Source organism: Meriones unguiculatus, chromosome 7 (genome assembly GCF_030254825.1).
Source record: "Meriones unguiculatus strain TT.TT164.6M chromosome 7, Bangor_MerUng_6.1, whole genome shotgun sequence".
Lineage (NCBI taxonomy): Eukaryota > Metazoa > Chordata > Mammalia > Rodentia > Muridae > Meriones > Meriones unguiculatus.
In genome coordinates, this window is record NC_083355.1 from 77,757,425 (window position 1) to 77,901,603 (window position 144,179).

At 43.9% G+C, this 144,179-nt stretch overlaps 1 protein-coding gene, 2 long non-coding RNA genes and 1 pseudogene across 6 annotated transcripts; 3 read left to right on the top strand and 1 right to left on the bottom strand.

Annotated features, from left to right (window-relative positions):
• The first annotated feature begins 7,407 nt into the window (after positions 1 to 7,407).
• Positions 7,408 to 20,524, top strand: Tmx1 (thioredoxin related transmembrane protein 1). The gene is made up of 8 exons (XM_060387619.1): positions 7,408 to 7,629; positions 10,530 to 10,645; positions 11,165 to 11,210; positions 15,231 to 15,359; positions 16,864 to 16,909; positions 16,994 to 17,095; positions 17,204 to 17,270; positions 18,870 to 20,524. Exons 1-8 carry the CDS (start codon positions 7,478 to 7,480, stop codon positions 19,046 to 19,048), a joined length of 837 nt encoding a protein of 278 aa, XP_060243602.1. The 5' UTR covers positions 7,408 to 7,477; the 3' UTR covers positions 19,049 to 20,524.
• Positions 20,525 to 21,920: 1,396 nt separating this feature from the next.
• LOC132655246 (uncharacterized) lies at positions 21,921 to 108,478 on the top strand. 4 transcript variants are annotated; one of them, XR_009592989.1, is made up of 8 exons: positions 21,921 to 22,380; positions 28,263 to 28,453; positions 85,108 to 85,210; positions 85,582 to 86,357; positions 88,497 to 88,569; positions 99,131 to 99,300; positions 102,361 to 102,479; positions 104,887 to 108,478. It is a non-coding gene; the product is annotated as an uncharacterized LOC132655246 (long non-coding RNA). The 4 variants fall into 4 exon arrangements; XR_009592986.1 differs by having other exon boundaries at positions 85,582 to 88,569; XR_009592988.1 differs by lacking the exon at positions 85,108 to 85,210 and having other exon boundaries at positions 85,582 to 88,569.
• LOC132655063 (cell division cycle-associated protein 3-like) lies at positions 64,020 to 67,728 on the bottom strand (annotated as a pseudogene).
• An 8,367-nt stretch (positions 108,479 to 116,845) lies between the features above and the next one.
• On the top strand, positions 116,846 to 118,925 carry LOC132655430 (uncharacterized). The gene is made up of 3 exons (XR_009593243.1): positions 116,846 to 118,076; positions 118,428 to 118,510; positions 118,785 to 118,925. It is a non-coding gene; the product is annotated as an uncharacterized LOC132655430 (long non-coding RNA).
• Positions 118,926 to 144,179: the final 25,254 nt, after the last annotated feature.

The window sequence follows — 144,179 nt, forward strand, 5'->3', positions numbered from 1 at the left end:
AGACGGCATTGCAGCCCCGCGCCTCAGCAAAACAGGTGTAACTGGTTAGTTGATTCAGTCTGAGCACGCCCTAACAAAGTTCCAACACTGGCCAAGTGCCTTCCAAACAACGCACACTTCTCTCCCGGTCCCCAAGGCCGGAAGTCTGAGGCTTAATTAGAGTTGTCGTTGCTATGAGGAAACACCGTGACCAGAGCAACTTGGGGAGGGAAACGGCTTATTTGGCTTATGTGTCTGCATCGGTGCTCATCATTCAAGGAAGTCAGGACAAGACTGCCCACAGAAAAGAACCTGGAGGCAGGAATTGAGGCAGAAGCCATGAGGGATGCTGCTTACTGGCTTGTCCCCCATGGCTTGCTCAGCCTGCCTTCTTACAGACCCCTGACCACCAGCCCAGACCACAGCCCAGAAGCAGCCCCATCCACAAAGGGTTGGGCCCTCCCACATCAATCAGGAATTAAGGAAATTCCATATAGGCTTGCCTATAGCCTGATCTTAGGGAGACATTCTCAGTTGAAGCTTTTTTTCTGTCAGACAACTATAAAACTAGGCAGCAGAGTAGTTCTATTTTAATTTTTTTTTTTTTTTGAGAAATCTCCAAGCTTGATTTCCACAATGGCTGTATTAATCTGCACCATCACCTGTGTGAATAAGGGTTTGAGTGGCTCCATATCCTCCCCACGTTTATTATCAGGTTTATTGATGAGAGCCATTCTGATTGGGGTGGTGTGGTAGTTCAAGGTAATTTTATTTATTTATGTTTATTTTAATCACAGGTCATAGCACCCTCCCTCTTTCCCTCCCAATCCCACCTTCCCTCCCTCATCTCCTCCCTGCCCCCTTCAAAGTCCACTGAAAGGGGAGGTCCTCCTCCCCTTCCAACTGACCCTGGCTTATCAGGTATCTTCAGGACTGGCTGCATTGTCCTTATCTGTGGCCTAGCAAGGCTGCTCCTCCCTTGGTGGAGAGGGGAAGCTCAATGAGCCAGTCATTGAGTTTATGTCAGTAATAATCCTTGTCCTCCTTACTAGGGTACCCACTTGGGTACTGAGCTACCATGGGCTACATCCAAGCAGGGGTTTTAGGTTATATCCATGCATGGTCGTTGGTTGGAGAAATCAAGGTAATTTTAGTTTGCATTTCCCTGGTGGCTAGAAATACTGAACACTTTTAAAAATAGTTACTGGCAATTTTTGTATTTCTTTTCTTTTTCTTTTCTCTTTTTAAATATTTATTTATTATGTATACAGTGTTCTGCCTGCAGGACAGCAGAGGGCACCATATCTCATTATAGATGATTGTGAGCCACCATGCTGGGAATTGAACTCAGGACCTCTGGAAGAGCAGCCAGTGCTCTTGACCTCTGAGACATCCCTCCAGCCCATATTTCTTCTTTCTTTTTTATCAACTTCCACTTCCCTTGACTATTTGTTAATTGGCAGTTTTATTTTAATTTCTGCAGTTCTTCATAGATTCCGGATATCAGCCCCTTGTCTGAAGTGTAGCTGGCAAAGATGTTCTCGCATGCTGTGGACTGTTGGTGGGCTCTGCTGACTGCTTCCTTTGCTGACCAGAGACTTGATATTTATGTTGTCTCAGATACTGACACTTGGGCCTAGTTCCTGTGCTGTTGGTCTTCTATTTAAAAGGTTCTATATTCCCCAGTATCTTAAAGGGCATCATTTGTGTTTTCTTCTAGAAGTTTCAGTGTTTCCAGTTTTAAACTAAGGTATTTGATCCATTTTAAGTTGATTTTTGTATTGGTGAAAAATATTTCATTCTTCTGTGGGTAGACTTCCAATTTTGCCAGTACTATTTGCTGACTCCCTTTTCAAAGATTAGTGGGAACAGCTTTGTTGGTTGATTTCCCGGTCCTCTAGTCTACCCCATCAATCTCTCTGTGCTTATGCCTGCACCATGCTGACTATCACTGCAGCTCTACAGTATAATTTGGGGTTAGGTATTTTTGAGTCCCCAGCAGTGATTTTACTCCCCAGGATTGCTTTGGCTGTTTGTGATTTTGTGTGTGTGTGTGTGTGCCTCCAAATGAATTCTTTCATTGTTTTTTCCTAAATATGTGAAATACAGCATCATAATTTTGTTAGGTATTACATTAAATCTGTAAACTAATATTGGTAGTATAGCCATTTTCACAATATTAACTGCCAAACCAAGAGCATGGGATGTTTTTTTCATTATCTAGTATCTTCTGTAATTTCAATTTTCAATATCTTGAGGGTATTTTTTTTTTTTTTAAATCATCATTTCTCTGGTTAGATATATTCCAAAATACGTAATTGGGAGGCAGATTATTTTGAATGGTATGTTCCCCCTAATTTCTTTCTCTGGGAATACAATGTTGCTATAAATGAAGGCTCTTGTTTGTCTTTTCTTTTTAAAGACATTTTTTTCCTTTTATTTAATTTTTTAACTTTATTTTTTATTTTTATTAATTACAGTTTATTCACATTGTATACCCTCTGTAGCTCCCTCCCTCCTTCCCTCCCAATCCCATCCTCCTCCCACTTCTCCACCCATGTCCTTCCCAAAGTCCACTGATAGGGAGGTCCTCCTCTCCTTCCTTCTGATCCTAGTCTATCAGGTCTCATCAGGACTGTCTGCATTGTCTTTCTCTGTGGTCTGGTAAGGCTGATCCCCCATCAGGGGTTGGTGATGAAAGAGCAGGCCAATCAGTTCATGGCAGAGGCAGTCCCTGTTCCCATTACTATGGAACCCACTTGGACACTGAACTGCCATGGGCTACATCTGTGTAGGGGTTCTAGGTTATCTCCATGAATGGTCCTTGGTTGGAGTATCAGTCTCAGAAAACCTGTGCCCAGATTTTTTGGTTCTGTTGCTCTCCATGTGGAGCTCCTGTCCTCTCCAGGTCTTACTGAAGAGCTTGAGATAGCCTGAATATAACTCCATTTTGAAATAAAGATCTTGACTGGGAACTGAATTCAGGGACCAGGAAATATCACAGAATGTACACCTGGCAGAAAACAAAGTTAACTCTCCTAGTAACAGCCTCCAGGAAATATAACAGAATAAATGCTTCATAGAAAATAGAGACAAACTCCCTGGCAATAATCAATGGGAATGGGTTGAGAATCGGGTGGGAAAATTCTCCCCAATGTTTCAGATATGGTTTAGAAAAATAGCCATTGTGATTATATGCCTTAGCCATTGTGATTATGTGCCTCAGATAAGGTCACCCCACCCTGCTAACCTTCACCCAATTAACGCCAAGGCTTGTGCCCCCCTGCTTGCTGCCATGGAAACCCCCTGTTCACAGACTTTCCCTTTAAAAAATCCTGTTCACTCAGAGCTCAGGGTCCCACTTCTCTACTGCTGTGCCAGTGAGACTTGGGTCCCGAGTTCGATCGTTCTCGTAATAAAGCTCTCTTGCAATTGCATCGAGTCATCTCCTGGTGGCCTCTGAGGGTCCTGTGAACCTGGCATAACATTACTATCTCTCCCTTCTTTCATAAGATTCCCTGCACTCTGCCCAAAATCTCAGCATCTTCTCTGATACCCTTCAGGGTAGAGCCTTTCAGAGGCCCTCTGTGGTAGGCTCCTGTCCTGTTCTGTTTTCTCCTTCTGATGTTCATCCTCTTTGCCTTTCTGAATGAGGATTGAGCATCTTAGCCAGAGTCATCCTTCTTGATTAGTTTCTTTAGGTGTACAGATTTTAGTATGTTTATCCTATAGTATATATCTGATATCCACTTATGAGTGGATACCATGTGTGTCTTTCTGCTTCTGAGATACCTCACTTAGAATGATCTTTTCCAGTTCCCACCATTTGCCTGCAAATTTCATGATTTCCTTGTTTTTTATTGCTGAGTAACATTCTATTGTGTAGATATACCACAATTTCTGTATCTATTCCTCAACTGAGGGGCTTCCAGGTTGTTTCCAGCTTCTGGCTATTACAAATAAAGCTCTTACAAACATGGTTGAGCAAATGTCCTTGTTGTATACTTGAGCATCTTTTGGATATATGCCTAGGAGTGGTATAGCTGGATCTTGAGGAAACGCTATTCCTAATTATCAGAGAAAGCGCCAGATTGATTTCCAAAGTGGTTGTACAAGTTTACATTCCCACCAGCAGTGGAGTAGGGTTCCCCTTTCTCCACATCCTAAAGACTTATTTTGTAAATGGCAACTTTACTGTATTTATTAGGTTCAAGAGTTTTCTAACGTCTTTTAAATAAAGAATCATGTCATCTGCAAATCGGGATGGTTTGTCTTTTTTCTTCCCTATTTTTTTATTCCCTTTATGCCTTTCTCTTATATAATTGCTATTGCTAAGACTTCAAGCCTTTATAAATAAATAAGAGAGAGAAGTGTGGATGGGCATCCTTGTTTTGTTCCTTCCTGGTTTTAAAGAAAATGCTCTCAGTTTGTCTCCATTTAACATAACATTGACTATAGGTTTGTTGTACACGGCTTTTATTATTTTGAGGCTTTTTTCCTAAAATCTTCAGAACTTTCATGACATACCTGTGTTCTAACCTTCTTCTTTCCTAAGGACACCCTTTACCTTAGGATTTCTATTGCTGTGATGAAACTCCATGACCAAAAAGCAAGTTGGGCAGGAAAAGATTTATTCCGTTTACACTCCCACATCAATAGCCCATCACTAAAGGAAGACAGGACAGGACCTCAAACAGGTACGAACCCAGAAGCAGGAGCTGCTGGGTGGATGGGCCATGAGGGCTGCTGCTTACTGGCTTGCTTAGTCTGCTTTCTTATAGAAGCCAGAACTACCAGGCCAGAGACGGCACCACCCACAGTGGGGCCCTCCCCTGATCAACCACTAATTACAAAAATGCCCACAGCCAGATCCTATGATCCATTTGTCTTAATCGAGGCTCCCCCCTCTCAGATGACTTTAACTTGTGTCAAGTTGACATAAAACTATGCAGCACAGCCTTTTTAGTAACTCCAGGCCCCTGAATGACCTCGTTTAAACTGCCTCTTTAAAAACCCTGTCTTCAAATGCACTCTCATTATGAGTTACTGAGCATCAGGACTTCGGTGTATGAATTCCTAGGGACATAACTCATCCCGTAACATTGCTGAAAACTACACAACCAAAAAACTCACTCAAAGTTTCTGGAAACTGCATACAGTAAATGATGGCTTTTTTCTTTTTCCTTCAAGAAAATCTACTCAAATTCAGTAAGAAAAGCAAAACTCTGGCATCTGAACCATCTCAAACTCCTATTGACCTCGCCAGTCTCTTACCCCAGTTCATTGTGGTAGAAACTACTGTAGATGCTGTGTGTCTGAGAACACAGGCTCCCTCTCCTCCCCACTCCCAGTCAGGAGACAAGAGTGTCTCATAGGGAAGCAAAGGTCACCGCCATCTTTATCTCTTCCAACTCTGAGTTGCAAGGACTAAATCTGTAGTGCCTAGAACATCACATGCGAAGAGAAAGCTCTCCCGGAGCAGGCTGAGAACAATGGTGCCTCCGTCACCTTCTCAACCCAGTCTCCACCATTTTGCTCTTGTGACAGAGGCTATACTCTATTAGAATTAAGTCTAGAAAACTAGATCCTGCTGGTCTACGCTGTGCCTAGAATACTAGCTGAGGCTGTCTGTACCCAGGAGAGTCAGTTCACACAAAACGGAGAACCCGGAACTCTCCCTAAAGAAATGGACTTCATTAAACAGAATATGGAGGAATGGTCAAAGCCTAAAGTCACACTAAAAAAAAAAAGTTGTTCTTAATTAGGAGCAAGATGCTAATGCATACGCCACTTAGTTCACCAGAGAGAACTAAGAAAGGAGGGAATGAAGAACCACCCTGAGGTTAAAATAAATCTCAACCACTGACCCTCAAAAACTATCTGCCAAAGCGTATTAGCTGGTGGAACAATTTATGCCCAGAGAATTAAATCAAAACAAAAACAATCAGGCAACACTTCGTGTAATATTACAGCTGGAAATGAGAAATCGGGCAGATCCATCGGGAATAGTGATCGCCTGGGAGCCCTGCTAAAACCACCATCCCCCAGATGGCCCGTGAACATGTCCAGGGCGGCATTCCCTGAGAAACGGACTTTTCTAGAATTGCCTTTCCAGCTCACTGAACAAAAGATGGAGCGCCAAAAGGAGAATCCACATCCAGAATTACACTCCCTAAAACCCTAGTTTCCAGTAAGAGATTTTGAGTTATGCGAAGACAGGAAAATATAGCCCGTGTGCAGAGAGCAGGCAACAGAAACTACCTATGAGAGGGCAAGGATTTAACGAAGCCATCCATTACAAATGTTAGAGGAAGTTCAGGGAACCATGCTTAAAGAGTTTTAAAAAAGCTAATCACAAAGGAAAACAAGATTCAATTCGTAAAGCCGCCGAGACAGAAGGTAGAGGAGTGTTTGCCTAAGGCCAAGGTAAAGAATGACTGGGCAGAAATAGCTGGGACTCCACATGGACACGGGGTTTCTTTCTGGAGTGATGACAGTGCTCTTAAATTGGGCTAGAGTGATGGTTGCCCACCTCTGTGGGCATACTAAGAACCATTGCACGACGTATCTTAAGTGAATATTGTATGACATGTGAATTATATATTATTAACTGCATCACTTTAAAAAGCGAACACCAGACTGCAGATTATGGTTCACATCAATACCCTGACAACGGAAGGAAGGGAGAGATTTTAGGCCAAGTGAATCCAACAAGTGGCTGATAATTAGTAGGGTTAAATTAATTTTATTATCTCAAACGTAATAGCATACTCTTAAGAGTGTTTAAGGCAAGGAGGAGCACATTTCGGTCATAAAGAGATCCCTGCTCTGAATCTAATTAAGTCGACAAAGGAAAAAAAAAATTAAAAACGTCCTCAGAGGAACGAACCTAACCCAGGCACAGTACGACAATAAAGCTGCTTAAGACACTGCCATGACGGAGGCTGCCTAGACCCACCTATCCCACTCCATGCCAGGAAGCCTGGAGCTGCTGCAGCCATCTTGGCTTCTTCCGCGCACATCTACCCACATGTGAGGCACTCCCCACATCACCCCGAAACTGATTAGCACATGGCGTCGTGAGCCACAAGCATACTGCAGCTACAGTAAGCACAGCCTGCATTCGTCTAACTGGTGATATTCTGAAGGGGGAAGTTCCAGAGAAGACCGTCATGGAGTCCCTGCTAGGCACGCCGGGGCCGTTCAGCGGCCGCACACCGCCCCGATCCCTCCGCCCGCCGCCCCTTCTAGCGCTTTCTGAGGAGCCACAGTCCGCAGTCCCCTCGTCAGCCACGCGCACGGGCACCGACGCACTTCCCTCTTCTCCCTCCACCTCCCGCCGGGATCGGGGCCCGAGCATGCGCACTGAGTGGCTGGGGGGGCCCGCGCGCCTCGCAGGCTCTCTGCGCGCCTGCGCCGAGCGGAGGCCAGAGCGGAAGTGGAGCCGCTGCGGGGAGGTGGGGCGGGCGCGCGCGCCGAGGCTGAGCGAGCGGCTGACATGGCGCACTTGGGGCGTCTCCTGGTTCCCCTGGCAGCCCTGGTCCTGTTGCTCTGGGCGGTCCCTGGGGCCCACGGGCGGCGGAGCAACGTGCGCGTCCTCACCGACGAGAACTGGACCTCCTTGCTGGAAGGAGAGTGGATGATTGAATTGTGAGTGCGGGGCGGTGGTGGGGGTGTCTTGGCGGGGTCCGCAGCCGCCCCCTCCCTCCAGCGGGACACCTGACCAGCCCGTCTTCCGCGGCCGGGGCTCGGGGTCCCAGCCTCTGCAGGCCCCGAGCTCCAGCGTCGTGTCTGTCTCGGCGTGCACCTGAGCCTCGCCGTTGCTAGGCACCGATGAAAGGATTACGTGCCACATCGAATTCTCTGGAGCAGCCCTGGCGGGTTTGAGGGTGGGATCGGGTGGGGTGAAGGTCTTGACCGTCTCTGTAGACTATTTTAGTGATCTTTTATAGACATCCAGACTTTAAGTCCCCGGGTTTTACAAACGACGACATTAAACAAAATCTCGCTTTTAGCCTGTCATTAGGGAATTGTTAGGTATACCTATTTGTGACGCTTGAATTTGGGACTTTTTTTTTTTATTTTGGGGCTTTATTTTTAAATTGTGAGTGCCAAATAAATTAAAATTTATTTAAAAAAATCTTTCTCTTTTTTTCCTCCTTGCTTGCATTCATTTCCTTTTCATGTGAATCTCGTTTTTCCTTGGGCGTGCGTTTTTAATTTAGAGAATGGCTTGAATTGTGACTTGTAGGCCTGTGAGTGGTATTGCGTATGCATCAGTGTGACTATTAACAGGCTCTTAAATGACGCCAGTTCGTCATTTATTGTGCGAGCAAAGTCGCTTGTCTTGTGTGATGACTGTACCTCAGCGATGTCGTACTGCTGCTGTAGGATGGAAACCACCTTTGGCCTTTGTTTTAGATGACAAATTGATGGAATGGCTCATGGTGTCACTGATAGATGGCATTATTGAGACTGGCAAAGGCACCGCTACTGAATATTAACTGTTTCCTGGACACTGCTAGGTACCTTTGCATACATTGTTGTAATTAATCTACGTACTCCTTACAGTAATTAACCATCCTCCACCCCCGCTTTACAGGTCGGCCTTTTCAGATGCTGCTGTGGAAGCTTTCTTTGCTGGGCCTCTAGAGTAAACATGCAGGCACTGTTGTTAGCAAGCCTTCAGGAAGATTCTGGCGCATTTTGCGATTATCTTTAGGGTGGCTCATTACGGAAAAGGTGGAAGTGGACATCCTCAAGGGAGGCCCGGGATGAGATCCGTGACACATGAGTCATAAAACAAAAGGAAATGTCTAAAACCTTTATATGGAGGGTATGGTAGGGAAAGCGTACTGACGTGTTACTCACTGAGGTGAATTTTCAGGAGAGGAACCGTAACTCATGGTGTTTGATTTTCAGCCATTGTCGTGAATAACTTCAATTGTGCCCATAAGTGGTTTAGTGTTAAAGCAGTAGCTATTATAAATATATATAAATATAAATTTATATATAAATTATATATAACATAAATATATATAAGTAATTAAATTTATATAAATATATAAAAATTTATATATATAAATTATATAAGTTTATAAAATATAGTCAGATATTACAGGATACTTTTAAACTTTTTGTCTCACTGTAAATGTAACATCCAGAAAAGGTATAAAGGGGAACAAAACTGACATAGAATATGAAATAAAAACATCCATCTGAAATTCCAGTATCCAGTGCTCCCCTTTCTCCTTGGCTAAAATTTGGGAGTTTAAAGAAGCTCTTAAAAAAAGCATTAAAAAACAACACACTTGATAGTCAGAATAGTCTACCCTTAATTACAAGTGAATTATTTTCTGTGAATCCACTTCTGATAAGCTTTATTATAAAGCTGTTTTCATTGTAATTTTACTGTTAAAGAATTTGGCTATTGTAGCCAGGTGTGTGTAATCACAGCACTTAGGGAGGCAGAGGCAGGTGGATTGCTTTGAGTTCGAGGCCAGCTTGGTCTACAAAGCAAGTCCCAGACAGCTGAGGGTACACACAGAGAAACCTTATCTCGGTGGGGGGGGGGGGGCAGTTTGTCTTTTGTATGTAACCTGGTTTGTCTTGTTTTACATGCCTGTCTTAGAAGCTTTGTTTTCCTAAAACAATTCATGAAAATGTGAAATTACAGAAGTGTTTTAATAGGCCTAGGCTTCGATCTTCCTGGTTCTATAAGCTAAAGCAAATTATGATATGCAATGAAATAGAAAAAAAGATTCTAAGGAAAATCTTGGGCCTGAAAAGCTAGTGAGTTTCAGAGCTGTGGTTAGAGTGCTGGTGTCCTTGGCCATTGAATTTGTAAGCTCAGGGCCTTTGGACAGGTTGACATGGTGCTGGCCTGTGGAGTTTTGTCTACCCTGCTTAGTACTTGTGTGAGGTTAGGGTTAGAGTAATGTTTGTACGTGAGAGGCAGGTCCCCAGCTTGGCTGGTCGTGAGTGACGTGCCTTCCTGGGGCAATCCTCGTGGCGTTCTTTCCAGTACCAGCTGTGTACCTGGCTGCGGCTACTTCCCATTTTACCCTGCTTGTAAAACTACCTAATGTAGTGAACTCTCAAACAAACACATGGTTTGCCATGTTTTTATTAAAGAAAAATCTAAAGGTTTTGAAAGTGCTATTTGATATGTTAGAAAGCTCTTGAGTATTTAAGAAATTATTCTCAGGCTTCCCTTTTTTTTTTTTTTTTTTAATGTGGTTCAGCTCATCACTTGAACATTTCTTGATGTCAACGTTGCCAAGCTCATACTTTCAATTTTTTTTCATCTGCATGAAAGTATCCTGTTTGTTTCCTTGTTAAACACAAGGTCTCACTCTGTAATCCCTGCTGGGCTTGAACTCAGGAGTCGTCCTGCCTCAGCTTCCTAAATGGGATTACAGGCATGAGCCACCTACATGGATCATTTTCTGTATTACAAATATAAACATTCTCCAGAAATTATGCTTAAAACCTTCTTCACAGTTAGGCCATTGAAGTTCTGAACTTAAATTTTTAACCATGTTTTATAGTTATGCTCCCTGGTGCCCTGCTTGCCAGAATCTTCAGCCAGAATGGGAAAGTTTTGCTGAATGGGGAGAAGATCTTGAGGTTAAAGTTGCAAAAGTGGATGTCACAGAGCAGACAGGTATCCTAACTCTTGGCTGGTTCTGTTGCTTCGCTAATGCTGTTTATCATATTTTGATAGATGGTTAATATCACATGTCACCTGCTGCTGTTGCCTGTCACCATTCATAGTTTGATACCATTTCCCATTCTTAGCAACAACACTTTCAAGAACAACGTTGAAGAACAAACTACCTTTGTTCTTAAATGGCAAATACATCTTCCTCGTTTGAGAATTTCTTAAGATTGCTTTTACTTGACTGGTCACTACCATTCACTCACAACGTGGTGTAATTAATTGCTCAGGTACTTAATTATTCACAAATAACTTCAATATTTAGGCTTCATAATTTTAATTACTTACGTTCATAAGTGTGTGTTTAAAGTTGCTTTAACAACTAATCTACATTCTCATTGTTGATTACAAATCTCACCTTTAGGTATTTTCTTGTTCTTATTAGCATTTTAAATAATTTGGATCAATATTTAAGTTAGCAGTTGTCCCTAATAAAATCTGTTGTTTATTTCTTGTCATTTGTAGGACTGAGTGGACGGTTTATTATAACTGCTCTTCCTTCTATTTACCAGTAAGTATTTGGAGGTTCTTAGTCACAGGAAGGAATACGTCATGGTGTAATGAGAGCAATAGGTCTCTGACTTGGATTGTATTTGAAGAGCTAAGGTAATCCCATTATAATCAGCAAGGACTTTAGAGAGCTTGCTTTGGTACCATAACTCTTATAAATGACAGTAGATAAATGATACATAAAATACTTCTTGTTCTTGGGGGCTTGTGATTGCTGCAGACAGTGATGTTCTCATGAATTAGTATGGTCCTCTTCAATATAGTCACTACCTGTAGAGGAATTTTAATTCAAAACATGGCTGTTCTGGCAATAGATCACATCCAAAGACCTTCTAGGTCTGTGTGATCCTGATGGAATATAAACACACCTTTAATTCAGGAGATAGAAGCAAGCAGATATGAGGTCAAGGCCAACCTAGTATAGAGCAAGGAAAGCTTAGGTCCAGACATGGTGGTATACCTTTAAGGTAAAGCTCACCCATGTTTGAAAGTGATGTCTAATTGGGTGGCAGAAACAGTGATGAATCAGAGAAAAACTTGACAAAATAGAATATGCCCAACTCTCATGAAGAGAGAGGAAAGGGGAGCTACTTAAGGGCCAGTGGGGGGGGGGGACTTACTAGGATGGTAATAGAGACAGGTTGCAGAGAGAGAACTCAGGTGAAGACCAAATGAGCCAAAGTACCAGTGCTGGAGTTAGTCTGAGGCCAAGCAGAGCCAATTCAGAATACAAGAGAAAAGGCAGATTGAATAAGTCAGCTGGGAGAGGAGGTTGAGCCAGTACAGCTGAGTTGAACTAGCCAGCCCAGAGCTCAGAAAGAACAAAGGGTGAGCTTATTAAGCAGTAAGTCTCAGAGGCTGAAAACATTCTAGGCTTAAGTTAGATTGTACGGAGGCTAGAAACTTCCAGAACTAGGCCTAGGTTGAACCAGGCAAATAAAAGTTCATCTTACAAGTACCTATGAGCCGAGAGTTCGAATAAGTCCTTTAGGAGCTGGGTGGTAGGGAGAAGCCACAGCTGGCCAGAACAGTTCCTGGAGAGCAAGAGTTTTACATGAGACCCCAGGAGTAGAATTTGGAAGAAGGCAGGGTAAGCATTCTCTCCTGAGTGCTCTCAGACAGGATGCACACGGTCTGTTAAGCAGGCTGAGAAAGTGCTGTCACACAGCCTATACAGGGGTTGGGGACAGGACACAGGGCGGCAGCACACACTGGCTTCTGTGAGTTAGAGTGAACAAGTCTTGCCTCTGCCACTGTGATTTTCATTTCTGAAACTAAACAAGAGGGAGACAGTCTCTAATCTGTTTACTTGACCTGTACCACAGCGTAATTATCTGCTGAAATACCAGGAAGTGCTTCTTTCCTCATTTAGAGTTACAGTAACATCTTCCTTTCTTCTTTTTTTTTTTTGTCTTTTTTTTTTTTTTAACTTTAAACCTCATTCCTACTTTGTATATGAAAACCAACAAGATTGGCAAACTCTTGGCCAAATTTATAAAAGACAGAAGATGCAGATTGATAAAATTAGAGATGAAAAGGGGAATATTACAACAAACACCAAAGAAATTCAGAGAATCATAGGGACATACTTCAAAACCTGTGCTCTGTTGCTGTGGTAGCACATGCCTTTAATCCCAGCACTTGGGAGGCAGATGCAGGTTTATCTCTGTGAGTCCAGGACAGCCAAGGATATACAGAGAAATCCTGTCTTGAAAAACAAAAAACAAAACAACAACAACAAAAAATCTCTGTTCTACCAAACTAAAAGAATTGGATGAATTTCTTGATATATACAAGTTAGATCAAGATCAAATAAGCAATTTAAACAGGCCTGTAATCTGTAGTGAAATAACTGGTAACTAAATCAACCAACCAACAAAAGTTCAGGGCCAGATGAATTTATTACACAATTCAAAAAGAATCGGTACCAATACTTCCTAAGTTATTCCACATTATAGAAAGTGAAGGAACATTTTCCAGTTCTTTTTACCAAATACCAAAACAACACAAAGGCCAAACAAAGAAAGAAAGTTATAGATCAATATCCCTTATAAATATAGGTGGAAAATTCTCAATAAAATACTTGCAAACTGAATTCAAGAAGACATTAAAAAAATTATCCATCATGATCAAGTTGGCTTCATCCCAGAGATCCAGAAATGGTTCAGCATATGTAAATCAGCAAACATAATCTACCACATAAACAATAAAAGACAAAACTCATCTCATTAGATGCACAAAAGGCGTTCAACCCTCGTGATGAAAGCTCTAGAGAGACGAGGGATGCAAGGAACATACCTCAAAATAAGAAATGTAATTTAAAAGCAAGCCCACAGCCAACATCAACTTAAAGAGAAAGAACTCAAAGCATTTCTTTTCCTCTAAAATAATCAGGAACAAGACAAAGATGCCAACTCTCTCCATATCTATTCATATAGCACTTGAAGTCTTAGCTAGATCACTAAGTTAACTGAATGAGATCAAGGGGATATATATCAAAGGAAGAAGGCAAAGTATCTTTATTTACAGATGATATGACTTTATGCAGAAAAGATCCCAGAAACTCCACCAGGAAACATCTATTGCTGATAAACTCTTTAAGCAAAGTAGGCATGATAAAACATTAACCCACCAAAGTCAGTAGCCTGAGAAAGTCAGGGGGATAATATCAACAGTCTCTTGGGATAACCAGCCAACAAAGCGAGTGACTTACATAATAAAAACTCTAAGACATGGAGAAAGACACCAGAAGATGGAAAGATCTCCATGCTCGGGCACTGGTAGGATTAATATCCTACCAAAAGTATTCTACAGATTGAACACAGTCCCCATCAGAAGTCCAACACAGTTGGAAATTTTCACAGAAATTGAAAACAATTCCTGTCTTCATACAGAAACATCAAAAACCCTAGGATAGCTAAAGCAGTCCTAAATAATAAAGAACTGCTGGAGGTATCACCGTGTCCAATTTTAAGTTTTACCACAGAGCTGTAGTAATAAAAACAGCATGGTATTGCCATAAAGACAGAGTTGTTGATTGTTGGAATTAATTGAAGACCCACAGATAAGTTCACACATGTGATTTTTGACAAGGCAAAAACATACTGCAGTAAAGCAAGCATCTTCAGTAAGTGGTGCTGGTCAAATGGGATGTCTGTGTGTAGAAGAATGCAGATAGATCCATACTTAACTACGCTGCACAAAACTCAGCTCTAGGTTTATTTTCTTAAGTGTTTTGTTCCTCTTCATCTCAGTTCTTTTCCCCTATCTGGTTCTAGTTGGTCTCCTCCTCTCATTCTTTCTTGTCTCATTTCTTAAGTGAACTTACCTGGAATTTCAAGTACTTTTCTTTTAGTCACGTTGTCTGATCTTCCCTCCCATAATTTCTGTTGAAATTTTACCCATCCTTCAGAAAATGTCAGCTTAAAATGTCACCTCCTTCCAACTGGCCTGTTTGTCTAAGGCCTCATCATAGTCTTGATGTAAGTAGGAACTATTGACACTTAACAGAAGTGAGAGCCGAGAGAATGCCCACCTGTTACAGAACGCCATATGCTGAGTGTGAGGGCAGGTGGGGGAAGAGTGCAAACCTGACCCTAGTCAGACCTGCGACATCCCTCACAGGGAAGGACTGTGCCAGGTGCCTCTAGCAGTTTCAAGTAGAATGACTGAGATGATTAAATAGGACTCAAAGAGCTAGAGAAATTTTAACTTACAGCTTAAAAAAGCCTTGATGTTGTATATCAAGCACTGTTCTAGTGACTATAGTAATTCATTTAACGTGCTTCTTACACATGTAGGCTGAAGGGAATTTTTCTACCTGCAGTGTTTCATCGTTTTATTATTTGAAAGAATAAAAGCTTTTTTTTAAAGCTTATGTTTTTATACGTTTGGGGCTGTGATACCATCATATGTTCTGGTGCTTTGCTAGTGTTTGAAGATTAGGGCTCGACTATAAAATGAAAAATGGTAAAACACATTTAGTTCTTGCTGCTGGTTAATATTTACTTGTGATCTTTAGTTGTAAAGATGGTGAATTTAGGCGCTATCTGGGCCCAAGGACTAAGAAGGACTTCATTAACTTCATAAGTGAGAAGGAATGGAAGAATGTTGAACCTGTTTCGTCATGGTTTGGTCCAAGCTCTGTTCTGTAAGTATGAGGACTTTCTTACTTGAGAATTAATTGCAGGTAATTGTTTCATGTAAGTTAAGCAAGCATGCTTGGGTTCTTGCGCTGTGTATATTCAGATGTATGTTTACTGTGACCTTTAGGACAGCTACCTTTATTCATGTGAGCTCAGAGTAGGCATTTTGTAGGATCACAGCGAGTGCCCTTTTCAGAGTATTTTAGCTTTGATTTGGTTATTTGTAACTGAGAACCTTATACTTTAGAAGCTGAGCAGCATAATGGGCAAGGCTCTGTCTTGATCCAATGTTAATGGGATTAAGAGTGTTCAGTCATGTGCTTCCATTGTCAGTGTGAAGTGACTGTTTGGGTGGTTTTTCACGATAACTTTCATGAATAGTGTGTCTGCTCAGTGAATAATGACCAGCTTACAGCTAGAAGGTAAGAACATTCACCATAGCAGTCAGGCTGGAGAATGGCAAGCATGTTTCCTGCCGCACTGGGGAGACTTGGCAGTGTAGACGTGGCTGAGGCCATTGTGGTCCCATCTTGGTGTGTCTCCATTACTCCTGTCCTCCCCCATGCTTGCCATGAGAAGATGGGGAGTTGGGATATTAACTGTAAGAACACAATGCTGTGTGGATTCTGGGAATGGGGAAGAAATTGGCCCTTGAGGTATTTGGAAGCAGAAGAGCACCCCTCCGTGTCTCTGGGTGGCAAAACTTGTAATCATCCTTCAGCCCCCAGAACTTGCCCACTGGGCAACCATGCCCTGCTCAGCTCAGAGCCTGGAAGTCCTGGTGCAGATTAACTAGTGCAGACTACAGTGAGGCTTTACATTTCAGTTCCACTTTTGTTTCTCACAGGGTCTTGCTGGATAGCCCAGCCTGGCCTTCAACTTTTCATTCTCCTGCCCCAGCTTCTCAGTTGCTGAGATTACAAGTGTGAACCACACCTGCTTGGCTTTTTAAAGGACACAAGCAACACGAAGGAGAGTGTTTTTCTGTGTTGGACTTAAGAAGCAACTTAATGAGTCGCTCCTGACTCACCCCTCCCTCTCTAGTGGAGGAATGTGGCTGCTTTTCAGTTTCTCTGGAATCTTCAGTGCAGAGGCTACCCCTTTTTATTAGTAGACTGAAGAGGGGCTATCCCAGTTCAGCAAGGCTACTGTCCTCTCCTCAGCACTTCGGCAGTTGGGTTGGATGGAGCTAACTGTAGGCTTCTGTGTGAAGATGCCCTAAGTAGCACCAGTCATGCTTGTTACAGGCACCGAGTTGTAAACCCAGTAAACACTTTCTATTGTTTAAGTGTAAAACAAAACAGCAAAGCCCTGCTCATCCAAGCCCCTTGCGGTTACCAGTGTGAAAAGTAGTTACTTTGACCTACATGATGTTATTTACATCTCATCAAAGGCTCTCAGGTGATAAATACCAGCAGGAAAGTCTGCATGTTGGAGAAACCAAGTAGAAGGGAGAGTGGATAGACACAAAGCTGTATGTCTGTTGAATGTTTCAATCCTCTCTTTCAGGATGACGACCATGTCAGCACTTTTCCAGCTCTCCGTGTACATCAGGGTATGGATTAAGCCTTTTCCATCTCAACTATTTCTAACACTTGTTATTAATGAGCCTAATTTTAGCTATTTCTCTGTGTTTCAGACTAGCCACAGCTATTTTGTTCATGACCTTGGAATACCGGCGTGGGGCTCATACCTGGTCTTTGCTTTCGCGACTGTGTTCTCAGGACTGCTGTTGGGACTTGTAAGTGCTTCATTTTAGCATACTGGAAAAAATACTTGAAAACATGAAAGCCTCGTTAGTATTGGTTTTGTTGCACGCCATACATTAACACTTGTGCTTACTTCGCAGTGTATGATATTTGTGGCAGACTGCTTTTGCCCTTCAAAAAGGCGCAAACCACAGCAACCCCCTACAAGTAAGTCGGTGTGTGCGCATGCAAGTGGCATTGGGGCTGGACTCTTAGGGATGCATGTGAGCTGGGCAGGTACTCCCACCGAGCTACACCCGCCGCGCAGCCTACACCGGGAGGTTGTCACTCCTGTAAGAACGTCACAGGCGGCTCTGAGCCTGTGTTAGTAAATGTACATGATGATCCGTCAGCAGTGACATAGGGGAAGGTGAAAAATACATAGTTCACGTAAAATGATGGCCAGATCTCAGAACAGTGTTAGAAACCAGAGAATATTAATATTTCATGTAGTTCATGGGTACTTCATAACACTGATCTCATTGGTTTGACAAATTTATTACATCCATGGATCTATATTTTAAAAGTTAAAAGTTTTCCACTTTTGATACCATTCATTAGGGTGGTGACCACATTTGAAGATTTCCTTGTAGCCAACTAATTTTCCTTTTTTTTTTTTTTTTTTGGTAGGATAGTAGGAAAAGGTAATTAAGGGTTAGTTGGTGTTGATGGTGGCCAGTGTTACAAAATTAATTTCCATAATTAGAAACCCTGTTCCTATTAATACAATTCCTGCCACTGTTAAGTTCATTTACCTTTAACTTAGTGTGCTCAGAACTCTTCATTAGTGTAAGATAAACATACAGTCCCAGAGTTGAAGAAACTCTGTATATTCCACTGTGTATAAAGCTCTCTTCTTGACACACGCTGTATTTTCGACACGTCAGTTTTGTTCGCGTGGACTGTCTTTTGCGTGTACAAAACTGTACAATGCTGAATGGTCAGCGGTGTTGCACTTGTTCCAGTAGTTGTGTCTTCATCACGTCTGACCCTCTGCAGACATTACCAGGTGTTCTTTGAGGGGACAGAGTCTGGGTAGGGTACCGCTGTTGTAAACCGGAGCGTTCACTAGTGCCCAGTGTGAAGAGCTTTGCCAGGTGGTTAGCACTGAGTGTCTTCCTGCAGCTCCCTGCATTTGTGACCTCCCCGCCCCTGGAAGGGGTCACCTAGGATTGGAGCAGTCTCGGATCACTAAATACAGTAAACCTCTTTGGGCCGGCTCTACCTTCTGTATCTGTCTATAACATAGTGTACTTGGAACTTAATTATTGTCTAGGCCTCTAAAAAAATAGAAAGTCTCTACATGGGGTATTCTTACAGTTTCTACATTTTATTGCTTGCAGTTGTACCTTAGTAAATTACTTAGTTGAGGGTGGGGAAAGGGGATTACAGTTTTGAGAAAATACCTGGGCAAGAATGCAACTTTTGTAAATATATGATTTTTATTTCTCTGGGCACTGCAATGGGATAGTGCTGGAGTGTACTTACAGACCGAAAAATTATCAAGTTGTTACAAGATGGCTCTGTTTAGTGTAGTACAATTTACCTCAGCTCTGTCTTCACTGCATTGACATTGATTCATCAATGTTGGGTTAGCTTTTGAACACGGAGGTAATTAGAATTTGATAAATGAATCTTTTTTATAAAATCTGCTTAATTCTTTTTGAAACTCTAAACATAAATGCCAGGACTTATGAATCCTTGTATGTTGATTTTACTCTAAAGCAAATTTAGTACATTAACAAAAGCACATTTCTGATCTTTAAGAAAAACCATCACCAGAACTTTCTCAACCTCTGAAAAAAGTGGAGGAGGAGCAAGAGGCTGATGAAGAAGATGTTTCAGAAGAGGAAACAGAAAATAAAGAGGGAGCAAGCAAAGACACTCAACAGAGTGGCCTAAGACAGCGCTCTGTGGGCCCGTCACTGGCCACAGATAAATCCTAATTTTTACATATGTCTTACTATTATGGTTTTGACAAAAACAGAAGGTTGATGATCATTGCTCTGTTTCGAAGTGAATTTGACTTATTGTATATACAGTCTAGGTTGTCATTAGGTTGGACAGTTTTCATTCAGGAAATAAAAGCAGTTACGCATAACAGTTTGAAATATGATTTAAGAATATTATGATGGTTTAAAGTTGCTTAATTCAGAAGATCCTGGTGCCAAGCAGTGAGATTTGTGTTTATATTTAATAATCTGTTTTGTGTAAAATTCAGAACTGCCTTTCCCAAGCTTCGCTTTACTGGGTATTTAAGAAAATTACTTTAGAGAGAGACTTCTCATTTCACATCATTTTTCTCAGTTTCACTGTGTGAAAAAAGGAACATATTTCCCCTAAGTGGGAACGTTGCCCATTGTCTCGAGATGTGTACTTCATTGATAATGCTGTGCTTAGGTAGAGTCCAAAATTTCCTCATAAATTTTGGAGTATACGGCTAACAAAACTACCTTACTTTATAGCTTTCATATCTACGCATTACATTTAGCATATGCTGCTGATTTAAGATGTTTTTATAAGTCTGGCATTGTAATAATTCTTAAGATTTGTGGCCTGTTTTGGTTTCTTGTTCACTTTATAAATTTTTTTTTTATTTGCCATGTGTTACATTTTCAAGTCGGATAAAGGTAACAGTGTCACTGTTGTGCTTACTATGGGTGAACAGTGCTTTTCTATTGTTTTGACTTGAGGTTTACTGAGAGAACATCCAGTTGAACTGTTTACTTGAAAAGGTACAAATGTGGCTATACATTCCAGATTTTAAATTATTACTGTTAAATGATCTTGAAGATTTCTTTGCTTTTCTCTTTTTAATGTGAAGGTGAAATTTTCTGATTTTTAAAGTTTGATGTGGAAAAGCTTTGGCATTTTATATTTTGGAAATTCAAAGCTTAATTTGTTGTAAAATGAAGTCTGCATTCTACTCAAGAAACAGCTATTACTGTGTGTTTTTATTGTATCTCTGTCCTCTACAGTTTCTTGATGGATTTTATAGTCAGTATATTGCTTTGTTTGAAAATTGTAACATTGTTATGTTTTAAAGACAAATTTCGTGTTGTATTCCTGACTGCTAGTACTGTGCATCTCACAAGTGGAAATCAGCAAGATGGACTGCATCGATGTCATGTTACAGCAAGGGAGGAGGGTAGCGGGAGACCGCCTTGATGCCTGTAAGGGGGAAAGCTGACTGAGTTCTCAGAATGAGTCATCCGGCCTTTGTGGAGTAGGCGGTTTCTGCGGCGCTCCCGCCCCTTTCGTTCTGTGTGAGTGTTAGGCTTGCAGTGTTGCGATGTGTGACAGCTTCCTTTTAGGCCTCTCCTTTATAATATTAAATGTTCTGCTGTCAGAGTTTGGATGTGTAGTTTGTGGTGGCTTAGAAAAGCATTCTAAGCATAAAATAAATGTTTCTAAGCACTTCAGTGGTGTTGAAGAGAAGTATGATTTCTTACTCGTTTCTTTTCAGAGCCTGATGTGTCCCAGGCCGGCCTCTAATACCATCTAGCCAAGAGTGACTAAACTAATGTTTCTCCTGCCCCTGTTAGCTGAGTGATAGGATTGCAGGAGTCCACTGTCACTCTGCCCTCCTGCATGCTAGGCAAGCCCTCTGCCACCTGAGCTCAGTCTGTAGCCCAGCACTGCTTGCTACATCACTTGCCACTCAGCAGTGCTTCAGGTCTTGAGTACCTGTGTCGCGACTTCCATATGGACCCAGACGACAGCTAGGCTGCGCAGTCACCTCAGCATCATGCCCTGAAGTCATTCTGTTGTTTAGGTTTCTGTTATATCTCTGACATTGTCCAGTGTTTTGATTAGAAAATGCTTTATCGCGGAAAATGGAAAGCATCCTGAAGTAAGGTGTTGGTGTTCTCATAAGCATATGTCATAATTGTCAGAGATCAAGAATCCCAGTAGCCATCGGAGGAATTTTGTTTCGATACCACCAGTGCAGAGAACTACGTGGGTTAATTTACAAATGGTTCTGGAATGAGCAATGCGCAGGTAGCAAACTAGAAAATTCTGACACATCCAGCACCTGCCTATGTGGGTGAGCTCACCGCTGCCTCCACTGAAGCTCCAGGGGAGGCTGTGCGGCTCTTCTCTGGGCACCAGTGCTCATGGACACATCATGAAAAAATAGAGTCCCAAAAATCTCAGGGCCCTTAAAATTCCCATTTCGTCAGGTAACAAAACAATGTAAAGACTTTTAAGGTATACTGAAAAGCCAGGCTCTTCTAAAAAATGCTGTGTGCCCTTACAAGAAGGCTTCTTAGGTAAATAAAAACACTTAGGTCTTTGGTGCCAATCTTTCTATACTGTTGGATGTCACATTTGGATAACGACTACGCTGGATCCCGATAAAACGGCTTCCGTTCACTCAGCCTCACAGGGCACGCGAAACCGCCTTCGGCTGCCATGTTGTGGTTTGGTTAAGATGCTGCCGCTGGTGAGGTGTTTTTGACCCCGGGTATCGCCCTGACTTCCCTATCGTGCCTGTCACCATTATTAGGCTGTCCTTGGACCCCTCATAAAGGACACACCGAGCTGGGGGCGGGGACTGGAGGGTAACGGTGTCTGCATCAGCGCCTCTTCCCGGGTGTCATGGAAACGAGCCTGGCTGCAACATGGCTCCCTCCTCAAGGGGCACTAAAGTCCTTTCCTCTGTTCTGCATAAACACTTGCTTTTCCACATTTTTTTTTTTTTTTGGATGCATGCATGTTTGTGTGTGTAGCATGCACGGATTGCGGACGTGGGTGATCACGTGCTCGTTTGTGTGGGGGTGCGCGCGCACGCGTAGGCGTGGCGGCATGTGCGGGCGTGGCGTTTCTCTGCCTGTTTGTGAGGGGGTGTCTGTGTGCTAGCGTTCATGCGGTGAAGTTACCCTCCGCGTAGCTCAGTCTTGTTCACCGCGGCAGTCTCAATGAAACCCAGAATCCCTGATGTGAATGTGCCATGGTTACGCATGCTCCGGCGCGCTGAGGATCCCGGAACTGCCTTTCCAGGTTGCGATTTCACAAGTCCTGGGCCCACCCAGCATTCCCCTGGGTTCTGGAAGCCAACGTCCAAGTGCCGCGCATGCGTAAAAGTGACTTAAGTGCTGAGCCAGCCCCGCGGCATAATTGTTTTATAAATATTTTATGTGTGTGTGCTCCCTAATTTCATGTCTGTGCACCACGTGTGCGTCAGATCCCCTGGAACCTGGGATTCAAAATGTCACCCGTGGAAGTGGTCAAAGCGTTCTCATCTCTCCAGCCCGAAGATTGCATAATTTTAAAGGTAATTTTTTTTAATGGAACGGCCTGAGTATGAACAATTAAGTGTATGGCGAGTTTTCTATTTATTTGAGACTTAACATTAAAAACGGAGCAATAGTGAACTTAGGTTGAAAATTGGTGATATCTATGAGCCAGTTAAATACAGCAACTCCTTTTTTTGTTTGTTTGTTTTTTTTTTTCTGTGCAGAGGATCATACAAGACTCACAAGAATTCTAAACAGGGATTCTACCAATGAGCTTCAGGCTGCAGCTCCAGATTCTCCTATGGCTTAAGGCTGTCTCAATGCCTGAGCTTGTGCTCAGGGTTTTAATGTGGTTTTTAAAAAGTAGACTCGCAGCTGGGTGGTGCACACCTGTAATCTCAGCACTCTTGAAAGCAGAGACAGGCGGATCTCTGTGAGCTGGAGGTCAGCCTGGTCTACAAAGTGAGTCCAGGACAGCCAAGGCTACACAGAAACACTCCCCCCCCCCAAAAAAAAAAGAAAGAAAAGAAAAAACAAAAAAGGGTAAACTTCCATTCATTGCTACTTTCCTAAGAAGCAAAACTCTGGTGTGGGTAAGTTCAGTGGTTTAGATAAATGAAAAGAAGTTCTCAAACAATGAAATTTTTTTCAGCTATAGCTTTAGGGGCCAATTTCCCAGAATTCTGATGCCATAAGAATGAAAATACTTCATCAGTAAAGTTGTTAATGGTGAGAATAAGCCACATGGGTTTGGATGCTGTCAGTTCTCCATATCTTGGTGTTATACACACACAGGCACTTAGACACAGATACACAAGCACACAATTGTGGAGACTACTTCTCTTCCCACATGAAACTGAAAAGCTTCTGTAAAGCAAAGGACACTGTCATCAGAACAAAACAACAGCCTACAGACTGGAAAAAGATCTTTACAAACCCTGTACCTGACAAAAGGCTAATACCTAGAATAAAGAACTCAAGAAGTTAAACCCTAACAAATCAAGTAATCCAATTAAAAACGGGGTACAGAGCTAAACAGAATTCTCAACAGAGGAATATCGAATGGCAGAGAAACACGTAAAGAAATGCTCACCATCTTTAGTCATCAGGGACATGCAAATCAAAAGGACCCTGAGATTCTACCTCACACCCACCAGAATGGCCGAGATCAAAAATTCAAGTGACAACATATGCTGGAGGAGGTTGTGGAGAATTGGGAACGCTCCTCCATTGCTGGTGGGAATGTAAACTTGTACAACCACTTTGGAAATCAATTTGGCCCTTCCTCAGAAAATTAGGAATAGTGCTACCTCAAGATCCAGCTATACTGGGCTGGAGTGATGACTCAGAGGTTAAGAATACTGTCTGCTTTTTCAGAGGTCCTGAGTTCAATTCCTAGCACCCACATGGTGGCTCACAATAATGAGATCTGTTGCCCTCTTCTGGCCTGCAGGCACACATGCTGGCAAAACATTGTATGAATAATAAATAAATCTTAAAAAAAAAAAGATCCAGCTATATCACTCCTGGGCATATACCCAAAAGATGCTCCACCACTCAATAAGGACATTTGCTCAACTATGTTCATAGAAAGATGGAGTTAGTGTACATTAAGGCAAAGTTCCACAATAAAAAAAAAATGTTGTCCCACATATGGAACCAAAGCCCACATGTATATGTGTACATGTGGGTAAGAGTATCTAGTAGAAAGGAGAACAAAGGATAGATAGGTGATGAGGAAGAATATAATCCAGGTAATGGACACATCTCATGAAACAGGATGTAAAGTTAATTGTTCTTCTAGTTTTAACTCTGTCATGGATTTGTCTTTCTTCATCTTCTATTTTATTTTTCTTTATGTGCATAAAAATGTTAACTGATAGGGAAAGTGTTAAATTCAATATGAAGCGTCCACAGCTTCAGAATGACTCTTCTGTCAGAAGTTCGCTGGTATGTATAGACTACGTGTCTGGTCAATCATTATATATATATAAATTTGTAAATTATTTACAAAAAGTTTTAATTACAGAAAATATCCCCAGAGATCTCGATTGCTAACAAGTCATAAAAGCAAATGACTTATATGGTCACATTAGTGAACACCTGTAATCCCAGCACTGGGTACAGGCAGGAGGAATCCTTGTTTACTGCTGGTGATGGTGCAAACTCATACAGCCACTGTGGGAATCCGTTTGGAGATCAGTATACAGATAACAGACCTAAGTGTTGTAAACTCCCTATGACCCTTAGAGCCGCAAAGTACTGTCTACACCCATGGCTCTCAATCTGTGGGTGTCGCGTATCAGATAGGCTGCATATCAGGTGTTTGTGTTATGATTCATAACAACAAAACTAGTTATGAAATTGCCACAGCAATAATCTTATGGCTGGGGGTCACCACAGCATGAGGAACTTTTTCAAAGGGTCACGGCATTAAGGAGGCTGAAAGTTAATGCTCTACACTGTCTTCAATGATGCTGGTATTCAATCTGGTAGACTCCTACTCAGCTCAGTGTCCTGAGTCTCTTGATTGAGGAATTGTCTGGCCTGAGTGGCATTGTGTAGCTGTTTGTTGTGCTCTGTCCTCCTCCTACCTCTGCCTCTTGTAAGCTAAAAAGACTTGAGGGGGAAAAGAAAACAGCCAGAATCTGCCTTGAGTACTTCGGCATTCGTTCTCAGCTCAGGGCTCTCTTTACTCTTCCCATTGAGTCATATAATCTGTTCTCTAGGAGCCTGAGATTGGTGAAGCACACGGACCGGACCTTGGGTGATATCAGGGACCAGAACAAGGACAAGGATTTGTTTATCAATCTCACAAAGCCCTGTCCAGCTTACAGCAAGGAACCCAATCATCGGTGGCTAGCCTGATTTCTGTCCAAATTTCCCTACTTGGGTTGTCAAATACATTGCTATGCTGTGGCGTCACTTAGGATGCATGGTCTAGTCCAGGCAACGAAACATGTAGAACCAGTTACATGAATTAGGTGGCTGTGAAGTCAAAGAGAGGTGATGCATTTCACCTGTCAGTTTGGACGGGGCAGGCTTTAAACAGCGTTCCATGTGTTCTCCAGTTCTCTCACTTTTTGTGTCTGTGAACGTTGCAGTATGGAATGTTCCAGCTTGCATGGAAAGGCTGGGGTATAATTTTGATTGATAGGAGTCTCTTTTTCAGGGTAAGATGATAGGGGTTTTAGATTACTAGCTACCCTTGTATTGTAAGCCGCTGAAAGTCTTCTAGTGAGATAACTGATTCCAGTTTCTATGCCACCAAAAAACATTATGTAATCTCTTTCCAAGGAAATGGAACCAACAGAAACTGGGTGCAGGCCCAATGATCACTTTTGTGTGCTTTAGCCAGGTGATGAAGAAATGAGGGAAGGTTTCCTCCAGATAGCCAGGTTCCTGGCTTTCAGTTGTTGTAAGTTTTGTGCAGAATTTTTTGTTTTGCTTTGTTTTCTTTGTTTCTCTGTGTAGCCCTGGCTGAATTTGCTCTGTAGACCAGGCTGGCCTCCGACTCACAGAGATTCACTTGCCTCTGCCTCCCGAGCTCAGAATCTAGAAGCAGACATACTGTTACAGGTGAGAATTGAGATACCTCACAGTAATTAAAGCCAGCAGCCATGCCTCAGACCATAGACTGCAGAATCTCTGAGAGCTTCGCTAAGTTAAGATTGGTGTTTTTTGTAAGGTGGAGCCCCAGCTTTCTGGTAAGGAAAAGCTTCAGTCTCCGCTGAGAATAAGCAAAAAGGTCAGGCTGTGTTAGAAACCGCTTGCAGGCTGTGCTTCCGGTAAAACCCATTTGCAGGTGCAAAAACATGCCTAGAGTTTGGGGCTAGCAGTTTCAGTAAAGTTTTCTCGCTGTTGCTCATTCAGCAAGAGTGAGAAATTTTCTTCATTTTGTAACTTCACCTAAGACTTTCACATCATTTCCGTGTTGAAAGTTTTCCGAGGTTACCCCCCGGGAATTTGCATCTGGGCCTGTCCCAGAGCTTCTCTGAGCTGGTCCCTGGCAGTCTTCAGTGGTTGAACCTCTCCACCGGTTGGATCTCTGGCTATTTGCTGGGTAGTGGGACCTTAGCATTTTGTGCACCCGCTTTGGAGTGGCCTTTATGATCCCCACCCACCTTATGTATTGGAGCACGGAAGTGTCCGTTTAGTCTGCTGCCTGGTGTCAGACCGACCATCTGACCGGTGCCGAAGCACTCTGAAACGGACCGCCCTCAGTGCACCGGCTGCAGGCGTCCATAGTAACTCTTCCTCACGCCCAGCCAACAAGCTCCATGAGCATCCTGACTTCCGCAGTCTAGGTTAACTCTGCTTCCTGTCGTGTTCTGTATCCACTTATGTCTTAAGGTTTGATCCAACCGATAAGCTGCGGTTTCCATTCCGCATGCGGTACGGACACTTGGTGATCAGTCATCAGAGCACCACCCGGCTAGTCTATGACGTGAAAAGTGTAAATGCTGGTGCTCTTCACCCTCTCTGTATAGAGTTCTCCCTTACTCGTGTAAAAGTCCTGTGTTGGTATGCCCAACCTGTGGCCTGTGAGCCTTATGTGTCCAAGGAGAGCTGTGAATGTCTCAGATAAAAATCTGTGTTTTTTAACAGAGGGGAGTTTGGTAAAATTAATTAACAGGGTTCACTAATTTAGTAAAAAAAAAAAAAAAAAAAATTGTTCTTTTTACCTTGGAAAAGGTACATTTGTAATTTGCTTTCTTGCTGGGGGAGGGTTGACACTTAGGGAAATCTGAATTAATTTGACAGGATGAGAGCCTTGTTTGTATAGGACAGGGGAGCCAGGGCTCTGAACTGTGATCTGGCCCTCAGTATGGCTTGAGCCCCCTTGATTTGTGTCGATTTTTACATATTTATGTTTATGCATTTTCTAGTTCCCAACCTTCCGTGGCCCTTGGGTCCTGTGCTGGCTACTTTTTATGTCCACTGGACACAAGCTAGAGTCATCAGAGAGGGTATCAGTTGAGAAAAGGCTGTAGCCTGCAGGATATTTTCTTAATCACTGATAGATGGGGAAGGGCCCAGCCCATTGTGGGTGGGTGGTGCCATCCTGGGCTGGTGGTCCTGGATTCTGTAACAAAGCAGGCTGAGCATGTCATGGGGAGCAAGCCCATAAGCAGCACCCCTCCATGTCCTCTGCACCAGCTCCTGCCTCCAGGTTCCTCCTCTGTTTGAACAGCAGAAGTGTCTGCATAAGCAAAATAAACCCTTTCCTCCCCAGTGTGCTTTTGGTCATGGGGTTTCCTCACAGCGTAGTAACCCTAAGACAGGTCTTTATTGTACAATGCACAAACTGGGCAACTGGTCATCCTGGTCTTACCAGAGTGGAGTTTACTATTTGAGAGAAGGTTTTAGGAAATAGTGTTTTCCTAACAGTGTCCATTCATTCTTTAAGAGACTGGAAACTGTAAATGGAAGTGGTGAGCAATATGACTTGACATGCTGAGGGAACACGCCTTATGGGGCTAGGACCTAGACATGCGCATCACCTCAGGGGTGTTAACTCTGGGGTAATAAAAGGGAACCTGCTGGGGTCTACCAGTTTCACTTTACAGTAAAATTCTCTGTCCATCTCTCTCTCTGTGTGTGCATGTGTCTGTCTCTCGCTCTGTGAGTGAGTGTGTGGTGTGTTTATCATATGTTGGAAGGATCATTCATCACTAAAGGAGCCCTCTGCCCCAGTTACCCTTAAAACCTTGCCTAGTTCCTTGAAGACCAGACTTAAGATCTTAAGATGTGCTATTCTTAGTGTCTTTTCCCAACTACTATATATACATATGTATATTCCCAACTGATATATATATATATATATATTCCCAACTGATATATATTTCGAGGCAATAAGGAACTCGAGCACTGACTAACAAAACTTTAACTTCATAAATCCTGTTTTCTTCTTCTTCAGGGAAGTAGGCAATCTTCTTGATGACAAGCAGACATTACTGCAAAGGGCAGGAAGTCCTGGGCACCTAGAGTTGGAGCTCCGTGGTAGAGTTTGCCCAGCCCCTGGCCAACACTACAGGAGAGAAAGAAAAATGGACAATGAGAAGAACCAAAGCTTTGTGTGTAAAACATAAAGCATCGTGACTGTGGCTGGTGAGTGCAGCTAGGCAGCTGTCTGTTAAAACTGAGTAGCAATAAGGTTGAATTTACTGATAAAATTTTAGTTTGTGATTCCTCTTAGGCGCCTCTAAAAAAACAAACACACACACTATCTACTGTTTTACACAGGGAGTCTCTTGGGGGGGGGCTAAGTATAACTAAGCCTCTTTTTCAAAATAAAAAATGTCATTTTTTTTGTCATTGTTGATATCTGGTGACAGGCTTCTTTAGGAGCACAAGAAAGCTGGAAGCAGTGCTGAAGATGTCTTTCTATTGTCTGTTTGTCTGTGTGGCAAAGAAAAAAAGAAAAGAAAAAGGAAGTTCAACTTGAAATTCTTCCTGAGCTTTCTCTGAATGACCATGAGAAGTACTCTTGGCCTATGCTTTCAGTCCCACGTTGGGTTTAGAATAGTTTATTAACGGAAGTGGAGTTTTCAGGCACTGACGTTAATGGACGTTTTGTGGATTTAGTAAATATTCCTACTGATTGTATTTTTTTTATTTGTATCTATAGCTTGTCTTTAAGGGACAGTCTGTATCGTTTTCTTCACTTGTGTCTCCATGATCCCTCTCTCTACAGTCTCCTAAGACAAAGAGTAGTGAGCAAGTAGGTCATTTGGAAGTGATCCCATTAAGCTAGATTGAGAGACCAAAGGAGCTGAACAGGGCCCAGGGGCAAATACTAATATTGCTGAATTGTTTGTTTGTAAGGGTCACTGCTACTTAATTATTGATGGGATATGTTTATTTGACATAGCGTCTCACTATTGTAGCACAGGATGACCTCAAACTTGTAAATGGCTGTGATGGTTCATAACGATTTTCACCTTGATAGGACCTAGAATCACCCAGGGGGCAAGTTTCTGGGCATGTCTGTGAGGGATTTCCTATATTGGTTTAATTAAGGAGGGGAGGCCCGCCTTGCATGTGGGTGGCACCTTCCCGTAAGCTAGGGTCTCAGAGTGAATAAGATGGAGAAAGGAAACAGCGTGAGCATTCATCTCTCTCTGCACCTGACTATGCCTGCAGTGCAACCAGATTCTCCAGCGCCTGTTGCCATGATTTCCCTGTCATGATGGGTGTTATCTGTAAACTGTGAGCCAGCATATCCCCTTTCTTAAGTTCCCTTTGCCTGGTATTTTTGCACAGCGCTGCCATAGCTGATATAGGAGATTGACACTGGGAAGTGGAGTCCTTGCCGTGGTAATAACCCGGACCAGGTGGTTCGTGTGCTTTTGGAGCTGGTTTGTGAGAGGAATGTGGAAGAGTTTGAAGCTGTGGGCCAAAGAACTAGAGTGCTGTGAGCAGAGCTTGGTGAGCCGGTCTGGTGGGAGTGTGGAAGGTGATAATGCTGAGAGAAATGTGGACAGTGGAGGCCCAGACTGTTCCAGCTATGTTTTGGCAAAGAATCTAGCTGTATTTTCCCCATGTCCTGAGACTGTTGTGGAATGATTATTATACTCTAGAGACCTTCTCTATCCTAGCAAGTTCCCAAATGATAGAGACAGAGACCTTGACTTAAAAAAAAAAAGTTTTAAGCACAGTAACTGGGCAGGTGTCAACCCTCTGAGCTATTTTGCTATTTCCCAGCTACATACTCCATGTTACTTGCCTTAATTTGTCTGGGCTACTTCTGTTCTGTCAGGTCAGCCTTTAGAGCCCGTGCTGCCACACGGCAGGCAACTTCTTTCTCTCTAGCTTCCTCTCCTCCTGCTGCATCTTCTGTTTCCTTTCTCTTCTCCTCCTGGCCTTGTGGTCTCTCTGAGACCCAAAGCCTGGAAACCTAAGCTCCACTTAACTTCTCTTCTGCCCAGTTACAGGCTTCAGCAACTTTATTAACCAATCAACTTTAAATTAGCTAGAGCAAGGTTTACATAACAAAGAACAGTGTAGGTGAAGATATCTGGGCGGCAACCAGATCTAGGGGAGCCAGTAATTAGCATTAGAATACATAGCACCAGACCAACACACAACATGAGACCTTGGTTGAGGCTAAATTTAAAAGTGATTGGACTAATGAAGGTAAGAATGCCAACCTCAATATGTGGATAGCACTGTTCCATAGGCTGGGGTTGAAGACTATATGAAAAGGAGCACCAGGATCTGTGCCAGTCTGCTTCCTGACCATGGAGGTAGCGGATTTAATGTGACCAGCTGCTTCAAGTTCCTGCTGCCTTGACCTGCCCCATGACCTCCCCTTGAACTTTAGCTAAAGTCAAATTTTCCATCCTTAAATTGCTTCTGACAGCTGGGATTACAGCCGTGTACCACCAGGCCTGCCTTTATGCACTATTAATATGTATTTCCCAATTTCTACAGATTTTGAACATTTTTTTTTTCAGAGTATTTATTGGCTGTTTGTGCCTCATCTTTTGAGACTCGTCTGTTTGACATATTATTCAGTTTGCTCACTGGAATGTTTGTTTGGTGTTTAATTTTCCTTTGTATATTAGAGATATCTAGCCTCTGTTTGATGTAAAAGTGACAGCATTTTCCCTGATTTTGTAAGCTTTCACTCTAGTGACTTGCCCTGCAAAACCTTCTCAGTTTTGTGTAATCCTATTTGTTGTCATTGGAATTATTCCCTGTGCTTCGTCGTCTTTTCAGATAGTCCTTGTCTATGCCTGTATTCTGAAGTGTTTTTATCTGTGTTTACTTCTGGCAGTTTTGTAGTTTTGGGGTCTTATGTTATTACTTTCATCTCTTTAGAACTGATTTTTGTGTTCTGGGCTGGATTGCCAATTCCCCAGCACCATTAGTTAAAAGAAACTGCTTCTTTGATGTATATTTTTGACCCTTTGTCAAATCACAGGTGGCTGCAGGCAGTTGCTGGTGGGTGGCTGCAGGTGACGGTAGGTGAGTGTAGGTAGCTGTAGCTGCGAGTGTGTGGATTTATTTCTAGGCCCTTTATTCTATTCTACTGGCCTGTGTTGTGTGCCCTGTTCTGTGCTGATAGTGTTATTAAGGATCCATAGTACAACCTGAGATTAAATACCGTGATATTTCCAGCATTGTTCTTCCTGCTCTGCCTGTTTGGAGTCTTTGGAACTTATGTATGAATCTTAGGATAATTTTCTACTTCTGTGAAGAATAGGATTGGAATTTTTATAGGGATTGCATTGAGCCTGTAGACTGCTTTTGGTAATTTTTTTTCTTTACAATATTCTGTCTATTGAAGACCATGGGGGGGGGTTGTCTGTCCATCCTTTAATGGTTTTTTTCAGTTTCTTTATTCAGTTGTACAGTTTTCACTGTAGGTGTCTAACTACTTGGCTAGGTTTATTCCCGGGTTATTTGTTTGTTTATTATTTTGAAGCTGTTATGAATGACTTTCCCCGTCTAATCTCTTTCTTGGAATGTTTAATAGTAATATATAGTAAAACTGCTGGCTTATGTAACTGCTGCTTTCCTGAAAGTATTGATGGGTTTTAAGAGTTTTCTGGCAGAGCCTTTAGGGTCTTTTCAGTCCTGGGCCATGTCATCTGCAAATAGGGATGATTTGACTTCTTACTTATATTGTGTGCCCTTCCTTCCTTCTTTCCTTCCTTCCTTCCTTCCTTTGACTTGGATCATTATCTTAAGTAAAAGAGAGTAGGCAGCTGGGTCTGGCCCCAGATCTTAGGGAATGTGTTCTTGGTCCCACAGTTCCCATTTGATGTTGACTGTAGTGTAAAATGAATACTTAGTATGTAATGTTCCCGGAAATTAGTACAGCGGCAGCTTTTTTTAACCAGCTAGCTCCCAAATGATTGACACAGAGAAACTCTGGCTTGTTTGTTAGCCTTGAGCACAATACCTGGGCATCATAAGTCTGTGCTAATGTTCTATGGCTAATCTACCTTTCCTCCCCAGCCAAAATCTCCATAATACTTGCATTTTTGTCCTTCTCCTTTCTCTTGAAGACCCCTGGACCTCTCCTCTTCGTGCCAAACTCCACTTCCTCTCTCTTACTTCTCCCCTCACTGAAAACAGATGTCCCACACTAATTTCTCTAATGTTCCGTTGTGGGCAAAGCAGAGAACACATGGTGGGCACGTTTACACAAACCTGAGACAGGAGATTCTTAGGATAAACATTACAATGGCATGTCCAGATTGAAACCGCATAGTAGGGTAGAGAAATCAGCATTTGAGTAAACACGGGGGTAAACTTTACACAGTGCACAATAACATTATGGCAACACTGTAGGACCTTTACCATGAAGGGATGCTGAACTCTGTCAGGGACCTTTTCTCAATCAGTTGAGATAAATCATGTGATTTTGCCATGAAGTCCATTTATGAATCTGTATGCTAAATTGCATGTACTAGTTTGCATAGGCTGTACCAAACTTGCATACCTTGGATAAAAGCCAGCTTGGTCATGACACATTATTTGTTTAAATGTGTTCCTGAAATCGGCATGTAATTATTTGGTTGAGAATTTTTGTATTTATGATCTATGCATCAGGATAATCGGTCCACAGTTACTGGTGGTGGTTATGTTTTTGTTTGTGTTTTTCCAGTTTTGCTATCAGACAGTACTGGCTTTGAGTGTGAGTTTCCAGTTTATGGAATAATTTGGCAGCTCTTCCTAAAAGGTCTTGTAGAACTCAGCAGTGAACCATATGAATCCAGGACTTTCTTTCAGAGAATACTTTTTGATTGTTGTGTGGCTTCAATCCCATTGCCCATTATAGGTCTACTTAAGTGGCTGATTTGTTCTTGATTTGATTTTGGTATGTCATGCTATTTAGGAATCTATCTAGTCCTTCTTGATTTTCTGACTTTTGAAGTACAAGTTTGACAGATTTCCTAGTGATTCTCAGGATTTCGTTGGAGTCTGTTGTACCTTCCCCTCGCCATCTCCACTTTTATCAAACTGAGTCTTCTTTCTCTTTAGCTTGGATAAGGGTTCTGTGGTGGTTGAATAGGAATGGCCTCCATAGACTGATGTGTTTGAATACTTGGCCCATAGGGAGTGGCACTATGAAGAGTTGTGGCTTTACTGGAGGAGGTGTGGCCTTGCTGGAGGGGTGTGTCACTGGTGGCGGGCTTTGAGGTCTCAGATGCTCAAGCCAGTCCTCGTGTGGCTCCGTCTTTTCCTGCTGCCCTCAGGTCAGGATGTAGAACTCTCAGCTCCTTTTCCAGCACCATGTCTGCCTGCGCACTGCCAGGCTTCATGCTTCCTCTCATGGTGATAATGGACTAAAACCTCTGAAACTGTAAGGCAGCCCCAGTCAAACAGTTTTCTTTATAAGAGCTGCCAAGGTCATGGCGTCTCTTCACGGCAATAGAAACCCTAACTAAGGCAGGTTCCTGGCTCTTGTTTACCTTTTCAAGAAACTAACTCTTTCTTCAGTAATCATGGGTATGTGTGCATGTTTGTGCGTGCTCATGTACACATGAGTGCAGTGCCTGGAAAAGCCAGAAGAGGGCATCACCTCCCCTGGAGCTGTGCTTACAGCTAGTGATGTGCTGTCTCATGTCAGTGCTGGGAACCAGACTCTGAAGAGCAGCAAGGGCTCTTAGCCTCCCAGAGGTCTCTCCATCCCTCTCTCTGCTTTGTTGTTGTTTTCATTAAGTATTTATGACATAAAATCGCTTCTTCTAACTGCCTCAGCTATATCCCAGAGGCTTGGGTAAATTATAATATTTTCACTTAATTCTAATATTTTTAAAGTTTCTTTTCTGGTTTCTTCCATGTCTCAGTGCTTGTTGGGGATGGATTGTTTAATGTTCCAGTATTTGTGTAGCTCCTGTGGTTTCTCCTGCTGTTGGTTTCATGTTTATTTCACTGTGATCTGAGTGGACAGAAGTAATTGTTTTACTTCTTTTTCATTCATGAGGTATTATTAAGCATTGTGTATTTTCCTTCCAGAAGGGCATACCAGTGCTAATTCTAACTGGGTAAGATCATTTCCCACTGCTGTGTCAACAGAATACATTGTAATACTTTCTAATTTGTGCCGCCAATAGGTAAGAGATAGCATTGTACTTTTGTATCTGTTTACACATTTCTACTCATTATTTTCACATATTTAAGGGCCATCGACATATTTTGGAATGATCCATTTATTTATAGTAGTTTTTTTTTTCTCTACTAATGTTCAAGAACTCTTTACATAAGAGAGGTATGTGTGATGTCATTGTATATACCAAGTTTATCAGTTGTCTTTTGCCTGTTTATATTGGGTTTATTTCCTTGCTCTCCACTCCTATCTTATTTTGTGGTCAGATTATCAACATTGTGATTCCCTTGTCTTAGTCTCTTCTCTGAGATTTACTTTTAACTTTTTTCTCGTTACACTTAAATCTCTGACACACCTGGGCTTTATGTCTTTTGAATGGCATGAAACATAGATGTACTTTTGTCTTTCTCTTCAGCGGCCTCTCATCTGTCTTGATACCTGTGCTGGCTAATCTTCTGTCAGCTAGACACCCAAACTAGAGTTGTCTGAGAGGAGGGCACCTCAACTGATAAAATGCCTCCATAAGATCTGGCTGTGAGGCATTTTCTTAATTAGGGATTGATGTGGGGTGGGCCCAGCTCTTCGTGGGTTGTACCATCCCTGGCATGGAGGTCCTAAAAGATAGCAGTTTGAGTGAGCTGTGATGAGCAAGCCAGAAAGCAGCACCCTTCCATGGCCTCTGCATCAGCTCCCGCCTCCAGGTTCCTGCCCTGTTTCAGTTCCTGTCCTGACTTCCTGCAGTGATGAACAATGTCGTGTAAGTGTAAGCCAAATAAACCGTTTCTTCCCCAGCCTGCTTCTTGGTTAATGTGTTTCATAAAAACCCTAACTAAGACAATACCCTTTCTTAAAATTGGTCTTTAGGTCAGGCGTAATGGTGCATACCTTTAAGGCCCATGCTCAGAGGCAGCAGGTGGAATCTGTGAGTTCAGGGCTAACCTTATTCACAGAGTGAGTTACAGGCCAGCCAGAGCTATATAGTGAGAACCCATCTTTTTTAAAGTAATGCTTGTCCCATTGATTTAAGATGCCACTTCTGTTATGTACCAAGTTTCATGGAATTGCCTTCAATTTTTTTTTCTTCTACTTTGCCACAGTGTGCTTTTCCATAGTATATAGGAAGTGCTGGAGGACTTTATGCCATCTGTTCGTTGCCTCTGGCTACAGATGGTGTGCCGGTGTGGTTCTTCAAGAATGGTTAACTACTGCAGCGATGATCTTGAAAGGTAGAGAAATTTACCTTCCAGCTGCGTATTTATAGAACACTGTTACCCAAACTGAACCCACATCTGTGACATATTACCCGCGTCTGTTCCTCTGTAAAACCATGAGGTCTGGATTGAGCTCAGGGATACACTGCGTCGCTGTACTGAGACCCGGAAGACTGTCTCCCACGCCTGGGCTTTGTTAAGGTTTACTGTCCTTGGCTCCAGGACTTGTTTCTGAAATTCAGCTTCTGGATCCAGGTGGACAGATCCTAACACTGCCAGAATACAACTATTCGAATTACGAGGTGCTTCAGCTCTCCTGTGGATCAGCATTCAGGGACCAAAGTTGCCTAGGAAGGATGATGTCCTTGTTTCGCCCATGAGTGTCCTCCTAGAATGACTTTTCACTGGGGTAAGAGGAATTCCATCTTAAAGGATCCTTTCATCCATAAACCATGATCAACAGCCTGGGCAAGAAGATCAGTAAAGGCCAATGTGCTAAAATATGTGTTTTCTCATGAGGTCAGGATTAAGTATTTGTTAGTACCACGTACCTGTCACTGCTTACAAAGTGAAGCCCATTTGGGGGTTTCAAACCTTAGGGTATACAGGCAGGGGCAGAGGCAGAGTAAGTTTTTGTTTTTATTTTTCACTTTCTGTTTTGATACCCCCTTTAAAATGTTGAAGGCGCCCCGCAAAATAAAACTGCAGCTAGCTAGCATGTGCCTGTGAGACAGACCTTCTGTGTTATATCATTCTGTATAATTTTTTTCCATTTTCATCCATTTCCCCATAAATTTCATTTTTTTCACAGCCGAATCAGATTCCATTGTGCTCCTTAGCCATGTTTCATCACCCACTCATCAGTCAATGGACAACCAGCTTGCTTCCATTTCTTTTTTGCTCTCAGTGGCCAGCAATGAGCATATATACATGGTTATCTCTGGAGTAGGGTATAGAGTCCTTTGGGTATATAACAGGAAGTGGTATCGCTGGGTGAAATGGCACTTTTATTTTTCAGCTTTTTTGAGAAACTCCTGTCTGATATCCAGAGTGGCTGCACTTGTCTCCAGACCCATCCACAGTGAGCAATGGTTCCGCTTTCCCCACATCCACACCAGCACTTGCTGTTGTTGCTCTTCATGATGGCTAATCTTCACTGTCAACTCAACTAGTTCTGAAATTAACTAAAAGGCAAACTGCTGGGCACCTCCATGAGGGGTTCTCTTGCTCAGATTATTTGAAGTGGGTGGGATTTCCCATCTTAAATGTGGGTGGCACCTTCCAGTGGCAGCCCAGATGAAAGATGAAAGAATCAATCTTTGCTTTGCCCATTTGTTCTCACTCTTGTCCGAAGATTCGTCTACCTCACAGCATTCCTTTGCTGATAGTAGGACCTAGCTTTTGCCTTCCAGTGTGAAATTAAGGCCAGTGGCTCTCCTGGAACCTTCTGGGCCTTCAGTGCTAGACTGGGACTGCTTAGACACCCAGCCATGGAAACTGAGCAACTGCTGGGTTCTTGGCCTTTCCAGTGTGCAGTGGTCATTGTTGGACTACCCAGATCTTATTCTGCAAGCCAACCTAATAAATAGCCCTTTAATATATATACAATCTATTGGTCTGTTCCTTAGAGAACCCAGACCTTGATGGTGGCCATCCCAACTAGGATGAGATGGAATCTTGAGATAGTTTAGTTTGCATTTCCCCAACAGCCAAGGATGCCAAGCACCATTTCAAGTGTTTTCTTGCCACTTGCATTTCATCTTTTGAGAGCTCTCTGTTTGGTTCTGAAGTCCGCTGTTTAGTCGGGTTGTTTGTTTTCTCGGTGTTTATGGTTGTTGTTTTTGCTGCTGTTCTTTGTTTAGCAAGGCATACCTGTGAAAGCCAGGAAACTGGAAAGAGGTCATGGGGGCGGTGCCGTAAGTGATGGGGGATTGTAAGAGCACAAGTAAAGTAAAATTATAGAGGGGGAAGAAAATTATAGAGGAGAAATACTGTGGATGGAAAGGTTTAAACGAGGGGGGAAGACTGGGGAGATGATGGTGTTAAAGAAAGGGGGAGGATTAACTTGGACAACGACAGGGAAAAGAAATCACGTGAAAGCCCGTTATCTTGTAACAAAACATATGAAAGAGTGCCGAAGGATGCCACCCTCCTGGGCAGTGTGTGATACTAAACACAGTTCCCAGTTCCACAGGAACTTGGAGGGTTCACTGGATGCCTCCAAAGCAGTACAGGGTCTTGTTAGTTCTCTTGGTTGCCCAACCAGAAACAAGAGGATGAAGCCATATTGTAGAAGACACAACACACTTTGTATGATGTAAAGAAAGCAAGCTGAACCTGAGTTGAAATGCCCTCTCACAGCTGGCTAGCTCTCACAGTGCCTCAGCGTGCCGCGCATGCGCGCTGCTGAGAGAAAAAGGCATCTGCTCTAAACAAGACATTTACGCCGCTTCAAGGTTTGGGGAACATTGTGGAAGAGGGGAAGGCAGTATGTAACACTTCAAAGACGGAATGAAGGGCAAGGAAATGCCATCCTTTAGATACGGTGCTTGCCATCCTTAACTCACAGTGTGGGTCCTTTGCACAGGCCCCACACAAGACTGGCCCTGTCAATTATCAGTCATAGAAGGGGGACCCTGCCCTGTACCACTGACCATTAACTGTGTACCCACTGCTTAGCCCAACTTCTCCAGCTCCAAACCCATGCGCGGTTGAACTGAGTTACAAAACGAAATGAAGACATGAACATGAAAGAAAGGTTTGAGGGAGGGATGAGAAAGGTGATGGGCAGGGGTGGTGGGGAGATTTGGGGTCAGGGCACAGTGAGGATGGTCAGTATGCATTGCTGAAATACGTACAGATTTAATGAACAGTAATAAAAGAAACGTTCTACAGAGAGGTTATCCATGCTGTTGGCCACTAGAGGGGGCTCAAAGGCTGCCATTTATTAAGTAGTAAAATGCCTGGAAGAACTCACATCTCATTCATGGAAACTCATGGAAAACCATTGCAGTAGGTGGGGCTATTTCATTGCAAATGGCCTTCTGATTTTTTCTTTTGTCTGCCTGCCTTCCTTCCTTCCTTCCTTCCTTCCTTCCTTCCTTCCTTCCTTCCTTCCTTCCTTCCTTCCTTCCTTCCTTCTTCCTTCCTTCCTTCCTTCCTTCCTTCCTTCCTTCCTTCCTTCCTTCCTTCCTTCCTTCCTTCCTCATTTCTCTGCTCTCCCAATCCTTGCCTGGCAGTTAGGTTAAAGAGGTCTATGAATTCTTTTGTCCTCGATCCTACCTACCTAACAAGCAAGCAAACAAACAAACAAATGTTAGGGTGCAGGGGCTCACACTGAACCATGGGCTGTGTTGAGTAGCTGGAAATCACACTTCCCAGGCAGCTACAGAATCCGTGTGTTAACATCCTTTTATCAGCTGGTAGCCAAAGCGCCAGGGCATACATCATTCCTTGCTGGTTTCCTGCCTTGCGGGTTGTTTTCTGTGTAACTGTTCCCAATAAACACCTTTCTCCGGAATAAAAATTCAAAGAACAATGATGGTTTTGTTCTAAATACTCCTCTCTTCCCCCCCTCCCCCATCGAGGCTAAATTCACGGCAGGGTGAGGTGGCCGTGCCTGCATTTGAAATGTTTTGTGAAACCCGAGAGCTCGCCTTGAGGTAGACTTGGGGTCTCTGGCTGAGATTTGTTTTCCCTCCTTCGTCCTGATAAGACTTGATCCGCAGAGACTCGGGCCCTGGTGCACTGACCAGAGCCCGGAAGAGGCTGTCTTCATTCTGTGTGCTGAACAGTTAAGCACCAACTGTAGGCTGCTCCTTCCCAAATTCCCATCCCCTTGTCTCTCTCGATGTTTTTTTTTTATATTTAATTTTCTTTTTATTGATTAATTTTGTTACTTGACAATGTTATGTGTTTATAATTTATTTTTTCTTGTTGTTTGTTTGAAACAGTGTCTCACTCTGTAGCCTTGGCTGGCCTGGAACTCACTTTGTTGATCAGGCTGATCTTGAACTCACTAAGATCCAACTATCTCTGCCTTCCAAGTGCTGTGATTAAAGGCGTGTGCCACCACGCTTGGCTTTCACTGGAATTTTAAGTTGTTCAGAAACCTGAGTCCCTGCTCTCCTCACATTTCTGCCCTAAGAGTCCCTACTCCAGTAAACGACCCTGCCTATGTTTATCACTGTGTCCTGTTTCCTTCATACCCTCTATCGTCAGGTGTGCTGGCCAAGTCTGGAGGTTCTGCTTGGGAACTATTTCCTTATCTGCTTCCTTCCTGCTCTCTACTCCCTTCTGATATAGCAAGCTACAGCTCTCTCACCCGAAACATCCGGATAGCTTCCCCCAGGAGCAATAATGGCCAGGATTTGGAAGAAGCAATGTGCTTTTCTTTTTTTCTTTTTCCTGATTATAACTGTTGTTTAAAAAAATGCATGCCAAACTAACTAACTAGCTAACTAACTAAACAAATAGGAAAAAGTCAAGATCTGATTTCTGACATTAAAAAAAAAAAATAGTTTTGCGGAAAAACAGGAGGATTTAAAGTTTGCCTTTGAGGGAGACAGTAAATTTCATAAATGTTTTTGGTTTCCATTTACACAGCAAGGATTAGCTTGGGAGATGTATAAATTTCTGCCATAAAGTAGGAAATGATTATTATACCAGCGCTTCATGGCGACACCGTGGTTCAGAAGTGAAGGCTGGTAACCAGTGAAGCCAAGGAGCCGCTGGAGGCGGAGGTGGGACAAGTGGACCTGACTTTCCCTTCAGGCTGTCATCAGGATAGGCAGGAAAGTGGAGCAGAGGTTCCTTCTTAGGCGTGGGGCTGGTCACCAGGAGGCCTGCTTGGGGACCACCTTCTTGACCACCCTGGAGGGGGATGGGCTGAGCGCCAGAAGTGCCCCCGTGGGCCTGTTGATACGGGGTGGGGGGTGTATAGACACACTGGGGCCTGTGAAGCTGCTGAGCGCTGAAAGTACGGAGACAGCCAGAGAGCCACCGGGGGACCCAGGCTGCTGAGAAGGAGGACAGACAATGATGTCTAGCAGCTGCAATCTCAGCCGTCTCCCTTAATGACACCACTGAGGACCAGCAGCAAAGGAGGCAAGGAACACAGCTCTGGAACCAGAGGTTCCTGTGCGCTTCTGTGGACTCTCTCTTCCTAAATCTATGAGATGTCACCCTCATCCCTAGGACAGTCTGCAATAAAACTGTAGATGAAGCACATTTCCCCCCAGCGACAGATCCGAACTGTGTTAGCCTGAAGGCTCTGTAGGCAAGTTTGGATTTCATTTCTAAACACTGGAGCTCTGGGGTGAGTTTGTTGCATCCCGTACTTGGCTACCCTTACCCTTTGTAGGGCACACAGCAGGCACAGGCCTTTAAAAGTGTGGGCTCTCCTACCCCAATCCCAGTCCTTCTAATTGGGCATGTCACCACGGTGTCCAAAGACCTATGTCTGAACTTGTCTTCCTATTGCCCTCACCCTAGCCCTCTGAGACTCACAGATCGTGCCTGTGCCCCAGAGGTGCCCATCCCTGCCCGCCAGCCACCCCCAGCCTTTCATAGCTCCAGAAGAGAGCCAGCTTTGTAAGCCAGCTCACAGCCTCCCAATCCCTGCCCTGTACTTTCGTTCTACTTCTTGCCGGAGCAGACGTCTCCTGCACACTGTCCCTGCTGCAGCTCTCCGCATCCCCCCATTGAGATGTCTGTTTGCTGTTTCCTTCTCCCTGCAGTTCTGCTTCAGACTCCGAGAAGACTCTGTGCTGCTTGAAAATAGCTCAGTGAGCACTGGAGGCACAGTCTAAAGCAGTAGTTCTCAACTTGCGGGTCACCATCCCTTTGGCAAATGATTCAGAACAGTAGCAAAATTACAGTTATGAAGTAGCAACAAAAGAACAAATGTTCTTGTTGGGGGCTCACCACAGAGAGGCACTGTATTAAAGGGTCGCAGCTTTGGGTAAGATTGAGAACCACTGGCCCAAAGGTCGGAAGGGTTTACACTATGTAAACGTTCTGCAGGTATATCTGGGGTGCCGCCAGTCTGAGCTGCTGGACCAGCAGGAGGAGGACAGACTGTTTAGCTCCATAAACTGAGGGAATTCATTGTGTCGTTGTACATTTCCCAAACAATTAGCACAGAGCTAATGATTCAAACACATTCTCTGTCGGAATAGATACCGGCTCTCCTATCTGAAAGTATTCCTCAGCAGCAGTTGGAGCCTTCAACATCTGCCGTTTGAATGCCATTGTGAGCTTCAGTGCGTAAAGTAAGGGATCAAAATTGAAAAGGCTTGCGAGCATCTTTCAGTGTGGCAGCACAGGCAGCCTTTCTCCCTTCAAGCCATCTAACTCCACACCGCACAAAGCTCTTTCCTTTAAATGAGATCCCCACTGGATCCCAGAGACATTTGCTTTGTTTCCTCTCCTTCCTTCTGCAAACAGCCATGTCGCTAACAAGATTAGCCTTTCTGGATAAGCCCTGTCCTCAGGAACCTTTTCTCGCTCATCTATTTTCTCACCTCTGCTTGTAAAATAGCAGGCAGGCATCTGTCAACCAGGCAGATGGATTTTCTGGTTCACATCATGTGCTCATCAAGTGAGTGTGCGTGCCTGCATACATGCGGGCACACATGTGTGGCTGGGTGGGTAGGTCAGAGGTCGTCAGCTGTCCTCAGGTACTGTCCGCCTTATTTTTTGAGATAGGATCTCTCACTTCCTTCAGTCAGGGAAGGCTGGCTGGCCAGAGAGCCGCCGGCATCTGCCTGTCTCAGCTTTCCTTTTTATGGTGGGGTTAGAAGCACACACCACCACACCCAACTTTGTTTTCTTATTGTAGGATCTCGGGGAACGGAGCCTCAGGTCCTCATGCCTGTAATACAAGTGCTCAACCAGCCAAGCTGTAATCCCAGACCCTACCTCAAATATTTAAATATTTAGTAAGGCACAGTTTACCCACAGGGAACTATGCCCACTTAGATGAAAGCAGTTTTGTTACCAAGTAAGATTTTACAAATGTATGCATCAAGTTTCCTCATGCCTACAGGGGTCAGTCTCTCATCTCTGGCCTTGGGCAACAAGGGTCTGTGTTCTGTCCCTATAGGTCAATTTGCATTATCTAGAATTACAAACAAATGGTATTATACATATGTATGATTTTTATATCTAATTTCTTTTGCCCATCATAATATCTTTTGATGTAAATTCTTCTCATTTTACTCTAAATTCTTCTCATTTTACTCTCATTTTACCTGTTGCTGTCATAAAATGCTCTGACAAAAACTACTTAAAGGAGAAAGGGTTTTATTCTGGCTCCTAGATCAAGGGTACAGTTCATCATGGCAGGGGAGGAGTCAAGGCACCAGGAGCTGGAAGCAGTAGTTCACATTGTAGCCACCATCAGGAAACAGAGTGCTAAATGAACAGAGAGGGAAGAGAAGATCAGCTCCTTTCCTCCATGTATACAGTGCAGGATCCCATCTAGGGAATGGCGTCGCTCATGGGAGACAAGCCTTCCCACTCAGTGAGCACAGTCAAGACGACACACCACAAGAGTACCCAGAGGCTTGTTTCCTAGGTGATTCTACATCCTGTCAAGTGGAAAGTTAGTGCTGACCATTACACTTGGTTCATCTTTCCAATACCATCACCACCCCTGCCCCCTTAAAGCTGATGACTTAAGCTTGCTATGTGTAATTCCATCCTTTCTGTCAATATGCATACATAGACATATAAGAGACCCTGGGTGACTCAGTCTGCAGAAATCACTTTTACAGTATGCAAAATAAAAATTGGAAATCCTTACAGGAAAGGAAATTTAGGATCCATGGAAAAAATAATGGTGTCGGTGATGATAAGGTGGTGATGGTTACTGTGGATGTGATGACAGTATCCATGATGGAGATGGTGGTAGTGATGATGGTGAAAATAATAAAGATGGGAATAATGATGAAGATGGCTATGATGATTTTGGTGATGATGGCCATAATGACAAAGGGAGTTAGATGGCAATGATGATGATGATGATGAAGGTGATGATGGTGATGAGAATGATGGTATTTTCAATACACATCTCTCTGGTGAGAGCTAAAATCCATCTTACCATAGTGTAGATGAAATTCCCATAGTGTAGATAAAATCCATCTTCCCAAAGCGCTGTCCCCTATGTTTTCCCATTTCATTTTTACTGCTCCTGGGAGATGCATGCCACCCTTCCCATTTTTAGAGGAGAGGCCGGAAGCCAGTGCGGTTTCCCAACAGTTTTCGAAGAGAAGTTGCACTGAGTATCTAACTCTTTATATTTTAGTGTTGGTGAAAATCAGCTATGGGCACTTTAGTGGCATAAAACCCCCTGATTTTTCATGCTTAAAATGAAAGCACACTTTCTTCATACCAAATTATCTCTAAGCCTTTGAGAGAGAATAAGTTGAAGTACCTTGGAGGTATTTCAATTTTGTAGTTACCAGTGTTATTCTTAGGTGGCAAACACAAAACGAAGATGAAAAAGCAGATGATCTCCATTGTGCCTAGTTTACTTTAAAGTTGAAACAAAATATTACCCCCTGGCTTGGCTTGTCTGTAACAGTTTCAGATCAGCATGTGGGAAGAGAGAGTAGTCATGGGGGGATTGGTCCCTGCCCCTGTTTAATTCCTATCTTACGTGACCATGATTAGATAGATGCTCACAGCTCTGGCAGGGTAGCCCATGGCATGGCCCTAAGGGTCCTGACAAAGCTCCTCTAACACATTCCCTCTTCTTGCCCTTAGGCTTAGGGGTGCTGGTGCCTTCCTCTTGTTTTACTGTTCCTATAACCTGAGCATGCCGTGTGCTCAGTATTAAGACAATACTGTTGAGCTCCTGAACCATCTTTCTCTGTCCTGCTCTTTGGTCCTAAGCTTGAGACTTTGCCAGCCCCCTTTTCCAGCTATTCTATTTGGTTTGCCTATATAGACTGCTTCAAGGAGCCCAGAAGGCTAGAGGAAGCAGGAGGGCTCTGTTTCTCCCTTCGCTTGCCGCTCCTGGCAGCAAGCACCTCCTGTCTGGATACTAGTGATGGCTTCCAGGCTCTGGGTCCTCTTGGCACTCTGTGTATCACGCTCACGGCGTTGCTGTCCAGCACTGGTAACAGCAGCTTCATTTGTTCTTCAGAGGCCTGAGTCCAAGATCTCTGTCCCCCTTTGGGTCCTGGGACATAACACCCAAAGCTTTGCTCCCCAACCATGGAGCTGCTTTTTCTCACCTTTTTTTTCAGTTTTATGTGTGACTGTGCATGCGTGTGTGTGTGTGTGTGTGTGTGTGTGTGTGTGTATGCATCCCTTTACACATTCAGATTCCATTCCTCCACCATTTTTATTATGGTCAAAAATAGGTCACAGAGTGTATGAAAACTACATAACGGAATGCATTGTCTTTTCCGTGCTGGCCGCACAGTTGGGTAGTAGTACGCACATTGACTTTGCACCAAATCTCCAGGACTGTTCTGTCTCATGACTCCAAACCTGCACCCATCAAACACCTCCCGTGTGGACCTTCTAGCCCCATCATTCCGTGTTCTAGCTCACTAACTTGCTTACATCACAGAAAGATCTCCAACCATTTAAAATGGAGTCCTTCTACCTAATTCATCCTATTAAAATCAGTGGTGGTGTTCCTGTTTTATTTATTTATTTTGTTTTGTTTTGTTTGTTTCTATTGCTTGGTTCAGGGGTGATGACTAGTTCCTGTTCTTGTCAGTGGCCAGTCGTTTTGCCGTTCTAATAGCCTGTTCCTACTGTATGTTCGTATTATCTAATATTGAGATTCCTTTTATCTGGTCTGTCTCTGGAAGCAGTCCTGTCTTTAAATAATATTCAGCTAAATAGTTGAAATGTGCCATCTGAGTCATCCAATTCTTGCTAGGATCATGACAGATAATCTCATGGAATTGTTGTGAGAGAGGATTAAATCAAGATCTCAACAGTGGCACATGCCTTTAATCTCAGCAGTTGGGAGGCAAAGGCAGACAGAGCTGAGGCCAGCCTGGTCTACAGGGTGAGTTCCAGGACAGCTAGAGCTACACAGAGAAACCCTGTCTCGAAAAACAGAACAAAACGATTAAATTAAAATGATAGCGAAGCTGAAAGTTCTGTGAAGTAGAAAGCACTATATAGTATCACTGTTACTGGTGGTGGTAGAATTCCAGAGAGACTCTATGTAGGGGCTGTTCACATTCCCAGTGTCCCTCGAGGTACTAATGTCTGCAAGAGAAGAATAACAAACAACCAAATAGCTACAGCTTTCATTTCAACAGACCATTTGTGGGGCAGAAAGAAAAGCTAAGAGCAGAACCCCTGTCTCCTGCCCAAGAGAGGATGTGGAGAATAAAATTAAAATCCCACGTTCATATTCTCAAGTTAACATAGGGAAAGAAGCCAGAATGTCTGTGTCCTTAAATGATACAGACCCAGCTCCATCAAGGAGGCCCCAGTACCATTTGACAGTCCCCAGCACTTCAATGACACTTCAAAGTCCTCGCTTAACATGAAAAATAGAGTTGCTTTTCCAGAATAGTAAGAGACTGGAAACTCCCTGATCACCAGCCAGCTTATAAACACCAGGAAGCCTAACCTTGGCCAAAAGTTTCCCTGGCAGCATGTAGGGGGTCCCTGTTTCTTCCCTTCCAAAGGAGCAGAGGATGGAAGGAGATGCAGTGGGTTCCCCAGGAGCTGCACATGGCTCAGGGATCAAAGGGCAGGGTGGAAAGGGCTCAGGAATTACTGTGGATAAACCCAGTGAGGAGGACTTTGGTTTGCTTGCATGGTGGCATGGTGGGTTATCCATTCTGAAAAAGTATTCACCATCAGCCGCCACCTGAAGACCAAGCAACGTCTAGGTTCCTTGTATTTGTGGGCCTGTCTCTTCCTGCAGTGGCCCTGGACTCAGAGATCAGTCAGGTGCGGAAGGTTGGTGGTAAGGGCTGGGCTTGTTTTCCATCTTCCCCTATACTGTCCTCTACAATGTCTTTCCCCCTCCTACTAATCGCTGAAAGTCTGATAGAAATGAAAAGAAGGAATCCTGCCATGGGCGCATAGTACTAGTTTTGACAGCTTAAGTATGAGTCAGTCACCTGCTTTAGCTTTGAAGTCATTAGAGGAGAAAAAGGCAAGTCGAGGGAGAGAAAAGTAGTGTCGTAAAAATCGCGATGAAAGATTCACTGAGGTGGTCAGAAGGAGCTTTAAGCTCCTTTAAGATGAAATAATGGATGCAGCTGGAGAGATGGTGCAGTGGTTAAGAGCACAGGCTGCCCTTGTAGGAGACGTGTGGGTATGAATCCAGAAATCCACATGGTGTACCTCACAACTGTCTATAATAACTTCAGTCCCAGGGGAATCTGACACCTTCTACTCTCTGTGAGTACCAGGCAGGCACACACACACACACACAGCCAGTCACAGACAGGTACATAGGCAAAATACCCATACACATAAAACAATAATGACTTTAAAAAAAATAGAATAATGGGAAAGGGCTTGAGATATAGCTAAATGGTAGAGTACTTACGTAGCACATGAATTTACTCACAATGCTATAGGAAAACCCCAAACAAAGACAAACTAATGAAAATGAGGAATAATACTGCAGGAAGGGGAAGTTGTTCACTTACCATTATCCTAGAATTAGTTGGAGTTATTTTCTTCTCTAGCTTTGTTTTGACCACTGATTGGCTAGAACATGAACAGGCAGACAGGGTTATTGAGCTGAACCATTTTTGAATGATCCCAAAATGTACGTTTTCCACACCCCAACGTCTCTGGGAATCAGTTGATGGTGATCAGGCTCGGGGCATGCCATTGTTAATAAGACTTAGTTACAGCAGCTTTTTCTGTCATCCCTTCAGCTGAACTGAGGGTGTTGAGAAGACAGTAGGACTTGAGTTTCAGTTGCCATTTAAAAGGTCCTTGGAAAGATTACACTGTGATTTGATACTGAAAAGAAAAATGTCACTTCCCTTGCAGAGACAGAGTAGCAGGGCTTTCATTTGATGTCTGTGAAACAGATGGGCGTGCTCTGAGGAAGGAATGTATCAAGGAGCTTCCCAGAATCCAAAACAGGAAGAGCCGTATCTTAGGCACATGCCCTTGCCTAGCACATGGAGGGCTCTGAATTTACCCACAATGCTACAGGAAAAACCAAAAACAAGGACAAAGTAATGAAAATGAGCGATAATACCGCGGGAAGGAGAGATTGTTCGTTTACCATTGTCCTAGTCTTAGCTGGAGTTACTTTCTTCTCCAGCTTTGTTGTGATCACTAGAACATTAACAGGTGGACAGGTCACTGAGCTGAGCCAGATTTGAGTGATCAGCTGAACTGAGTGGGTTGAGAAGACAGTAGGACTTTAAAAGGTAATTGAACTTTTTAAAAAAAAAAAAACCCTGCTCGCTTTCAAAGCTAAGATTTATTTTACAAGCTTAAAGCACCAGAACTGGGCACACATCAACTCTCTAAGCTATTTAGCTATCTCTCAGCTAAACGACCCAAGTTACCTGCCAATAAGTGGCCTTTTGTAGGCTGGTTCTACTCCACCAGGACATGTCCTCTTACTCAGTCTTCTCTTCCTCCTCCATCATCTGCCCCTTCCCCTCTCTTCCTGTCCTCATGGTCTCTTGACCTCATGCCTGGGAAGCTAAACTCTGCCTCCCTCTGTACTGCCTAGTCATAGGCCTCAGCATCTTTATTAGCCAATCAGGGATAGTTAGGGAACATTCCTTACATCACCTGGGTACAGGAGATGGTTCAACAGTCATAAAAATTAATGCCCATGACAGGTCGGTAACCAGATCTCAGGGCACTGAAATCAGCATCAGAAGACACAGTACACAAGCCTTCAACAAATAGATGAAGCTGTCGTTAAGGTACACAAAAGCGTTGGTTATTACAAACCCAGGCAGGGGGCAGTAGAAACTGTTTACTACCTATTGACTGAAACATGCAAGCAACCAGAGGTTGTTCTGACCGTGGAGGACTGCGGTTGAGGCATCAGGTCATGAAGTTTAAAAAAAAAAAAGTATTTTCTTTTTCTTTCTTTTTTTTTTTTTTTTTGTGGTATGTGAGCAAGTATGCTTTACAAGCTATAGAAAGTGGTACAAATGCGGTGTTACAGTATCCAGGGAGCTATCACCCTCTCTATAGAAAAGCGAGGACAGTCCCTTGACTGAGAGCCTCCTTGCTGAGACTGACTGTAGAGTTGTCACGCACTTACTTACCCAGGCAGCGTGAGAGCAGCATATCCAGGATCCTCAGGCCCACTTCATGAATGCAGGAAGAGCCTGTCCCCCTCTCAGACACGAGGTCCACACAGCATCAAACAGACAAAGCTGGAGTCCCCGATCTAAGCAAAGGATGCTGAGTTTGGGGGTGCTCCTTACAAAGCAGCTAAACCAACCTACCTCTCTCGGAAGGCCAGCAGCTGCGTCACCTCACAACACATAGGACATTCCTCAAAGCAAATCTGCCTGGTGAATATTTCATTATCTCAAAGATTACACCTTTAAATTTGCCAAGGGTGATTACCTCATGAACATATCAAATTCTATACAATGAGTTATTACTGTCTCTAAAATAATAAAACTACCTGACGTTAATAAAAAGCACAAGCAAATTAAGCGTTGCAAACATCTGCGTATCTGCCACATTTCAATCAAGCAGAGCAGGAAGAGAGGGAACAGTGACAAACTATTCAGCCCACCCGTCATACCCCGACATTCCTTGAGGTAGATAAAAAAAAAAGTCCTAGACATTTTTCCACCATGTGCATCATGATTATTGATTTAAGGCTCTGGGCAGAGTGCCATGAATTGGCCCCCCAAAGCCATGTATCTCTGCAGTCATGGAAAAGTCTTGGGTGGCATAAGCTATGTGGTGATGCCAGGATGAGGTCTAGACTCTGAGTGCTGTGGATTTTATGTTTCGAAGGAAGACAGGAACTAGGAACCATTCTCGAATACTTTGGGTCTGTTGTGTTCTTGGTGCCTCTCAGAAAATAAAAACTTCAGGTGGGTATTTTGCTTTATCAGGAGCCTGGGCAAGGAGCAGTGATAACTGACAAGGAGACTCATGAATGACACTTAGAAAACAGTGTTTTGATTCTGTCTTGGTTTGGGAATTGGCAGCCAGAATGTCCCTGCTCAAAATAAACAAGCAAAATCCATTGCATTCCTGTGTCATCCAGGCCCTCGTCTGTCACTTTGAACTGTGTTTTTAAGTGACAAAGCCCAGGCCCAAACTATTTAGTTGTCCTGATTCTCTGACTGGGTCAGAGATACTCTGTGTGTGATAAGATTGGGGTTTCAGAGGCTGTTCCTCAGGCTGCTGTCACCGTGTGCTGTAATTTGAAAATATGGAGAGGCCAGGCCTGATGGGTTTATTCTTCGTTTCCATGGGAATGGGATGCCTCTGGTTCACAGGCCTGGCCTGGAGGATGATGGTGCCCAGCCTCTGGATGTCCTTTACTAAGAGATGGCTAATAAGAGTGTTTCAGTTCAGCACAGATCAGCATTTGCTCAAGAGCTTGTTCAAAACAGAGGCCTGGATCATGCCCAGGGGGTGTTTGTCAGGAGGTCTGAGGTGGAATCTTGGAGGTGGAGCCTTTGAAGTTTCTATAGGACAGAGGATTGTGAAACAGATATGACTACTGTGCATCTGCAGGTGATTTTAAGAAAGAAGTTGTAAGGGATCTGGTAGTCCAGATGTTGAAATGGATGAAGATAAAAGATGAAGAGAATGATAAGATGAATGAAGTGATGAGTGAGGAGAAGGTCACCTTGTGTCTCGAATGTTCTGCCCTTCCTGTGTTCAGTCTCCTGGGTCTGAGTCTTCGGCTTATCTGTGGAGGATGGCAGTAGATAAGGTGAGAAAAAAGCCCAAAAGCCTCCATCTTTCTTGGAGATGCGCTGCAGGACTAATAGCTGCCTGGGTCTCAGCAACTCTGCCATCTCGGCATTAACATTTCTTTCTAACCAAGGAAGAGCAAGCGTGTGATGTGATATCTAGTCCAAATTCATAACAATGATTTGTATGCCAAACTGTGCCTTTCTGAGCTCCTGACCCTATCAAAGCCATGCATGCATACACTGCAGGTCTGAAGAGGTCTGAAGAAGAGTGTCTACAGCAACAGTTCTGCAGCCTTCTATCCAGCTGTGGCTCAACCAATGGGGTGACTTTCTATTTTCACCTTTGTTGACTGACTGACTGACTGACTAATTCAGTCTCTTTGTGTGAGATTACACTGTTCAAATTCTCTGTTACTTGCAGCCAGGTGCATTCTGTAGCTAACAAGTGGCTAGGTCAACATTCGGTAGCAGGCCCCCGACAGACAGTTTTTCCTATGCCTCCTCCATCAAGTAAGAAGGAGTGCTGATGTGCATACAGTTGTGCACGGGGAGAGAGATGCTTTGTGAACTCTTGCAGAGATGAAATTCTATTTTGAGGGCAGATAACACGTTCAGTCTAGAAACTCTGAGGTGTCGGCCCACATGTAAGGAGGGAGGATGATGCAGAGAGGATGAACAGACCAGGTCTCATTTCAACCCAGAGTCCCCACTGGGCATTTCTGAACCATGAAAAACTGATATGTAAATTTTAAACAAATGCGAGGTGCAATTCCATTTTGGTGAGGCCACCTATCTCCCTGGCAGGACAGACAGAGCAGGGGACTGGTTCCACAAGCGCTCCGCTGTATAAGAAAGCAGATTTTAAAGGGATAATCTTAGCAGACCCCACTTGTGAGAGGGTCATGCATCAACTTCTAGATGCAAGTGAAACCGTGAAGATGAGTTTTCTTCACCTCGCAAGGTGGAGAGTGGCAAGAAAGAAGGCTTAGCACAACCTCTGTGGTTCATCAACACATGACGTCTGTGAATGACTTGCGCAGTTTTTTTTTTGTTTGTTTTGTTTTTTTTGAAACAGCAAGTTTCCACTTTATTCAGAACCCTCTCTTGAATCAATAAGGTAACGACAATAGAAGAAAACACTGAACACAGTCCTCTGGCCTCCACATGTGCAAACATGTAGGAAATGGCATGTAACACACACGTACACCATAAAACACACAAAATTCTCAGCTTGTCACTGGAATGTAACTTTAAGTCATTAGAGATATTTTGCCTCAAATCATCACCAATTAATCTTTCTTGCTGGGTCTCCACATGAAGACATTTTTACATACATCTCTTTTTTTTTTTTTTTCAATGCAGTTTATTCAGGAACCTTGAACAATCCTCAGACCCTGGGGAAAGCCAGCCCACAGCTTAAATAGCCTCTGGGTTACTACCATCTCATTGGAGGCTGTTGGAGCTACCACCGGGGCATTAGCCATGAGTCATACTGGGCAGACTGCTCAGACCCTGAACAATCATTTAGCCAATGTAGCTCATGCCTTAGTTGTACATAAAGGAATTAATGCTCAACTAAAAGGAAGCTTGATGGTGTTCAATCAGAGGATTGACCTCGTGCAGGAGCAAATTGATACCCTATGGCAAATCGCTCAACTTGGCTGTCAATGAAAATATGCTGGACTTTGAGTCACTAGCATATAACATGAGAATTTTTCCTGTGCTGCAAATCTGTCTAAACAATTGTCGAGCTATATTTTAGGTAATTGGACTGGAGAATTCGATACTACGATGGAGCAGCTGAGAGTGGCCATTGTCACAGTAAATTCTACCAGAGTGGACGCAGGACTAGCCACAGGATTATCATCATGGATTGCTGCAGCCATGAATCATTTGACTTGTGCAGTTTTAGATGTCAGTTTCCTCACTTAGAAAACGGGGTATCTTCATCAGAATCAAAATGGCTTCTGGAGGTCCCTTGGTTCTGTGGCATGACTTCTTGAGCTACAGTGTGCACACAAATCACTTGGAGATCTTGTTAGAGCAAGCTGTTTGTTAGACAAGGGTTTGGAGCCTAAGATTCTGCAGTTCTAACAGGTTCCCACATGATGGCAAAGCTGCTGGACGACACTTGGCTTTACAAGGTTTTAGAACCCTATGAGCCCTTAGACAGCTTTTTTTTTTTTTTTCACTAGGCTGAGACAGCTTAAAACAGAGGCCAGACAGAGCCCTTAAACTGCCTAGAATGATTTGAATTCAGAGAGATGTCCTGTCCATCATCATAAGTGCACATTCTGTTTTTTCCAACATCTCAGCCAAAGACCCAGTCTTAAGGAGATTGTATGTAGTTACGAGGAGGAGAGGATCATGGGAAGACTTTTCCAATTTAGTTCCTATAACAACCTTCGGAAGCCAGTGTGACTGTGTTCATCTCACAGATAACAGACACGAGAATCAGACATGGTGGGGTCGAATCCCTTTCTGAAGGTCAGATAGCCAGTAGATGACAAGATTTTGGTTCTGACCCAGGTCTCTGATATTAAGGTCCTCACTCATTTCACAACATTAACTTGCCGAGCCCCACAGGTACAAGACCCTAACGATAAACTCTGGGTGAGTCTCAGCAGAGTGAAGCTTCCATCAGTAGAAACCTATGTGCCCTGGGTCTCCAGAATCCATGAAGATCCATTCCCCACCCCTTTCTGTGTCTACTAGGGGAACTGACTGCTCCAGGGGCGCTGGCCTCCCCCTGGGTCTGGCCAGTAGGAAACACCCGAGAGACCAAGGAGATAGAGATGAAACAGTCATCCTGAACGTTCTGCTTTACTATTGATCCCCAAGTTCAAAAGTAAAACAAGGGATTCAGGGTCAAACCAAATAAAGGTGGGTTACAGAAATAAATGCTCCTCTTAGGCTGGGGTTGAATTCACTGGTGGAGCATGTGATTCAGGTGAATGAAGTTCTGGGTTTGACTCCCCAGCACTGCAAGATAATCATGGTAGGAATAACGGTATTAAATAATGTTCACACTTTATTTGAACTAACTCATCTCCCACCCAGCCTTGATTATCCTTTTAAAGGAGAGAAGGAAATTGAGACATAGAGGGTTGAAGATACAGTCTTGGGCTGCACAGTTCCCAAGTGGCCAGAATTTGACCCTCTGAGGTCTGACTTTGAGCCTGTCTTCTGTGCATCATGCTGTACTCAAGCAAGGACTTCCAGGAGCTATGGGCTGTTGTGGAGCAGGGATGGACACTGAAGAAAGCGGTAGTTAAGAAAGAGGTATGGGGAAAAGTCCCAGGAATCTTTGCAGCGCTGGCGTGTGAGCATGCTCAGAGTCTCATAAAATGACAGGAGTCCATCTTGTAGCTCTGATTATGGACAGTCTGTTTTATTCACATGCCTCAAGTCAGAATTCATTCATTTATCTCAGTGAAGGGAAGAAGGAAAAAAATGGTGAGTCAAGATGGCGTTTTTCTGAATCAAGATGGCTGGCAGTTACCAGCGCTGCAGTACCAGTTAACCCAAGGTCTTAAAGTGTCAACAGTCCCAATTGTTACTGAACCCAAGTTGTCGCCTCTTCATTATCAAGAGATTCAGAGACAGACTGTTAACTGTTCACTTATAGGAGTCTTCCCTTACCCACTGGAGATACATTTTAGGACCTCCACCGGATGCCTGAAACTTCAGCTAGTACCAAACCCTAGAGACTGTGTTTTCCCTGTCATATGCACCTGTAGTGAACTACAATTTAAGCACAGTAAGTGACTTGACAGCAGTGGTACAACAGAACACTTATAACAATTAAGTGTAATACATGCTTTTAAATGTACTGCTTGTTTCTAGAATTTTCCATTTACTATTTTCAGATTGAGTTTCACAGTGGGTAACGGAAACCATGAAAAGTGACCTGCAGGTAAATAAAGCATTGCTCAGAAACAGTTATATTAGCAGCTCCCACTGTCTGCTGTTGTTGCTACTTTATAACTATTTTATTTTGGGTTTCTTATGCCTCTACCTCCCTTCTCCATCCCTTATCCTTCCTAATACCTTCCAACCCTCCAACATTAGGTAGAGAGAAAGAAGGTTAGTGGGAAGAGGGGGCAGAGTTCTTTTTGGCTACTTTCTTCTGGTTACAGCCGTTGGGGTCTTTGGGGCAATACCAATCTCAGTCAGGATTTCTAGCACTCCAGCAAACCAGCATCAGCAAACATAGCAAAAGGATGAACCACAACACAGGGAGAAGCAGGCTTCTTTTTTCTCAGAGTTTTTCACCCTCTCCTAAGTCTGGTATTTATACCCTTTCTGAGTCCTCAGAATTTCTCTAACTTCAGCTGGCAAAGACCACGCCCCTCTCTGAGCTGTACAAGGTGATTATCAGCTGTGGACAAACTAAAAGCAGGCCCATATCCCACACTTGGGATTAAAACAAAAGCATAACATAAAATAACAGAGTTTTTAAAGAAACCACAACTCCACTATACTCTGTTCTCTGTGTGGAAACACAGTTATCTTGAGCCTTCTTTTCCTCCTCTATACAACAATGGTGGTAACACCCACATGACGGTGGCTGAGGTCCTCACTGGGAAGAAGTATAGAAGTGAGACAAAGTATATGTTTACAGATATGAATAAAACCACTTCCTTTCCAAAATGAAATTGTAATAAAGGCATTGCCCTCTAGTCCTTCTCTTTCCCTCACTCCCTTCCAAGTCCTACTGTGAAAACTTTCAAAAATGCATACAATTTTGTGTGGGAGAGTCAAATGTACCTTTATCATCATCATCACCACCAAGATGTGCTAGTCCCCAACAGCTTCATGCATTTGGCTATTTTATTTTCATAGAAGCGTTTTAAAACCACCCCAAATATCAAAAGTCAAATCTCCAACTATCCTACGTGTTTCTAGAAAGTAAGATTTTCTTAATGTAGTGTCATTATTACACCTAACAAAAGAAACAACCACCATGTGAGAAGTCCTATGTAGGCAAATGCCAGAATACCAGTAGCTTTTAATGGGTTCATTTGTTCAAATCAAGATTCAAATATGGTAATTAGAGCGAGATAGAAGCTAGTATACAGGGCCATGTTTATAAGTCCTTAGAGTTCAGGAATGTCTTTGCCTCCTGCCCAGTGACTCAGGTTTGCCAATATAGTGGACCCTGAAATTTGCAGTTTGCTAATGCAAGCACGGATGTGGCTTGGGCTGTGTCTGGGATGTCGCCGTTCATCTCTTGGGTGAACATGGCTGAAAGCTGGCACTTGGCTTCCTCATTTTTTTTCTTCCTTCATTTTGGAGTTCATAGACTGGAAACCTTTTTAAAAAAATGGATCCCCCCCCCAAATGGATGCATACATAGGATTAACGTTATTTGATATTGCCTAGTGAGAGCATTAATAATGTGTTTTAAAATACTTTATAGTAAAAATTATACATGTATGTGTGATTATGTGTGTGTAGGTGCTATGCTCTTAGTTTGCTTTCTAGTGCTGTGATAAAAGACCATGACCAAAAGCAACTTGGAGAGGAAAGGGTTTGTTTGACTCACACTTCCAGGTAACAGACCACAGTCCATTTTGGAAGACACCAAAGCAGAAGCTCAAAGCAGAAACTGGAGGCAGGAATTGAACCAGAGACAATAAAGGAGTGCTGCTTATTGGCTTGCTCAGCCTGCTTTAAAAAAAACAAAAACAAACAAAAACTCTGACTACCTGCCCAGAAATGGTACCAGCCACAGTGGCCTGGGCCCCCATCCATCAATCAATCAATAAAATGTTCCACAAATTTCTTACAAGCCAATCTGATGGAGAATTTTTTTTTCCAGTTGAGGTTTTCCCTTTCCAGATAACTCTAGCTTATGTAAAGTTGACAAAGAACTAAACACAGGGTCTTTTGAAGCTGGAGCTACAGGTACAGGGAGTTAGTTGTGGGCTGCCCGACATGGGTCTCTGCAAAAGCAGGTTGGCCTGTTTACCACCCTGCCACCTCTCCAGCCCCTTTAACAGCTTTTTAAATTACCCTTTGCTATGGTTTAGATGTGATTCACTCCTTAAAGTTCAGCATTTAAAGCTTGATTTTAGAGGTGAGGCACACCCGCCCTTCCCCACTTTCTGGCTTTTTAACTTACTGTGTGATCCCTCCCTTTTAGGCTTGCCTCTGCCATCGTGGCGATGGTCATGGAGTGATGAAGTCGGAGGTGCACTCTCCAGAGCCAACACCAAGCTTTTTGAATCTTTAGCTTTAAAATCTGTAAGCAAATAAGCCAATTTTTGTCCTTTAATTGAAAATGGATTTTTTTATACATAATATATCCTGATTATGGTTCTCCCTCTATTCCTCCCAGTTTTTTTCCATCCTCCCCTCCCATCCACATCAGCTCCTTTTCTGTCTCATTAGAATACAAAAGTATACTAAAGTGTAATAGTAAAACATAACAAAATAAAATATAATAACAAAGCAAAACAAAAACTATCATCTCTGAATTGGATTAGACAAAGAAATGGAAGGAAAAGAGGCCAAGAGACGGCAAAAGAATCAGAGGCCACTCATTTGCACACTTAGGAATCCCATAAAAACACTCAACTGGAAGCTGTAACATGCAGAGGACCTGGTCTAGACCCAGGGGCCCTGTGCAGGCTGCTTCAGTCTGTTAGTTCATATGAGCTTTGATCGTGTTGACTTAGGCCTTGTTTTCTTAATGTCCACTATCTCCTCTTGCTCTTACACTCTTCAGCTCCTCGTCGGAGGGTTTCTCTGAGCCCTGACAGCAGGGATTTGATAAAGACATCTCATTTAGGGCTGAGTATTCCAAGATCACTCACTGTGCTTAATATCTGGCTGTGGGTCTCTGTATTTGTTCCCATCTCTTGCAGGAGGAAGGATAAAAGTAACTTTTATTTGCCAGATCTAATTGTCATCTCTGAGGCTTACTGCCTCCATCTGCTAACCTAGGTCTAGTCCTGGAAGCCTCTGGCCTCCGTACAATCAAATCTAGGCTTAGAATGTTTTCAACTTCTGAGACTTTATTGCTGAATAAGCTCACCCTTTATAGCTCTTTCTGAACTCTTGCTGTCTGGTTCAACTCAGATGTACTGGCCCAAACTCCTCTCCAAGCTGACTGATTCAAACTGGCTTCTCTCTCAGCCTCTGGCTGAATTGCCGTACTTGACCTCATACTAACTTTGGCAATATGTTCTAATCTTTTGGCTCCTTCTCATTCTCTGGTTTGTTCTGTCTTCACCTGTGTCTAGCTTGTTCTCTCTTCAACTTGTCTCTGTAAAACTATCCAGGTAAAATGCCTCTTTCAGTTTGTTTAGATGGTGGATTACATTTATCAATTTGCATATGTTGAACCATCCCTCCATCTCTGGGATAAAGCCTACTTGATCATGGTAGATAATCTTTTTGGTGTGTTCTTGGAATTGGTTTGTAAGCAAGTATTTTATTAGAAAAATTTACATCTATGTTCATAAGGGTAATTGGTCTGTAATTATCTTTCTTTGTTGGATCGTTATGTGGTTTGGGTATCAGGGTAACTTGTAAAACAAACTGGGCAATGTTTTGTTTGTGGCCTTGTAAAACAAACTGGGCAATGTTTTGTTTGTTTCCATTTTATGGGATAATTTGAGGAATATTGGCATTAACTTTTCTTTGAAAGTCTGGTAGGATTCTGCACTAAAACCATCTAGCCGTGGGCTCTTTTTGGTTGGTGACTTTTAATGACAACTTCTATTTTAGTTGCTTATCTGATCTTGATTGAAATTTGACAAAAAGTACCAATCAAGAAAAAAACATTTCCAATTTGGTGGAGTACAGGCTAAGGTATGTCTTTATGACTCTACATTCCTTCAGTGTCTGTTATTATGTCCCTCTTCATCTCTAATTTAGTTCATTTGGATATTTTCTCTTCACCTTTTGGTTAATTTGAATAAGAATTTGTCAGTCTTACTGATTTTTTTCTCAAGAAACAAACTGTGTTTTATTGATTCTTTGTATTGTATTTTTTGTTTCTAATTTATTAATGTCAGACCTGAGTCTATTTCTTGGTGTTTACTCTTTTTGAGAGTCATTTCTTCTTTTTGTTCTAGAGCTTTCAAGTATCTTGTTAAATTACTAGTATGAGATTTCACCTTTTTTTTTTTAATGTAAGTATTTAGTGCTATGAACTTGCCCCTTAGAACAACCTTCACTGTGTTCCATAAGTTTGGGTGTGTTGTGTATTCATTTTCATTTAATTCCAGTAAGTTTTTTTTTTTTCTTAATTTCTGCCTTGGTCCATTTTTTCATTCAGTAGTAATTTGTTCAGTTTCCATGAATTTGCAATATTTCTGTTGTTTCTGTTGTGGAGATCCAGCTCAATCCATGGTGTTCTGACAGGGTGCAGAGTGTTGTTTCCATCTCTGTGTGTCTGCTGATACACGTGGACACTTGCTTTGTGTCCAAGCATATCGTGAGTTTTGGAGAAAAGGCCACGAGGTGCTGAGAGGAAGGTGCTTTCCTGTTTGGGGGACATGTTCTGTAAAGAGCTGTTAGGTCCGTTTTGTTTACCGCGTCTGTTAGCTCCAACATTTCTCCATTTAACTTGTTTGGACCATCTGTATATTGATGAGAGTCGAGTATTGAAGTCCCCCAATTTCACTGTGTAAGGGTCAAAGGTGATTTAAGCTATGGTATTGTTTCTTTTATTAATTTGGGCACCCTTGCATTTGGCGCATGGATGTTAAGAACTGCAATGTCCTTTGGTGGACTTTTTTCCTTGATAAGTGTGTAGTTTCCTTCCCTTTCTCTTCTGAGTATTTTTGGCTTGAGGTCTGTTTTGTCAGATATTAAAATGGCTGCACCAGGTTTCTTCTGAGGTCCATTTTCTTGGAATGTCTTTTTCTACCCTTTTACCCTGAGATAATATTTATCCTAGATATTAAGGTGGGTTTCTTGGGTACAGAAGGATAGATCCTGTTTTTGCGTCCATTTTGTTAGTCTGTGTCTTGACTGGGGAGTTGAGACCATTGATGTTGAAAGTTATACATCGCAGTATTTGTTGATTCTTGTTATTTGTTATTGTTGGTGGTGGTGATGGTGGTATATGTGCACACAGGCATGTTTCCCTTCTTTTGCTGGTCTGGAATTATCTATTCCTTGTGTTTTCTTAAGCATGGTTAACTTTTTCAGGTTGGGGTTTTCCTTCTAGCACCTTCTGTAGGGCTGGGTTTATAGATAGATATTGCTTAAATTGGCTTTATCCTGGAATAGCTTACTTTCTCCAATATTATGATTGAAAGTTTTGCTAGGTATAGTAGTCTGGGCTGACATATGTAGTCTCTTAGAGTCCGCAACACATCTGTCCAGGCCTTTCTGGCTTTTAGAATCTCCATGGAGAAATCAGGTGCTATTCTGATAGGTCTGCCCTTATATGTTACTTGGTCTTTTTCCCTTGCAGCTTTTAATATTTTTCTTTGTTCTATATGTTTGGTGTTTCAATTATTATTTGCTGAAAGAACTTTCTTTTCTCTCCTAGTCTGTTTGGTGTTCTCTGTTTCTTGTACCTTGAAGGCATCTCCTTTTTTAGGTTAAGAAGTTTTTCTTCTATGATTTTGTTGAAAATATTTTCTGTGCCTTTGACCAGGGTTTCTTCTCTTTCCTTATTCCTATTATTATCATCCTTATTATTCTATTCATAGTGACCCAAATTCCTGGACATTTTGTGCCATAATTTTTTATTTTTAGGGTTAACATTTTCTTTGACTGAGGTATCCATTTCTTCTATTGTGTTTTTAATGCCTGAGATTATCTCTTCCATCTCTTGTATTATTTTGGTGAGGCTTGTGTCTGAGGTTCCTATCAAATTTCTAAATGTTTTATTTCCAGATTGGGTCTGGACCCTCAGTTTGGGTCTTTTTTATTGATTCTAATTCCACTTTCAGGTCTTGAACTGTTTTATTTATTTTCTTTCACTGGTTGTATATTCATAGATTTCTTTAAAGGGTTTATTCATTTCTTCTTTAAGGACCTCTACATATTCATAGAGGTCTTTGTCTTGTGCTTCAGCTAAGTTGCCATCCTCAGGACTAACTGTAGTAGGGTCGCTGGGCTCTGGTGGGGACATATTGCCCTGACTGTTATTGACTGTGTTTTTATGCTGATGTCTAGGCATTTGGATTTGGGATGATTGCAATTCTAAGTGCTAATATTTGGTTTTGTCTTTGTTGAGTGGGCGTTTTGTTCCTTGGTTCCTTTTGCCCTCTCTGGTTCTTAGGAGAGTGTGATGGTTGTATGTTATCTGGTAGGGGATTCATCTGGGATTCTCTAAGGTGTGGCCACTGGGGGATTCTGGGGTGAAATGCCCCCACCCTCAGTTTCTCTTTTCTCTACACGCCTTCTGTCCTCTTGCCCTTGCTCTCCCCAGGTTTGTTCTCCACCCTCTTGACTCTCTGTACCCCCTCTCCTACCCATTTCCCTCTCGTCAGCCATCACCTCCCTCTATTCTATCTCCCCTTCTGAGTGAGATGTATACATCGTCCCTTGGATCCTCCGTGTTACTTATCTTCTTTGATTCTGTGCCTTATAGTATGCTCATCCCATCTACAGACTAGGAAAAGATCTTCACCAATCCGATATCCAACAAAGGGCTAACACCCAAAATATATAATGAACTCAAGAAATCAAACATCAATAAACAAAATAACCCAATTAAAAATGGGGCAGAGAACTAAACAGAGAGTTCCCAATGGAGGAATCTCGAATGGCTGAGAAGCCCTTAAAGAAATGTTCAACTTCCTTAGTCATCAGGGAGATGCAAATCAAAACAACTCTGAGATTCCATCTCATACTGGTCAGAGTGGCTAAGATCAAAATCTCAAGTGACAGCATATACTGGCAAGGGTGTGGAGAAAGGGGAACACTCCTCCATTGCAAGTGGGAGTGTAAACTTGCACAACCACATTGGAAATCAATCTGGTGCTTTCTCAGAAAACTGGGAGTAGTGCTACCTCAACATTCAGCTATACCACTCCTGGGCATATACCCAAAAGATGCTTCACCATACAGCAAGGACACTTGCTCAACTATGTTCATAGCAGCTTTATTCATAATAGCCAGAATCCAGAAACAACCTAGATGCCCCTCAACTAAAGAGTAGATAAAGAAACTGGCACATTTATACTATGGAGCATTACTCAGCTATGAAAAACAAAGAAATCATGACATTTGCATCCAAATGGATGGAACTAGGAAAGATCATCCTGAATGAGGTAACCCAGACCCAGAAAGACATACATGGTATGTACTCACTTAAAAGTGGACTTTGGCCATATAGTATAGGATAAGCATATTACAAGAAATCCTATATTCTTAAGTACACTTCGAGAACAGTGTTCTCAAAGGCTGAAAAGCATCCCATTCTAAGGATGGACCACAATTATCTCAATTCTTTCTCCTCTGAAGCAAATTTGGGCCGCATTAATTTTCTTTCTCCCAACATGGCAGTGAACAATCTCTCTCCACATCTGTAATTATTGTTTTACAGTAAATGTCTAAAAATGCAATAAATATATACTTTTGGTATTCTTGCCAGGTAGTACTGATTTTCTCTAGAAATAAAACCACGGTTTCAAGCTCACAGTTATTTAATAAAGATTTGTTAACCAATCAGTGAATAAATACACGATGCTTAGACTCAACACTGCTACAAGTTATTATAGTTGAGTAGTAGGAAGCTAAGCAGCTTCCAGGAGAAGACAAACACTTGCAATAGAGGACTGACTGGGTGTTTAGGTCTCACCAAGAAAAACATATCTTGATTGTGTCGAAAGTTGATTTATATGTTTACCTGATGGGAAACAGCAGCAAAATTGATAGTTGAAGAATTCATAATCTCTCTTCATCTTCAGAGAAGACAGCCCAATTGCCTCAACTGGCAGATAGAATTAAACTTGCCTCAACTGGCAGATGATAGAATCAAACGATGCTTTTTCCTGTACACATGTAGCTGTTATAAGTTAATTTATAAATTAGCCACGGTAAGAGGTTAATGACAAGAGTGGATAGTTATGGTAATATTCTAATAATAATTATTGGAATATACTGTCTCCCCCTCTCATTCCAAATCCTCTGTTCTCTTATGATACTGTACTCACTCTTCTTGTGAGGATGTGAAATGATACAATGCCCACAAGATATGATGACGTTTTGCAGCATCAGGCTCTTGACTGCACACGGATGACTGAACACAAGCACCGGGCTACCATAGCAATTGTTCTGCTAGCAGAGTTAACTGCTAAGCAAGCAGTAGGCAGGCACTACGTGCAGAATGGACACAGTGGACAAAGACTCACAACCTGAGGAAGATGGCACGAGATTTCATCATGTCATTTGAAACATAGGGACTGTTTATTTCTAGAATTTTCTATTTAATATTTTTCAGGCCTCATTGACTGCGGGTAGCTAAAATCATGGGAAGTGAAACTATGAACAAGTGGGTATTGTTGTGAAGGCGGGGCACTTTGTAAACCTTCTGTGGACAAAACAATTCTCTTGTTGGGAGCAAAATCTGGAAGAAAGCATCTCTAGAGTTAAATTGATAATTTTCAGGTATCTAGAGGTGTGATAATGATTACTTTTAATGATTTGGCTATAAGAATCTAACTGAAAATCACAAGCTCAGTTAACAGCACAGCTATCTTAGATTGTAGTAAAAAATTAGCACTTTCACAGCAGTATGAGTTTGTTAAAGAATCATACTAGCTACTCACTGGCCATCTAGCCCTACTGAAACATTAGTCTCTTCTCAATGCTGCATTTTCTGTTATGTTTTACAGATATGTGCATGTACAACACACACACACACACACACACACACACAAAACCAGAGGCAGAGATAGTTAAATATATAATAATATTAGATGCTTAGCTTTGCGCAGTCTCTGAGAACTAAGAAGATGAAAGAGGAGGAGAAGGAGGAAGAAGGGGAGCAGGGAAGAAGAGGAAGGAACAGGAGGAGGAGCAGCAGGAGAAAGGGGAAGAGAAAGAGGAGAAACAGGAGGAGGAAGGGAACAGGAGAAGGCAGAGGAGCAGGAGGAAGAAAGGGAGCAGGAGGAGAAAACAGGATGAAGAAGGGGAGAAGGAGGAAGAGTAGGAGCAGGAAGAGAAAGAGCAGGAGAAAGATCTGTTCTGTTGGTAGATTGGCTGTGGAGATCTCTCCACCTGAATAGGAGTGTGCTGGATGCCAGGTGAACGAAGAAGGAGAAGGAAGAAGGAGATAAGAAAGAGGAAAAGGAGGAGGAAGATGAGGGGGACATGCAGAAGGAGCAGCACAGTTGCGTAGAACGCCCCAGACACTGGAACTCCTCTCTTCCCACTTTCTTTTTTTAGGGTCCAAGAGAAAGAAAGAACCTGCAGCGAGTTTGAGGGTGAATGAAAAGTCAAAGGCAGTGTGCCCTTGCTTTAAGTGATTGGGGATGATATAGGGAAGACAGACAAAACTCTTAACAAGGAAAAAGATACGATGGTGTCAGCAGTTTATTTCAGTCAGCTTAAGGAAGCTACAAGGGGAAATGTTACAAACCAAACAGCAGTATGGCATCTGTTTCTTCCAACACAGTTAATTCATAACTGTGAATTATACATGTTATTATTTTATAAAGCCTTTCAAATTAAGTGGAATAAAGAAAGACCAGTTTGGCTGCCCATGGATAATTTTTCTTTGACACAAGTTTGAATAAAACAACTGATTGAAGGGTTCATAATGTGATAAGGAATTGGAGGCCTGAGGTGAATTGCAGTTTACATGAAGGGTGATGTGTAGGGCCGTACACAGTGTACATCTCTGACAGGACAGCTTCGGAGAGAATCCAGCGGGGTGGGAAAGTAAATGAACACCAGCATGAGCATATCTGAGCTTAGTGATGCCCTAAGTGTGTGTGAAGAGGAGTTTCCTGATAGGCAGTATAAATCTTACTTTTTAAAATCATCTCCTTTAGTATACAAGAAAACACTCAAAAACATAAAAGAATAACATCCAAGAACCAGAGTTGGTAGGCTGGGAGGGACTGGAAAGCAGGACTTTCCTCGGTGCCGTTGGGGAAGAAGAGGAGAGGAGCACATAATATCACCAGGATCTGGGTGAGCCCAACATGAACCTAGCTTTACCAATGCAAACATCTGGTTTTCCTTTTCATGGTCCTGGTTTTGCTCCCATGCTCCTCCTCTAGTCTTCCAGTTCCAAGAATGACTCCTTCCTTTAGGTCCTTAACATTTTCACTTAGAGGAGAAGGCCCATTACCCCATCGTAGTGTCAAGGTCCTAGGGGCGTTGTCATCCTGCAGGATGACAAGAAGGGACCTCCCTAGTACCTTGCTCTTTGCTTTCCATCTGCTGCGCTTAGAAGTTGAAGCCTGGGGAGTCTCGGGGTCTCTGGAGGGCTTGTTTGAGTTCTGGCTGGCAACTATGGTCTCTGTGGATTGTGTTTCTTCCTTCTTAGTAGACACAGGTTTGGAGAGTAGTTGAGTCTGGCTCCAAGGCAGCAACTGGTCATCAAGGAATAAGGCAGGTCTAGTTCAGAAGAAAAAGGCATTTCCTGGGGCAGAGTAAGCTCCAGGGAGGAAGTTGATTTGGAAGCTTCAGTCTCAAGTGCTTCACTGAGCTCTTTGACCAGTGAAGCCCCACTGATCTTCATGGGCAATGCCAAGAGTAGGAGAGCGAGGCTCTGGGTCTTGTGCCTGTCTACCACTGTTCAGCTGTTCTATTGGTAGATTGGCTGTGGAGATCTCTCCACCTGAATAGGAGTGCGCTGGACACCAGGTGAACGAGGGTCTGTTCTGTGGCAAAGGCCATGCTGGAGCATCTGAGATGCTCTTGAGTAGAACCCATCTTCGCTAGGGGTGGGGTCAGGGCCTGCTTGGCCCCAGTTCAGCCACTAGGAGAAGAGTAGCTTGAGAAACAACTGAAGCCAGGAGTTTCAAACTTGAGTATAAACTCTATTACTCGGAAAGAATGGCGGGTATTAGATGCCCAGGGAACCCACGAGTAAGCAGCGATGTAATCTGCTACGTAAGCATTTCTATCAGATGAATTCGCATCCCTTCATTACGAGTGATGTGAGAACATGAATGTAGGAAAAACCAAATACTGACAGAAGAAGCGAGCGACTGTTTGCCAAGAGGGACTCCACCTTTATCCCTTGACAATTTCAGATGCAAACCCAGAAAAAGGCGCGTTGGCCCCGTGAGAGTTTTAAGTATGATAGGAATTTTGCCAGACGGTAAAGATTACTCCTATGGTTGTGAATACATGCTATTTATCTTTGGTGAGCCCTTCTGAACTTGAAGAGTGAATTTCTAATATTTGCTACTGGGTTGATAACAAGTTTCATGGGGATTTAGGATGAAAAGATCAGTACTGATCTAAAGCGCTAAAAATGCTTCTTTCTGGCCTCCTTTGCAAATCAGTTTGAATGGCGCTGCAGGATAGTCAGAGTTCAGTCTCATGTTCCAGGGAAATGTCTGTGAGCCCCGTGAGGGAGGCTCTAGATCTAGTCATAAGTATGTCTTCTTAAGGGGTGAGTTGTAGTCTTCCATGGCTTGAAAAGCTCTGAAACCGTGAGCCTAAGTAAGTCGTGGCCATAAATTGAGTATCTTGCAGATTTTTAAAAAACTTTTTGTATTAATTCATTTTGTGCTCTCTCTCTCTCTCTTTCTCTGTGTGTTTACGTGTGTGTGTGTGTGTGTGTCTATGTGTGTGTATGTGTGTGTGCATATCATAGCAATGAGAGAACAATTAACAGGAGTTTTTTTTCTCTCCTTCCAGTGTGGAGGTCCTGGAGATGAGGTTTGAGGATGAGCACCCTTATCCACTGTGCCATCCCACCAGCTTTCTCTTGTTTTTTTTTTTTTTTTTATGATGGAAAGCTGGATTATGCAACCAGTTACTCTTTTCTTCTCAAAGGACTCTATTCACATGGCTTTATCAACTGTGTTATGGGAAAGGCTTCAGGAAGTTGGCAAAGCCCAGGGAGTATCTCACGGTTTCCCTGAGGTTGAACAACTAGAATGAGAAGGTGGCACGCCCCCGGGAGGAGTGCAAAAGGACAAAGCCTCCCTGTGAAGGCCTGGCTCTAAACACACAAACACCGAGCCTCAGAGGAGCAGGTCTACAGGGTTGCAGTTTGATTTAATAAGTTCATTCCAGAATGGGTGATTAAAAGAAAGTCACCAAGTTCCTAAAGGACCCGTTGAGCACAAAGAGTTCTTTGATTGCCCATAATCCACATGAAACCTCGCCATGACAGGAGCACTTGACTGACGGGCGCTCAGGCTCAACCCTCCCCCCCACCCCCCCACCCCCGCCACTTAGAACAGCAATTTGAACAATCCAGAAATCATCCATTGTGACTTCTTGAGAAAAGTATAGCGTTTTGTTTTGTTAAAATACTTGCTGATGTCAATGGATGGCTTTGCTCTTGCTGGGAAGTGCTCACCTGATTGTTTGATACAATCGGAGGTAATGACTCCACCAGCAGTGACCTCCCAGATCAGACACAGACGGGGAACAACTACTCAAGGAGCAGTTAAAGTCTCGTGTGATTAAATTAGCCTGGATTGGAACCAAAACCCACTGTCTATGGAGTGTATCTTTGCCTGTGACTTTCCTGGGTGTGTGTGTGGGGGGGGGGCGGGGAATCATTCCCTTCTTTTTAGAAATCATAGCAGCTGTCAGAGAATGGGGTAATTAAAACGAATTTTTGATCAGAAAGATAATTTATACAGGTCTGCCTGCGGTTGTTCTGGCTTTATTACTGGGAATCCTGAGTCTTAGGAGATCCCCTGAATCTTGGAAGGCGTTAGTAAGTCCAGGTTTTATAAGTCACTCCCTTTTTGACAAACTCTCCGAGAGACTTAACTTTCACCAGATTCTCTCCTGCTCTGTGAGTTAAAGTCGGCGTCCCTACATCCTTCTCCCATCCTGTCTTCAACAAGAGCTTATTCTCCCTTCTACCCGTAGCTCTGGGTCTCTGAAGACCGCGCCACACTGTCCATTCCACATCTCCTCAGCCTGTGCTCTGCCCTCCGACTTAAGCTGACATGCTTCCTTCACCCGCTCCTTGAATGTTCTTGTTCTGTTAACAATCCCATCATTCTTCTCTGGGCAGGCTCTCCTGACTAGATCCCTTGAGTAACACTCCAAGCTGAGCTTATACCCCTGCCCATCACTGGACAAAGTCCATGCCCCGTAGCGTGTTTTCATGTGGGACAGATTGACATTTGCTTAGCTTGCTTGGCTGCTCCATCCCACTGTTGCTTCATGTCGACAGAGAAGCATGGAGAATTTTTATACATGCTGTTTTGGAAGTTCTACCATCCCAAGATTGTGCAATTGGTCTTTAGATCCAAATACCACACATTGATCATTTAGAGTGAACCCATTATTCCGACCCATGACTCCAGCTTTGGATCATAATTCTATCACCTAAATTACTCACTCCAGCAACTCAGTTCCAGGTTCATGTAGTCTGCAAATGTTTTTAACGTGTCAACATCTGTAGTCATTCAAGTAATTGGCAGAACTGTTGACCGGTTCAGGATGGAAAACCAGAGGGTTAGTCAGTGATAGTGGATATTCACATAGGTACTTTAGTTAAAATGATCTTTCGATGGGCTTTCTTTCCAGATTTTGGAAGAGAAGCTGAAATTTGGAAGTACAAATACATTTTGGCAACACTTCCTTCATTTTTCAACCAGCAACCTCTGTTACCTTCAACGTTGGCAAAACAGCTGGGCAGAGTCACAAACATCCCTGGGGTACACTCAGTAACTCAGGTACCTTTTACAAGAGCCTACCTCATCCAACTATGCTCCCTTGGTGACCAAGACTTTCTACATGGGGTTTTGAGTGATGCTAATGATCAACCATTGCCGGATCCCAGAGCCAAGCAGAGAGCAGGTTCGAACCACCCATGCAATGCACCTGTGTCCCTGGCTCCTCTTTGAATGTCCACGCTAGGTTTGCATTTGCCTCTCTCTGTTGACAGACAGCCATGTGACTTGCATTGTCCAGTGACACAAGCACAATGAAATGGCATCTCACACTCACAGAAGCTTTAAAAGCCAGCCATGTGGCTTGTCACATTTCCTTCCCACTGTCGTTTTGATTGGGGAAGGAGGTGTCAGGATGGAGCGTTAGGCCTGTGTCCTCGAGGAGACACAATGACCAGACTTCCCTCTTCTGATGCTCGTTAGACATGCAGGCTGGGAAGGAAAATGCCCATCCTAAAACTGGAAGCTTTATTCTCAATGTATAGCGCTGCCATCCTGCTGGTTTCGTTAAGGATGTGTCTTAGTCGGGGTTACTATTGCTGGGATGAAACACGGAGACTGAAAGCAACTTAGGGAGAACAGGGTTTATTTGCTTTGTACTTCTACCCTGTGGTCCATCATTGAAGGAAGCCAGAACAGGAACTCAAACAGGGCAGGAATCTGGAGGCAGGAGCTGATGGAAAAGTGCTGCTTACTGGCTTGCTCAGACTGCTTTCTTACAGAACCTAGGACCACCAGCCCAGGGGTGGTACCACCCACAATGGGCTAGGCCTTCCCCCTCAATCACTCCTTAAGAAAATGACCCACAGGCTTTGCCTACAGACCAATCTTACAAAGGCGTTTTCCAAACCCATGTTCCCTCCTCTCCGCCAGCTTTAGCTTGTGTCAAGTTGACATAAAACCATTCAGCTCAGGTTGTAAATGTAGAAAAATACATGGGCTTCTGTTTGCAGGGAGCCAAAACTATAGAGGGAGAGATAAAGTATATCCACAAATATGTAAGTAAGGACAAAAGTAAATAAAGTAAAAAAAAAAAAAAAAAGCAAGTTGGAAAGTTAAGACAATTAGCAATGAAAAGTGGTGTTAAGAGCAAGGCACTCAGACACCGCCTGGAGTCAAGTAGAGGACAGGCCAACATGAACTTTCTGTTCTCAGGAAACATCGCTCTCCCATTAAACCACAGAGCCCTTAGGATTATATAATTCACCGAAAGGTATTCCAGATAATGGCTCTCCAGATATGTTGGCACTTCTCTTTTAAAAGTGTGATAGAGGTGCAGGCTTGATTTATGGCACCACTTTACATGTGTCTGATCTTAGCCTTCTCAGCAGCCAGCACTAACAAAGCACTTAGGCTTTCTTTAATGGCTGTGTTATGGGTCTCCATCGCTCAGAGCCATAGCCATGCTGCTCTCTATGCAAAGCACTCGCTCTACCCAGGAGTTTTACAGGAACCTCAGCAGTTTTGAAAACACAGATGAAATGGAGCTGATCTAGGCACACACTTAAAATTTAATTTACTTTCTTCCACAGAAAGGTTTGTGGTTATAACCATAAAAATAAATACTGGCCTGAAGACTGAATATCAATTAAAGTGATCTAGAAAAAAAAAGGCCTCTTTTCTTTTACAAATATGTTTAATATTTCATTTCACTGGGTTGGAGGAAATTTGGAATTAAGTAGAACATCCATCCATCCATCCATCCATCCATCCATTCACCAGAGGTTTGCCAAGTACCTGTTCTTCCTGGGATATTGTCTAAAGTTGACTATTCATTAATCTGTCCAGAAGGAGCTTGCAGAGCAAGGAATAGGGTGATTCTGATGGGATAGTTTCTTTTTAAGCAGTATTAGCAACTGTACCCTCCAACCCTGCAAGGTCACACTTTTACATGCACTCCTTTGAAAAACACTATGTTCTACTAGTAATCCTTCCTTCCTGCTTGCTCTTGCCACTGATTCTCCCTATAAATGAGCTAAAAGTAACCAGTAATATTCATGCTGTGGCCTGGCTACTCTGCTGTGTTGCAGTTTCGTTCACAGGATAAACTATTCTATTACACTTAAAGTTGGCCTCCCATAATATACCAGGGCCTGAACAGACCTCATCCTCATCCTTCACCAGGCTGTCACAAGGAATGCCTCTCGTCAAGCTACCAAAAGATTCCCATTTCCCCCTGAACTCTCCATGGGGTGTCCTCTGCTGTCACACTCCTACCAGCAGTCTGGTTTTCTGTCTCCACCAAAATTGTTTTTTATAACCCACCTCCACAGATATATCCAGATGCCTCTCATTAATGAATAACCCAATTAAAAATGGTGTCTAGATCCAAACATTGAATTCTCAAAAGAGGTAACTCAGGTGGCTGAGAAACACTTATAGAAGTGTTCAACATCCTTAGTCATCAGGGAAATGCAGATCAAATCTGCTTTGAGGTTTCATTCTGTACCTGTCAGAATGGCTAAGATCAGTGAAACAAGTGACAGTGCCTGCTGGTGAGGATTTGGAGTAAGGGGAGCACTCCTCCCTTGCTGGTCTGAGTGCAAACCTGGACAGCCACTATGGAAATAAGTATGGCAATTCCTCAGGAAGACTCAATCTACCTCAAGGTCCAGCTGCACCACTTCTGGGCATATACACAAAGGATGTTTCATTCTGCCACATTCTCAGTCATGGCCACCCCTGCTCCATTCCTAATAGCTAGAAATTGGAAACAGTCTAAATGCCCCTCAACAGAAGAATGGATAAAGAAAATGTGGTACATTTACACAATGGAGTGTTCCTCAGCTGTAAGGAAAGAAAGAAAGAAAGAAAGAAAGAAAGAAAGAAAGAAAGAAAGAAAAAGAAAGAAAAGAAAAAGAAAGAAAGAAAGAAAGAAAAAGAAAGAAAAGAAAAAGAAAGAAAGAAAGAAGAAAGAAAGAAAAGAAAAAGAAAGAAAGAAAGAAAGAGAAAGAGAAAAGAAAGAAAGAAAGAAAGAAAGAAAGAAAGAAAGAGAGAGAAAGAAAGAATTTTCAGGCAAGTGAATGGATCTAGAAAATAATCATCCTGAGGAAGGTAACCCAGTTAGTCCCATATATATGTGGATATTAGCGGTTAAGTCAATGATAACTGAGCTATAGTCTGTGGAACCACAGAGGTTAGATACAGAGTGAGGGACTAGGTGGGGCAGATAGATCTCCCTAGGAAAGGGAAATAGAATAGATAGTTATGGATGAATGAGGGGGCTGGAACAGGAGGATCAAGTGCAGAATGGGAGGCAAGAGGGGGACAAGGGAGGGAATATGGGGAGAGAGAGCTAAAATTAAAGGTTTTCGGGGTGGGTGGTGGAATGGAAACTTAATATGGTAGAAGCTTCCATATACATTTATAAAGGCAATCCAAATGAAATCACCAAACAATAGGGGAGCCAGAGCCCTAACTGGACATCCTCTGTTAGCAAATGAAGCTTCCAGTATCAGGACTGGGTTCCATCGACTTGGTTGTCCAATTGGGTCCCATGGCAATCCCCAAACAATCCAGGATGTTGCCAAGACTATTCATTGTTCTCCACAACTGACAGCAAGGGCCCATTGCTGAAGACAATACCTATACAACTCATTGAATATGGAGAAGTTGAGCTGGTGCCGACATAGTGCCTTTACCCCTATGCTAGAGTTTTTGGTACAGGAAGGTATTCTGCATGCTACCCAAGGAGAAATTTAGAAACTAACCCAGCCACAACTCTTTCATTCTACAATGGTGTCCTGCCTGCAGGATATGCTAGGCCAATGGTGGCACAAAGCTTGTAGGAGTTGTCAACCAATATCTGATTTGACTTAAGGCCCACTCCATCAGATGGAAACTATACCCAACACCACTTGGGTGACCAAGAACCTAAAACGATATATCCTAGAGACCTATGGTAAAGACAAATAGTACTATTCTACTGAAAGAATATATTAATAAATTGACTCCTAATGACATTCTGTTGAACTCATACATCGTGCCTTGCTCAGCCATTATCAGAGAATCTTCTTGCTGCAGATGGGAACAAATAGAGAGACCCACAACCAGACAATATGCAGAATGTGAGAGATGTGAGAACGTTCAACCCTCCCCTCAAGGCTCAGGCAACTCCTCAGGAGAGGGGAAGAAAAGAGTGTTAGAACCAGAACTGGAGGGAACGGAAGACACCAAGAAAACAAGGCCCTCTAAAGGATCAAGATCTACGCACAAATGAACTCACAGACTAAAGCAGCATGCACAGGTCTGCCTCAGATGGGGTCTTAGAGCTGAAAGGGGAAATGGACTTGCAAATGAAAGCTTACTTTTCTTAAAGGGGGTCTCACTGGGGAAACAAACTACTCTGAAAGGCAGGCTGCATGCCCAGCACTAGAAGGCCAACAGAAAACAGACTCAGTGGCATCTTTGGAGGGTTCTTTTCTCATAATATTGCAGTGGAGCTTTTGTATTTTTAATCTTATGTTTTACTTTTATTTTTATTTTTCTCTCTTATTTATCCTACAGGTCCTTTGCGTATATATTATGATTTCGTGTGTAGTGTTTTTGTGGGATCCTTGAATGTGTGAACAAATGGATCTCTGCACGTCTACAGTCTACATGTTTTTTTATGCCTTTTCTTGGGGTCTTTTCTCTCTGTTTGTTTTGTCCTATTCCAAAGTGTTAGTTTTTGTTCCGTTTTATCTCATTTTTTTATTATTATCCCTTAGGAGCCTGTTTGTTTTCTAATAAGAAACAGAAATCTGGTGAATCTAGATGGGAGGGGAGGTAGGAAGGAACTGGGTGGAGTAGAGGGAGGGGAAACCTAATAAAAGAAAAAAACAGAATGTGGGAATTGCCTAGAAGAAAATGTTAAGTGGGAAAAAAAAAAGCAAGGCTATTAAATGATGTCTATGAGACTTAATTTTATACAGAAGGAACCAAAACAGGCATCTATTAACAAAAAACAAGCGAACAGAAAATACCAAAATATAATTTGTCTTCTGGAAACTGGATTACTGTTCATTTTCATTTAATTTCATTTCTGTCTACCCCCAAATTGTCTATAGGATGTATTTATCACTTTTTATGATCAAGATCTTTTGAACAATCAAAAACATGCAAGATGACATTAATTTCAGCAAAATGGGGCATAATTTTTGGAATCATTGTTTCATTTTCTTTGAAATGAGAATCTCTAAAAAAATAGATTAGTGTCATACATTTGTGGTGATGCCAATTTTTTTCTGAAGGGATTTTGATGAGTAGAAACATACTAATGGGTCAGACAAGCCATCACCAATCCATCATCCATGCTTAATTTTAAGACCCAGTTTCAAGAATATCCCCCTCCCCACGACAATTGCCTCTGTGCCCTACCTCACCAACACTGGTCTAGTACAGCTGCTACCTGTTTCCAGTACAGCTGTTTCCTGCTTCGTTCTCTTCCTAGACTGTGCCAGGGCCAAGCATGAGAGCTGTTGCCTGAATGAATGCTGAATGAATGGATAACCAAGCACCCGTATCATTCAGTCACCTTCTGAAATCCTTGTACCCGAGTAAACTGAAGCTAGTAGGTTAGCCTGGATGGAGAGACAGCCCAAGAGTGAAGCAACTCAAATCAGAATAAAGGATGGATTTGGCCTTTATGACCTCTTTGAATATTTTTCACATATTCTCCCATCCCTGTTCTTCTCCTGTTGGCTGCCACATCACCTGTGTTGTGCTTCACACATCCTGAGACCGTGAGAAAGCAGGAGGGAGCTGCTTGCCCCAGTGGGCCAGCTTCATGCATCCTCTGGTCCTGAGCTCTGTGGCTCCACTTCTGCTGTGGTCCTCTGACTTCATAAGCCTAAAAAGAGCAAAACAGCCCCCATAGTGCAGGATGCTGAGGAAGAGGGCTTTTGTCTCTTATGTAGTAGCACAAATGGATGGGTGGCTGGGCCACAAGTGAGGACTTTGCTAAAAAACAACTGGTGCTGTGATGGGGTTCCTGAGCAGATGGCTGGAACACAGGCCTCCTTCTGTTAACTGTAAATTCCATTCCTATGGCGTAGCACTGGTTCACAAGACACGGGTCACACTCTGGCTGAGCCCTGCCGCACTCACAGTTCCTGTTGGGATTGGTGGGAGCTGTGTGTTCACAAGCCGAGGGCAGCCTGGTTTCCTTGGGTGAAGAGGAGGAGGAAGAGGGTGAGGGAGAAGGAAGGGGGAGCTTGAGAAATAATGAGTATCAGTTTTTTCCCAGGAGAAAGGACTAAGGATGTCCCTGTGTGCTCTGGGATGGCCTTTTCTTTGCTGTTATGAATTGCTCCACTAATAGAAAGAATTAACAAGCACTCTATCTGTCTTAAATCCCATTTCATATTCATGACCAAAATAAACTGAGCTTTTGCCCTAATCTGGCTCACTGAATGCTATTTTTCAGCCCCGGGGAGAGGATCATGGCAGTGGAATTTCTTCTGGGTATTTAGAGAGAAGGGAGTGGCAGTGGAGAAAATGAAAAGGCTGCTGCTTCTGCCTTCCAAGGAGAATAATGAGCACAGCTGCCCTCTAGGCCTGATTCTCTTTGTGGGAAATGGCTCATCCTGGTTTTCTGAAGTGTCTACCTCCCAAGAGCCATTCAAGGTCACCATGACTGGCTTCCCCTGAAGTGTCTTCCTACTCTTCCTGGGTAAATCTCAATTTCTGTTTTTTTGTTTTGTTTTTCCTTCAAACGACTGTCAAAGGCTCTGCTGTGTTATCCCCAGTTTCTTGCTCTTTTGCCAGGAAGCTATCTACAGCACACAGACACCATTGGATGTGCTTTCTGATTTGTGTAGAGGCTACAGGAAGGACAGCTGAGGGTTCGGTCTGACGGTGGGGCAAAACCAGGCTGACCACAGATGTCTTCTCACCTGTTTGATTGCACAGTGGAGGGGCCTGCTTCTGCTTCGTCCAGGAAGTGCCACGCCCTCCAATCTGACCTCTATTTCTTGATTAATATGATGTCACAAAATGCTTTCATACAGGGAGAAAGCTTGTACCTTCTTTCAAAAGTGTTTTCAGACTTGGGGATTAATTCTTCACCCTGTCTTCTCCCCCCACCTGCCCCTCGTTCCACCAAAACCCAACCCCTCCTCCACCACAGCCCACCTTCTAACTCTCATGTCTTGGTTTATTTTTGTTTTTGCTTTAGGACCCATGGGTTCTAACAAGGGCCGTTCATATGGGCCTGGGTGTGAAGCTATCTATTCAAACATAGGTAACTTACCCGACGCTGTTTTCAGTGAAAACAATGACTTCTGTAGCAGCCCTCCACTGCCGTTAGATCCCTGGGTGGGCCAGGGCCCCATGACTCTTCCTAGTCATGACCGAACATTTACTGGCTTAGTCTTGAGTGAGCGCTATGCCATGATGCCTCACTTATTGTGAGTTTGAATGCCATGGCCACACTCTGCCCATAAAGCAGCCCTCTTCCCTACAATTTGGCACTTTTGTTGTTGTTGTCCCCTTCTCTGTGGTATTCCATGAGCTTTGGAGGGACTAATGTTGGTATGCCATTTAATGCTGAGCACCCAGCTCTCATTTGTTCTAGCACCTTGACCAGCCTTGAGTCTCTGCCCTAACTGCTGTCTGCTACAAAGAGAAATTTCTTTGATTAAAGTTGAGGATAGCACTAGACCATGGTTATCATTAGTTTGACCTGTCTTTTTAGCCAAGCAAAGGTGGTAGGTTCACTCCTAACGCCTGTGACATCCCTGAGTGTGGGCCTTTAGCTAGGTCCACGGTCTCGGCATGAACTCCCTCCATACGGGGTGGGTCTCAGATCCAATCATAAATATCAGTTGCTTAGCCCCATAGTGGTCATGCCACAGTTGTACCAGTAAGTACCTCTTGCCTGGCAAGTTGGCGTTGTAGCATGTAAAATGTAAAGTGAGGGAAGACCACTGCTGACTCTCCTCCCCCGGTTACAGAGCATGGCAGCCCCTGGCACCATGAAGGCTAGCCAGCAGGGAGAAAGCCTTGGGTCTGTTGCAACACAATTTCTATGTCTTCTGCAACCAAGGTATGTTGCAACTTCAACAATAGGATTTTCCCATCCAGTTCTTGTAGACATCTAAGGGCAATAGCCACAACTTGTATAATTTGGGGACCTCTGGGGCCTTGATGGCCAACAGTTCCCAGCTAGGTGTCCCATACTTGGCACTGAGTTTTTCATTTTGTAACTCATGGCTTCTGGGATCAGCTTTATCCACCCGTGTGCCTTAGTTAGCATTAACCACCACTTGACACAATCTCGACTCACCTGATGAGGGAGTTTTAGTGGGAAGATTTCCTAGCTCCTACTGGTCTGTGGGGATTGTCTTGATTGTTAATTGATGTAGGAGAACCCAGCCCACAGTGGGTGATACTATCCTTGGACAGGTGGTTCCTGTACTGTACAAGAAAAGTAGCTAAGCATGAATTTATGAGCCAGCTAGCAAACTGTGACCTCCACAGCTCCTGCTGTGCCACTTGGACTGTGAAGCTCCTTGGTCAGAGGTAATGCTCTGTGGAATAGCAGGCAGACCTACCTTTAAGTTCTCTATGTTTTGTTTGCTTGTTTTTCTACGGGTTCTGAGAGCTATAAACTTTCCTTTTCATTTTCCACTTTGTTGTTATACCATAGATTTTTTTTTATATATATTGTCTTTATTTTTCATTCTCTGCTAGGATAGAATTTCTTCCTTCTTCATTGCTTTAGTGTTCCATTCACAGTTCAGCAGTTCAACAGTGTGCTGTTCTGTCTCCATGTGTTTGTATGCTTATGCTGTTTCTGTTGCTATTGATGTCTAGCTTTATTGCATTGTGGTCAAATAAACTATAAGATGTTATTTCAGTTGTCTTATATTTGTTGAGGCTTGCTTTGTGTCATAATATACTATCTATTTTGGATAAAGTTCCATGGGCTGCTGAGACAAGTATGTATTCTTTAGCATTTGAGTCAGTAAGTGTCTGTTAGGTCTATTTGTATTATGGTATCATCCAATGTTTATTTTTTTGTCCAGATGACTTGTCTCTTTCTTAGGAGTGAGGAATTGGAAGTCACCCAATATTACTGTGTTGGGGTTAAACTATGACTTAACATCTAGCATATTTGTTTTATGAAACTAGGTGCACCTGTGTTTGGTGTCTATATACTTAGAATTGTAATCTTGATGGATTGTTCCCCTGAGTTATGAAGCAACCTTCTTTATCTCTTCTGATTAATTTTTGTTTAAAGTCTATTATGCCACATCTTAGAATAGCTATGCCTGCTTGTTTCCTAGTTCCATTTGCTTGAAATACCCTTTTCCATTCAAGGTAGTGCCTGTCTTTGATGGTAAGGTGTGTTTCTTGTAGACAGAAAAAAAAAAAATTGTGGTCATATTTTCTAATCCAATTGCTAATCTGTCTCCTTATTGGAGAGTTGAGACCATCAATATTCAAATAAATATATTAGTTCATGTTATTTTATTGGTTTTGTGGTGTCTTCTGTGCCTTTTGATTAACTATCCTGGTATTGTTTAATTTTCTCTTGTAGCTTCTTGAGTGTGCTTATCTTTCTCTTCAGTCAGAAATACCCCTTCCAATATCCTCCAAAAAGCTGGATCTGTGGTCATCTTCAGTCTGTCTGCTTTTGTTTGCTTGGTTGTTTGTTTTGTTTTGTTTGTTTGTATGTTTTTTTGTTCTTTAGACTATGATAGATAGTTTTGCTGGGTATAATGGTCTGAGTTGCCTCTGTCTTCTAATTATGTATGTCTAGTTTGCCTTTGCCATTCTGAAATATTCCTATAGGGTATAAAGAAATAGATTTGTTGTTATTTAGCCTATTTAACATCTGGGGTATTTGCTTCGTGTTGAGAAATTATACATTTTTCAGTTCTGGGGAGAAAAAGCATAACCATTGTTCTTTCAAAAGTTAACTTACCCTTTTCCTTTAGTTTACTATTTCTAGAAATCAGTTTTTGACTGTCACCTACTATCTTCCTAATTCTTAGGTAATTTCACATTTTTCCATCAGTGTTAGTGACCTTTCTCTCAACAAATACCCAGAAGCAATCAACTGAGAAAGAGGAGGTTTTATTTTGGCTTACAGCCTCAGAGGTTTCAGACCAACCTAGATAGGCTCTGACGCTTTGGGCCTGTGTGAGGCAGGAAGGAGCACCCCAGGAAGCCAGAGAACAGCCAGCAGAGGCCAGGGTCCCAGTACCCCCTTTGACTTCCTTCCAGCAGACTCAGACTCCAGAGTATTCTATAACCTTCCAGCAACACCCCAGCGAAGGAAAAACTGTTCAGCGAACAGGCATAATTTTATCTTTCTGTGTCACATTTTACATTAATGCTTCAGGTTTAACTGTTACTTATCTAATACAGTTTGACTATTAACGCTGTTCAATCTGCCATGTACTTTGAACTCCTCATTCTTTCTAAATGCTTTTTTTTAATTTATAAATGTCTTTTTAATAAAAATAAATCTGTTCATTTTTTATACTGTTAACTTACCTTTTAAAAATACCATAAGCATTTCTTTTTCTAAACTAGAATTTTTTTTTTTTTAATAAAGTACACTGGAAGGGGGCAAATGGATGGGAGGTAGAGTACCATGTGCAGGTCAGGTCACTGGGCCAACCGAGGCAGGGGAAGGAGTATCTTCCTATGTTCAGGTGATGGAAGATAGAGCTTCTTATTGTGGAGCTCACAGGTATGTAATCCTGGCCATGGGAAGAATGCACCACGTGAATGTAAGTTCCAGTCCTGCTCTGAGGCTAGGGTCACACACAGCGCCCTGGGCCGTCCGCTCTGGTGCTGCCCCAGCCTGGCTGGAGCTTGCCTTCATCATGATTTCCAGAGCAGTCTGGGCTCTCCCCGTGGTAGGTAAAAGAAGCTGCTGTTAAGCCTCAGAAGCTGCATTTGACCCCTAGGCACCACATAGTAGATGGGAAGCAAGGACTCAGAGTCCTTACAAGAGATAATGCCGTTAGAGCTGTCTAGGGCAATGGAAAATTACAAGAACGAGTATTAGTAAGGAGCAAAAGCAGAGCCAGGGTAAGAGAAAAAATGGCTGTGCGACGGGATACCATCTATGTGCCATGGTGACCTGTCCCACATGCCTTGGCAGTAAAGAACTGCTCAGAGAAAGATGAGGCTGTCCCAGAGGGAACGGCTCAGAGTCTAGCCACAGGAAGCAGATTGGCTGTAAGCAATGTCAAGTGTCCGGGGGAGGGAAGGAAATACCTTTTAAATAATTTCTGTTGGAATCCAGGCTGGTTTAGGAGCCAATGAAACTAGAAAGTTACTTAGAATAAGGGAGAAAGGGAAGAATCTAGAAACCAGAGTCAGATTAATATGAATGAGAGGTCGGTAGGATGAGAAGTGAGGGGACACTTGGGTCAGAAAGAAGCTCCCAGAAAATCTTAGCAGTGAAGAGTCCTGAGGCTGAGCAGGCTAGCAATTACCTGTGGGCCATTTGTTCCTAGGGACTACTTTCTGGGAGAGAGTTGGTAATAGCTTGCAGCATGCACACCTCTCAGTTCCGCTCTCCATTTGCAGAAAGTGAGAGTAACCAGGCTTGCGGAACCATTAGCCCACATTAAATGAAACAAAGCAGCCTGGCAGGGAAGACAGCTCTATCTGTGCAGAGCTTGCCTTGCAATTGAAAGAATCCGAGTTTGATCCTGAGAACTCATGTGAGCTGGGTGCGGTGGGGGTGAGGTGCTGACCCAGGACTCGGAACGCACACAGAAGCCTCTGATCAACCAGCCTGGTGCACTTGCTGAGCTCTAGGCCAATGAGATCTCTCTCTCTCTCTCTCTCTCTCTCTCTCTCTCTCTCTCTCTCTCTCTCACACACACACACACACACACATATATATATATAAAAGAAAAGGTGGATGGTGCCTGAAGACTCACATTTAAGGTTTACACACAGGTGCTCACTCATTTGAAAGGGCCCTGCCGATTGTGCCCCAAATATTCATTGTCTCAAGCCTCCGGAGGGACCAGCATGGCAAATAGTTCTGCATCCTCAGATCCTCCGAGCCCTGCCTCTTCACAAGTCCCCAGGATCCCCGACCCTCAGCTCTCTGATGTGCTTCAGTCTACACAGCCGCTCCCTGTGAGCTGTCCTCCCCTCCCTCCCTCCCTCAGCCTTGACAAGCATTTTCCTTGGTAAGCCAGCTGCGGCCTCAGCAGAGCTGTGACTGTCGTTAGCGTGGCTTGGCTGTGCTCGTGCCAGCTAAACCCGAATCCACTGCCCTTCCCCTAAGATGTGCTGGCTGGCACAGTGCTTCACCACAGTGCTGTGGCTTCGTGGGGCTCTGTCAGCATTTCTTTCTCTTGCCTCCACAGTCTCGGCTGTTTGGAGTTGGGAACAGAACCCCGTGGCTGAGTCAACACCCTGTGGCTGAAGTGGGGACACCTCTTGACTTTTGCCCTGGTCTTCTGTGACCCCTTAGGTTCACGGAACCTGGGGGGAGGGTGTCTTCAGAAAGATAACTCACTCTGGAATAAGTTGGTTTGTGGGGTTGGTAGGGTCTCCGATCGCACAGCCCATTTGGCAGTAGGGAATGAGCCAGCTTGCTGTGCCGTGTCACCGGGACTTGCTTTGGCATCTACACACTGTCACAAACACGGGAACTGCAACAACAGGCTTGTGTTTGCTCTCCAGAAAGTGTTTATCTGTGACTGGCCTACTTAGAAAAATGGGATGGAAAAGGAACGTTTTGATGCAAAAGGAAATACAAGATGTTAGAAGGTAGAAATCGAGGCCCACGGTACAAGACTAAGCAGATGGGCCATCACCATACTAACGTGGTCACGGGACTGTGCTCCTCCTGGCTCTGCCCCGTGTTTCTCATTCTCGATGACATTTCCATAAGTCAAAGGGGCGCTCGTGGAGGGCGTGGTGTGTCTGTGGAAACCTGAGGGCTACATGGGTCCTTTGGGTGGGGGACGACTTGCAGAAGGCTGGAGGTAGGAAGGGAGGGAATGGGATGTCAGAGGTGGGATGTGGCTGGACAGGATCTGTGGATTCCAGCTGCTGTGGATTCTAAGCGTCTTTTCAGGAGAGATTTGGCGAGGAGTGGGGTGGGGTGGGGGTGGGTTGCTGGCCTGTAAAGCAGAGCCAAATGAGTCACCACTGGGCAGGAGTGGGAAATTGCTGCGATTTGTTCTTGGTTAATTCTGAAAGTCTGTGGGTGTGAAAGTATACATCTCCTTTATGCCTCTTTAATTTTGCTGTTAAAAACCTTCTCAGTTAACAAACTGTCCTCATTCCACTCCAAATGGCTCAGATCCTTCCCTTTCATTGGACTCTACAGTACTCCTGGACACTGTCCAAGGGGCCTTGTGGATGAGGAAGCTGTGGCCTGCCCTATCCCCAAATTTAACAGCCACCCATGATCAACTGCCCTATGTTTCCAAGTCACTCATGGCTTCATCACTGGGTGTGTCACAGCGCTATTCACAGACATTGATATTAAGGATTTGGTTTTGTTTTGTTTTCTTCTGGAGTCCTTTGGGGAACGGTGTTAACTGTTCAGTGCTGTAGCCTGTGAGCAAATATTGTCAACCTTTGGGTCCACAAATTCATATAATGTTTACATCTCTAGAGTAGGTATGAGTGTTATCGTTTTATGGAGGAGTAAATTGGTGCTGAGAATCGGTAAGGGGGGTAACCCACTTCCTCTTTGCTCAATGACTGATGAGGATTCTAGCCTCTGTCTGACGGTACAGTCCAATGCCTAGTCAGCACACAAGAGAATCTCAGCCAGGGTCCATGCCCTGGCCACCCCTATTCCATGTGAGCTCATGTGTCTATTATAAAGAGGAATCACAGCAATATCAGTGCGTGAAAAGGTCTGAGGTCCCGTTAAGCTGAGAGCGGTGCTCTCAGCTGCTGGAGTCAGTGGCTCGACAGCTGTATCTGGCTTGTGTCAGTGTTCGCTTTGGCTGAAGCAGAACTCCTGCTCGGTTGTTCTGTAGCTCCCTTGGCTTTGCCTTCCTCTAATATTGCATTTGTCCTCAGAGCACTATTCAGATCCTTGAGGAGGAGGGAGGACTCTACTTTTCCAGTCCAAGCCTAGCAAGCCTGGATTGCTAGTCAGCATCAATGTCTTCTCACCACTTGTCCAAAGCGAGGGCATCTCTTTCTCCTCCAGCCAACAAAACCTGAGAGCTCAATTCTGACTGGCCCAACCAAGGTCACGTGACCCATGAGTCCACTTACTGTGGCTACCATACACTGACTGGTCACAGCACATGTTCCTAACCCATTTCTGGCTTGTTCACAGTCTTATAGTTGATAACTTTAAGACTTAGCAACTTCAGCCATTCATAACCCACCGTTGGTGCCTTGAGAAAAGGGTCATTTTTACCAGTATGACTATTTCATAACGGTCAGGTAAGAGGTGGAAAGAATGAAATATTCAGGTAGTTAATATCTCCTGATATCTCATAGGAGATCTTAGAACAAACTGTCTTATGGAGCTGAGATGAAGGCAAAACCAGCTTCGAGAAAAAAGCTTTTTGGCACTTCACTTTTCTTTTTTTCTTTCTCATTTTAGGAGTATGGCACACTTGTCTTTTCTGCATCCCTAATCAGAATGTATTTTCGAGGCACGATTCCCCAACCAAGCAGAAGAACTTCTCTTTCGATACTGTTCTAAGTAGCAGCTCTGCTCCTGAGTAACGCTGCCGTGGCTCTACACTGCTTTGCTATATTTTCCATTTATTTCAGAGTGTATAGTCTCAGACTCCAGGGGTGGGTGGCGTAGATGGAGAACGTTTGAAAATGAGAGTGTGAAGGAAGACAGCAGCCTTTTATGAGGAACTGCAGAGCGACGGCTGCATACGTCTGAAAATATAATTATCCCCTTTTGTTTGCTTGATAGAGTTTTGATAGATAGGATCTTGACAGCCCTGTTATGAAATGTTAAAATGTAATTTAGGGTAAAAAAAAAATCTTAATTATCTTAAATTATAGTCTGAAGACTTGTTCAGGGCTTTGATCCTTTTGTGTGGGGGGCATGGGGGGGCAGGTGTGACCCATATGCTTTGTTTGTACTAAAGGAAGAAAGAAAGAAAAAAAAAAACCATGGTTCACTGCTGCCCTGTCCGCTGCTGGAGGGGTGGGGTGTTGTATGCATATAGAGGGACACCAGCAGGATTTACTTCCTGCCTCCAAAGAGCAGAGGGGCATTATGGGTATGTCCATTCATTAGAGAATAAAACACAAGCTCCTACGTGCAGCATTCAGACTCTTGAAGACCTGGCCTTCAACTCAGGGGGTGGAGGTGCAAAGAGTGTGGGCTGTAGGGCTGGGGAGCAGACTCACACCTTCCCAGACATCTTGCCAAGGAACCAGAGTTGCTATTTGAGGTCTCTGGGCCTCCACTTGTTCAGTTTATCAGGAAAGCAGAGTAGACACAGGACTGTTTGCGTGTGTCCAAATTCCTTCATTGCTTCTCAGTTCTCTCTGGTCTCCACCTGCTCTTCCTTCCTTTGCCTTCCCCTCATACCTGGTTTTTTTTTATCCTATGTATCTCCCTCCCTTCCTCCCTCCCTCTTTCCTTCTTTCCCTCCCTCCCTTTCTCCTTCCTTCCCTCTCTCCCTTCCTTCCTCTCTCCCTCCAAAGATACTGAATGTTCGTTAGACACAGGCTTTGTGGCTTCCCTCCCTTCTTCACACCCCTGCGCCAGGAGAGTGCATGTTACTTAGCTGAGTGCTGGGTATAGCTTCATTCATTATCATTCATTCATTCATTCATTCATTCATTCATTCATTCACCAACATTCATTATCCAGCTGGCTTTAGCCACTATCAATAGAGAAGCAAAGTACTTTGGTGAACCAGGAAGAGAGGAGGTTGAGGAGGTGAGTCTGGGTGCTCAGGTTGGCCCTAGAGTCAGACACTCTGGGTTTGAAAACTGATTGAATGGTGACCTCAGGCAAGTAATCACTCTGTATGTCAGAGCCCTCATAAAATGTGGGTGACAATGGGGCTTTCTTCAGAGTCTTATTGTGAAGAACAAAATATAATAGTATATATAAAATATACTTAGGAGAGAACCTAGACCTCCCCCCACCTAATTCTCACAATGACACCCTGAAGGAGTTTCCATCATTTTTTGTTCAGCCATAAACAGGAGGAAATCGAAGCCTGAGCAGAGAAGGAAGCTATCCCAACATTGGCTGGAAAGTGATTCGTCGATTTGTAACATATTGTTCTCATTCCAGACCCCAGGCGTCAGCCTGCCTCCTCCTCCAGGGTGCTTGCATCTCTGGAATGAGCGGGACTAGAAGCCTGTGACACCCACAAAGCTGTCACTGACCATGTGGGTGCTCTTCTCTTCTGACTTCTTATTGAATAGGGCCCAAATTTACTGTAGTTCTGGACTTAAATGCTTGCAGCTATTAATTCAAAGGGAGACTCATGATTTTTAAAAAGGCTCAGTGAAGTTCCAAGAACACAGGAAGATGACGCTCTTAAGGCTTGGGGGAGTTGAAAGAGAATTTCACCCTAGCTAATCAGCATTTCCTTAGGGCCTGTGAGGAGGGTTCAGTGTGGAGCAAATGGGAAGGCCCAGACAAGAAAATGGGTGGACACGTTTCCCTTCCTTCCACCCATGGGTGCCTTTACGCTCAGTCTTTTGACAGGTGCTTCCTGCTGTTCCACTTTGCCTGGCTCAGGCTCCCAGCACACCTGCTAGCAAGCAGGTGGCGTTTTTCCCGCATGAATACATTGTGCAGGCTTCCTGTGAACTCCGGGGTTCACAGTAATCAAGGTCCTTAGGGAGGAAGAGCGAACAGTAAATTGTGTATTTCTTCAAGGTACCTTGACCTTCACGCAGTTGTCTCAGAGGAAATGCAAGCAGCTCTCGGGGATATTTCTGCTGCCAGAGAGCTCTCAAGAGCATTCAGTACCTCAAATACGGTACGTCTCAGGAGAGTATGTATCTCTCATTTTATCTAAACACTTCCTGAGTTAGAGTCTGATTGTTCATAGATGATTATTTATGCAAGATCCTATCACTTCGGATCCTGGTTGTTTAATATTTTCTTTGAGGAAAATGTGTTTTAACATCATCCCCCCCCCCAAAAAAAAAAAAACTTTGACAGTTGTTTTCTGTACAAAGTTGGCATATGTAAGCAAGATGGGCGTGCAAATGGCTGCAGAAATGAGTGTGGAAAACCATTTGGCTTCAGGTCTCGGTCTAAAACATGCTAGGACACAGTCCCTCAACCTGCTCGCCAGAGAGATGCCCTGCTGGGATCTACCCTGCCTGTTCCCTTCCCTTTTCACAGGTGGTGCTGCAGACTGGAGAGCTTGCTGAGACATCAGCCTGGAGAAGCCAGAATCCCCGTAATGCTACCTTTGTCATCTTCCCAGACCCGCAGCCTTTAAAAGAATCAGACGTACGAGGACTTGAAAGACCGAACAAGGAAAGCTGCGCTAGAGAAAGGTTGCAACAAGACGCCACAAGCCTCCTACAAATTATTCATAATTCCATTCTGATTCACAGCAGGAGTCAAAATAGCCCGTGAGCCCCAGGCTGCAGCTGGTGGAGATTTGGTGTGTTTGTTCGGCTCCTCCAATGAGGGCAGGCCAAGTGGAGGCCTGGGGAAGGGAGATCCCTGAAGATAAAAATGAGTCTTCGAGGCCAAATGGTCTTTTGGCTGAAGGTCCCAGATATTTGGTAACCAGACTTGAACTGTAGCCAGGGAGGAGGCGGAGGGAAACCTCAGCCACCATGGCTAGATAGACCTCCTTGGGGGTAGTAGTGCCTTCTCTGCCTTTACCCTGCACAGGTTATTTCAGGAAAACAAGGCTCCTGTGGCCCACCATTTTTCTCAGAATGGAGTTTTTTCAAAATTACTTAGACATCTTCTTAAAATGTCCATTCCAGGTCCCACCTCAGACCCATAAATCAGAAACTTCACCAGCACAGCCAGGCAAGGTGCTATTCAAGAAAAGACCCCTGCTGAAGCCTTATAGGAAACTACGTTGGGGGCTTCTAACATGGCTTTGCATTTCTCTATTTTACTGAGAGAAGGGCCTGTTATGGTCCTGATTGACATAGGTAAGCATATCTTGGATGCATGTGGAGATGTGATGGTTTGGAAACACAAGCACACAAGCTTGCTCAGCACCTTTGCCATGCTCGGTGTGGGCTGTGCCTCCTGACCTGTGACGTCAGCAGTGAAAACACACGGAAGACTTCCACTCTGAAATTCAGTGTCTCCTGTGAAGTGACATGTGGTTTGGTACTAAGTTACTTGATGTGAAAGTTAAATGTTAGTTAAAAACATAGAGGCCCAAAACAACCATGGGGGAGATGGGTGGTAAGATGGATTATGAAGAACCGACAGTTATGATCTTTGTAAAGAAAAGATGTTCCCAACAAGGAGAGTATGATGTCAGAGCCCTAGAGGAAGACGGAGGCTCAGATTCCAACAGCATAGCAGAACTCTAGATTTTCTGTAGAGCAGGGATGCACTGGAAGGAATAAAAAGGGCTGGATCACGAAGGGTCCCGGAAATCTATGAACAATCTAGAAAAAAAAAGAAAGAGCTATTTCATGTTGTTTGGTATCGGGGACTGTGTTTTTCCATGGCTCCACCATGGAACCAGCTGGAGAGACCCAGCTTAGCATTTGCTTTTGAGATGGATGTCCAGGGAGGATGGGAAGTAGAGGGGAGGTGGTTCTTTAGCTGAGAGCACCTGAGCAGGAGAAGGGGGCACTAAGTCAGTCCCAATATGAGCCAGATACGGAGCTGAGTCAAGGCCATGGTTCACAAATAGGTAGGAAGCTGAAGCAGACATAGAAGCTAGCAAGCAGGGGAAGACTCAATCCTGTGGAATTAGTCTGTTCTCCATGGTAAAACCAGAGTCATGGGATGTGCTCTGGAAGAACAAAAAGTCAGTGATGGGCCCCAAAGCTTTAAACACTGTGACTAAGTTCCATGCATCTATGGGATGGAGCCAAGATTGACTGTGGTATGCTGGCAGGGTCATTCCACAGTTGGCGTAGAGATGTCATAGAGAGGTAGCTGTGTACTGTTGGCATCTAGGAAGCCATGATGCTCAGTTCTGGCGATGGTCAACAGTTAGAAACCATTGGGAACATCCATGTCGTAGAATGAGAATCTTCACATGACAAGGTAAGATACTGAGATCATAGCTCAGGGACAGAAAAGCAACTATTTACTGGGCTGTCTCTGGTTGTGATGGTTGTTTGTCCAGAGTCCTGTGTCTAACTTGAGCACCATAAGAAGGAATTGACTGATGAATTAGTGAAGTGCTCTCTGGATTTTGGAAGGCTGAGTGAACAGTGGCCATTGTTTGGCATCTTCTTTGACCTAAGACTGCTGACCTCATGTCTGAGGAAGAAAGTCCCACGTGTAGCAAGCGTGCTTCTAATGGTCACTCAGCTCTAAGACTGGAGCTGAGGACTCCTGATGCCCAGCCCAGCAGTTTCCCTTTGGATCGTGTAGCTTTTTCTCCTCTCCTGCACACCAAGAGCTGTCACACTGACCTCTCTTTCCCAGTCCCACCCTTGGCTTGTGTTAGATTTTGTTAGATCAGGAACTTGGCCATAGGACTGATTTGCACAATGGCTAAATTTGTTTCACATGTGATCAGTACTCTTGGGGATGGATTCTAGGAAGAGGAGGGGCAAATTGATTCAGAATTCCCAAGTGCTGGAAAATGTAATTAACTAGGGCGATGGTGAGAGCCAGCTGGGAAAAGAGGAAGGGAAAGAGAAGGAGATTGAATGGGTGGGGGGATTTGGGGAGGAAGGTAGTATGAGGGAAACACAGACTGTCTCTACTGTTACAGGAGTGGAGATGAAGAATTGGGGTGGAGGGTTGTAATCTGCTCCGTGGAGGTGGGACTAGCCAAGCGGGTTGAATGGAGGGAGGGACCTTGTTGTGCATTGCTATGAAAGGTCATGTGGGTTTTGAGAAACAAATGGTCCATGAAGATTCTCTAAGCCTGGATTTTTTTGACACAAAGTAGGCACATGATCCGTATCAGCCAAAATAAGGAGCTTTTGTCCAGGTGTCATCCTTAAAGATGCTCTGGAGCAATGGTTGGTGCCATGTTGATAGACGCAGCAAGTGACTTGGGTCCCAGGATGGTCACCTAACTCCCCCAGGTTTGCAAAGTGACTGATCACACACAGGATTCAAATCCTGCTCTCTCTTCCCTGTTAAAGTCTTAGGGACCACGATGCTTAAGAAGAACAAGGATGGGGTGTATTACCTTCGGAGAGCACCTACCTGACATGGGTAAGGTTCCGCAGTCAACTGCTAGACCCAGAAAACAACAAGAAACGCAAATCCAAGTAGGGACAAGCCTTTGGTGATGAATTCTGAGGGGTCACTCCTGGGGTCTGAAGGTGTGGCTCAGTGGGTAAACTGCTTGCCTGCCATCAACTTTTCCAAGGCTGCGACCCTTGAATACAGTTTCTAAAGTTGCGGTGACCCTCCCCCCCAAGCCATAAAGTTATTTTCATTGCTACTTCTTAACTGTGACTTCGCTACTGTTATGATCATAATGTAAATATCTTAGGCCACCTCTGTGAAGGGTTCATTAGACTTCCAAAGCGGGCTTGACCCACAGGTCAAGAACCACTGCACTAAGCAATGGATTCCATACCCGTACCTCATAAACTGAGTGGGGAGGCACATGGCCATAACCTCAGCACGCAGGAGGTGGAGGCGGGAGGATACAACATGAAGGTCATTCTCAGCTACAGCGTGAGTTCCAGAGTAAGTGTCATCTAGAATATACATTAGACCCTGCCACAAAAGAATGAGGATGACTAGGGTTCTCTCCCTCTCCTTGTTACCCTGCTCTCTAGTCAAAACCATCAGCATCTAGAGCATGGGATGGGACTGGGTTCCGCCTTTATCTCTAATTCCTAGAGCGCAGAGCTGCAGCGGGTACCGCCCTGTTCTTGAGCCATGTGAGTGTCTTATTAAGGAATTGGCTTCCCAACGAGAGACCAACTTTGCTGCTTCCATTTTCCAACTTCTCCCCTCCCTGCCTGGCCTTTATTTTAAATGTTATTCTTTTAGCTAAAAGAATCACTGATAAACCATTTGTTTGGAGAAATACGCAGCCTGCTGAATCCAGATCCCTTTAAAGCGCTTTTGGTATTTGAGACATAAAATCTTATTATTCGACTTTGGTCAAAGAGGCATCTAGAACATGCCCAGGCAGGGCCTGGGGGTAGGCTGAGCTCAGCGTGGCTGCTGGATCCGCCGGGCTAATCACAGGACACCGCAGCTGCATCTCACCGCCAGCTTCAGACACTAACCCTGAACTTCTGGGGCCTGGCTGGAAAGCCCAGCCACCACTGCCAAGCAGGAGTTCCGGCCTCAGGGGCCATCGGCAGAGGTGGTGCAGCCACCTGCGGGCATTGAGAACAATCCAGTTGGTTTAAGCTTCTGCTGCCAGTGTGGGCTGCGGGCAATAAAGTCTGGAGTCCGGAGGACGCTGGGGAAGGCACCCCCGCAGCCTCCGTCAGCTGCACCAGCTCTAATTCAATTCCGTCTGATCATCTTAGCACAGCGCAAGCTGCACCATCCATCTCTGTCAACCCCAGAGAAAACCAGGACAGGAAGGGGCCCACCCAAGGTTACCCTGCATCCCTAGCATTCAAAACTGGAAACGCGCCTCCCACATCGCTATAGAAACGCATTCAAATGAATAAAAGCAACTGGGCACTGTTTTAATTACACTGCTCCTTTCTGGGGCTAGATCATTACAATGCAAGCGCAAACAAATTAATACTTTCCTGCTTTTCCTTTTGGAGACGAAGAAAGCAACATGGTGCCAACGCAAACCACTTGATTGCGTGGTATTTCAACAGTTCCTACTGTCTTAACGAAGCCGTGGGTGTTAACATGTTGGCACTTTTAAAACACTAACCCCCCTAAATCTTTGCTATTGTAAGTTCTAAAAACTTTATAAATACATTTATTGGGGGGGGGGGGGAACTCCTGTTATTGGAAACTTAGACGTTTGTATAAAAGGCTGGGGTGAAGACGGGATGGGGGCGGTTCTTGCCACATAATAAGCACAGCGTTCTGAGTTCATATCCCCAGCACCCACAGAAAAGCAAGGCCAGGCATGCAGACCTGTGACCCAGGGCTGGGTGGGCAGAAACAAGTAGGCCCCTGAGGCCAGCTGTCCATCTGCACTATCTGAGACAGCCCATCTCAAAATATAAGGAGAATAGCAGTAGAGGAAAACACTCAACCTCATCCTCTGTTTTCTATGCTATACCCTAGATGAGTGCACCTGTACACACACACACACACACATACACACACACACACACACACGCACAAAGACATTTCTATCAAAGAAAACAAATGCTATTTTGCGTGACAACTGAGGAGTAACTTTTTATATTTTTATACTTCTTCAATCTCTTTTTCTATGACTGTATATATTCATATATGCATATTTCTTTCAACAAAATTAAATTTTTTAAATGTTTGGAGGCCTAAGATTTTATTTTATTGCACGTTACATAATTCTATTTCTACAGCAACACCCCAAACACATCCTTCTGTAATAAAGAGATGAAGATACCATTCATTATTCTTTTGTGGCATCTGTGATGTTTGAGTGTTGTAGAGGGATGGACTAAAGCTAATGAATGTTCCCATCACTCCACACTCAGAGGGGAAAAAGAAGTAGACACTCCCCTAACTTCCTGAGAGCTGGCCACATCCTCATCCTCACTGGATTCTGCTCTTTGCAGTAGGAGGCCCTTCCTCCCCTAGCTGCTTCCATCTGCAGCCTGGTCACTGCCTTCCTTCTCAAAAACTCATGACTTCAATCATGGCTCCTTTTGGACATTCATCTTTCTCGAAAGCATCTAAACATAATCAAATGTCTTGCATGATGAATTATTTTCTCTTGATCTCTGATCACGTCCCACTCTCTATTTTCAAATTTTCTTCTTGATTGACAGGAGAGTATATTCATGGATTGAGATGTAGCATTTCAGTACATGTATGTGATGTGTAATGATCAGACTGGGAAAAGTGACAAACGTCATGCAAGATATTTATCATTTCTTTGGGTTGGGAGCCTTCACAATCTCTAGTCTCTGTTGAGATGTGCGATTGTTTTCAAACATACTCATCCAAGCGCACTTTGGAAATTTGAAGTTACCCCCCATCCATCTGCGCCTCTGTACTTGCTCATTATCCTCCCTCCACCACCTTCCAAGCCCTCCTGGTCGGTCAGCTCTCTGCTTCGCCAAGGTCCACTCTCTGACCTCCTCATGCAAGAGAGAATATATGGTGTTTGTCTTTCCATGTCTAGCTTATTTTATTTAGTCATATGCACTCTGTCGTACCCATCTTGGTACAAATCACATAATTTTATTCTTTTAATAGCTGAATAACATTCCATTGAATATATCTATCATATTTTTATCCTTTCATCTATGAAGAAACACTTAGTTGGTTGTACGCTATGACCTATGACAAGTGATTAAGCAAATATACGAATGCAGATGTCTACTTGACACACTGATTTTTTTTTTCTTTTACATATATCTATCACTGCAGTGGTTCTCCTTCCTAACGCTGTTCCTAATACAATTCATGTTGTGGTGACCCCCGACCATAAAATTATTCTCATTGCTAGTGCATAACTGTAATTTTTCTGCTGTTATGAATTGTAATATAAATATCAGATATTCGGGACAGCTGAATATGTAACCCCTGTGAGAGGGTCTTTTGAATCACAAGGGTTGTGACCCACAGGTTGAGAGCCACTGTTCTAGTGAGATTGTTGGGTAATATGGGAGTCCTGAATTCTTTTTTTAATTATTTTTTGGTCTGAAAAAAAAAACAAAAAATAAAAAGACACTGTACTATTTAACTTTCCCACCAACAGTTTATAAGCATCCCCCTTTCTCCACATGAGCTTGCCAGCATATTACTCCATTTGCTAAAATTCTTTCTATTACTACCTCATTGCTGGCCCAGCGTAATTCCTAGTTACATTCTAAATCTTATCCCTGCAGACCAATCTAGCTACTGTCCCTCATTAACGAAAATGGAGACCATCACGGAGAACCACAACTGGACGCAGTGTAGATCAACAGATTTGGGTGGCCCATTCCCAAAGGATGCATCTCTAGCGCAGCTCCTGCATCTATAGCTCAGGGAACGCTGTGGAAGACAAAGTGGAAAGATGGCAAAAACCAGAACACCAGGAAGTCTGCTGTGAGACCATCTCTCCTAGAAATGGCTACATGAAGAAGACAGGAACAATGGCAAGATTGCTGGGCATGTCACTATCGAAGGTGGACAATATCAAGAGGTCCAATTTCAAGAAGGAACAACTAATGACTGCTGGGCAAAGGAGAATTAGCCGGTTCTGGGAATGAGCCCCATGTTGATTGTCCAACCCACTGTGATCAGCCAAGAAACCGTAAATAGATCCAGCAGGTTGTGGTTAGATATATTTGTACACACACATCCATACATATAGGCAGGCACATGTGTGTGTCTGTAACAGTAATATTAAAAGAAAAGAAGGCTGTCATCTTGACAGTGGGGAGACCTAGGAGGGGTTCAAGGCAGTAGCTGGGAGAAACTGGAGGGAAGAAGGAGAGGTGGAAGCAATATAATTCTATTTCAACTGAAACCATTAAAAAAAAAAGTCTTTCTAAGCAGAATGGAACACCATGCCATGGTGATTCTGATCTGCATTCCCTGATGCTTTGAAGAACTACAATTTGTTGTTTTGTTGTTTTTAAATTGTTGTTGGTTGGGTTTGCTGACCATTTGGATCTCCTTTTTAAAGAAATGTCTACTCCAGCCATTCCCCCACTTTAAAACTGGATGGTCTGGGTTTTGCTGTTTCCTCAGCAGCCCTGCCCTGCACTCTTTCTTCCTTCTCCAGACAGCTTGCCTGAAAGTGTTGTTTACCCTTGCTGTGGGAGCTGCTTCCTCTGTCAGGTACAAGGTAGATGACACATTAACTTCTAACTTGGCCAAGGTTAAGAAAAAAAAAAAATAACAAAAGAATACAGAACACCCTTCTTGCTGTGATAACTCTGATTTTTAAAATGTTTTGATTTGAGCACCTTGTAAAAATAACTAGATCATGGAAATGAACATTCCTCTTTTCTCACATACTCATGCTTTATAAGGATATGTAAGGTTTACCCTCATATATGGTACACGGTACACGGTAGAACTTATCCATCCCATCTAAATAGAACTTGCATCCCTTGATCAACACCTTCCTGAAGCTTGCCACTATCCCTTCTCTCATTTTAAGTCAGCTTCAAGTCTTACTACTTCCCTCTCTTTTTCTATAAAGAATACTCCCCTTTAGAGAACACAGGCTAACGCAGGCTGCCAGAACCATAGAACATGGAATGTGTGGCTTTGTCGGCTTATGTCCTCACAGTTTGAGACTGGACGTCCAGGGCCAAGGACTCAGAGAGAATGTTCAGTGATGGAGCTCTCTGTGACATACAGCCAGCCAGCCAGCTTCTTGCCACATGCTTACATGATAGAGAGGGAGGGAGGGGTAAAGAAGGGAGAGAGTGATGGAGGAAGGGAAGGAGTGAAAGGAGAAAGAGAGAGAGAGAGAGATTCTCCTGTGTCTCTTCTTAAAACGGCACTGATGTCACAACAAGGGGGCTAATGTCATGACCTCATGCCACCACGATTATCTCCCAAAGGCTTCTGCAACCAACCAAACCCATCATGTGGAGAGTTGTGTCTTCAAGACATGAATGTGTTGTTCAGTCCAGAACACTAATATTTCTTAATTAATTTTCCAAAAATCTGTTCCTGCTTTTCTCATCCTCTCATGCTATATACTCCCATGACCTCACCCTCCTAGTTGATGACTTAATATAGAATGGCTATCAATTCTATCTTAGCATTACCTTCTTTATCTATCTATCTATCTATCTATCTATCTATCTATCTATCTATCTATCTTTCTCCATCCCTCCAATTATGTAATCTCACCCACTTAAAACTTTACTTTTGGTCCCCCATTACTGGGCATTTGTTTCTGATTGGGGCTAGTATAACCAACACTGAAACATGTTCTCATACAGGTGTTTTTCTTTCACGTTGAGCTTTTCATCTTCATGAAGATTTTCAAGAGTCAAAGGCTTTCCAAATCTCTACATCTCTCTCTGTCTGTCTGTCTGACTTGTCTGTCTGTCTGCTATGTGACTGTATGATGTGTGTGGGGGTGCAGGTACATGCCTGGAGGTCTAAGGGCAGCTTCTGGGTGTTGGTCCTCACCTTTCCACCTGCATCTGGAGAGTCTCTTGTCCCTACCTCCCTACAGGGAGATCTCTTTAGAGGCCCTCAGGCTTATAGACACTTGTGTTGAGCTTTTACCTGGGTTCTGGAGATTCAAACTCAGCTTGTCAGGCGTGGGCAGCAAACATCTTTACCCACCCACCAAGCCATCTCCCCAGCCCTAAGACATTTGTAAAAGTCCTTATGTGTACATCACCTTTGAACCCAACAGCCCTCATTGTTTCCGCCATTTTACTGCAATCACTAATTAGTTGTAATGAGGCTCTTTGGGGCAGTGGAGGCTCCTGTTAACTCACTGCCACCTGACGACCAGGCCTAGGAGTTGTCTCCCACCCGGTGTGAGGAGACCAATCATCTTCGGAGGTTGGGAGAAATTATGTTCATGGAATCTCTGTGCCATGCTGTGCTGAGTGACCCAAGCAGAGCCTCTATTGAGAATAAGATGAGTCTAAGATGACCGCAGAGAAGGTCAGCCACTCTGTGGATGGCTGTGATTTTAACTGAAGTGATAGTGATCAAACACCCCTGGCTGTTTCTAAACCTGGGTGCACTGAATGCTTGTGCCCCAGACATATTTTGCCCTCTTTTTACTGAGTCTGCTCGGGCTTGCTCGTAAGGGAGGTTTCTATATAGTTTCTATATGTTCCTTTTGGTAACCCCAAAGGACTCGCTCGGCAGAGCCAGTGTAAGAGTGCACTGAGAGGAACCACATCCATACTTGCGCCTCTGAGCTGTTGGATGACTATAAATACCCATTCTGGAGGTTGGCACAACAGTCTCTATAAAGGGGCCAGTTCCAGCCTGGTACTGCTGTAAAATTATCCTCTGTTGGTATGATTACTAGCTGGAATAACTCCATTGTCAAATGGCCCTTACTTATTTTAAAATAACTTCATTATTACATAAACTGGCTACTGGAAAACTGGTCTCTAGAGTCAAGTGCTAAGCTTAAACTGTCCATTTACTGAGAATTCATTTAGCACTGACCTCAAATTACTCAACAACGAAGTCACAGATTTTCTGTAAACATGAAAACCTCAGGCTTATGGGTCCATATTGTCTATTTTAATTCAGTGTCTGCATACACATTAACCTCAACTTGATGCTTGAATGGTCCTATGTGGCAGATAATAGTCATCAACTAAATAAAAAAACAAAACAAAACAAAAAAACAGGACATTAGTACAGATAGAGCCACAGTTAAAAGGCAAACCCTAGTGAGTCAGTTTTATATAAATTCCTTCCTTCAGAGTGTTGGCAGAACCCCCAGCTGCTTTTAGCCAACAGAATATAGGCAGACAATGAGCTAGCTACCCACCTGGCTGTTTTATTAGACTCCCTTGTGGTCAACTGGAAAAAAAGAGTCCCTTTCTGGCTTTGAGAGTGTAATTACCACATGACAGAGAACTGCAGAGGTCTGATAGAGTCTAGCCCTTAGCTAAGACCAGGGAACCAGATAAATAACAAGGCTCTCAGTCCGTGTCCACAGGGCCTACTCCGAAAAGAGCCCAGTTAGGCCCATGCCCGCTCTGTGCCTTGTATGACTCTGAACAGTGCCTAGGGATTCCAGACCGCAAAACCTATGAGGTGATGGATGTATTAGTTTGAAGCCACAAACCTGGTGGCTAATTCGTTACACAGAGACAGCATTTTAATACAGCCTCCCTGTCAGGGCAGAATGTGTGAAATGGCAGGTTTGCACCTCACCTATTTGGCCAGGACAAATTGCTTAACATTTCTGGGCCTTTTAACTGTAACACGGGAATGAAAAATGGTATTGATTTCAGCATCAGGAGGACTGGACAACACAGTATAACTTAGGAGGAGGCCGGCTGTGAGGAAGAGTTCCTGTTTTCCACGACGTGGTTGTCTCATTATTGTAAACATTTGCATTGTTCTTTTTCTCCACATACTCCATGTTCTGAAGACTTCTGCATTAACTGGATTCTTTCAAGTAGAGTTCATCCCCCGGACCATTTCTAGTTCATTAGCCGTGTCAAGTTTCTGATCAGTTTGGGAACAGTCTTAAAAGAACAGTCATAATTAATGTGTTTGGGTTAAAAGCAAAGTTGTTTGGTGTTGGAGTTAATGAAATCTCCATTAGCTTAAAAAAAAATGTTAGCTGCAGATTGCTGAGCCAGGTTCAGAATCACAAAGTTAGTTTAATGAAGAGGAGGTAGACACGGGGTGACGGGACTTGGCACAGTGGTCCTGGCTACCACTGTTTATCCCCGCTTCCTCTTGGGTTGCTGGGAGATTGGAAGGGCTGGAAAGAAAACTACAAGCGCCTGTGCCATGAGGTGAGCCAGGAGAGGAAAGCAAGGCATTGGGCTCGCTGTGAACAGGGCCGGCAAGCCGGAAATGAACTTGAGCATCCTTGGGGTTTTAGGAACCATTGTGCCGTGCCCACATTACCGTTATGAGAAAGAAAGAAAACACGAATGAAAACAAATGGAGACCGCTTCTGAGTGGATGTCCCCAAGACGTTCTTGAAGTCGTCTTTATGCCTTCATTAGTGCCACGTTTCTCTCTGAACACTGTGGAGCTAGCATAGTCCGCTGTATTAGTTACATCAAGGCCTAATTATTCAGTGTTCAGATGAATGCTTTTCAAGTGGGCTACAGACCCGATAGGGAATTGTGTGCACTTTATAGACACTTCGTCTGTGTCAACCCAGCCAGATTCTTTAGGACCAAAGACAGTTGCGAGGCATTGTTCCGCCAGCTCTAAAAGAACATTGACTTTTTTTTCTCAATGCAGCAAATGAAAATACAGTGTAATAAGCACACCTGAGAAGTGTAAGGAGATCAGGTTTCTTCTTTTCACTCTGTAAGGTGTAAGGCAGCACAGACAGTTCCCATGTAACAGACCCGTGTTCACAGGGCGGACACATCCTACATAGAAAATCCACAGCAGAAACAGAAACATGCACATGGCAGCCCATTCACGAACAACAAAGGCCTGGAGAAGTCCTACAGCAGAGGCCCAATGATTTGTTTGTTTGTTTGTTTATCCGTGTGCTTTTGAAGTCACTCTGAGACTCACACACCCCTTCAAAGCCCCCCAGCCCCTGCATGTGCCGGCCACTCAGATTCGAAACACTTTGGTATTCCTGGAACATACTCCGAATAACTGGCCTGTGAGATTTTCTCCAGGAAGTTAACTGTTACGTTGGCTAAGCATGAGGCACTCCGGGGTTAACGGGTGCGGGGGCATACCACCATGAAACTAACCCAGCAGTCAGAACTAATGCCTGCTAATCATAGGAAGAGCCCTGAGGGCTGTGACTGCCGAGGGATGTCTCTCCCTCGGGAGCCTGGCATGTCTTACCTTCATGTAATGTTCAGACAGCCAGGTTCAGCCATCCTATCATTGCTCTGCCGCTTGCTGTCCACACAGGTAGATCCTGCTGGGCAGGGGAAAGGACCAGCTTCCTGGAAGGCGAGTGGGTAGCCAGGGTGGAAGCCGCATCTCCCCCACTGCTGCGCTCAGCACCCTTGGACTTGACATAATGATTTGGCACATTATCCTCTCTGCATTCCCCCTGCTGGGGCCCAAAGCAAGTCCTTATCAGCATGCGTGGCTCTGTTTATTCTGCGTAGAATGGAAGGGAATATATTTCAGCCTTTCATGTGTGTCTGCTGGAGCATTTGCAGAGCGCCTACTGTGAAGATGAAAGAAGTTTTTATCTTCGCGGGGAAGCTGTGACCTGGGCTGTGAGGAGCCCAGACCACACAATTCTACACGAACTCACTGCAGGGCTTCACTGGCCACAGCTCCAGCACTGAAAATGCACATTGCTGTAAGGAGAGGCCCTTCAAGTGTGTTAATATTTTATATTCCGAATCAAACCGGGCTTTCCCACCAGACTACTCTGCAAAAGAAATTGAGTATCTTGGCAACACCCAGATAAGCCTTTTATCAGCAAATTACCTATTTGCTAGGAAACAGAACAAGAACATGCTAATTAACGCAGTCACCACAGAAAAACAGTTCAGGCCTGTTTGTCTCAAAAACAAACAAAACAGATAAACAAACAAACAGAACAGGTAAACAAAACCCCTTATACCAGGGAACTGAAGAAATGGCTCAGTGGCTAAAGGGGCTTGTTGCACAATTACGGGGACAGGAGTTCTCCTTCTAGCCCCCACATAAAAAGCCACGCATATTACAAACTCCTGTTATTTCAGCTCCAAAGGTTCCAACGCCCTCTTCTGGCCTTGGTGAAACCTCCACGTATACATATGCATACTCAGGCAAGCACACACACAACTAATAATACAAATCATTCTTAAAAACAACAACACCAAAACAAAAACAAAAAAACAAAAAACAACTAAGAATAGACCTACCATATGATCTACCTGGATACATAGCCAAAGGAATCAAAGTTGCCATGCAACTTCACAGTGTTATAAAAATCAGCCTATGTACCCATTTACATATGATAAAAATATGTGGTATACATACACAATGAAATATTCAACCATAAGGAAGAATGAAGTCATGTCATTTGCAGGGAAGTGGATGGAACTGAAGATTATCATGCTAAATGAAAGAGACCAGACCCAGAAAGACAGACACTGCATTTTCTCTCGTATGCCTGAAAGGCATGAAAGGAGAAGGGCGGCTATTTGGAAAGAGGAAAAGGACCAGTAGGAGGAGAAGGAGCACAAGAGAGAATAACAGGTAAATATGACCAAAGTAAGTTATATAAAAACATAAAAATTTCACAATGGAATTATTTTATAATTACGTTATAATTAGGATACACCAATCAACTATGAAAAAGGGCTAGAGAGATGGCTGAGATGGCAAAGGTGCCTGCCACCAAATCTGACAACCTCAGTTTAATCCCAGATAGGTTCTTTTTTAGTGGAAAGCATGACCAAAGTCCACATGATAGAAGGAGTGAACAAACTCCTTTGGGTTGTTCTCTGAGCTTCACATTTCAACCCTTCCCAAACTAAATAAAAAAACAAATAGATAGATAAATAAATAAATAAATGTAAGATATGAAAAACATTAGAAACAGAACGTGCTTGAGTGTTGGTACCCCACATAACTACTAGACTACTGGTTTACGATGGAAGCAATGAATATACTTGTTGTATTTCTGTCACAAGGGGATGGCCTTGTTCTGTTACAGCCCCAGTTTATGTAAAGTTGGTGGATTTCGGTCATACTTTCTGCTGAACCCGAAGCTATAAAAGAACCCATCAACCCTAGTGCACAGTCAGCCACTTAAATTAAATATTGCAAGTTAGATGAGCTTAAGTGTTGAAGATATTGATGATACTAATTATTGTAACTATTAGACACTTGTTTACAAAATGCTTATTAATATTGCAGGCATTGAGCTCTATAAAGCTCACACCAACCTTATGGAAGGCAATGCTTTGCCTATCCCCATTTTATAGATGAAGAAACTGATAACTATTGGTAGTATAAATAGCAAATGACCCCACAGGTTGCTCAGATTCAACTGTTGGGAGCATTCCTGTGCTCGGCTGCTGGGCTTGGGAATTTACAGACTGTCTGTTTCATCCACAAACACACAGAGCATTGAGATCCCTTATGCCAGTGGTTCTCAACCTTCCTAATGCTGTCACACTTTAGTACAGTTCTTTATGTTGCAGTGACCCCAACCATAACAGTTACTCTATAACTGTTACTACTATTTTCTACTATTATGAAATACTACTGTTACTAAATATCAGACATACGAAGTATCTGATATGTGACCTACAAGTTAAGAGTCACTGTCCTGTAGCGGATATATACATGCTTTTGTTTTGGTCCCAGGTGTGGGATGTGGGACTGATTCAGATGGTCCACAGCAGCAGACTATTTGTTTCATGCGGCTCTGAAAGGAACTCTTTGCCAGCTGCAGATAGTTTAAATCTGAGGACACCTGTGAGAGAATAAATGCCAGAGCCCAGTAGAGTCTGGAGCTCAGAGAAAGAACAAGGCTGCTTCTGCTTCCCCCTTGCTGCTCCTGGTTGCTGTTGTAAGACAAGAAGTTGGACATCTCCTGAAACGAGAATTGGACTGGCTCCAAGGAACCTGATGACCCTAACCAGCAGGAAGCAGCTAAGAGAACTATGCCCCCTATCCCACTAATCCTTTCTCTCTCCTACCTGGTGTTGGAGTGTTGGAAGAGATTGATGTAGAGTAGGGAGAAAAAGATATAATAAACATAAATATTTTTTAAAGTATACCTACACGTCCTAAACCCCTCCTTCCAGCATATTGTCCTCTGGAGCAAGCTCATGGTTCTTTGCTTCCCACCAGAGGACAGGGCTCTCCACATCTTCTCTGGATGATTCTCTCTTCTGAGGTTTCTGTGGCACCTGTTCTAATTTCCCATTTGCCACCATCACCTTTTCCTCCCCCTCCAAACTGTGGTTCATTTTGCTGGGTCACGTGCTTCATCCTTGGTCCCAGCAAGTGTCCTGGTGGACTTGGATGAGCTTGGGCTACAGCTCTGCCCGAGACCTGGTCCTCATCTGAGCTTCCTCTCATGCTGAACTATCTTGAGGATGAAGGCACTTGGTACCTAGGGCTTCTCCATCGCACAAAGAGGTACACCAAGTCTCTTCCTTGCATCTATACATAAGATTGTTTTGATTTCCTTTTAATATCGTGTTTGTTCAACCCAAGTTCATTGTTGCTCATTTTGCTCAAGTATAGCTTTTGTTCAAGTATAGTGCCAGTGAATACATTGATTGTAGAGTTGCAAGTTCTCACTGGTTCTGGTTATTTTTTCCCCCTTTACTGTGAAAGGGCAGTCCTCTCTACCTTTAACACACTGAAGAAATCTTTCTGAAGCTACAGGAAGCCTTTCTCTGGAGCATCCTTACATTCCTGACCTACTTGGAGACCACAACAACATGTCAGCTAGGTGACTTTAGAATTTCTCCCCCTACCCGCCCCCCCCCAAAAAAAAAGAGATGGCAGCTATAACCCAATTTGCTGATTGCTATTAGACCTGTGAGAAGTGTAGGAAGATGAGGCCGCCAGTCAGAAGACCAGAGTGAAGGGATGGACCCAAGATCAGGACGCTGGAGTCAGAAACTTAGGCAACAGCTCCTCATGGCCCCTGGCGTGAAAACTGAGAAACAGCTAGGAGAAGGAGGTAGGGCAGGGAGCCAAGCAGGTAAGGCACAGCATTGTGAGGCCCACAGATGGCTGTACTTGTGCTTCTTCAGAAAACCGCGGTTCTTCTGCAGTGTCAGGAAGATTCCATTCTTGGGACTAAGGGTCAGGGGGTCCTAGAGCTGGGCCAGGGGCTTCCTCATGCTGCCAGTTACTTTGGTAGCACACTTATGTTCTTTTCAACAGAAAAAAAAAAATTAGTGTGTTTCTGGATCTCTGAGTTGAACTGTGAGGAACAGAAAGGAAGTGGAGAGGTTGGGAGAGAGGACCCAAGTGAACACTGCATTTGAATTCAGGCAACTTACCTCTGACATGCATATATTAAAACGTAAAGAGGTTTCATTTTGTTTTGTGTCTGATTTTCTGTGATCTCTCTGTGTGTGCTCAGTTTTATTTATTTTATTAATTTATTCATATTTATTTCTTATAGGATAGTTGGATCACATTCTTTCCCCTCCGTTGTCTCTCATCTTCACATTGCATTGGAAGAGAGTAGGAATCTGTTTTCCAAGCCACGTGTTGCTAACCTTTGCTTTGCTATTCCTCTCACAATGGAGGAAATAGAAGTAAATTGTGTAAATTCTGTTTCAGAGTCCCGGGTCACGTGTTTGCCGATTGCTTCTCAGTTGCTTTGGGAAAATTCCGTAAGGAACCCCTGTATGTGCAGACAGCAGTCACTGCGGACACCCACGGGAGGACACCTGGAAGAGGTGTGTTCAACAACCCAGAGACTTCAGCTCAGGCCATCCACAATCATAGCATTCCCCTCCTGTGTTTACAGGTCCTCAACCACTCCATCCACCCAGCGAAGTCTCTTTAATAGGATGGTTCTGTTTTCCTCAGCGTGGCTGTGACCCCCACCCATAAACCAGCGTAATTAGAGGCTTATATAGCTCCATCCACATTCCTTCCTTTGGCTTATCTCATTTGTTGTCAGTTTCCCTGACAGATCACACATATACCATGCCCCACTCTAGGAGACTACACTCTCTAGAACTTTCTGGAGTCCTGGGGCCTCTCTATTTAAACTCCCTGTGGCCTGAGTTCTGGTAAACAACCAAGGGCATGCATGCACTTGTGTGCCTATAAAGGTGGTGCCCCGTGTTTGTCTTGGTGAGAAGCGTGGGGGGTGGGTGGCGGCCCCGGTTCAACCTTCAGCTCTTTTATGAAGATAATGATGATCACAGTCATACCCCCTGTTGTCCCTGTGGGCACGCTGAGGCAGCCAGCCTGGGCGCTCTCCCGTTCCTGTACTTCTCATTTGAAAAAGGCATGCAAGGGCACATAGGCTTGGCCACAGTGATTATAAAAGAAGTTCTGAATGCAATTAAATAATATCTAACAGTCATACAGTGGGCTCGTTTGCATAGCATACTGCAGCACGTGAGAGGCTTTCGAGTGAATTATGCTGTGCCGGGCTGAGATGCTGGGCCTGCTTTCATAAGCTGAGTCTTTCTTCAGCTCCCATTAGAGGGAAACAGAGACAGAGTATGGACTGTCTGCTCTTACACAGGCCATCCTATCTCCAGGCTTCCTAGGCCTCCTTATTCTAGAGCTCCTCCTGCTTCTTTTATAACCTATTTATTTCAGCCAAAATTGAGGACTCATGGTCATGTCCACGTTAATTCCCCTAACGAAGAGCTGCCTGGTTGCTGATCTATACAGAGCATTCTTCAGTCTGGATTTGCAACTAACCAACTTTCAGTGTAGGAGCAAAGTGTGGGTGGGCTGGCTTTTCTCCTCAGAAGCAGCTCGCACCTCCGGCAGAGCCTTGCCCCACCAAGCACACACACATGCAAAGGACTATCTGATGATGTCTTCTTTTTCAGAAAGTAGAAATGGACTATCAGATATAGTGTCCTCATAATAGGAAAAGGAGAGAGGGAGGGAGGAGGCAAAGGAGGAAGAGAATAGAAGAGGGAGAGGAGAGCGCTGATGGAGATTCCTAGACCGGTTTTCTAATGGAACTGAAGAATTACTTCCCTTTCTCTCTAAGCTTTTAAAATGTCAGGATAGGCTGCCGTATGTCAAATAGTAGGCTGTGTTGATGGGAGTCTAGCCTAGCAGTGAGGGACAAAAATGCATCATTCAAACAAAATTTCTATGTTTTGGGTATAGCATGCATGCAAAAGGTGTGTAGACCAATGTGCCTATTGGTTGCATATGTGTGCATGCCTGAACTTTCTGGCTCTATCTATTGACAAGGCTTAAAAACAATGACCAACTCAGGGGTCATGGAATCCCTAGTGTATAGATGTGGTCCTGAAGAGCCAGTTCTCCCTTAAGGATGCTAGAAAAATGGACATTTCTTGGTCTGGGGTGGGAAATGTACAAGATGCTTCTCTTCTTGGCCTGCCTGCTAGTGGGGCAAGCTGTTAGGACCCATAAGATCACATCAGAAACACTCAGAAGCTGACTTGAAGTCAGATGGCTTCTGACCAAAGAAAGGAAATTCTGAGCTTTGAAAAGAAGAATAATTGTAATTGTTTGAATCTCATCAATTAATTTGAAAAAAAAAATTCATAAAAGGACATCTGGTCCTCTATCTGTGATTCATATCTGTGGATTCAATTAGCTGTAGATTTAAAAACAAAAAGAGGAAACAATTTTCACCTCCCTTGCTTTACTTCCTGTAATTATCCCCTAACCAATGCAATGGAACGGCCATCCCTAGCAGACCATTGGCACTGGGGTTGTAAGTAAACCTGATGTGAAGCATTTCAGAGGCTGTGCACAGCGTTTGTGCAAATGTCTTGTCTTTCCTATAAAGGATCTAAGTACCTGTGATTTTGGTACCCGTGGATGTTCCTGGAGTCAGTCTTCTTCAGATGCTAATGAATGACTTAATGTTAAGAATTCAGAAGAGAAGGAAGGCAACTGATTTTAGGGAAAACTGTAGATAAATGAAAAGAAGAAAATATTTGTTCCACTTTTGATATATGCAGCTCCCACTAAGTAGTGAGACAAATGAAGAAAGCTTATTTTTTAACATTTTTATTTAAAAACAATTTCGTACAATATATTCTGACCATAGTTTCTCCTCCACTAAATCCTGCCAGATCATTCTTACCTTCCCACCTATCTAACTCCATGCTCTTTCTTTCTTTGTCTCTTCAGAAAACAAAGAAGCAACAAAAACAAAACAGAATTTTTAAAAATACGAAACAAAACAAAGAAAAACTCAATGGATTCTCACTGGATATATTAACCACACTCAAGGGAAGACCCTCTACCTCACAGTAAACGGCCAACACAAAACAAACTCAATGGTATTTTTGTAGACTTTTTCTCTTATATTACTTTGCTTGGGCATGTGTGTGTGTGTGTGTGTGTGTGTGTGTGTGTGTGTGTTAACTGATCTTTTGCTTGTATATTGTATTTGCTTGCATATGGTTTCCAATTTTCTGTTTTTAAGAAAAAGCCTGTTCTTATAAGTGTGTTCCAATAGAATAACTAATAAATGAGAAAGAAAAAGAAGGAAAGAAAGAAAAAGAAAGAAAGAAGGAAGGAAGGAAGGAAGGAAGGAAGGAAGGAAGGAAGGAAGGAAGCAAGGACGAGATCCCACTGTCTTGCACTCCAGTCTGAATGAACATGCCTTGGCATAGAGCATCCACAGCTGTAATCATGAGAAAAAGAGAAACAGGCAGACATTACAAGCCTTGGGATGAGAGGACAAATCACCACCCAGGATCTTGCCAGAGACCAAACCAGAGACTCACCCAGCTCTCCGGGTCCAGCTCCTATTTGAGGCAATCTGGAAGGCAGATAACAATGGTGATTTGTACCACATGATTTGCAATCAGCAGGGGCCAGATGGTAGGCGGTCTACAGGTCAAATGCCTGGAAAGTATTAAGAAGTCAGAGGGTGCTGAGCTTTGCGCAGAAGGAAAGGCATAAACCTGAACAGGGCCCATCAAGGTATTTTGAGAGTGACGGAGGGGTTCTTCTCGGAACATACCACTGAGCTGTGCACCTGTGTGATTTTCTGACCCAGGTTTTATTTTGCACTGAGAAGGTAAAAAAGAGGAAAGAGCTGTGAGTAGCAATTCTAACACATAAATGTTTAGGGGTGCCCTTAAAGGCTTGATAGTCAAGATATAGCTTAAAGGAATGACATGACCTCTGGGGCCACTCGGAGAGGGGGAATCCCAGCTTGGCAGTTTGCCAGCTGTGTGACGCTGGATGAGGGACACCGCCTCTCTCCAACTCAGTTTTCTCACCTGTGGAGAGGAGGCCTCTGTAGTTTGGGGCTTCCACAGTGGCACCGAGGCACATCCAGAGCACTGCTCAGAACACAGCAAGGCCTCTTGTTCACGCAGACAGATTGGTCTGTCTTATTTCTTGCCTTTCTCCACCGTAAGTCCTCCTCATGCCACTGCAGCGCCATCACTGCCCTGAAAGGTCTGGCCAGGAGCTTGAGGGGCAATGAGCAGAACGCTACCTTCTTTGGCCCTTTTGAACGTGACTGAGATCACGGGAAGAGCCTCGATGGATGTTGCTTAAGCCTAGCAGGCACCACAGCCCACACCTGGACCCAACTTGCAGAGATTCCAACTCGGCGACACTGGGGTGGGGTCCAAGCTCACAGATGGCAAGGAGGTGCAGGCCGCATGGAGGACTGTCAGATGGCTCTGTGTGATTTAAAAAAAGAAAAGTGGCGGCTTTCTCATCTACCGCCTCTTCAGCTGCTATCTCCTCATCACCTCACTGCTCCACCAGCCACTGGCATCTGTGGCATCAGAGAAGCAGGCGTGGAAGCAAGGACAGGCCAGCTGGACGCATGTTTGGGACGGTGACGGCTAGAGCCATGGTTCTGAACTTCCCTAATGCTGTGACCCTTTAGTACACTTCCCCGTTTTGTGGTGACCCCCAACCATATAATTACTTTTGCCGCTCCTTCAGAACTGTAATTTTGCTACTGTTTTGACTCCTAATGTAAATATCTATGTTTTCCAGTGGTCTTAGATGACCCCTATGAAAGGGTTGTCCAACCCCCAAAGGTTGAGAACTGCTGGGCTAGAGGAAGGTGAGCCCCAGAGGTGAGGGTTTGGTGTTAATTAGCCAGATGCCACTGTGTGGGGCAGTGGGGTGAGGGGGCATAAGAGGATACTCACACATGCCTTTGCAGTGTTTCTATAATAAATCAAGTCAGGACTGGGGTGCGGGGGTGACTACGTGAGAAAAGCGCTGAGCCCCACTCGTGAGGAGCCCTGAGTGGAAGACTCCTGGGAAGCAGCACCTAGGTTGACCTATGACCTCCACAGACATGGACACATGCATACATGCACATCTGCATACATAGGAACACACACAAAACTGCACACACCGTATATACATAGCCCACCACAAGAACAAACAAACAAACCAAAAAGAAATAACTTTTTTTTTTTTTTTTTTTTTTTTTTTTATTGAGAGCTTTAGATTTTAGCAGAGGAACCACCTAGCGCCAAGCTGTGTATGTTCGGCCTGAGTAACGTGGTGGAATGGGGGACGGGCCTTAAAAAGAAATGTTGTTGTAAATAAAAATGGTGTTGGGAAGAATAATGCTTGTTATTATTAGCCCCATAATTATGTTGGCAGTATTATATAACCCACCATCACAATTAATAAGACACAGATGCCTGTTCAATTTTATAATTGCCTTGTTTACCCTGGGCTGAGTGGATATTTTACCTACACTGTCTCAATAAGCTCACCATCCACCTCCCAGCCCCATCCGATGCCATCTCCTTAACCGTGCCCATCTGGGCTGCCTTCCATTCATAATCTTATAAATACTTGCTTGTATTCCTCATTACCATTATTGGAGTCCTTCCTCCCAGCCCACTTGGTTTATTCTCCACGCTAACCTAACTTGGCATCCTCCTTCCTCCTCTCTTCCTGTCCATCTGTTTCCTGTGACTCTCTTGAACCCAAAGCCCGGGAACCTTAGCCACGCCTACCCCATTCTTTCCTGCCCAGGTTTTAGGCCTTTTGTCAACCAATCATGTATAATGTCTTAGGCAGGTTTACACAACAAGAATAGGTTTATCCAGGCAGTACCCAGATCTTGAGGGTCAGTAGTTAGCCTCAAAATACAAGCACCAGACCAACCCCCAACAGAGAAAATAAGAGTTTTCTCTTTAATGAAAAACAAAAACAAAATCTGGATTTATAGAACCAACCAATGCCAGTGGGTGTAGCAGCCTGCCTGGAATTCCATCCTTGGAAAGTAGAGACACAGGATCCCCAGAGCAAGCTGGCCAGCAAGGCTAGCTACATCAGTGAGCTCTGGGTTTGACTGAAAGACCTTATCCCAAAGAGTAAGGTAGAAGAGCCATGGAGAAAACTTCCAGGCATCACCCTTAAAGTGTCAGTCATTTTGATAGTGGCCCTGACGCAGACAGTAAGTCACTTGGGAGTTCATCGCAGAGAAAGAACGGGACTTGTGTAAGAAAGGCCAGTCCCTCACCACCACTGCTAGTTCTAGAACTGACGCAGGATGTTCCAACGAGGGGGTTAAGGCTTCTCATAATATTTCCTATAAGCCCACACCTGTTTGTCTATATCCCCCATTTTTATTCATTATTAGCCAGATAGAGCCAAGTAATTGTGGTGATGATACTTGCTTTTTTGCCCAATGCTGGAATGCTAGTAAATTTAGGTATGCCCTAGTTACTCGCATGCCTCACTGCGTGCCTGTGCCCGTTGATGCCCCTCACGCTATGACTCTCTTCAGACAGAAAAGGGATCTTGGAACTACAGCCACCATTGTTACTACCATCTCATTGGCGGCTGTTGGAGCTACCACCGGGGCATTAGCCATGAGTCATACTGGGCAGACTGCTCAGACCCTGAACAATCATTTAGCCAATGTAGCTCATGCCTTAGTTGTACATAAAGGAATTAATGCTCAACTAAAAGGAAGCTTGATGGTGTTCAATCAGAGGATTGACCTCGTGCAGGAGCAAATTGATACCCTATGGCAAATCGCTCAACTTGGCTGTCAATGAAAATATGCTGGACTTTGAGTCACTAGCATATAACATGAGAATTTTTCCTGTGCTGCAAATCTGTCTAAACAATTGTCGAGCTATATTTTAGGTAATTGGACTGGAGAATTCGATACTACGATGGAGCAGCTGAGAGTGGCCATTGTCACAGTAAATTCTACCAGAGTGGACGCAGGACTAGCCACAGGATTATCATCATGGATTGCTGCAGCCATGAATCATCTGAAGGAATGGGTGGGCATGGGAGCGTTAGCAGGCCTTCTGGTGTTGGTCTCCTTGGTTTGCCTGTGGTATATATGCAAGATTAGAGTCTCACAACAGTATGATGCAGCCTTGATCATTCAGGCCTTTACAGCCATTGAAGCAGGACATTCTCCCCAAGCATGGTTGGATACCATAAAAAGCTAAAATGTTACGCTCAGGATGCGAGGCTAAGCACTGCACTCAGGGTCAGCCGCTTTGGACCCAGAGAAGAGCATGTCTGGTTGCATGCGGGTTGATGCCCCAGGTCCCGCCTCTGAGAAAAAGGTATCGGACGGGTCTGATGCTCTTTGGGTGGATGACACCTAAACGAACATCGGTACAAAGTCCCAATTTATTTCTAATATCAGAGATCAGACCTCTACTCTTGCCTGATGCGTTTAAAACAAAAAGGGGGAACTGTAGAGAGCTGCGGAATGCTATGCCTTAAAGATGGAGCTGGTTTCCGCCTTCCACCTTCCCGATGGTGAGTGCTCTCTGTCACGAACAATTCCACATTTGGCTAAGGCTGAGGATCTGGCTTGCTTCCATGTATGTGGACCTATCTACATTGCCCACGTGGCACGCCTGGGTTGGCTACCCAGAGGCTATTTAAGCTGTGGGCTGGCTTTCCCCAGGGTCCGAGGATTGTTCAAGGTTTCTGAATAAACTGCATTGAAAAAAAAAAAAGAAAGAAAGGCCAGTCCCTGAAGCACTGAGGTGCTGTGGGTACCCTTGAGGAGGGCAAGGAGCAAGGGAGAAGACCTGAGGGGGAGGGGTCCCCAACGCTGGAGCTAAGAGCCTGGGGGAGGAGGCAGTGTGAAGCATACCTGTCCTGGAGGACGCTGGGTGGAATTTTTTTCTTGTGTGTATGTGTGTGTGTGTTTGTGTGTGTGTGTGTGTGTGTGTGTGTGAAGCACATATGTGTCCAAATATTTGTGAAGACCTGAGCGTGATACCTGGAATCTTTCTTCACTTCTCTTCTACCTTACTCTTTGGGATAAGGTCTTTCAATCAAACCCAGAGCTCACCTTGCTGGCCGGCTTGCCCTGGGGATCCTGTGTCTCTACTTTCCAAGGATGGATTTCCAGGCAGGCCGCCACACCCACCAGCCTTTACGTTGGTTCCATGGATCCCAATTCTGTTCTTGTTTTAGCTTTGTTATAGCTCTAGAGCCCTATACTCTTCTGCTGGTTTAAAGTAGGGTGTGAAAAATATTGCAGAGGATGGAAAATACAGCCAAGAACACTTGTCACTCTTGTAGAGGACTTTGGCTTGGTTTCCAGCACCCACATGGCAGGTCACAACGGTCTGTAACTCCAGTTCCAGGGGATCTGATGCCCTCTTCTGACCTCTGTAAGCACACACATGGTACAGATATATACATGCAGGAAAAACAGATACATAAAATAAACAACAACATTTGTTTCTTTCTTCTGTTTGACCAAGAAACTTAAATAATGAAGTTGCTTTCAAATGGAAAGGTTGTGGGTGGATTCATTTTAGGAAATGATATTAAAGTTTGATTTGTGTCATGTGAGGTTGATATCCAAGAAGAGAACATTCAGGAGTGCGGTTGTTTTAATAAAAAGGGCCCCATAGGCTCATAGCAACTGCAACTATTGGAAAGTATAGCCTTCTTGGAGTTGGGATGTCGTTGTTGGTGGAAATGTGTCACTGGGGGTAGCCTTTGAGATCTCAGAAGTTCAAGCCAGGCCTAGTGTGTCTCATTCTCTTCCTTCTACCTATGGATCCAAATATAGAACTCTCAGCTACCCTTCTAGCACCGTGTCTACCTGCACGCCACTGTGTTTCCTGCCATGATGATAATGGACTAAGCCTCTGAACTGTAAGCCATCCCCAATTAAATGTTTTCCTTTATAAGAGCTGCCATGGTCATGGTGTCTCCTCACAGCAGTAAAACCCTAAGACAAGGTGACACTGGCCCCGGGGTCTGGAATTTGAGAAGTGCCTGGGCTTGCAAGGCATGAACAAGACTTAGTGGTACAGGTAGAAAACCACAGGCAATCAGGGAGGGCTTTAGTGATACACACAGAGAAAGTACTCCGATCCTGCCTAAACAGTTGGGAGATGAGGCCATGGAGGGTCCCAAGCAGGAGAGAATGAGGGACATATCCAGGAAGTGGGCTGCTCCAAGGAAGTAAGTATAGTGGAGAAGGTGACAGGGCAAGAGTAAAGGGTGGTGCTATACATGGGTGGAGTTAGAGGAGGGCTAGAGAATGACCACAGGATTTAATACGGGGAGATCACTTCTTACTGACAAAGCTTGGGTAGGCTTAAGAGAAAGGGGAAGGAGAGGAATTGGAGACAGAACGAAACAGCAAGTTTCAGGTAAAAAGGACAAGAGGTTTTGTTTATGATAGGGCTATGTGTGAAGCTGAGGAAGCCTTGAGTGAAGGTGTATTGTTGACACAGTCAGGGCCATGTCAAAGACCATTGCCTCAAACCCATGGGAACAGCAAAGTCTCTCCTCTTAGGTGAGGTTGAGAAAGGTGGCAGAACTTTTCTCTGGTCCAAGTGGGAACGTTGCTCGACAGTGTACACAAGTGGCTACAAACAAGTGATCAGTGTGTGCAAAAGAATAGCAACTGCAGCTTCTTCCCCCTGGAAGTTTAGAGCCAGAGATTGCTTGCCTACAGAAACCTTCTACCCAGACTAACCTTCCTGCTGCGGTGTACAAAATAAGCTCATTGAGGTTTTCGGTTGTTCCATAGTTGTGGCAGCTCCGTCAGAGTGTGCCTCTGACTACCTGACCCAGCTTTTCTGTAGACGTGTCTGTATGTCCGTCCTTCCCTCGTTCCCTCACCATCCCCAGTCATGGAAGAGTGGTGATAACATTTGTGTATAATGATGAGGAAAATCCAGTGAGATGAGCCATTGGTGATGTGGAAAGAAAGGTGAGCTGCCTGAGGGATGCTCTTCAGAGAGTAAGATGGGATGAGATCCATGTATATACGGGCATTAGACAGAAGATGACAGTTATGGGACTTAACGGATGCAGCACATACAGGTTTTGATGCAGTGGTGTGAATCTATGAAGTTTTAACAGCTTATAGCCCAATTTTCTCTGTGAAACTGGAAGGAAGCTCGTCATCCGGAAGTAATAAGTTGAAGGTGATATCAAAGGCATACAGAGAGTTAGATAGTACAAGGGTACTTGGGAGGACAGGAAAACCCATGTCTAGGGAATGGATATAGTTTCCTGACAGATATGAGGACAATAATGTTCAACATCTTGGGCATGAAGCAGGGTCTATGGTAGTAGCTGTAACTCTGTGCCCAGCAATACTCAATTGTTGAGATGCAGCCAGCCTATTGATTTTGGTCGGGGCTACGGTATTGCCAGGTGACAATGCTACAGAAGATGCAAAGGAACAGAGATCAGATTCCAGGGGGCATTGTAAGTATGTCATCTGGAGATTTAAGCAGAATGCAGAACAGTGAGGATGAAAGACAACATACCATGGTAAGAGTTGATGGATGGGTGGCCCCAGTGAACAGAAGGCTTGCACAGTGTGAGCTGGAGACAGAGGAGGTGAGCACTGAGAAACCAGGGAAAGAATAGTACCTACTGCATGGTGGCTGTTCACCATTAAACGGGGCGTTCCTTTTTTTGGTTAGCGATAGCTGTATTAGTTTGTTTCCTATTGCTATAAAACACCATGACCAAAAGCAACTCAGGAAGGAAAGGGTCTATTTCATCTTCTAGATGATGCTGTCATCAAGGGAAGTAGGGATAGGAACTCAAGGCAGTAACCCAGAGGCAAGAAATGAAGCAGAGGCCATGAAGAAACACCGCTTACTGGCTTGCTTAGCCTTGTTTTTTGTACAGCCAAGGCCCACCTGCTCAAGATGGTATTTCCCCCAGTGGTCTGGGCCCTTCCACTTCGGTTATTTCTCAAGAACCCCCTCCCCAGTATATTTGCCTACAGGAAAACCTGATGAAGGCATTTTCTCAATTGGGTTACCCTAGCTTGTGTCAGTTGGCAAAGCTCCAATCCACACAATAGCTGTTGGGTAGATATGGCAAAAGGACCATGAATAGAAGGATATGCCTGTTCTAATCCTGGCCTATAAAAAAAACATCCTCTTGTTCTGTCTCACGCCCTCCCTCTTTTCCCGTTTACAGATGAGTTCAGAGAATCCAGCCAAAGGCTATGAGCTCCCAGGGAATATTCATCCGTTACATGAGAGGGAGCCTGGGTCCCTACATGACCTTATAGATGTTGGCCCCCCAACCCAACATGTGAGGCTCACAAAAGCACTTGTTTATTGGTTAAAGAAAAAAACAAACACCTCTTCTAAATAGAAATTATTAGTCTAGGAGTTTGTGTCTTTGTTGGTGGTTAGCAGAGGTGAGTTATCAAGGAGTTTTATTGGATGCCTGTTTGTGTGTGTTGAAGCCACAAGGAACAGGAGTAAGTATTGCAAGAACTGCCAAGGAATAGAGAAGTGCAAAAAGAAAGGCAGGGTGGGAAAAAGAGCTGGGGGCGGGGAGGAGTATAGCCAGGGAAGAGAGAAAACATTTTGGAAGCAGTGTGAGAGATGGTGAGGAGGGACCCTATGCCATCTTGAGCCTGGTGGTTAGAGGATTAAAGAGAGCCATCAAAGGCACAGAACTTCAGGGGAATGTGAGTCTGTAGAAAGAGTTCTCAGCGAAAGGACCATCCAGGGCAAGGGCTGGAAAAGGATATGCCCAGGGATTCTGGATCCAGAGAGCATGTAGAAGGTCTTGAAACGGGGAGAATCCTGACTGAAAGCTGAAACAGAGTGACGAGTGTGCAGAGTCCCGAGGGAGACAGGGAAGAAGTAGGGTGGTCACAGACAGAGGGAGAGGGAGTGACAGTGCTAGAGAAACATTAGTGGTGGTGAGAAAACTTAGGGGCAGGGGATAGCGAGTCTTGACACTGTTAGAGGAAGCAAGGAGGGTTGGGTGTGCATGATATTAGTCTACCCCAAGGCCCTTCCCTGAGGCCGGGGCTTCTTCTTAGACCCTGAGAATGGAAGGAAGAAAGCCTATGGATGTGATTTAGGTCTAAAGGATGTGATGAAGGATCTGTCCCACTCTCGAGAACCTTGATTCGTACAGAAAAACGTGTCCATAGGACAATACTTGAAAGCCGAGTCGTCTGCTCGGAAAGCCAGCTGTCTGTCACCAGGAAGTGCTTGTGCTGTTGGCATTCTTGCAACGACTAGGCCCTTAGCCCAGCTTCCACCCACCCGGTGAGTCACAGCAGGTCCCTAAGCCTGGTGCCCTGTTCCTCACAGTGACCCTTCGGCCAGCAGCATCTGCATCCCCCGGGTACACGTTTGGAAGGCAGGACCTCAGCCACACTCAGACCTACCTATTCGGTATCAGAGTTTTAGCCAGGCCCCCAGGTGATTCTCTAGCACATTAAGACCCAAGAAGCGGTGTGATGTATTTCATGCTACCGCTAAGAACAAAGCGGGTGTCTACAAGAAGAAAAAAAAAAAAGCGTAAGAAGCCCCAGGAAAGATTACATGTTACTCATCACGCCCAAGTCCAATATGATTTTTCTCTCTGCCTTCCCCCAAAGCCTCAAGCCTTGGCAGCATATCGGACTCATGTGCACCTCATTAAAAATAAGCCAAACAGAATTCTAACTTGCATGACTCAAGCTACTTTGCTGTTTCTTTAGGGAGAAAGAGGTCTGAGCAAAGTTGATTATACAGAATGGAAGCGAAAACAGCTCTGAATGTTTGACCCGCAAGAGCTGTCATTAAAGTCAGAGAAACAGAAAAATTCCAGCGCTTAGGGGACTGTCTCTCCGTGTTGACTGCACACGAATGTTGCCAGAGAGCTTTCAGAAAATAAACAAAAAGTTCCAACGCTGAGTCTCAACCCCAGACACTCTGGTTTAAGTGTTCTGGTTACAGAAAGTCATTTTAAAAGTCCCAAACAATTCTAGCATATAGTAAGGGACAGGAGTGGCTGGTAGAAATAAATAAGACACATTATCTAGTATCCAAATTAAAAATGAGATTATTTTAATACTGTTTTACTTAATCTGCTATTTTTGATATATTGTCATTTGGATTCATAACTGAGGTAAAGAGCTAATGCCAAAACATTTTCCCTCACACTTTAAAATAGGTGTGTATTTTGTACCTGAAGTACGTCTCAATCCAGATCTGCTACTTTTCAAGGCTTGGGATGCCACATGTGCTAACGGCTACCATGATGGACAGTGCAGCTGCAAGTAGGAAGAATGGAGTGGAAGGTCCCCGAGGCCGGAAAACAGGATGATTGCCCACTGAGAAGTAGAAGAGAAGGTTCAGGAAATACTGAAGCGAAATTCAGCATTTCCTGTTTGCTGTCAAGGTGTGTTGTGGTTTGTAGAGTCTGGGAGGGGCACTATTGTCTCTTTATAGTGTGACTCCATTTAAACTTTTAGGGTGTGTGTGTGTGTGTGTGTGTGTGTGTGTGTGTGTTTTAGGAAGCTTCTACAGTACTAGGTGTCTACATTATTTTTTCAAAAGGTTCTTAGTGTCAGTTACCCTTCTCTGTATTCGCTCCTTTGGCCTGCCAGCCCATCTCCCACCACAATTTAACCCTTATTGTTCCATTAGTCCCCTTTCACCATTTATGCTACTGGATTCTATCTCCCTTCCCTTGAAAGCAGGGCCCCTACTAATTTCCTGACTTCAAATGGATATTTCACTTTAAAGCACATATCTGAAGATTCAAAGCTAACATCCACAGATGAGAGAAAGCATGTGACATTTGTCTTTCTGTGTCTGGGTTACTTCAGTAAATATGATTGTTTCCAGTTCCGTCCATATGTTTTGTGACAAAACTTTTCCTGGGGATACTCAACACACACAACTATTTACCCCAGATAAATAAGAAGCCCACAACAGACCAAAGTACGGATACCACCGAAGCTCATCTTGGTGAACCAATGTGTTTCACTGGGGTTACTTGCAGGAGTATGGGCGAGGGTTTACTTACAGGACCAGAAATGACTCAAAGACAGCTGCATGACCAAAGCCCATCCCAGCATGGATAACAGGTCATCCAAGCTGGGGACCTGGAGCACGCTGCAGAGCCTACGGATGGAAAGTGATCCTTTCCAAGAGACTCTGGTCTAAACCTCTCCCGGTCAAATGTTCTAGTTTCTGCACCTTCCAAACAGCTGGTCCGGTTTCGGAGTCTTCCTCACAGCTTGGCTTTTGTGAATCTTTTATTGCTTACTCTGGCAGGGAGGGGCCTAGGGAAGCTGATCAGTTTCATGAATTTCCTGAAGCTAATTTTGGTTGTTTACTTTCTTGCTTAAGGAATTTCCCTGAAGCACAAAATGTTTCAATCTCAGAGGAAACTGTTACACAACACCATACACCTGAAAATTTCATAATTTGTTTTTTCTTAATATCTGAATGACATCCTATGTCTATGTACCACATTTTCATTGTCCATTCACCAGTTGATGGCCATCTAGGTTGTAGCTATTTCCTGGCTATGGTGAATAGAGCAGTGATGAACATTACCCAAAGGACCTATATCCTACTATACACAACGGTTGTCTATAGTAGGATAGGTCCTTTGGGTAATAAGCCCAAAGGTGGGATAGCTGGATCATGTAGTGCTTCTATTTCTAACCTTTTGAGGAACCACCACGGTGATTTTCAGTGGCTTCACCAGTTTACATTCCCACCAACAGTGACTTTCCATACTTTCATCTGTTCTAAGGTTCTAAGGTTTGGAGTTGTTGGCCAGTGAGGTCCCATAGATCCCTCGGGCATTACAGACCATGACTGATGCTCTTGATTCCCCTCCAGAACTTGACGGCAGTACGCTATTGCTGAAGACAACGCATACTTGAACTAGAAAGCACGGAGCAATCAAGCCGGTACTCACTTGGAAGCTTCGTCCTTTCTGGTTGGCTTTCACAGCCAGAAGGTGTTATGCAGGTTCCTGGAGGAGAAAAGCAATCATCACTCTTGCCCAGCTGTGAGCCCTACAAGCTACATCAATGACCAGCCTGGCCAGATGTGCCCACTGGGGCAGCAATGAGACAAAATGTTACGGGAGTAGCCAACCACTTTCTATTTGGATTTAAGACATGCTCTACAAGATGGAAAACATGCCTGACACCATTACTAGAGCGAAGCACCTGTGGCTGGACAGTTTCAAGCCCTTAGAGGGAACTTATTACTTTGCTAAATTGACCTAGTATGAAACTATCAATGACTTACTTTTTTTTTTTTTTTTTGAAACAGGGTTTCTCTGTGTAGCCTCGGCTGTCCTGGACTCGCTTTGTAGACCAGGCTGGCTTCAAACTCACAGAGATCTGTCTGCCTCTGCCTCCCTGAGTGCTAGGATTACGGGTACACGCTACCATACCCAGCAACTTACTGTTTGTTATATTCATAGACTGATATATCTTTCAGCCGTCATTGGAAAAAAATCTTCTTTTTGTAGTTCAACGACTCATGAAGTTGCAGAGAATAAGAGACTGTAGAATTCTCACCCCTAAATTGGACATTTATATCACAAACTCTACTGTCAAGCCTCAGGGACCATGTGGAAAAGGGTTGGGGGCAGGGGGGAGATTGTTGGAGCCAGGAGTAGTGGGTAGCCTTAAGAAAAGAGTGTTTTCTGGACACAGAGGGACAGTTGCTCACATGTGTAGAGTGGCTGAGGGGGTAAACGCTGGAAGAGGGAGAGTCAGTTTTCTTTCTGAGTGTGGCCCTTGTAGGCTAACCACACTCCAGTGGACGGTCACACACCCAAGAATATTTGCCGAGCACAGATTGGACTCGGTGGTTAAAGACAGAGCGTGTATGTGGGGGGGAACAAAGTTAGGTGGAGAAGGAGTGGGTGGGCAGGAATAGGATCAAAATATATTATGTAAACGTTTAATAAAACAAAAAGATGAGCGCCTTGTGGATGTTAAAGAAGAGGTAAGACTTAGAAAGTTTGCAAACTTTCTTTCAGAAACAGAAGCCTTGTCTGAGATCTAAAGGACATAGGCAAATCCTCCCACAGCTGTAAATGAAGGCTATTTTGGGGGCTCAGCTACTCAAGAGAAGGTAAGGCAGTCACCGGCTAGCTTTCCTTTTCTTTCTCTCTGCGGATGTACTAGCCTGGGAGAGCATGCAAGCAAGCACCCTTGCAGGTTTTGGTGCCCTTAGCTGAGCCAGCGCTGCAGTCAGGAATGGATTTGCGAGCAGGATAAAACCCTGTGGCTGTGGGTTGCTGCTCCCAACCCCCCTACCCCTCACCCCCACCTCAACCCCATCCCGTTAGAAGAGCACCACGGCAGATCTTCGCCCAAGCCAGCTGCTGCAAAAACCTAAGGCTTCCTTAGCCTTAACACTCCTTGGCTTCTTAGAATCTAATTTTGACCATACTTTTTTTCTTTTTTCTTTTTCCCCCTGAAGAAATTAGAGAAGTCACTTAGCTGCTGGAACTCTAACTGCTGGGTGGAACTGTAACCAGGCCGCGCAGCCCTTCTGAGCCCGAGGTGAATGTGCAGCGAGTCTTCGTGGCATGTGCTGGGAACTAGGTTAGACCCACTTCTCAGGCCAAGAGCAGGCTGCTTGCCCACCGCTGGCAGTCAAGTGGGGAGACTTAGGAGGGACAGCCTGCCCATCTCCACCCTCCCTAACCTGTCCAAGCTCACTGAAGACGTCTCCACGGTTATTTCTAACAAGTCCGCTTCCATCGCTACTTCATCCTAGAGCTGACTGATCTAAAACAGGAAACACTGAGGTAGACAAACTTTATTCTTGTTCCAGCCCTCCCCTTTGCCGGCAGTATCACCTCATGAAAGGCCCAAGGCACTGTGACTGTAAAGATCCATCTCAGCAGAGTCAAGAATGTATCCACCCCAAGGAGTGACCTTTTTACATCAAGGTACAAATGACACGTACAGTATTCTCTCCTCGGTGCTTTTTGTAACAAAAGAATAAAGCAGTGTCACAAAAATGTCAGCTATCAGCTGGGTGATGGAGACCTTTTAAGGCAAGTATTAAATTAGACTTAATGGAAGCCTGAAATAGCTGTTCATAGGCAACAGCAACCATTAGAACTGAGTACAGAGTAAAGTTAGTGAACGCTGACGTGTGAAAGTGCAGCTACGAGAGTCTGTCAGAGGGCCCTTCAGGGCCTTGGTTTTTGTGCTTGATACAATGCTAAAATACTTTTTACTTTGTATTTGTTTGGTGACGTAGTTATATATCTTGCTTTGAAACAGCACTGTGTAGCTCTGGCTGGTCTGGATCACAAGGTGTAGATGAACAGGCTGGTCTCAAACTCACAGAGATCTGACTGCCTCTGCCTTTTAAATCATAGGATTAAAATCATGCACCACCGTGCCTGACCGATAATATTTACTTAAAGAAAAGTAGAACATAATTTTTAAAAATGTTTAAAGATTATTCATGTGAATAAGTTCTTAAATCAATAGAAGACTAGGACAAGAAAACATTGCTGCATAGATGAATTCTCTGTTTTCATCATCTGTGGTACCTACAGCCCCACATATAATGACTCACACTTTCTTTGACTCACACTTTTTGAGGACATGGGAGAATTTTCAAAAGAGGTTGTTGCAGGATCCCATTACAAAACCTCAAAATTGTGAATAGTAAAACAACCCTGTTTGTTGTTCAGTTTGGTTGAGCCCTATCACACACCTTTAATCTAAGAACTTTCTGTTTATTGTGAACAGGTAATTATGGTATGGTTCAGCCAGCTCTAGAACACACCTTTAATCCAAGAGCTTTCTGTATACCAGATTTAATAAAGTTAACCTTAAGTCAAGAGGTGGAGCAAGAAACCTGCTGACAGGGATTGAAGAATAGGAGGGACTTTGAGTTGAGGGGTATTTATGACAGTGTGGAGAAGTAGAAGGAGCTTTGAGCTCTCTAGAACTTGACCTTTAACTCTCTAGCTCTCTGGCTTTTTTGGGCTTTGAGCTAGCAAGCCTTTGGTCTTGGGTGTTTTTTTTTTTGTTTGTTTGTTTGTTTTTTTTTTTTTTGTTTTTTTTTTTTGTTTTTTTTGGCCTTTTCCTCCTGGGCTGTGAGCTGAGTTTGTGAGCCTTTCGGGTTTTTTTTTTTTTTTTCCATCCAGACGTGAGCTGAGAAGGAAGCTGGGTGCTTTCTCTGCCTCTCTGAGCTAGCAGGTTTTCACCTGTATTTGCAGACAGTCTATGCACATCTTCCCAGACATTATAAATACTCCTTAGATGTCCTGAAATATTAATTCATGACACATCTAAGTGCTATATAAATTGTTATACTGTGCTGCTTAGGGAATAATGATAAGAAAAAAGTTGGCACATGTTTAGTGAAGGCAATTTTTTCCCCCAAAGATTTTGATCTATGGTTGGCTCTGCCATTGAGAAACACATAGACGTAGCCAGCAGTGATGAGTGTCTAATCCTCAACAGACGACGCAGTTCCAATTGGGTTTGGTTCATGTGCATGAGGAAGACTAAAAACAATCGCCATGTATAACAAGCTGCATCAGAAGGAAAGAAAGAATGTATCTGGCTCCTGAGTCTTTACTGGTAAAACAGAATGGTTGGGATTTTCATTCATTTTATAACAAGAGGGTTTTCTCCAATTTCAATAGATCAACAACTTTCCATTTCCTGGAATGGAAAGGCAATAAAAACATGTACATAATGCACCCTGGAAGTGTCAAGTGCTCTCCTCACAGATAAAACAACAACAGCATTTATTACACACAGGACAAGTACTGCTATACTTTCTGACAATGGGCTGAGCTCTCACGAGCTGAAAATTATCTTTAAGTCCCAGACAAGCCTCTGGGTATAAGAAAACTAGGTCAGTGAGCGGAGGCCTCGGGAAAGGAGCAAAGAGTGCCCGCGTAGCTCGGAGATGATGAGGTTTGGGTGTGGTGGCGATGAATGTGCCCTTCCGTAGGACCAACTGATTGCCAATTCAGCCTCCGTGAGTTAACCGGCTGGGTTATCTTGAGCAATTCCACCTGTGCTTAACCTCAATTCCCCTACTTTAAAAATGGAACTGAGTATTGCTCCTGAGGATTAAGCGAGCTCCTACTTGAAATCCTAAAAATAGGACCATAACATCTCAAAAGCTCTTAGATGGAGCTTGCCGTTTGATGGAGGCTAGACAACAGGAAGTTCCAAGGACGAGGACAGTACTGTCCTGTGCTATGATATCTTCCCAGTTAGGAGGAACCAGAAGCCATCACATTGGAAAAGGAGGATAAGGAATGGCATTTTGGAGGAGAATTTTTTTTCCCTTGGAGTCAAAATTTGTATATGAAATGCTGAATTTCAATTGTTATGTCAGGGTAACAGTTACAGCAATACCAGCAGACAACAACTCACATTCTTTCTTTCCTTCTGATGCAGCTTGTTATACATGGCGATTGTTTTTAGTCTTCCTCATGCACATGAACCAAACCCAATTGGAACTGCGTCGTCTGTTGAGGATTAGACACTCATCACTGCTGGCTACGTCTATGTGTTTCTCAATGGCAGAGTCAACCATAGATCAAAATCTTTGGGGGAAAAAAAATTGCCTTCACTAAATGTGTGCCAACTTCTTTCTTATCATTATTCCCTAAGCAGCACAGTATAACAACTTATATAGCACTTACGTGTGTCATGAATTAATATTTCAGGACATCTTAGGAGTATTTATAATGTCTGGAAAGATGTGCATAGACTATCTGCAAATACAGGCCATTTTACATATGGAACCTGATTATATATAGCTTCTAGAAGGATGTTCTAGAACCAATATGTATGGATACCATGAGACAATTATTTTTACCTCATTAAGTGTTTATACATGCTTTCTTTGAGAAGGAGAGAAAGGTATCTTTTTGAGGCAGATTGTTATTGTGTAGCCCTAGATGGTCTGGGACTCTCAATATAGAATAGGCTGGTCTTGAACTCAGAGAGATCTGCCTGCCCCTCTCTCCTGAGTGCTGGGATTAAAGGTGTGCACCACCAGGTCTGGCTTCACAAGAACACTTGATAGCATGTTTTCCAAAAGAAAGTACTAGTTATTAGACACACTTTGAGTGGCATGTCATCATCCCCAGGACCTGTATTGGGGAAGATTTAACTCAACAGCTTCTTAATTCACAGACTAAAACACTCTGCCCAGCTATAGCCTATTCTAGTATGATGATTTCCCTATGACTTATACCATGTACAGACCAGTGATTCTGTTAAATTTTTTACAGGATGTTCTTCTTTTGTGTGTGTGTGTGTGTGTGTGTGTGTGGTGTGTGTGTGTAGACAGCAGTGCACATGTGGAAATCAGAGAAAATTTTGAGGGAATCAGTTCTCTCCTTCCATCATGGGAGTCCTTCGGTCAAAGTCAAGTCGGCAAACTTGTCAGCAAGCCTCTTTACCTGCTGAGCCGTCTCCCGGGCCCTTCTGGATGCTTTCGAAAGGGTCCTCCTAAGTCCTTACATCCTAGTGGACACTATCTTGCTTCATATCAAAGTCTTGTTTCTCTTAGTATTAACAGTTGATGCCAAAGTTTACTGGACTGGCTTCAGTTAGAAAAGGTAAACTTAGAAGCATAATACGCACATGTTAAGAACACCCTATGGCAAATCGCTCAACCTGGCTGTCAATGAAAGTATGCTGGACTTTGTGTCACTAGCATACAACATGAGAATTTTCCCTGTGCTGCAAATCTGTCTAAACAATTGTCTAGCTATATTTTAGGTAATTGGACTGGAGAATTTGATACTACAATGGAGCAGCTGAGAGTGGCCATTGTCACAGTAAATTCTACCAGAGTGGACGCAGGACTAGCCACAGGATTATCAACATGGATTGCTGCAGCCATGAATCATCTGAAGGAATGGGCGGGCATGGGAGCGTTAGCAGGCCTTCTGGTGTTGGTCTCCTTGGTTTGCCTGTGGTATATATGCAAGATTAGAGTCTCACAACAGTGTGATGCAGCCATGATCATTCAGGCCTTTACAGCCATTGAAGCAGGACATTCTCCCCAAGCATGGTTGGATACCATAAAAAGCTAAAATGATACGCTCAGGATGCGAGGCTAAGCACTGCACTCAGGGTCAGCTGCTTTGGACCCAGAGAAGAGCATGTCTGGTTGCATGCGGGTTGATGCCCCAGGTCCCGCCTCTGAGAAAAAGGTATCGGACGGGTCTGATGCTCTTTGGGTGGATGACACCTAAATGAACATCTGTACAAAGTCCCAATTTATTTCTAATATCAGAGATCAGACCTCTACTCTTGCCTGATGCGTCTAAAACAAAAAGGGGGAACTGTAGAGAGCTGCGGAATGCTATGCCTTAAAGATGGAGCTGGTTTCTGCCTTCCACCTTCCCGATGGTGAGTGCTCTCTGTCACGAACAACTCCACATTTGGCTAAGGCTGAGGATCTGGCTTGCTTCCATGTATGTGGTCCTATCTGCATTGCCCACGTGGCACGCCTGGGTTGGCTACCCAGAGGTTATTTAAGCTGTGGGCTGGCTTTCCCCAGGGTCCGAGGATTGTTCAATGTTCCTGAATAAACTGCATAAAAAAAAAAAAAAAAGAACACAAAACAAAGACAGTTTGCCATAGCTCATGCTTGCAATCTCAGCCCTTTGCAAACGGTTGTTACACTGTGCTGCCTTAAATTTGAATTTTTTTTTTTTGTTTTTGAAAAACTTGTTTTGAATTAAAAGTGTTTTAATATATTATTATTGTGGGTGCGATGTGTGCATGCGGGCATTTGTACCACGGCACACGTATTATAATGGTCCTTAGGGAAGAGGCTTAATCCTCATTCAGAAGGCAAACAGGCTAGACATCGGAAGTAGTCTCCCACAAACAAGACAGGAGCCTACCATGGGAGGCCTCACAAAGACTCTACCCAGCAGGGTATGAAGCAGATGCTGAGACTCATAGCCAAAATTTGGGTAGAATGCAGGAAATCTTATGGAAGAAGGGGGAGATAGAAAGACCTGGAGGGGACAGGAGCCTCACAAGAAGACCAACAGAGCCAAAAAATCTGGGCCCAGGGGACCCTGCAGAGACTGATAATCCAACCAAGGACCATGCATGAAGAGGATCTAGATCCTTTGCTAAGATATAGCTCATGGGCAGCTCAGTCTCCATGTGGTTTCCTAGTAAGGGGAACAGGGGCAGTCACTGGCATGAACTCGATTGCCTGCTCTTTGACCACCTCCCCCTAGCAAGGTGGCCTTACTAAGCTACAGAGAAAGAGGATCCAGACAGTCCTGATGAGAGCTGATAGGCTAGGGTCAGATAGAAGGGGAGAAGGAACCTCTCCTATCAGTGGACTACGGGAGGGACATAGGGGGGAAGAAGGAGAGAGAAGGTGGGACTGGGAGGAGATGAGGGAGGGAGCTGCAGCCAGGATACAAAGTGAATAAATTGTAATAAATAATAATAATAATAAAGAAAAAAATTAAGAAAAAGAATACTGTGTTCTGTTCAGAATGGTTCCAAAAGCACAACCTAAAAGCAGAGTTTCTGTGCTTCCCAGGATCTTTGGTGCATTGCTTCTCAGTGGGAGATGGTGAGAGGCCATTCCAATGTACTATTCTTATTGACATATACATAAATATATATTTTAAATTTGGTGAATACCTGTGAGCACCTTGGATAAGCTTGGGAAATGCTGGCTTGAGTCTGAAGATAGAGCTTTCCCTTGGAGAAGGAAGAAAAGGACAGTGTTTGGGGCAAACGAGATGGTAAATTGTTGCTATCAAAGCCCAAGAGGAAAGCCAGCTGGAGGTGTATATAGGAAGAACAGTAGCTGAAGACAAACTGGCCACAGAGACTGGTGTGTGTGAGCTGCCCGGGCCGGAAGGTCTCCGGAGCCCTGCCTTGGTTTTCATGGTGCTTGTTTCGGTTTACGGAACATTCTCCAAATTTTGCCCTCTTTGGAGGTGTGCCTCTCCTCTGTATAAGTGTAAGATCCAAACATCGGTCATAAACAGAGGGGTCTATGGCCACCCTCTCAGAGGTGGTTAAATATGAGTAATTTAATTTTAGTTGTCACTCTAACTGGTAGCTATGTATTTCAACCTCCCTAATTTTCTCTTTCACATTTCAACTTCTTCATCTACAACAAATGACAGGGCATTGTTTTTGGAGCCTGCTTTTTTACTGATAAACTACCATCAAAATTTAAAGCTTTATTTCTAGCCTACGGTGAGGCCAGCATACAATGGGCAAATACAGTTTGTTTTTTTTTTGTAACGAAACTCATCACACTTCTAAAACATTAGCCTAGCTCCCTAACAGCGCTTCATCCAACTACACAGTGTCATGACCTTGCTATGAGCCTGACTGTGTTTTAGTGCGGGAGTCATGAACACGTGTGTGCACTTTGTGTGTACCTGTGCGTTCCTGCACATCCATCTGTATAGACTGAGTAAAAGAAACCTATGTGCAGCAGGATGTCAAATACACAAACACCGAGCGCGAGGAAACCAATTGCCCCCACTTAATGGAGGACGCCACGTATGTGTAAGTCGCCCACAGACTTGTGGGCAGAGGTTCCACAGTGTGGAAAACTAAGGCAAGCTAGAGGGACGGAGTGACTGAGGGGCCGTTTGGATGGAGGAGTCGGGAAGGACCTCTTTCTTTGCCAGGAGGACATCTGAGCAAGCTGATGGATCTGTGCAAGGAGAGTTCTAGAAATCCCGGGATCGGGTGCAAAGGGCGAGAGGCTTGCCCACTTGTTTGTTTGGAGAGCACCAGGAAGCTTCAGTAGCTGGAGGCAAGGTGACAAACGAGGGGCAGGAGGAGAGTTGGCCATGGTGTGTGTGCCTAGGAGGGTGGCACTGGGTGAGGAGGGGTCCTGTGCTTTATCCTGTGTGTGATATGCTATAGACCAGGACATACTCAGCAACACCATCATGTCCCTTCTCCAATGACTCTTCTCCCGTTCAGTGCAACGACAACAACAAAAACTTAGACGAGGTTTAGATATCACGTTCTTTGGGAGCAGGGCATGAAGAGGTGGCAGGACTTGCCTGTGTGGGCTGTGATGAACAGGCCCTTTTAATATGGGATGGGCCCAGCCGCTGCTGTGGGGTTCACTTTGTCGTCTATAAATATCCCTGTTAACACAAGCTTTTTCACTGAGTGACTGGGGAAAGAAAGGCGAGTGGCCCCGGGTTGGGACTGCCGGATGGTGAGTCAGAGACACCCTGTTCTTACCTGTTTGCCTTAAGCGGTTGGAGAGCTGATTGTGTGTGGAGGCGTGCTGACACAAGCCGGGGACAGCATAAATCAAGCGACAATGGAGACTCGCTGCTGCGTCAGGGGCCGAGGGAGCTAGCACTGTACCCTCAGAAAGCTGCACCAGAGAATGGCTCTCTCCCTTCTTAGGAACACAGCCCTTGCAGCGGTGTCCAAGCCAGCAGCCGGGTTTGTCTTTGTGACGGTGCTTACAGGTGCTAACACACTGTCATGTACCAGAGTCCGCAGATGTGCCTTTCTGATGTCTTGCGTGTGGTAGCTTTAAAATGAGCTAGGGCTTTGCCCTTGAGTGACTCCGCTTATACGGCTGAGTCTCTCTTCCCTGCTGCTCCGTGAGGTGCTGGAACCTGAAGGAACCTGGGTTTCCTTCTAGCTGAGTGCCTGAATCTCATCTGACTCTGTGAGTAACAGCTCCAAAATAGGGCTGTGATGGTTCAGAATCATTTGCCTTTGGGCAATACTATGTAAAGACACTTCTGCCCCATTTTTTTTTTTTTAATTAACACCTCTCCCCAGCAGTCTGTTCAGGAATCGGGGGCTCTTACGGGTACCCTAGATTTGAGCTGCGGCCTCCCTCGTGGGAGGCGACCCACTCCTCCACGCAGACATGAAGACAGAACTGAAACCCCACCACATATTTCTCTTTTATGAAACAAACAGCTTTAGTTCCTTTAGATTTCCCAGAAGGCCCACTTCCTTGGCCTTTTGATAAATTTCATAACTCTTTTTTTTTTCTGGCCATTTCTCCAACTTTCCACCACTTGCCAAAGTTACTGAGTCAAAAATTAGACGTTTCAGCTTAACAGAGCTCCAAGAAAGCCAGTGTGTAGGGGGTGCTCGACAGCCCTGTATTCTCACCTCCCGCTTCTGCGTCCCAGGGGTGTGCTCTGCGTTAATGTTGCGGCGCTAAGTACTGAGTCATTTTCCTCGCTGGCAAGAAAAGCCAATGTTGAAAACAAACAACAAATGAGGATGCCAGAGGCCTGGACAGAGTCTAACCGACCCACTGCCCCTGCTGTCGTAATGGACGCTCTCTGTACGTGGTCTTGAGGGGAACACACGCAAATGCGAGGATTTCTCAACCAGTACCAAGCTTTTGAAAATGGGTGCCGAATGGATCGACGAAACACAGCTTATTAATATTCCCGGCTTAACTTCCCTGATCAATACACGGTTGTGGATGTTCCTGTCGAAAGCAAGCGAATCGGTAAAGACTATGGCACAAACTGTTTGAAGATTTTGAAACTAACACGATTTGATCTTTGTTTCTGACTCTCAGGGCTGGAAAGGAATCACTCGAAATAAACAAGAAGGCTGTTGCTTTAAACATTACTCTCTTGCAGACATATACCCAGAGGGAAACATGCTCAGATTCAGTATCTAAAGATCTGCTACTTGATTTTGTACATTATTTCAAGAGCCATCATTATTTCATTTAAAATTCATTTCTAACTCAGCTCACAGCTTTCAAGAAATTTGAAAGTTTTGCCTGTGATGTTTTTGTCACATCTTTGGTCCATTCTCCCCCCCCTCCCCCTGCTTTGGGACTATATTTCTTAGTTTCATAAAACCAAGGAGAAAAACGAATGCTTTAATTTATAGACATTTCTTATTCAACGAATTTATTTAAATTGGCTGTAAATCCACCTCCCACTCTGGTAAGGTGTGGCCTTGAGAAAGTGATTTAACTCTTTGTTTATTTATTTATTTTCAAGATGCAGACCTTAACGTGGGTTTGGAACATGGCACCAGCTCAGAAAACACGGGCCCTTGCAGCCTCACCAGATCCTCTTCTATCTGTCTGGTCATCACCTGGAATTCTAATTCAGTTCTTTGCAGCATCAGTCACGTCAGCATTTTAACAATCTTGTCACCGGGAGCACACAAAATATCATTCAAATTAATAGGGAAATCTTAAAATTCCAGTTGACCGTCTGCTTACAAGGGGCAAGCTGAATTCTGGGCTTTTCAGACTCGACCTGAAAAAGTGTTAGTTTGTAAGGAACCTTGTTAAGTTGCGGCACCTTCACTCTATTAGACATGACTGCATATATATTTGGGGACTTTTTTTTTCCCTTGTCAGCCGCTACCACAGACTCTCATCTATAACACAGACGCCTTCAGTTACACAGAGCTTTTTACTCTCCCGGGGCCCCAAGACAGTTTGTTTAGACAAGAACTTCTATTTTCCTGATTTTATTTATTCAAAGTACTTTTGTTTTTCTCTCACAGACCTTTTCATCTCCTTATGGTTTTTCTTAAGCCAAGTGAATACTTAGGAGACATTGGTATCAAGTTTCTGGCTTAATACAAAATGTAAAAGTGGGAAAATGGCAGCAGTTCCAGAAGGCAACAAGAATAGTCCCACTCTGTGATAAGCTCTTACTGTGGCGGCCCCAGTGAGCTGGAGTTCCTGAACTTCATGCTCTCACATAGCCAATGACATCCTGGCTATGAGTTTGGCGAGCTCAGCTCTCAAAGGAGCCATCTTGAAATGGAGCCCCAGCCGACCCAAGCTCACTAACGTTACATGCAGCAGAGGCAATGCACCAGTGCTGAACCCTGACCAGACTGCAGAATTATGAGCAGTTGAGTTCTTGGCGCTGTTCTGAGTCAATGAGTTTGAACGTTATATCAGATAACGGAAATGCAAACACGAATGCGCACACACACATGCCCACAAACACAGAACTTCATTCCTAAAGAGCTGCAAATGGATGAAATGTTGTGCTGACATTTGACAAATATAAATCTCTCCAACCTAAGCCATAACCAAATGTTGAAAGCAAGAAAGCCTGAGGTCATGCTCCTTTTCAGCAACACTGGCTGACACTGATGACAGGGAAATTGTCTTCTGTGTTTTACATTCAGGTGAGTATCACATGGCATTTCTCTAGTGAGAACAGATGTTTTACTCTCCCTCTTTTTCCTTCTTCTATCTTAGTACCTTCTGTGGTATTCGGTCAACAAAAACAGCAAGCTCCTATCATCTCCATTCTTTACCAGGTATTATGGACTGAGATCTCTTTCTTTCTTTCTTTCTTTCTTTCTTTCTTTCTTTCTTTCTTCCTTCTTTTCTTTCTCTTTTGTTCTGAGACAGGGTTTCTCTGTGTAGCCTTGGCTGTCCTGGACTCACTTTGTAGACCAGGCTGGCTCCAACTCACAGAGATCCATCTGCCTCTGTGTCCCTGAGTGCTGGGATTACAGGCCTGTGCCACCACACCACCAATTTACTTTCTTATGATTTACACAATACTAAATTGTTGAAAATGACCAGTGGTCATTCTGGAGGGATAGAGTGGACATCAGCCCATTGCACGAGAATGGTCAACACTGATAACAGAAGAAACTGTGACGTGTGCGGTACATTCGTATTTAACAGAACAATCCAACGCAGACCTTACCTGAGGGGAGGAAAGCCGTAGAGAAGTGGGGTGCAGCTTTTAAGGGACTGGTGTGTCTTTCAGCAGTCTCAAGACTCTGCTCTGCCCCCATAGTGCTTCTGGCGCCTCCTTCCTGGGGGTCCTAGCTCCTCAGCACTCGCTGTGTGTGCTGTCTCTCCTGCGACATGTTTGTTCCCTGGTGTGTGAGGGGCAAGGCAGTCTTGTCTTCCAGCTACAGGAAAAATAAGGTGGACTGCAGGTGTCTGCTCATCTTAGGCTGAACAGTGAACAAAGGAAAAGAAACTCCTAGAAAAAGGAGGAAAGAGGATCAAATGTTTACACACTCTCTGACTTAAGATAGTTTATCATTTTTTTCAACATTATGATGGTATGAAACAGTGTGGTTAGAGTAAAGATTATATTACAAAGCTTGAATTTGGATCTTTTCCCGGGATAGTGATACGCAGAAGGGTTCTGTCTTGTGATGCCAGGCAGCACCGAGCCACAGCTCTTGCTGATAACAGCTGGTATAGAGCATCTGTTTTAAAGAAGAGACCTTGATGGCCATGCCACCAGCCTCTTAAAAGTTAAGATGGCGTTCTTTTGATTTTTAAATTATGTGTGTGTGTGTGTGTGTGTGTGTGTGTATTCATGATATGACATTTGGGGCAGAGGAAAATTTGTGGGACTCAGTTGTCTCTTTCCACCATGTCATCTGGACGGGGGGAAGAGGGGGAGTTGAATGTTGAATTCAGGTTGAATTCAGATTGGCAAGAGCCTTCACTGAGACATCTTGCTGGACCAAGATGTGTTTTTTGTTTGTTTGGTTTTTTTTTTTTGTTGTTGTTGTTTTTAATCTGTAGAGAGATGGTACAATGTGATAGCTGTAACACTAGACACTGGGATCAGACTGCTTCAGTTCCTAGTTGTCTCCTATGTGTTACTAGTTCCGTGATTTTAGTTGAGCTGTTTAACATCACCAAACCTCAGTAGCCTAAATGAATAAGATGGAGAAAAGATAATACATAATTCATGAACTTGGGGTAAGAGCCAAGTAAATATTCAATATACATTAATATGCTACCATTGGCTTTTAACTCCCTCCTCAAAAACATTGATAAAAATACTGACTGAAGTGTCCTTAACTCCACAGAGGATCATTTTAGCTGTTTTACAGACAAACTTTTCTGACCATGAACTATTTTGACTCCCTCATTAGAAACCTTGCTGCAAATTTAAGAACTTCAAGCTTCAGAAAAACCTGCATGTGATCTAAAAATATACTCTAAAGCCGTATCTCAGGGGTCTTCCCATTTGTAAGCATTTACGTGATCTGCATGGTCCAGACTTTAAAATAATACATAGCCCTCACAACTCATTACACTGTGCTGGTAAGGCTTGCGAGACGGTTTCGAGTCATCTCTGGCCGGGGAAAGTGTTTGATCATATCTCCTCTCTGAGAAAGGCTGTGCGCCGGGGGAGCGCTTGGATCTCCGGCCTCTGCTTTGAATCTTGGAGCTCTGCATTTGCACCTCTGCTGGGAAACCAGCCGGGTTCTTCCCGATGCGTACCAGTCAGTGTGTCTGCACAGCTAGGCAAGAGCTGTACTTCTCTTTCTTTTCCTTGAAAAAAAAAAAAAAGATGGCAGTAGGAAGCTTTTGGTGGGAAATATGGCCTCCTAACAAAGATCGAAGGGCACAACACAGTACTGAGAGGGATGGGCATGGCTGTTTGTGTCAGGGCTGGTGAGCCCAGCTAAAATAGTCAGCATCTTCACATTCCCTTTCCCCCTAAGCACGGGCAATCATCAACCCCTCTATTTCTGTGACTTTGTCTGTTTTAGTCAAACATACCTTAGAGAAGTAGATATATGTAATATTTCTCTTTCGGTGGCTGACTTGTCTCACTAGCAAAACACCTTCATGACTCAACGGTACTTTTGCATATGGCAGGACTTCCTTTTTTAAGGCTGAAGGACAGCTTATTGTATGCATGTGTATGATATGTGTGCCACGTTTTCTTTAGAGGTTTGTATAGTTGCATTTCCTTGCTGTTACGAGAAAGGCCACGCAAAAGCAACCCAAGGAAGGGTTCATCTCAGCTCACAGTTTGAAGGGATACAGTCAGTCCTTTGTAGCAAGGTGATGGGAATGTAAGTGGGGAGCTGGTCATGTTGACTCAGCAGCGAGGAAGGAAGCCGACGGGGGAAGGCCGCTGCTTCCCTTCCTCGTTTTTCTCAGCTACATCGCTCTGGAATCTCGCTCACCAACATGCGCCGTGGTGTGTCTCCTAGGTGACTTCAAATCCAACTACACTGACAGTGAAGATTAACTATCAAACGTTTCTCCACTGATGGGCATTTAGGTTGCTTCATCATCCTGATTTATGAGTAACACTACAGCGATCATGGGAGTACAAATACCTCTTTCAGATTATCTTCACAACATTTTTGAAAGTAATACCCAGAAGTAATTGTTGTCTTATCATCTAAGAGTTCTGTGTTTGTTTTGGGGGCACCTCCAGACTGCTCCCCACAGCAGCTTCACCATTTACACGTCTATCAACAATGACAAAGGGTTCCAGTTTCTCTACATCCTTTTCAAAATTTGTTATGTCTCTATGAACCCATTTATTGATCTATTTAATGATTATTTTTATGACCATCCTAATAGTTGTAAAGTGATATGATCTTACCATGAAATCCCAGCTGGCCTAAGATTTGTGATCTTTTTACCTCTGCCTCTTGGGTGCTTGAATTATAGTCCAGTTCATTATGATTTTGATTTGCATTTTCCTAATGATGAGTGATGCTGAGCATCCTGTCATATACTCACTGAGCATTTATGTGTCTTTTATATGTCTTCTTCGGAGAAAAGTTGGCTCAAGGATTTTACTCATTTTTAAATAGGTTATTTTGTTGGTCTTTTCTTCTTTTTCTGCTTCTGTTGTTGCTACTGCTGCTGCTTCTCCTCCTCCTCTTCCTCTTGAAGAAGAGTTGAAGTTTATTAAGTGCGACTCAATGTATATTTTATGTACTAGGGTTAAGAGAAAGAAAGGTATTCAGGGGAAAAGTAAGACATGCCTGAGAAAACGGGTGTGGAGCTCTCACAGCAGAGCTGTGTTTTTTGTTTTGTTTTGTTTTTGAGATGTTTGTATGTGCTGGATATGAATTTCCATCAGATGTATGGTGTGAAGACACCATTGTCAATTCAGTGTGCTGTGTTTCCTATTCGATTAATTGTCTTTGCCGTGTGGAAGCTCTCTATTTCCTTTCCATTCCTTCCCTTTTCCCTCCCTCCATCCTTCGTTCCCTCCTTTCATTCCTGCTCCCTTTTCTCTCTCCTTCCCCATTGTCCTCCAGATATAGATGTGACTGTTGGAGTTTCCTTTGTGGTCACAGAACAATTGACACTGAGAGCTGCCTGTGTCATCTATAAAGTTCACCCAATGCAGCGGGATCTCATGCCCTTCTCTCCATGTTGTAAAGACTGGGGAGCGAGCATCTTCTGAAGGCTTTCGCCTCTACATTTGGTGATTGAGGTTATAGCTTGCCATAAAACTGTGTTTAGAAGTCTCCTACTCATTTTGCTTGGCAATGCCCTAAATACAAACAATAGCAGCCACTGGTGAGGACATGGGGAAACTGGAAGCTTTGTGCATTATTGGTAAGAATGCAAAATGAGCAGCTGCTATGGAAACAGCATTACAATTGAAAAAAGAAAGTTGAAAACAAAATTACTCAGTAGCCCAGAAATTCCACTTCTGGGTGGAATTTCAGAAGAATCAAAAGTAGATTCTTAAAGAGATATTTGTAAACCTACGACCTCAGCAGCATTATCCATAATAGGGAAAAGACAGAAGTAGTCCAAGTAGCCAAAAAGTAAATATGGTATGTGCACCCCGAGACACTGTAGCTATAAAAGGAAATGCAGCTCTGACGCATGCCATACCATGCATGGATCTTGCACACATTATCCTCAGTGAGACAAGCCAGATGCAAGGGCCAAGTGTTGTATCTACTTCTGCAAGTGTCTCGTGTGGTCAACCTAATATAAACAGAGAATATAAGCATTAAAAAAAAAAAAAATAAGAGTTGACAGGACCGGTGGTAGGAATGTTGAGCTATTGTTTAATGTATATAGAATTTCAGTTGGAGCAGATGGAAAATTCCTGAATATGGTCACACAAAAACGCGAATATCCTTAAGCATCACAGACACGCACATTCAGCAAGGGTTAAGACAGTGGTTCTCAACCTGTGGGTCAAACAACTCTTTCACGGGGATTGCCTAAGACCATCAGAAAATACAGATATTTATATTATGATTTATATAGTAGCAAAATTGCAGTTACGAAGTAACAACAGAAGAAATTTTATGGCTGGGGGTCCCACAACATGAGGAACTGTACTAAAGGGTCGAAGCATTAGGAAGGCTGAGAGCCTCTGTGTTAAGATGATAGATAAGCAAGGCACACTTTGCTACAATTCGAAACTCAAAAAATGTTTGCAAAGTCCGTTCTCACTCCGCTTCTCACCGGAAAATTCTCATCTTCTAGTCACGAGTTTTGTGACGAGTTCCCCCTAGAAGACACCAGCGAGTGTTTGCTAACAGCAGACACAGAGCGAGCACTAAAGCACCATTTCCCTCATCTCACTTAACAAGCGCACGAGGCAGGTACAGATCTACAAAGCAGAGACGAATAAGAATCTTAAAAGCCCAGCTATCAAAGCTGCTTTTCTTGTGCATCTTTAAAGGGAGGCGCAAGTTTCTGGCAGAAAAGACTGGGCTACGTGATGGAGAGATGGTCATCTGGTTCTAGACACTTAGGAGTGTAGAGTAAATGGACCACAGGTTCACTGTGTGTCTTAGTCCCTTCTTAGGAAACCAAGAGGGTGACTCTCCTCTCATGTGGTATGGACGCCATAAGTTTGTCCCAGAACCCAGAGTCATCCTGAAGGCTAGCAGCTGGATGTGAAGAAATTTATAGAACTTCACCTATGCTTTATATCCGTAAAGCAGATCCACAAGATCTGTGGAGTCTTATTAGAAAACCACTGTTCAGCTTGTATCTACTAACGCCAGTTGTATCCATGCTAGATACTCATTCTGTCAGAGTTTTCCTGTTAGCCCCCAGGCCTTGGTGGTTTCTATCCCTGCTACTACACTTCACGCAATGACAGATAATATTCGAACACACGTTTCAAATGCTTGTTTTGACCAGAGAGACAAAATAGAACAGGCTGTCCTGTGGCTTTACAAGTCTACCTAGGGGGCCTGCCATGCGGTAGGCAAGGGACTCGGGTCCTTCTGGCTCCCCATAATTGAGAGGTGTCTTCATCTTAGCGATGAACTTGGGCCCTTGAATCTGAAAACACACTGAATGGTGTTAGTGATCAGGTGAGCAATGGTTTATTGAGGGTGAACAAGTTCAATTATTTCCATGAGGAATAATTCCAGTACTCAAGAGCAATATGCTGGTATGCGTGTGTGTGTGTGTGTGTGTGTGTGTGTGTGTGTGTGTTTGTGTTTGTGTATCTGTAGGTATGTGTAAATGTGGAGGCCAGAGAACAACCTCTGATGTCATCCTTAGAAATGTCGTTCACCTCCCCTGAGTCAAAGGGTTTTTATTGGCCTGGAACCCACCAATTATGCTAGACTAGTGAGCTGGCCAAAGAGCCCCAGGGATTGTCCTATCTCTGCCTTTCTGGCATTGATCAAAAGCTCATGATAGCATGAGCAGCACTTTCCCATGGGTCCTAGGGACTGAACCTTGACCCTCATGCTGGCAAAAAGGCAAGCTCTTTACCCACAGACCCATCTCCCTGGCCCTGCAATATACTCATTGGATATGAAGAGCGTGGTATGATTATGAGTTTTGTTTTACCACTCAGGAATTTCTCCCCAGGGAAGAACTTTGTCTTGTTCTTCCCTCCCTCTCCATCCCAATGCACAGCCCAGAGTCTTGGCAGCGAGGAGGCAGAGCCGATTGCCTGAATGAATGCATGCTCTGTTCAAAGATGTGTCAATTATCATCTGATGCATGTAATAATTTTTGTGATGAAGCCTTCTCATGTCGGTAGAGAATGCACTGCCCAGGCAAATCCTTGGGTGTCCCTTTACATGAGGTCCGATTAGCCATGCCTCCCTGCTCTCTACACTCTGGCGGAATGCTGCTCTGGACAGGGTGAGCTAGATCTCTTGGGTAGAGACAAGGTTGCCAGAGAACTTGTGAAGATCACCGAAGGCCACTCCAGGATCCCAAAGCTGTCCTCTCACCTATTACCATCAGGGATGGGGATTTGGTGGTGCACAAGCAGAAGCCCAGCGCCTGGGAGAACCAGGGGAGATTGTGAGTTCCAGGCCAGTTTTGAGCTACAGAGGGAGATTTTATTTCACAAACAAGACCAAAGAGGGAGAGGAGGAGAGGGGAATGTGTGCTTAAACCCTTTGTGAGACTCCAAAGTTGACTTGTAATTATCACCTAGGAGAAGGAAAAGTGAAAACTCAGTCCTTCAGGAGTCAACTTGTGAAAAACAAACAAACAAATGTGATTTTCAGCTTCCCCCCTCCCCTTTCTTTCCTTCGTATATACAATGACCATATAGGTGAGGACATGGAGGATCAAGTTAGCAAAGCCATATCTTCGTTAGGAAATTAGCTGAGGCCTAGAGTGGATACCTAGGCTCTTGACTCTGTGTGACCATATCAAGCTATGCTCTGCCTTCCACAGCCCGCTTCCTCACAGCCCCCTTCTCATAGGCCCTCACCACTATCCTAACTACAATTTGGGGAACACTCACATCCCAGGTGCTCCCCGTGCACCTTATTTAATCTTAGCAGCCTTATGAAGTCAATACAATTACAATCTGTGCGTCCTGGGAGACTCAACTAAAGCTCAGAGAGACTAACCAGCTGATGTCCTGGAGCTGGCTCTGGTTCAATACCCCTCACTCTCACACACAACCCAGCGTCGCCACAACTGCCTCGCTTCCCCCACGGTTTCCATTCCTCAGCAGAACAGAAATTGCAAGGCTTTCGTTCTAACCCATCAACAATGGTTTACGATCAAACACTCTGTGTGTCCATTCTGGAGGTTAGATGCCCTGCATGTGGTTTCTCCTGAGGCGCCTGCCTCTCTTACCATTCTACAAGGCTTTCCCACCCACTGAGTCCTCTCACCTAAGGTTTCCTCCATATAGCCTGCATCCCCACCTTCTCTTCTTCCGAGGGTAGGTACCAGCCATAGTGAGTGAAGGCCGACCACGTGTTTAATATAATTGCATCTTTAAAACCCCATCTCCAAATAGCATCACATTCTAGTTAGGCACGAAGACTTTCAACAGATGAACTGGGGCTGGGGCGGACCTCAGCCCACGGTGGCCTGACGCATTGCCTCTTCTCGTAGTATTTTCATTTTGAAAAAGGCTTCTTAGAGGCTTGACCCTAAAGGACTAACTGCGGTGGTGTGTCACACGCCGACTTGCTGAGGCTGGTGCTGTCTATTGGATGTGGGAAGGGCACACGTTGAACATAGATTTTAACCCCGCCTCCCGTGATACTGGCTCAGACTCTCGGCTGCACGCTTGTCCTCTGGAGAAATTTTATGGCACCTGGATCATGAGGAGAGACAAATCCAACAAGCAGTGCCTGCTGCTCGTAGGGATCTCACTGATACCACACATTTCTAATGGTCGCCCCTTCTAGAAGAATCTGTAAGTCTCATGCTGTAATGTGCCTCGCAGCTATTTTCAAATTCCAGAGGTGTCACGGGTGAATTCCCAGGGTCAGCAAATGACAGGGCTCCGGGGCCTTTTTCCTGTGAGCTTGAGAGCTATTTGCTTGGTGTGCAAATAACTCCCTGGCTCCTGACTGAAGAGTGGCCAATTCCTCTTTCTCAGGAAGGCCCTTACGTTCTGTTTATAAATCCTCTTTTGTCATCAAATCCAGAGCCAGAGAGCCTCTAGTGGCACTCTGGATGGTTCCTGGAATGAGGTAAAACCCAGGCCGGATCTCGGGACAGTCCATACAAGTGGGCATGAAGGGGCCACCACCTGGAAGCCACAATGGCAGGAGCCCATGAAGAAATGAGGAAGAAGCCCGTGGGTTACAAAGCCAGTGGGTTTCTCCTCCCCTGGGTAATTCAGCATTTTACACAGTGGCTCCATTGTTCAAAACAGAAAGGGTGCCAAACTCCTGTCCTGAGGAAGAATAGGAACCTCTCCCCTAATCCTTCACCTTCTGGCTCTGTCCCCTTCTCTATCTACCTTGGCATTTGAACCTGCCGTTCAGGTGAAACGAGTTGGTGCAGATAGTATGTTTTACTTGATGTGTTCCTTTGCCAACAGGTGTCTGCTTAGAGATGGCTGTAAATGAGGCCTGGTGTCTCCCTTTCTCTCCACCATGACAGGTCACCCACAAAGCCCTAGCTATAATATCTCTCGAAGAAGATCTGGGTTAAATTTATTACTTGCCTACACCAAAATCTAAGATGGCAAAACATTAAAGATGAAGGTGTTCCTCCCTGACTTTGGTATCCAACCCCAGCTGTTCTGCTAGAGTGGCAAGCTGCTTGATGTGGCTGAACCTCACCACTCTTCCTTCTGTAAAGTCGGGGCTAGGTTTCCATCTAGCACTGGCTATTAGTCTTGTAGGAAAACAATCTTGACTTTATGCAGCTGATCTCCTGGCATGGCCGCCTCCCTCCTGAGTGAGGGGCTGCTGGGTGTCTTGTCTCTTGGGGCAATGAGATATGGAAGCCCATACACCTTGTGCAAGTCTCCCTTCAAGAGAGCCCTCCCTGGAGCAAGTCTAGGCTTTACCCAGAGAGCTTAAATGCTCCTGAAAAGCAGGTCAGAGCTTGAGCAAGAGGGTGGGTCCAAGAAAGGGAGGCTCCACACATTTGTTTTTAATCTTCCGAACACACCAGATGGACTTGAGATATCTTGGGATCTGTCAGTGAGCATTCTTGTCAGGAGGCCAGAGGACAGTGCCAGAACCTTGTGTGCTAGGTTGTGCTGAAGGGTGACATTTCCTTCTGTGGCTTGGGAGACTGAGGCCTGCTTCCTACAAGCAAGGCACGTGTTATACAGAGAGCCAGAGGGCTACGTTGGCCCATGGGAACTGTTGTGTGCTTCATAGGTCTTAGGCCACATAGCCAGCCAAGAATTTATCCACTGTTCTCTCTTCCTTCCTCTCTTTCTCTCTTCCAGAGAAAGAGAGAGAAAGTTCACTTTCTCTGACCAAAGCCATAACAAAAATGATGTTTCCAAATGAAAGGATGAGACCATAGCAAAGCTTGGGTTCTACCTCAGGTGACACCCTTTTTCTCCGCAGCCTTTTGAAAATCCAAAAACCTTTGGTGGCTCATAAATCTAATGCATTACTGATACAGATCATGTTGGGAGGATGAATATTTAAATGCCGTATGTTTTTCATATACTTGAGCTGTAAATTTTGCAGTCTAGAACTTTCTCACACACACCTACAATAACATATATTAGTAGTTTGTAACTAACCTGAAATATTTATTCACGGAACTGAGAAGGATTTTTTTTTTTACATGATTCACAACCATCTGGTTTCGTGCAGGAAATGAGATATTTGGCAAATAGCTTTTGTTTTATTTGCCAGTAAATTCTACCCCTCCCCTTGCACCAAGAAGTTACACGTGTGCTCAGTGGCCTCTGACCCATGAGAGATCTTACATAGTTATCATCTGCAGGCCTGTGGTATCCGGGTTGCCACGGCCGCTAAACACAGCTGCCTGGGTTAATGACTTGGAGCCATCTGTGTGGGATCATGCCTCTGACACCCATGTCACAGGCCTGTGTACAAGCCACGGTAGAGCTTGACTTGCAAACTAGCATCCTGCTTGGCAGAGTGACTTTGCAGGTAGAAGGATCAGCCTTCCGGACAGTAAAAGTTAGGTGAGTCATGAGAGCCTGTTTTGGGGGAGTCTGTAGGCCAAGTGAGTCATCCAGTCAGTGTGACAAGTCAGACTTGGCAAGTCACAGGAGCCTTACTAATCATTTAGCCCTATGTGCTGACCCAATGTTCTGCTGGCGATGTACAAGGGGACTGTGATATATCCCTGTAATAAAAGCCCAGTGCATCGGGGAAGGACCTAGGGGCTTTGTCCTATGCTGTGATTCTCCCTTGCCTTGTCACAGAGATTGGCTTGGGGCCTCAAGACCTGGACAGTGAGGTGCTAGAAGGATATCAAAGACAGAACCTTTTGGACCAGAAGAGTCCCAAACACAGACCCAGGCAGCCTGCCAAGAAGACATAATCTCAACTGCTGGACAAAGCTCCTCATGCAGAAATCGGGAAGGAATCTGCAGGGAAAAAGGCATCTTCGGACAGAGGACCTGGGTACCCACTTGGCCCAGAGAGAGTTACAAGTTGTGGGGTTCAACTGCAGCCCCTATCATGGGCACCACAGTAGGAAAGACAAAACCAAGAGGTGATCCCACATAACCTCCCTGGAAGCCCAAATCCTCGCAGGTGATGGGCAGAGCTCCAAAGATGGGACTGGAAGTTTCCTAACCTCTGGGAATTCTTGCTAAGTGTGTGCTGTGTCCTTGGTGTGTGCTGGGTAGCAGGAAGGTTTGTGGTGAGAAAACACTTTTACCTAGAAATCTTCTTTTGCCCTCTTGAGCCTAGGGCCAGTGAGATGGCTTACCAGGGAAAGGTGCCTACTGCCAAAGCTGGTGAGTTGAGTTCTGTTCCCCAGCCCCGCACGATAGAAGGAGAGAACTGTCTAAAAGTTGTCCTCCAACCTCCACATACACACCAAGGCACACAAGTACCCCCCCACACACACACTCATTACATCAATTAAGATATGATAAAGAAAGGCCTAAATACATTGCATCTTGTGCTTGGTTTGTTAGCAGTGGTTCTCTAAGGGATGGTTGGCACATTAACTGGCAAGGTGGGTGTAGCTTTCTCCAGTGGTGTAGCCACTGGCACGTTTCCTTACTTCAGCAAATAACTTTCCAGCCATTCTCAGCCAAGAAACTCAAATTAAATCACTGAGTCACACACACACACACACACACACACACACACACACACACACACACGAGGAAGTCATGAAAGCAGGAGGGGATCTTGCCTAGAAGATGAGTATTGCAGAAGACGAAGGACAAGATGGAGGGGTGGGAGTGAAAAATGACCAAAACTCATTCAATAAGTATATGAAAGTATTTTTTAACTGCTGTGGAGTAACGGAGAGTGTAGACTCAAGAGGATTCAGCATTTCCTTACCCCTAAGATAAAAAAGGAAAAATCATCAGGACAAAGTTTGTGTGCTTCAACTTGGACAAGCTAGAACAATTCTAAAGACAGAATTGTCTTTAAAGGGAGCTCCGTTTTAAAACTGATTGGGCGCAATATCTTAAAGATCATTCATTTAAAGCTTTAATCCATTTCCTTGGTTTAGTCATGGAGAAGTTGCTAGTGTTTAAACTATCAGGGCCTTCCTGAAGCAAGGCAGCTTAATCCTGCCCCCACCCATACTCTTGGGAGAGGCTGATGTTCGCTGTTATATACAAGACCCAAGAAAATAGACACGTGCTTTGGCCAAGACTCTGGCTTTCTTCAGTTCTATTCCTGGCAATAGAATGCACCCAGCAACTTAAGATTATGCATAAAAATTATGGATATGTAATAATAACAAAATTTCAAAGAACATTCCCCAATCATCTCCATATTAATAAACATATTAACATGTAAACTGTTTGTTAAAATGGGCAACAAAATGTATTTGTATATGTATGTAATGCACATTTAAATATCAGTAGAGGTGTTTTTATGAAAGGATCTGAAGAAATTCTAGTAACTAGTCTTTTGGAAAAAAAAAATCATACTGATAATCCCAATCTATTACCTTTGTAGTTGCAAACAATTGTCATCTCATGTGTTCAGACAGCATGTAAGATGGAAGCCTAGGAGCCGGAATTTCCACCAGGGATGGTGAATGCATAACCTGCTCACTGGTTTCTGGGTTTTCCTGGGTCAGAACCATCCTACCCACTGCAGCCAGAGCATCCCAGACCAAACCTAGGTCTTTGCTTACCCCTTGGCTCAGAAAAATCTCAGTTTACGGACTAGAGCCAGGCTCTCAGACCAGCTACTCTTTCTCTCCATGGTCTGGCCCCAGCCCAAATTTCAGTTCTGTGCCCCACACACTTACTTGTTCCTGCCCTAAAAGGCACACCCTAGACTCGCAGGGAGCTGCTCCCTCCACTGAGGGCCAAGCCCTTGACCTTCATGGCTACAGCACTCAGCTCATGTGCTGTTTTCTTCCTGACCCAGCCCCGACCCTACCCCTGCTTTCGGAATTTCTGCCCTTTCTTCACTTGTGGAATCTGGAGGCCTCCTCATGCCTTCCTCGATATCCCAGACGTCCTTCCTTTCCCCCTATGTCTGTCGATTTTGTCACATAATTTCCCACGCTGTTGTGCCAGGCCAGGCCAAATTCAGGGAAAGATTGCAGGGAGTTAATCTTACATCTTTTGTTTTTGTTTGGTTTCAAGACAGGGTTTCTCTGTGTAGCCTTGGCTGTCCTGGACTCACTTTGTAGACCAGGCTGGCCTTGAACTCACAGAGATCCACCAGTCTCTGCCTCCCAGAGTGCTGGGATTACAAGCGTGCACCACTGCGCCCCGCAATCTTTCATCTCTTGAAGTGACTTGAAAACATAGGTTGAATATCCCTTGTCTGAAGTGCCTCAGTCCAGAACCGCTTCGGAGTTCACTTTCCCATCCCTAGGTTTTTGGAATATTGTCATATGAATAGTGTACGGCCTTGAGGATGGGACTCTAGTCGACTCACAAATGTTATTTCTGTGTCACCTATAACCTGTGCACACTCTTAATGGAGGCACACAATACTTTCAGTACATGTGTATTTTGACAAGACCTGTCACAGGTGGTCCAGTGTAGAAGTTCTCACTTGTGGCGCTGCATCGTCAACGCTCACGTTTTGATTGCGGGGCGTTGCGGACTTGATTTTTGTTTTGTTGTTTTGTTTGGTTTGGTTTTGGTTTTGCTTTAGAAATGCTCAGCTGTAGCTGGTACACAGCAAAGGTTAAAATGATACTTGGTGCCATCTGCTAAATCTTTCAAGAGACTCATAATGCCCGTGAAACCTCACTAGACTCAATTAAATTCAAGATCCTGGTCTGAGTTGGAAAAAGATATCTGATCATTAGAGAGCAGTTTACAAAATAGAACATTGTTATTTTGGAATCGGAGCCGCGTCTGAGCCAGGCTGTCACACATTGCCCTTCCTATAATTGGTCCCAACGAGTGGCCTGAAGTCACTGTATCACAATAGCCTCATCAGGGATGCTCCGTGCTTCTAATTCAGCCAAGCCGCTGATACAAAAGTGGCTGCTTCCAAAGCCTCCACCTAAGAAAATGGTTTATTTGCTATTTTTATCCTAATGTGTTCTAAGAGTGGATGAATAAACTTTACTCTAGCTATTGTCAAAAGTGTTGAGATTATTAGACTGGCACAAATAAAAATAGATGCTCCAGCGTAATCAGGCAAAATACGGGGGAATGTGAAAGTGAGACGAGTCTGCTCTGATGGGGAGAGGTCCACGGGGCATCGGTTTGTTTAGTTCCCTAGCGTTCTTTGATTGCAGACCATTTGTAACTCGAACAGATTTCAAAGTTTTTCTGTGCGGTAGCACTTACGCTCCTTCCCAAGATGGCTGGCAAACCTCAGCAAAATGCGATATTTTCGAATGAAGGTATAAATAAGCAGTTGCTGTATCATTTTTTCCCCCGTGTTAGGTAGCGAGCAGAGCGTAGATGTTTGCAGAAGTTGGCTCCTGTGCGATGTGCAGAGCATATGTCTATCTGCTCTGCTTATACAAATACTGCTCACAGCAGCCAACGTTCAACAAATGCTTACTATGTGCTTGGCAGGCTTACTCCATTCAACCAGGTAATTCGCCTCCTATAGAATGTAGAGGCTGTGGAATTAGCGCTGTGTTTTAGAGCTTGAGTGACTTGCAGGTGACCACACAGCTGTTAGATGATGGAGCCACAGTACAGTATCGGGGAATGAATACGGGCGGAGTGAGATACGGTGAAAACTCTGTGGGGGCCTGGTGACACCACGGACTGCTATATGAGATACGTGGACAAAATTCTCAGGGCTCAAGTGACAGAAAACAGGAAATGGATTCAAGTGCAAGGCAGCAAAATCTCCTCAGGAAGGAGGGGCTGCTGACGGAGGGCTGAGGAACTCTGCATGAGGGCGGCCATGGGTCTCATTCCTGGCACTGCTACCTAGATAAGGGAATCCTGACTGCGCTGCTCAAGGTAAAGTGAAGCAGGCCTAAAAACAAACAGTAGGTCTGGGAGAAGTAGGAAGGGCGGTAGGACGTGCAAGGGAGGAACCAGGCAGGCAGCTCTATAGCAGTGAACTGCAGGCTTTTGAGAATGGCCTTGGCTCTGTAATCCTGTCTCATGTGTGCCTTTAGGTGACAATTTACAATTTCTTGGGGGTCAGAACGTGGGAGATG

Bases quoted from the DNA above. Each gene is read 5' to 3' on its own strand.
- Tmx1 (XM_060387619.1), top strand. From the start codon at position 7,478: ATGGCGCACTTGGGGCGTCTCCTGGTTCCCCTGGCAGCCCTGGTCCTG. The intron at 7,630-10,529 runs GTGAGTGCGGGG...CATGTTTTATAG, and splicing joins GGAGAGTGGATGATTGAATT to TTATGCTCCCTGGTGCCCTG. The intron at 10,646-11,164 runs GTATCCTAACTC...TGTCATTTGTAG, and splicing joins GGATGTCACAGAGCAGACAG to GACTGAGTGGACGGTTTATT.